The sequence below is a fragment of the Solanum lycopersicum genome, chromosome 11 (assembly GCF_036512215.1).
Source record: "Solanum lycopersicum chromosome 11, SLM_r2.1".
Lineage (NCBI taxonomy): Eukaryota > Viridiplantae > Streptophyta > Magnoliopsida > Solanales > Solanaceae > Solanum > Solanum lycopersicum.
Window position 1 is genome coordinate 61105139 of NC_090810.1, and position 113146 is coordinate 61218284.

Below are 113146 nucleotides of genomic sequence, written 5' to 3' on the forward strand. Positions count from 1 at the left end.
TTTAGATCATTAATTTTATTGAGTTAGTATCATATATTTTATAGGGATAACGGTCTGAAAAATATCCTAATTTAGGTCGAATTTATTATTGCGATATTAAACTTTCATGAGGACCTATCTTTCTAGATTATTTAATACCATTTTTTAAATATATATATCTGCCCATGTGGACATAAAAAATAATGTAAAATTATAAATAGTAATGTGATATACCTTTGAAATACATTATTAAATAGTCCAGGGGTAAGAAATACACTATTAAATAGTTCAGAGAGGTAATATGTCCTCATGAAAATTTAGTATCGCAACAACAAATTCGATCAAAGTTGAGATATTTTTCAGACCCTTATCCTTATTTAATTATCTTTTGAAAGAGGAAGAGAAAACTGCCATATGAACTCGGAATGAAGCTCTGTACGATATAAATTTAATTAATTGAATTTTAATAGGAATATCTAAAAAAAAAAAATCATATGAAGCACGTCATTGTTATATAGAGGAAATAGCACGTGTACATTTCAAAGGAAAATTAAGTATAAATAACATGTAGTTAAGGGAGTGATTTGATCCCTATTAATTTTGTTGACATGATGGCCTACACTTTGTGTTGAAATTAATTTTGTAATTCTTTGACCTTTCTTCGAACTTTTATTTTTTATCGGTGTTTAATATTGATATTAAAGTTTGATAAATATTATTTGTATTGAAATACGATTAAGTATTATTTGTGTTAAAATTTAAATTTGTGTATTGTAGAATTTGGTGACACTTTAAATAAGTTTTCTTTTTTAAAAATTCGAACCCAAGATGAAAAAATAATGTTGATGACAATGATGTTAAGTCGAATTTTATTTCTCTTTAAGACAAAAGGAAGGGATAATTATACAAATTATACAATTTCAAATTTAGATAACTATATCATCTCGATCATATTCTAAAAGAATAACAGCGATAAAAAATAATGTGATAATAAAGTAAACCACTAATTATCTTAATTAGTTCTAAATCTCATCTTGTCTTTTTATATATTCAAAGAAGTGAATTTTAGTTTTAGAGAACTAACTTTTTTCTATAAAATATATAAAATATGAAATTATATCATTATTTTGTAAGCAACATGTTATTTCAAAATAATCAATTGTCTTGTTATCTGATAAAGTATATTAGAATATTATCTTCTATTTATGTCATTTTTCATAGTAATACTTTTAATTTGGGAATAAGTCTACACTTATATTAATATATCTCGGTAACATTATTTTCATAAAATCATAAATATATATGAACTATAAGTACAATATTAAACCTTTTTTCGATAGCAAAGGGACAAATTATTATTGCATTGACCAAATAAAATGAATTTAATTTTCTTCATTAATTATTGTTTAATTTGCTAAATTATCTTGAAGTATATTAAACGTGGATAAGGGGAGAAGAATTTAGTGTAGGACATTGGGCTAAGACCAAACATTCTTTGACTATATAGTTATTATTATCACCATCAATTTAGCTCAATTTTACCTAAGTTTTGTACCTAATTAATGCTGTATAGAGAGAGACTAATAAATATTCCATCATCATTATACTTCAAGAATACTGCTATTTCCGTCTCATTTTATATGGGTTAATTTTATTTATAATGGAGTTTAAAAAAAAAGTTTTTAAAATTTGTGATCTAAAATAAGTGATATATGTATGTGTGATTATAAATTATTTTATTAAAAATAAAATATACATTTTAAAGTTAAACTGTTACTTAATATAAAAATACGTGATTGTGATTCTTTTTTAGACTGACGAAAAAAGAAAGGGAATCGTATAAATTGAAACAAAAGAAGTAGTAGCTTTCCCCTTCGTTTTCAACTATCGTTTTATCTCAAAAATTTATTACAAAAATAATTTTCGAATTCAACGTTAAAAATTGATTATTATCTTAATTATACCTTTAATATTAAGAGCTATGCATAACATTTAATAGAAAAAATAATCAATCTTCATTAAAAATATAGTTAACTTAATAAAATATATCTTAAATTTATGATTTTCATAATTAACTTGAAAAAGCTAAAATGATACTTAAAATGAGACGGAAAAAGTAATAGACAGTTCATTAGGTTTCTAGAGATTTCTTTCATGTCAAATACGTGTGCAATTGTCTAAGTTGTACTAATTATTGTACTTGACCTCAAATACAAGTAGGTTGATAAAATTATAATTGATTAGGATTATGACTCAAATTTTAATTTATTTTTGTCCTAACTTAATATTAAAATTCAATTTAATCCACTCATTTAAAATTGTTAAATACAAGTGTAATATATGAAACACTTGATTAAAAATAGGGAAAATTATATATAATAGCAAACTAATAACCTAAATTAAATAGAATAGCTAGGGTTTGATTTAATTGTGCTCTATAGCAAACATTAGCTAAAATTTGTCAGCGTCTCTCTCCCAAAAATCTCGCTCGCCACTCTCCATTCTCGCTCGCCTCTCTCGCTTTATACACAGAAGTGTATAATTCTGTTTCTGTTTTGTATAAAGCGAGGGAAAATTGTATATACACATGCAAAAATGTATATCTTCGTGTTATACACTTAATTATACAATTTACAAACATTTTACTTCAAATATTGCAGAGAAAAAGGCCAACGAATTATACAATTGCGAATTATACAATTACAGTGAAATACAATTTTTTCTAGCTTTATACAACAGAAGTGTATATATTGTGTTTTTGTTTTTGTATAAAGCGAGAAAAACATATATCTTCTTGCTATACACTTATAATTATGCAATATACATACATTTTAATTCGATTCAACTGTATGCAAAACAAATTATACAATTGCAGCGAAATAGGCCAGCGAATTATACAATTGTATATGTATAGCAAATTATACAGTTTTATATTTGCTATGGAGCGCAATTATGCAAAGTTTGCTATAGCATATAAATATGAATTTTTTGTTTGCTATACGTGAAAGTTGCCCTTAAAATAATAGTGAATCCAATATAAAAGTTATGAATTCAACAGAATTATGAGTTTGATTTAATGTTAGGATAATTAACCAATACTCCTTATGAATTGTCCCATTTAAAACTCGTAACAATTACCTCTCTTTTTTTCCAAATGTATTTAATTTATCTTTATAAAAGTCTAATTATTTCTATTAATTTCGACTTAACATGTTAATTGCATATCAAAAACCTAATTAATCACAATATATATGTTTATTAAGCTTCGATTATATATTATTACTTATTAACATGGACTTTTAGCATTTATCAAGAAATTTAATATATAAAGAAATATATACATAAAAGTCAAAGAAGATCAATAACTAATATATAAAATAATTTTAACTATATATAAATAATATATTTTTTTATCGAAAGAGACTTCTTTCGATCCTATCTAACTCGGTCCTATTTAAAATAATTTAACCAAAAAAAAAAGTGATGAAAAAAGAAAAGAAAAAGGTCCACACGGCTTTGAGTTTAATTTTTAGCCAGTTTCCCATTGAGACTTTTAGCTTATATTACTATTTAGCTATGAATTATCAGAAAATATTATTAATTTTGAATAATTTAACGATGAAGTTGATACCTAATTATTTTTTTCAAAATAGCAAATTAAGTGTTAGTTTAGAGTCGTGTTAATTTATAGTTTCTTTCTCTATTTTGAAATTTTGATGATAGTTAATACATAATAAAAATTAAGAGTGCAACAATTATATGTAGTGTTGACAGTATAAATTTGTTTTATCTTAACAAGTTAAGTTAATATATAATAAAAATTAAGAGTGCAACAATTATATGTAAAGAAGAGATAGGTATCTTCATATGTTTTTTGAATATTTTTGAATAATGATTATATAAATTTTAAACTAATAAACTAAAAAGATCTATATTCGATTCCACACTAAAAAATTGATAATTCAATTTTTACACATCATTTTCTAAAAAAAAATGAGATCGAGACTATATTATTTAATGATTCATGTGAAACACCTCTAGTACTCAAAAAGAAAAATTAATTTGAAATCATGAAATACAAATCCTTTTTTTTAATTAAAAAAAAAAAGAACAAAATTGTTATGGTGGTGAAATATGTGTACAATTATTAATTAAGTTAAAGAAATATAAGATGTGAAACATACTTTTTTTTTTCTCTTTTAAACCAAAGACATGGTCATGAAATGTGTATTCAAACTTTATCCTAATTTAAGACTACCTTATAAGAATATTTGACTAAAATATTGGTTCTAGAAGTTTCTTTGTGGGAATTGAAGGATAAATTTTATTTTCCATTGCCATATTTTTTTTCCTTTTTTAAGTCTAGTCATTCCCTAAGAATATTGATTTTGAGTCTCTTGATAAGATTGAGAATGATAGCCTAAGTTGAATACAATATAGTCAATACTCGATAACTAACCCTTCATTTCTAGCTTGCAACTAGTAGTATTAGTTAGTGTCACATTCATAGCTTGCAACTAGTAGTATTAGTTAGTGTCACATTCATACCCACAAAATAAAGAAAATAAATGGGGGTGGGGGGGTAGGGGAGGAAGGGGGTTGGGGTGGGTGGGTTGGATAGGGGGGGGGGGAAGATTTTACATTGTTTTGAGAATCCCCACCAAAGAAAGACTTACCAAATTCTAAATGACCCCACCATAATCAATTTTATGAAACTAAATAATGATGTATTATGAAACTCAAACACTCAAGAATACGACATAGTGTTAATCAGACAGAGTAATAATTATAAAAGATCAGAATTTAAAAATCTGAGGTATGCATGCAAAACATGAGAAGATTTCTTCACGTAGCTAATAGATATTAAGTGAAATAGTTAAAGTACGATGCACGATAATTCAGACGCTATCGACATAAAAATAGTGATATAATATGGGAGAGGGAATTTTAGGTCCAGAGCTTCAAAGAAGGGCAAAGAAATAGAAGAAGTCAATTGGTTTAGTCTCACAAAAGTCTTGATATGCTAGTTGAGTTAGGTTTGGCTTGACCAAATACACAATATTTATCCATTAATAATTAACTGCTATTAATTTTCAATTTTTAAAATTTAGAAGTTGATTTTAAGTTTACCTAGCTAGTAGTACACATATGATTAGGGGTTATGATATAGTAGGTAGTTACTTTGTGGATTATGATAGTACTATTTTGTTACTAACATGATTCAATTATGACTGTTTGGTACAAAATTATGATTATGAACTACAAAATGATTTTCTAGAGGTAATAATTCCTACTCAAATAGTTGAGGAAAACATCAAGTCTTTGAAAAAGTTAAAACAATAGAACTTCTACAAATTATATAAAATTATCAACTACTATGTTTTGATCTCAAATTATATTATTCTGTTATGTGATACTTGAAGCGAGAGTCTTTTGAAATTAACTTCTCTATTAACTCACGAGATAGGAGATAAAATTTATATATATTTTATCCTTTTCAAACTTCAGTTTAAGATCGACTATACTTTGTATTGATGAATATCTTTTTCGAAAAAAGAAGAAGTCACATCCATCATTAGCAATTACCTAATTATATATTAAGACCAAAGATAACATTAAACCCTAAAGCAACTATAATATCAAACTTACATATTATAGACTGATAGTCTGATACATACTAATAAATAAAAAGAGATTTTAAAATGTCTTGTAGTATTTAAGGAAAACCTTACATAATTAGACATAATTTACTACCTTATACACTATTTCATCTTTACTTTTAAAATATTACGTATCTTACCATTAATTAAAAAATTTTGATCAGATATTGATGAAAATACACCTAAAATATATGTATTTTTACCAGCACATACACTAAAATAGGGAGAGAGGCGAGCGAGACTCGTCATGTATACCCAGATATATGCAAATCACATTAGATACATAAGCTAATTCGTCTTTCATAACTAAGAAGAAAAAAAGAAATTGATTTCATCAATTATACAAAATGTGCTTAAGCACGGAGATTGCAGATTAAGGTAGAAGGTTGTATTGGAGTGTTCTCTCGCTTTCCGAAGGGTTTAGACTTAGTGGTGTCTTTCGTAGTAATACTCTTATTCTTGTACCGTCTTTCTTTTGCTTTCTATACCACCAAATGTTTTTATGATATTTCGATTATTGCACTTTTTTTTTGTTGTTATTGTTTTCATAATAGTTATTATAGTATTATATTATATCCTCTTCATTGACATTTTTCTTTTTTATATTTACTCTAATTTTCTATATTGTATATGTATATGTTATGATATGTAAATTGTCTTTACTTTTGTCAGAAATAAGTATTATCTTATTTTGGAGAAAAATATGATGCATACTTCGTTATACATAATTTGTAAATTATAGGATTTGTTTAGTGCAAATACTTCCCTCTCTCTCATGGTCCGTGCCCTTTGTTTTTCCTCTTTAAATTTGTAGCTTCCGAATATGAGTAGCTTATTAATTCTATATTTATTTTCTATCTATAATCTATATGAATAAAGTCTTGCGATATGTTTTAGTTTTCTTCTATTTGTTGTGTGGTTTTTGTGAATTTTTTTTATCATTATCGTAAGTATGTATGTTATTTGGCTCAAATTATTCATATCAAGTTAAATGATTACAGGTAGTAGCTTTAACAGAATTGATTTATTGATGGTAGCTTCTTAGTAATTGATTTTCAACATTACAATGTGCCTCTCATTTGTTGTTTCTTGACGCACATTAAAAATATTACTTCTCATGATTTATATAAATTTCTAATTGTTCTAAATTCACATGGAGCACACGTACATTGCATGTATCCAGAGACTAATGTGTGTGTGTATGTGTATATATATATATATGTAAACTACGTTGCTAAAAGGTAGTATTTGTGGGTGGAAACTAAAAAAGACGCAAAAACACATAAAAGAGTTACCATTAAACGTTGATATTATTGGCAACTAAAACCACCACTAAACCATAGAACAGTTGTTGCTAATAGTGTTAGTGGAAACTTAACCACCACTAATTGATTAAAGAATCACTGCTAAACGTAACTCGAAAACAACCACTGATTGATATAAGAGTCGTTGCTAAAGTAAGTATAGTTGCAAAAGAAATAAGCCACTAATTCTTATCATAGTTGTCGCTAAAGAAAGAATTAATGGAACAAAAAATGTGCCAAGAATTCACATAACAAACCTTGCTAAAAGTTCATATTCATACCACCAAAACCGCCACTAAATCATATGACAATTATCGCTACAAGATTGTATTAGTGACAACTAAAATAAGACTAAATCATTCAACTATTGACGTTAAAAGATTGTATTTGTGGTATCTAAAATTGTCGCCGCTTAAAACAAATTTTGCTGCTAAAATTCCCTTTTAGTCTAAAAGTTTTAGCGACCAAAAAAGTTTTAAAGTCGCCGCAAAAAGTATTTTATTGACAAAGTATAGTCGTTGCTAAAAGTTGTGAATTTAGTCGCTAAAAGTCTCTTTTAGTGGCGACTCTAACCGCCGCTAGAACTTTTGATTGTTAATCGCCGCTAAAAGTTATGAATGTCGTCGCTAAAAGTTTCTTTTAGCAGCGACTTTTACTGCCGCTAAAACTTATGACTGTCGTCGCTAAAAGTCACTTTTAGCAGCGACTTTTACCGCCGCTAAAACTTCTGACTGTCGTCGCTAAAAGTCACTTTTAGCAGCGACTTTTACCGCCGCTAAAACTTATGACTGTCGTCGCTAAAAGTAACTTTCAGCAGCGATATTTACCGCCGCTAACTTATAACTGTCGTCGCTAAAAATCACTTTTATTGGCGACTTTAGCTGCCGCTAAAACTCATGACTATTGTCGCTAAAAGTCACTTTTAGTGGCGACTTTAACCGTTGCTAAAACTTATGAATGGTTGCTAAAAGTGACTTTTAGCGAAAAAATTTAAAGTTTTAGCAACGGTTATAGTCGCTACTAATTGTGACTTTTAGCGAAAAAATTAATATTTTAGTAGCGACTATAGTTGCCACTTTCAGTGACAAAAATTAAAGGTTTAGATGGCGATTACAGTCGCTGCTAAAAGCCACTATTGTAATAAAAATAAAGAGTTCTAGTGGCAGTTGTTGTCGCCACTAAATCATATAAATTAGCCACGAAAAGAAAGAATAAGTGGAAACTAAAACCGCAACTAATTCCTATAAAGGCACTGCAAAAAGTACATTTTAGTGGCATTAAAAATTGCCACTAAATCATATAAATTCACAGCGAAAAATATGCATTTGGGGCAATTATAATTGTCACTAAAATTTATATATAAAAGTTCAAAGTTGGATTACGAAAATGTCCATCAATTTTTTTAATTAAAAAATGTTTTATTAGTTTTTAAATAAAACTAGACCAAATACATGATTAGATATGACAACTTATCATTTTCAATTTTTTAATGAATTTGATTGTTAAACCTTTTAGCTTCTACCGTTAAACACATTCATTCACAACCTTTCTGGTACTTAATTTCTCCCTTTATAAATTGGATAAAAAATATTAATTTACTACGCTTTGTGTCTCATTATCTAATAGTACTTATGTAATATTTTTTATTGGTCACTATTTTTCTTATTGATTTGTGCCTTCGTTCATTTTTTATTTTAATGATGGAGAAACACATGATCTAATATTTCTCATGTAATATTTTTTTTATTCGTCAATATTTTTCTTGTTAGGTTTGTGCCCTCGTTCATTTATTATTTTTATTTTAATGATTGTTGGAGTATTTATGTTCCAAGAAACATCAGCCTTGGGGGTTATAATTTTTTAGTGACAATTCTAATTGGTAAAAATATTGTTCTAGCGCTACAAGTTGTTCATTATCTCTCCAAAAAAATTGTCGATATTTAAGTTTTAGACAAAAAGTAAACACTTAAAAGAGTTTATTTTAAATGCACGAAAACACAAATAGGAGTACTTCAGACAATGTTGAACAATTTTATATCAATAAGAGTTGGGCTTATATAAATTATAACAGTAACAAAGGTCAAACGCGTAGAGCATGTTTCAGTAACATAAAGAAGTTAAGAGGAAAATGACTTGTTGCCTATTTCTTTTGTCAATAACACAGCCAAATAAGATCTAAACGTCAAATGTTACTATGGTGTGTAACAATAACAATCATTTTGCTATAGTAGCAAAAAATTATTTCTGACATTATAAAGATACATTTAAACTCAATCCTGAACATTGTTAAGGAAATAATAGCAATATTTGCTGCTTCACCTTAACTAAGATAATATGCATAACTTTTTGAAATAACATCACTTACTATATATACATACAAAATAAAATTCCATCTGATGCTTCAAACTCGCGCAAAAACAGAGCAATGTAGAGGATGGAAGTAGTACCAAAATCGAGCACGACACCATCTGGGCATATCAACTTGACCTTGTAACACTGCTGATCTAAATGCAAGTTCAGCATTTCAAGCGTTAAGTCATTCTTTGAGCTAGAAGAGCACATTTTAGACATTCTGCTTGAAGGAAAACTCGCGGTAAACATGTTTACCTGTTAAAGACTCAACATGATACAATGGGGATTTGAGCAATTACAGTTTCTCAATTTTGAAGTGCAACTGGAGCAGTATAAAACCTCATACGCGAAAAACAAACTCTAAGCTCAATACTTCCTTCTCAGACTGATGAATGATAAGTGAAATTCGAGAGAAAAGAGAAAGTACCTTTATTCTCACCTACACTCTGCGGACAGATCACAGTTGAGCTGATATTTGAACTCTCTCAATCGAAATATCAAAACGAAGAGTTGAACATGCGCGCTACTCTAAAAGTCTAAACCATCTCCTCCTTCCTCAACTCACGGGAAATAGAAGCAATACGTTTCTTTGATAAAGTTAGACGAAAACCTGGATGTAGTCCATTTCATCAAGTGAACGATTTTAAGACGGTGAACTTGGTAGAGCAATTGAATGTCAATCAAGGTTGAACTGTACAATACAAAGAACCTGTATCAGCCTCATCTATAACAAGTCAAATTGAATTCTCAGTAAATTACAACAAATGCATTAAGTAAGACTACATCATATTTTGAACAGATTATGCTGTCAGCTACTACTATTACTACTACAATTTTAGAGTACTACGTACTCTGCGTTTCAATTTTTTTAAAGTCATCCAGGCCCATTGAATAGGAAATGTGCCTACTTCGTTCCAACATATGAGATCGATCCTTGGTTCTCTTCCAACCTCGTACACAGATTTGAAGATGCAAATTGGGCCAAAAATCATTGACGAGGTCATGCATTAAGAATTCCATTCAGAAGACTCTCGGACCTCTTCAAACAATGATCTCAAACGCAAAAGCTATTGCTCTAAATGTCCAAATAGTTAGAAAGCCTCAGCAAGTGCTATCAAATGCAGTCCCATCAAACGTTAAATCAATGCGATAGAACAGCCTTAAATAATGGAAGCAGATATTGAAGGTTTCTAAATTCTTTAAATTTCAAGGTTTTGGTACACCTCACAAGGCTCATGTACATTATTTTCCTCTACGCACTTCACTTTATAGAATTACACGAGGTATACTATTGTTGTTGATTGGTTATTGTCATTTTTCAATTTATGTGTAGCATTTTAAACCTCTCGATAAAGTTTGGTTTTAAGCCCCGATCTTATTCAGTTGCACATCAACTAACATAAACATGTTTTTTTTTTTATAATTTAAGTACGATTATCGAAAAGACATTGTGTTTATATCTGTCTGTCTGCTGCATAGGGACATCACTCCTCATTCCATGGCATTTATTTTCACAAATTACGTCATAGATCATGTGATACACCTACTATATGGTTTTTTGCAAATATAGTCTTGGAAATGAACGGAGAAGTGGTGGAACGTGTAGAGCCACATACTTGACGATGACGGAAATTTCTTAAAAGATACTCAAGATTTAAAATTTATGTATGAAAAGTAATTTTTTATCTATAAACTTCACAGAATCTTAACAGATCAGTTGGTTGGCTATTTTAATTACTCAACTCTCGTAGCAAGCTTGCTACACTAAAGGGAACAAAACAACATCAAAACCAAACTTAGATAGTTTTAGAATTTAATTAAATGAAAATACACCACAATGAATACAAGATTTACAATCTGTGTTTTCTTGAGATATAAACAAAGACTACTAAAACTTACCAAAATTAAACATAAAAATACATTTCAAGCTTTACTCTGTTGTGACTCTTTTAGAAGTGTATCCTGCTAGGTTGAGCCTTCTCCATCCTTGTTTCTCCATAAGGCTCATCGTTATCGATCCGTTTGTTGTGCCTAAACGCCGCGATGGCAACCATATACATGATAACAAGGAGGATCAATATGACTATGTTGATAACAGACACTTTTCTCCAACTCTTTTTAAGGCTAGCAAGTACACCAGCTTTGCAAGAGTCACAATTGTAACAGAGCTGTTCTTGATCATTGCTCCATTTAACACAATCTGGATCAGCTCCAACTAGTCCTCCTCCGGGAACCCAAACCGTCTCGTTCTGATAAACGTAGCCACATTCTGTAGGAGGCTTGCAGCAACCAGACTACATTGGACAACAAAATTGAAATTTTGTTAGGCGCGTTCAAATGAACCTATGTTGCTAGGACTCTTCAAAGATGTTATCATACATTTGTCAGTATCTGACTAATGCATCCATCGACATTTGTGAAGACTACATCAGAGCAACATAGGCTTGAAGTTTGAACTATATATACAAGCACATAGAGATTTGCAATGATTACAATGCTCATTCTGCTCGCACTAACTATAGATTCTAGATTCGCCTCTCAATGCAGTAATAATTTTACCTATGTAGTAATTCAACGCACAGTATGTTGAAGAATGTACTTCAATCTAATATTTTGGAGAAGTTTTGCTAGTGGAGCAAACATATTGCCACAACGATACGTGCATTAAGCACGTTGTACCACATGCATCAATGCTTGTACTTCCCCGCGACCAAAATATACATTGCCCTAGCATTACTAGTTCAGACAAGTACAACTCAAGAAAGAAATTGGAGGAGATATATTAGGGTTAAACTAGATCAGGGGTGAACAAGCTACTGGTCGATGAAAAATTACGCTATATATCGAAAATTGAAATTATTTTCCTTATATCTCTATGACTTTTTCTTGTGTTTACGTCTTTATATTCTGAATTTTCTTTAAAAAATTCTGATTCTGCTATGGCTAAACAAATGCTTATATTATAAAAAAAATAATACTTATTGAGGTTCAAAAATAGGTCTAGAAATATCCAAGACACACATGGCCACATGACCATCCCATCAAGATGTAAATTATTGGGGCCCTATTATTGGTGTCTTTTTAAACATGTTTGGCCCCAATCTTTTTCAAATCAAGTATAGTCAAATTCATTCACATCATCATCAAAATAGTAAACATTTTTCTATATTCATATTATAACAATGAAAGATGCTTTTTTTGAACCATAAATTACTAGAATTGATTTAAGCAATGTATTTTCTCAAGAAATAAAAATATGTTGATACATGTTACATGAAGAAGATTTGCTTGTATAATTCTTTAAGCGATTGTTTGGCAGGAGGTATTAAAAAAAATAATAGATGTATTAATTTTGATATTATTCTAAAACACACTAGCAACAAATCAGACAAATCGATTAAAAATAATGTTGAACATTATTAATACATCTAATTCAGTATTATTCTTGTACACACTACGAAACAAGCCCTAAATTGCATTTAATCTAGTAGTACTAGGGTAGTACCACTTTTTTTTTTAAAAAAAAAAGGAAAATTGCCCATATGGTCATTTGTTTTCCTAAATAGCAAATTTGCATAATTTAAGTCGACCACCTACTAATATTTTGGTCCTGTACTTAACCTTATCAAAGAAGTGATCATAAATAATTTTTTTTTAAAATGGACCAATTAATTTTATTTATTTATTTTTGGATGGTTCATAAATATGAAAGGACAACCTCTCTGCCAATTTAATTTAATTTTAGGTGTGAACTTATATTATGGGATAATATTAATGAGGACCCATAATATTAATGAGTTGTCACCTTTCTTTTATATATATATATAAGAAAAAAAGAATTTTTTTTTCACAGATACTTAAAAATAAAAATAAATCACTTAAATTAAAACGAAAAAACGGAGAGAGGACTGTAATAAGCATAGAAAAGTGAAACATTCTTGTACTGTTGCTGTGGCATAACGTTTATTTTCCGTAAAAACAGATCTATATTGGCTTCTAAGGACTTTCCTAATCTTAATTCATAATTTAAGTGGAAAAAAAGTAGTCACAAGTGATACATAATTTCAAAAATAAAAATAAAAAAACTATCACTTTCTCATGATACATCAAATTTTATTCAGTCTAAAAATTTGTTCAGAATAGATATTCCTATTTTATTGCTTTAGACATAGAAAGTTAAAATTATTGATCTAATTAATCTAAATTTATATCGAATAAACTTTTAAATGGTAAAATTTCATCCATTTAAATATCCGTACTCCTAATTTTTAGATGAATTCTTCTTGCTTTATCTCAATACAATAGTTAAAATTATACGATATTTATGTCTTAAGTCATCCTATTTAATAAAATAGTTATTAACTCATAAGAAAGGAGTAAAGCAAACAAGAGAAGTGAATTAACAAAGCTGTACATACTTTTTTTCATTAATAAAGTCGAGATATGCACAAACTAATAATTAGCAAAAAGAACTAGAATTAAAATTTTCAAGTCACATATAAATTATCTATCTTAAAATCATGAGTTCGTTCAAATAAAAGGGGAAAAAAAGAAAATCATAACTTTCTTGTTTACTTAAGTCTATGCATATACAAATAAAAGTCGAAACACACACACAAATTAACCTCGATAAAAAAAAAAAGTTTTAGATTAACGTACCTCGATAGGACTAAGTTTCCTCAGATAAAACATCTCAACACTCTCCGGAACTCCATTGTAAATCCTTCTCATCTTACCACAACTTCGCGAATCCCTTATACACGAACTTATCTTTACCCAGTAGTTTTGACTCGAAACTCTTTGTTCCAACCAACCGGAATAATCTTGTAAATAATATTCGGAATAAGCCCGATTCATAACGGGTCGACCCGACCCTTTATCAGTAACAGCATAAGCGAAAATCACAAATCCAATTAATGCAGCAATGATGAAGAACATTGCCCATAGATAAATGTACATTAAAAAAGTGTTCCTGTAGCAAGAACCAGCAAATCCAGCTAAAGAAACAACCATTATTGAAACCCCAATTATTATTAATGGCCATTGAAGGAATTTTAAGCAATCTGTGTTGTTTGCTCTGCTGCTTAACCAGATTCCACCGCTTAAAATTGGGATTGATGCTAAGAAAGTGAAGAAGTTTAGTAAACCTATTAAGTGATTACTGGTTCTCATGGTGAAATTTTTTTGAAAACAGAGTGATTATGAAGAAGATGAAGAAGAAGGGGGTGTTTGTTGCATTAAGTTAAAGACAAAGTGTATAGTGAAATGACTAAAGTACCCTTTGTTTTTATTAGTATTTTTTTTGAGTTCACACTCGATGTTTGAAATTTACGACTAGATTCAGATCGCATATTTTAAGATATTTAAGTAAGAATGAAGCGATATCATCGTTAACACGGGTTGGTGATTTTTGTTAGTATATTGATATGACATGTATAGTTGAGATGGTTTTGAGATGAGGATTAAGATATTTTATACTATTGTTTTATATTTATCTGTTCATTTTTTATGTTTTGTTTTTGAAAAATAATATTAGTATTTGTATTTTATAATAATTGGAAATAATTGTTTATGTATCTTAATTAAAGATTTATATTCGTTTTTGAAATTATAAATTTAAAAAAGTTATCCTTTTTTTTACACTATGCCGTGTAAAAAGGAAAGTAAAATATCACATAAAATAAGAAAAAAATTGATAATACAATCAAGTTTCTTTATACAATATTATATAATAATAACCACAACATATTGACTATAATTTCACTAAATAAGACCCGAAAAGGTTATGAAAATATTACCTTATTGCTATGTAGATACAAATTAACTTCAGATAATTTAAATACTCGTTTTCTGATATTATTTTATTATAATAAAAGATATATAAATTTTTTTTTAATGTATATCAATCTTATCTTTATAAGTGTATATCTTTTGTTTGACGTTTAAGGTGAGAAAAATTAAACTTGTTTGATAGTGAAGTGAAATGATTAATTTAAAGGAATGCTCGAATAATACTATCACTTAGCAATTTATGATGCCACTTATATCCCATCATCTTATTTTTATTTATTTTTTAAATATTAGACCAAAGTTTCATTTATATATTTCCCTTCCTCTGTCTTGTTTTGGAAGTTCGTGTAAGCAAGTTGCATTAGCAAATAATAAAAATAAAATTTATATTTGATATATCAACACATTTAAGAAAAAATTGTGTATTGTTTGATATACTTTTCTTATTCTATATATAATTAAGTGCAGGATGATATTAAATAATCTTTTTAAAATCAAGTTACACGTCGTCTCATTATTTTGTTGTTTTATTTTAATTACAATTTTAAATTTTTTTCATTTTTCTATCAAAGCAAATCTATTCTTCTGACTACATTCAAGTAACTACTATTTTTATCGTACTCGAGCATTTGACCATAAATTTTTAAATATTTTTTAATTTAATTTAGATTAAAAAATTAAAAACCTAAAATTACCTTGTGGATAGGGATTTGAGACAATATATAAAGCGATTAAAGATTACAATAAGGCACATTTTATTTGAAATTTACGAAAGTTAAATTGAAAACTTAGTTTAAAATATTTTGAAACCCAACTTAAATTTGTAAATTTAATCCCAAAATACTAATTTTAAAATTATTTCTAAAAATTAACCAACAACTCATTACTTCAGCTAATATTATTACTTTATGTTTCGATAGATCTACTAACATTGTCACTTACGAAGAGTAATATCATCAGCACTATTTATAGATTTGATTTTATAATACATTAAAATATTTATTTTAGTTAAATATAATCGATATCACATGATCCATAAGTAAAACATAAAAGAGCGATCATTATTAATTAAAAGTTATTTTCTTTTATTCGAATTACGATTAAAAAAGGTTTGTTGTCCTTTTTAAGTTTACAAAGCTTAAGCACAAATTAAATAATTAAACTAACAAAAATAGACCAATCAATAATTGACTTAACAAGTAAACCACACGTGACTTGAACGTGAAAAACTCTTTTTCACACATTAGCATAGCATTAGAAAATAATTATTTTGAATTTGACCTAAATTGAAGAGTAAGATTCCATCATCTTAGATCTATAATTTTAAATAATTGTACCATCTAAATATTTTACATAACACAAAAAGTACTTTAAGTATAAACATAACAAGGTCAATTTGTTGATTCTCTTAAATTTTATTCTAATAATTATTATAGTTTGAGTTCAATTTTTTGTAAAAATAAACTTTTCAGATGATTTATCGTTATTTATCCTAATTTTGAAAGTTAAAGCTATTGATGAAAAGTAATAGGACTTCAATGAGATAATTGAAACATATTACTCGATTTTGTACTAAAAAAAATGCTTTTAACGTTGATTTTTCCTTCTTTTTTCCCCTCATTTTTTGCATTATTGATATTTTAATTCTTTTTTAAAGTATTCATATTTATTTATAAAAAAATCTATAAATTCTTTAAGCGATGAATTAGTAAGATTATTTTTTATTTAAATATATATAAAAAAAATCAATTAATATAAAACGAAAAAATATTGACATAATTTGAACTAAATAGGAAAGTTTGAATTTAAATTTGAAAATAAATACGGAACAACGTTGTTGAATAGTGTGTGCAAACAAAAGCTTACGTAGAAAAAAATGGTCGGTAGTTGGATAATGCACAGACCACCGTCCTTTTACTAACGTAGTATTCTAAATTTACGTGATATTTTTTAAATTTTGAAAGTTAAAAAATAATTTAATTTTTAAAAGATATGTGTAAATATTATCGTTAATAAAATATGTATTTGAATTTTAAAAATAAAAAAGTATTATGTAAATTTAAACGGAGAGAATAATAAATCTAAATAATATTAATTTTTTTTTTTTGATTATAACTTCAATAAATAATAGAGGAAAAATAAGTCTATTACTTAACATATTCTTTAATTGAGTATAAGTAAAAATATCGAATCAATAAATGGGAAAATTGTATATAATAGCAAACTAATAACCTAAATTAAATGGAATATCTAGGGTTTGATTTAATTGTGCTCCATAGCAAACATTAGCTAAAATTTGTCAGCGTCTCTCTCCCAAAAATTTCGCTCTCCACTCTCCGTTCTCACTCGCCTCTCTCGCTTTATACACAGAAGTGTATAATTCTGTTTCTGTTTTGTATAAAGCGAGAGAAAATTGTATATACACATGCAAAAATGTATATCTTCGTGTTATACACTTAATTATACAACTTACAAACATTTTACTTCAAATATTGCAGAGAAAAAGGCCAACGAATTATACAATTGCAGTGAAATACAATTTTCTCTAGCTTTATGCAACAGAAGTGTATATATTGTGTTTCTCTTTTTGTATAAAGCGAGAAACACATATATCTTCTTGCTATACACTTATAATTATGCAATATACATACATTTTAATTCGATTCAACTGTATGCAAAATAAATTAGTAAAAATTTAAGGAATCTCATAGTATAATTTAATAATTACATTTTGTCCCGAAAAAATTAGTATTTACAAAAAATCCCTTAAATTTGTTGTTCCATGATACTTTAGACTCTAGTGATACATGGTAAATGATACATGGTAAGTTTAAACTGTTGAGAAAAAAATGGGGAAAAAATGGTACAATTAATGTTGTTACTAAAACAGCTTAATTTAAGGTAACAGATCATTAACCACCATAAAATCAGCACGTAATTGGATAACATTCTCCCCTATGTATAAGGTAACAGATCATTAAACATTTGGATAACATTCTCCCCTATATATTTTTCAAAGTCCTTTAGGAAATTGTTGTTAAAATTGACAGCAAACCTTATGGGATGTGTTAGTATCTTTTTAATTTTGTACTTCAGTGGCTGCAATTTGAAAATAAAACAGCAAATTATAACGATATTGAAATATAAATACTAAATAAAACAACTAATAACTTACTGATACATGGTTTCAGTTTTCAGAAATTCATACTACATGAAAAACATGTGATACATGTCTACTACATGTATCAGTGAATTAACTAAAACATTATAACATGTGATACATATCTAATACATGTATCAGAAACATCGACTAAACAATATACACACTGATTCTATATGTATCATCAAGTGCAGTGGATGACACATTTATTAAACTTAGTGAATGATACATTATAACAATTTTCAAAACATGTATCAGTACATCAACTAAACAACTAATACCTTACTGATTTATGAAAGTGAATATCATATATATATATATATATACACACACACACATCATTTGAACCTTTTGTAAGGTGACCGTTCATTTTCATCTGCTTGCCTCCAAGAACAAGAAGATTACCAAATTCATCTGCTTTTTGATTGTTCGTTTAATCTTTCCTCTGATTGAAATTTGTTTCTTCGGTAACTGAACTTGGGGGTTTAGGGTTTTTATTTTTGGGAGTTGTTAAGCATGTGGGTTTACGTTGAAGTTGCAATGGCGGAGTAAGTAAACTTTAAGAGAAGGAAGATGATTATGGAAAAAAAAGAACTGAAACTTGATGGAGTAAGAACAAAACGAGAGAAGTTAAGAGAAGTTGTCCTGATTTTTGAAATTTCAAAATTTTTGAATTTTGAAATTCAAAATTTCAAAATTGGGTCTTTTATTTAAAATTAATTAAAATTAATAATTCAAAATCAAAAAACTGATTTAAAAGGTTGAGTGTTTAAATGGAGAAAATTCAAAATCCAAAAACTGATTTAAAAGGTTGAGTGTTTTAATGGAGAAAAAATAAGCATTAAAATGGATAATTGTGTATTATAGGAGAGAGAATGTAATGTATCTATAAACTTACACTAAAATTTAAAAAAAAGGGAATTATGTAATATTTAAAAAAAGAAGGGAAAATTAGAGAATATAAAACTTATAGTTGTGTATTTAAGTTATTTTGTCAATAAATTATACAATTGCAGCGAAATAGGCCAGCGAATTATACAATTTAGGCCAGCGAATTATACAATTGTATTTGTATAGCAAATTATGCAGTTTTATGTTTGTTATAGCATACAAATATGAATTTTTTGTTTGCTATATGTGAAAGTTGCCCTCAATAAATTATATGAATTTTGGTTTATCAAAATTAATTTCACAAAATTCAAATCGCGAATCTATTTATATCTTAACTTAAGCTTCTAATATTTGGGCCGCTAGCCCGGCCCAATACAAGTGATAAGAGATGCTTAAGTTTTTTTTGGGCCGGCGTATTTGAAAAGCCCAGTATACATGAAGGAAAATTTTTATGGGCCCTCATATAGCCCAAGAGGATGGGTACTCTTCTCGATTTACAAGAATGACTTTGACGGTAGGTATTTTTGAACTTTTGATCTCGTCTGTTCTATAATCAAACTTTTATTATTTTTACAATAGTAATGTTGTGTGAATCAACTTATACGAGTTTTAGCTAATTTTATAAGATACGTACTACTTTATATATATCAAAATAAATACCAAATAGCTTTGTCATCAAAACTTGAACATATGAAAATATATCATATAGTTTTTCTTGTTTTCTAATTTGAACTCGAAAGCTATGATCCTTAGATGCTTATATCAAACTGTTATATCTTGTTGTGGAATATATCAGTGGTTAAAATCAAAACTCTAAATTTAAATAGTATTTCAATATAAATTGATATATATATATATATATTTCTTTTGAACAAACTAAAAAAAGAAGAATATTACGTAACATTGAATAAGTAAATTATGCAACAACAATAACAATATATGTTTTTTAATTGAATCTTAGGGTAACTCGTACATTACCACCTTTATCATCGCCAACGCTTACTTCGAGTAAGCACTCTGTGATGAATACTTTGTGAGAATTGAATAACCATCACGGTGTAATAGAACAATAATACATCTTATAAGTATTTTCCTTTTAAAAGAATATATTTATTTATTTTGCATTGTTTATTTGAATACCTGCTAAATTTTTTTAAATACAATTGTTCAAAGATTCCTTAAGCTTAATTTCAACGTCTTTGAATTAAATTTTGATTAGCACAGAATAGAGTAGATTACTACATACTAATTATATTTAGAAGGCCTAACCAGTAGCCAAAAATCCAAAACAATTATTAATTCTTTAATTTTTGTATTTTAATTATTCATGAAGTCAATTAAACACCTTCACTACTCAACTTAATTATCACATAAAAAGTTATTAGTAAAAAATAATATTATTTGTCTCATTTTGTATAACAATATTCAACTAATATAGTAAAAAAAGAAGATTTTTTTTTAGTGAAACTATATTTTAAATAATTAAAGAATGATATAATTCTTTTCGAACAAGTTAAAAATGGAGAATAGGATACATATAGTAGGACAAATGAAATAATATATGGCTATTATAAAGTTTTACTAGCCATAAAAAAGCAATCCATTCATAAATATCTATCAATACTTTAGACAATTTTTATAGTTATGAATAAATTTTCTAGACATAAATTAAAATTATTGCTTATTTTAATTGAATTTATAAACATATTATGAGATATTTATATCGATAGTTTTAATTAAAATTTTGAATCGTTTTGTGTGTGTAGTAAAAATATGTTATTTTCTTTCTTTAGGTAAATTAGTCTTAATAAGTTATAAAACCTCAATCATGTTCTAGTTCATATGATTCGTATAGAAATTTGAACTGAATAGATCTAATAGAAATAGTTTATTTTATATTTATATGAAATTTTTGAATTAATTTATAAAATTTTGTACTTAAATATCTATATGACTTATTTTAAATTATAAATTTAAATTTTTTTTTTTTCTGTCAATTCGGGTAGAGAAAATATATACCAAGCAAATATCTTAGTTTGCAAACAAATATGCAAATCAAAGTGGTTAAATAATGACAAAAATTCCTTTAAAATATTAAAGCAAGTAGTGTAATAGAAATATAATAATAAAACAGCACATGTGTCCAAAAATGGAAATAAAAAAAATTATTGATGAAATAACATCAAAATAGTACGAGAATTTGCAGAAAAAAGGCCCCCACATTCACACAAAACAGTATTTCATATTTTTAAAATCAAATTTATCCAAAGATTCATAACGTATACTTACACCCAAAAAAAAAAAAAAAACTCTATTTTATCTAACATCTCATGTGATGAAATAGTAAAGATCATTCAAAATTTCAAATTCGAGTTTGATTTTTATATGAGTATTGAATATTAAATATGAATAAAATTGTTGTTTATTTTTATAATTAAATTAAAAATTATCGATGAATACATATGTTTGACTATTCACGTAATGAATGTATTTATAAATACTGATTAAAAAATTAAACAATAAATATGTTTGACTATTCGTGTAAAGATTGTTTTTAACTTTTTATATTACATTTTTAACATATTATTCATACTTTCTCAAGATAGATAAAACTGTATACACATCGTCTTCTTGAACTCTTCTTTTGTACAATATTTATTAGAGTTTTATTTTCAAGATATTCAACCTCCTTACTTTCTCAAAATAAATAAGATTGTATACACCGTCTTCTTCGGATCTCACTTAGAATTTGTAAAATATGTTATTGGTATATCTTATTTTCAACGTATTCAGCCTTTATAGATCAATATGACTCTATACACCTCCGCCTTCTTTTGAACTCCATTTGTGATATTTTATTGGTGTATTTTATTTTCAACATGCAAGATAGATTAGAGTGTATTCTCCGAATGCCACTTATAAAATATATTATTAATGCATTTTAATATCAAAATATCTAGTCTCTCTACTTTTGCAAGATAGATAAGATTGTTTACATATTTGTCTTGTCTATAGCCCACTCGTGAAATATGTTATTTGTATATCTTTTTTTCAACATTTTCAACCTCTTTGTGTTCGCAAGATAGATTAGATTGTATATACGTTATCGTCTTCTATGAACTCCACTTAATGAAATATATTATTGATATATCTTATTTTCAACATATTCAACCTCTCTACACTCGTAAGATAGATAAGAAAGTATATAAATCGTCTTCTCTAAATCCCATTCTATGAAATATATTTTGGTGTATCTCATTTTCAACATTTCTACTTCTCTAAGTTTGCAAGATATATAACATTGTATAAACACAGTCTTCTTTTGAACTCGCGTATAGTGAAATATATTATTGATGTATTTTATTTTCAACATATACAACCTTTCTACGTTCACAAACTAGACACCACATTTGTCTTGACCCCTCTTATACATGTGTTTGTTATTATATCTTATTTTCAACATATTCAACCTCTCTACGTTAACAAGATAGATAAGACTGTATATACATCGCATTTTTGTGGACCCCACTTGTAGAACATGTTGTTGTATCTTATTTTCAAAAGTTAGCAGGAAAAGTTTAAGCATATATCCTCTAGACTCTCTTTTGTAGTCCACATTACACAGCTAAGAGCCAAACAAATAGAGAGAAAGAAGCCAAAGTCAGAAAAAGATTAGGTACTCATCAACCAAAGCAGGTGACCTTGAATACTGTGCCATAAACACTAGTACTACTACTATTTTTTTACTTCTAATTCTTGTTTCTGTTGTGAATGAATGGTGGAAAATATAAATGTTCTAAATTCTAACTATATTTCCTTGGTAAGACCAAAACCCCAATTACACATTTTCTCTTCTTTTATGGTTTTTTCTTTTGTGGGGTGTTGAAAAGTTTCAAACTTTTGATTTTGCATATGATGGAGTACAATGTCATGATGACAACTTTTTTTGAACTTTTTGGAATGTAGCATTATGGTTCTTTTAAAAAAAGGAACTTTTTTTTTTGTTTTAGAAGAAAGATTTAACAGTGTTTTGTCTGTGTTTTGAGCTTGATGTCTCACTAAAGTTCTCAGCTTTACAGTTTGCAGGGGAGTTTAGCTTAAAAGTAAATAAAAATGGAATCTTGATGAGTTTCAAGAACTCTTTCTACTTATCTTTTGAAGCTTTTTTTTAGTGTCATGTGTGTATATTCCCTTTTTAAAATAAAAATTGCATTGTTTGTTTCTTAGTTTTTGAGGCATTTTGTTCTTCCTCTTCTGTTTTTCATTTTATCATTTCAGTTTTGAAGCATTCATGTTAAGCTTATCTGGATCTGTCTGACTTTCAGATTTTGCAGAGAACCAAGGTGGGGTTTTTTTTGGACACTATTTTTCAGTAATTTTGTTTTTTCTTCATATTTAGCTCCTGTTTAACCACAGATTTTGAAGAACTTGAAAATTTGAGTTTTTGATGTTGTGATTTTTGGAATTTGAAGTTGTGTTTGGATGTGCATATTAGTTGGAAAAAAACTGAAGTTGTGGTCAAATGCTAGCTTAATTTGTTTCAAGAATCTATGTTTGAAGAAGATGATAGTTAGTTAACTGTAGCTGCCCCTTCATTCAGGCTAAAATGGAGGATAATTTATGTCTAGTTGAAGACTGCCTTTAATTGAGGAGCATATGTTTTTACCCTTTGGCCCTACTGTCCCATAGCCTCATTAAAATAGTCTTATATTTTGAATAGTTTGTGAACTAAGAAGGGTAAAAAATATTATGCAACTTGTCCTATATACTGTTCACTGTATGGTCCTTGTGACTGCAATTAAAATTTGTACCAAACTCACCTTATTTTTGTTGAACATTCAATGTGGCTAAGTGAACCAAGACTCCCTTTTCTTTTCTTTAAGTTATTCCCATGTTACTATGATAAGTTTCTGTCCATCTATCTTTGGAGGGTCAATTTTCTTGCCTTGACATAACTCGTAAAGTTGTTGTCACGTGACTAGGAGGTCACGAGTTCGACCCATCTCTGCAATCGCGTATTGCGAAGGAGTTTTAGTGCATTTATTGTTTACTTACATTGGATTCCCTTAATTTCATTCTACTATATGAGTGGTCTTTAGCTTGAGTATAATGTTTATGTAATCTTGCAGTGTTTGTGGGTCAGAGGGCATTGAACAGGAAAAATCTTCTTACCACCAAGATTTTACTCTTGTGGGCCTAAAGGTTGTTGAGATATGCAGACCCCAAAAGCAAGGTAACTTCAGTTGGCATTTATGATTATTTAGTAAATCAAAAAATGGACTTATCCTGGCTGGAATTCATGGAGTTGTTCTTGTAATGGTAATGAAATGGGGCCCCTTTTGAAGCTATAAGTTTTAATGGTGACATATGAACTTCTATAACTACTTGTAGTTCATAGGGAAAAAATGACAGCTTTTGTTTTTTGATACTTTCTTGTTAAGTTTCTCTTAAGGGTGTGTTGAAGAATAAGAATGGCAGGGTGAGTTTATGATTATAAATCTTGAATGTTGTAACTGAATAAAAGGATGTGCTTTAAATGTGTTTTTCATTAAAGAATCCTTGAAAACTGTAATCTTTTTTGGCATTAAATATAGATAAGAATGATATAATGGTTTTTCTATTTGTGGTTAAGTGATTTATGATAGTAGTAAATGTTGTGCAAAAATTTTGTACTATTTGAACATTGCAAAGTAGTCTAACCAATATTCATGTTTCATTTCTGTAGTTGTGTTCTGAACTTTTCTTTTCTTTTTTCATTTGGATAACAGAAACAGTTCCTCTGAAGTGCCACAGAAGAAATCTCCGCGAGGCAATTCGTCAGAAGTGCCTCTAAAGATTTCTCCTCGGGCTGTGAGATCTCGAGAAGCGCCTCAAAAGATATCTCCTAGAGGTGTTCCTCAAGATGTGCCTCATAAAATTTCTCCGAGAGTTGTGCGCCGCCTGAAGACGGGGGCATCGGATTCTGATTCTGCATCTTCTCCTCATGTTAATGGTAGGACACCTAAAGAGAGAAGGGCTAAGGTCGCCGAGCAGAAATCGCCGAAAAGTTTGGAGTCAGAGGTAAAATTCTCTTGGCTTAAACTGAATTTATTTGGAATAGCATCTTTATAATTTAGAGAATAGAATGGAAAGATGTTGAAAAGAAATGATTGTTTATGTTTGAATAATTTTTAGAGTGACAAAAAGGGAAATTGAAAGAAGGGGGAGGGGTTTTATCTCTACTGTGGTGACAAAGTTTTCATTGTGCCAAAATTGCCCTTGCTGTTAAGAATGAGAGATTATACATTTCTTTGATTTGATGCACTTGAGTCGGCGGTCTTTTGGAAACAACCTTTCTACCTGCACGAGGTAGTGGGAAGTTGTGCGTTCATTCCCCTCCCCAGGCCCCACTTCTGGGATTTCACGGGGTATGTTGTTGTTGATGAACTCGAGTCTAGGGTTTTTTGGAAACAACCTCTCTACCTACGTGTGGTAGAGGTAAGGTCTGCGTACGCTGTACCCCCACACTGGGTATGTTGTTGTTGTTGATGCACTCGAGTCTAGGATTTTTTGGAAACAAGAGATTATATATTTCTTCGATTTGATGCACTTGAGTCTGGCAGTCTTTTGCAAACAACCTCTCTACCTGCACGAGGTAGTGGGCGTTCATTTTACCCTCCCAAGGCCCAACTTCTGGAATTTCTCGAGGTATGTTGCTGTTGTTGAAGCGAGTCTAGGGTTTTTTAGAAACAACCTCTCTACCTACATGTGGTAGGGGTAAGGTCTGCGTCCACTCTACCCCACACTGGGTATGTTGTTGTTTTAGTGCCAAATAAACTTCTTCTGCTATTATATAAAGGTTTAAATTTGACAATACTGATGTGCAACTCCTACCATTTCGTTTCCTCTAGATGCTGTTGTTTCTTTTGTCTGTGTTTTATTAGAAAGCATTGCAAAAAGTTTGAAAATGCCTTTCCAGTTCTTTTGAATTGCCAGAACATAAGCATTGAGTCATTGACTATCAACTTTGTGCTCCAGGGCTGTGTCCATTTGCTAAGATAAATTTAGAATCTTAATTCTCATTTGCCTCTGTGTCACTGATACCTTTTTGTGCCCTTATAGGCTTCCCGATATCTTTAATACTTCACAGTTGATTTTAAGCAAGATTGCTTCAGTGTAATAGCCTAAAATTGATCCTTGATGGCCATCAAACTGAGTAAAACTATTAGATGTCATCTTTTCTTTATCCTTTTATTACAGATACCATAATATTGCTACTCTAGACCATGCTCACCAGTTCACAGTTCTGGATTTCTTTGAGTGTTATTGAATCTTTTGTATGTTGCAGCTTTTTCTTGATGCTGCTGTCCTCATTTGATTTTGAAGGTTCGATTTGTGAATGTATTTACTTGTGGTTGACAATGAATTTTTAGCAGAAGTAATTTGTCACTACTCAATATAAAAATTGTTTAGATTTTCTCTCTTCTGCTGATAATGTGCTGCAAGTGTGACCATGTTCAACAATATGGTTTCATATAGTCGGATTGGCATCAATGTTAATCACATTTTATCAACTTTGTTGTACTCGATCCTGTGTCGTTTTGTAGTTTTTTTTACCGATATGTGCATCTATATCCTAAATCTTTTTCTTTGTTGTTTAAAGAAGAAGGGCGCAAGCAAGGTTACTGAATTGGAGTCCCAAATCACTCAGCTCAAAAATGATCTCAAAGACAAGCTAAACTCCTCAGAAGCATGCAAAAAGCAAACTGAGGTAGAGGCAAAGGAGTCAAAGGAACAGTGTGCAGTATTGTCCTCCGAACCAGACCAGTCTCCGAAACAGCTTGTGAATCAGCCTTCTTCTGAGTGTACATGTCCGACTGACCACCAAAAGTCTTCCGAGGATCTGACATTGCGTTCAGAACTAGAGACGATCCAGAAACAGCATTCAGCTGACTCAGCTTCATTAGCTTCTGCTTTGAATGAGATAAAGGAACTAAAGACTCAGCTGGAAACTGTTGCTATATCCGAGGCTACGAAAATCAAAGACGCAGAAGCAGCCCAAGCGGAACTCCAAAGCTTGAAACAGAACTTGTCGGATACACTTTTGCTTCTGGAAGACATGAAAAAACAGCTAAAGGATAGCAAAGATTCCGAAGCTCAGGCTCAAGCACTTGTTACTGAAACTCTGTTGCAACTGGAATCAGCAAAGAAGATTGTGGAGAGCCTAAGGTCTGATGGTAATAAAGTTGTGGAAGCATACAATGCTTTATCTTCTGAGTTGGATCAATCGAAAGCACATGCAAGTTCACTGGAAGACCTTGTTTGCAAACTCCAATCAGGTACTGGTAATGTTGGTGAAAGTGAAATTGTCGAAATTGATGAAAGTAAGGAAACACTTGAGGCAGAACTGTCTTCTCTGAAATCTGAAGTTCAACGTCTGAGGGCTGATCTGAAAGCAGCTGACATCAAATTCAATGAAGAGAAAAATCGAAGCACGCTTGAAATGAGAAGTGCCTATGAGTTGGTGGAGCAAATCAAGTCAATGTCGAAGCAAAGGGAAGATGAACTGCAGGGAGAATTACAAAACTTCAAAACACAAATAGAGGAGTTGAAGGCGAATTTGATGGACAAAGAAACTGAACTGCAAGGTATTTGTGAAGAGAATGAGAATCTTATCATGAAACTAGAGAACGCGCGATCTGGAAAAGGAGAAAATGTACTCGAAAAGGAGCTTCAAAGATCAAGACTTGATATCGAAACTCTGAAGGCAAATCTGATGGATAAGGAAACTGAACTACAGAATATTTTAGAGGAAAATGAGATCCTGAAGTCGGAAACTGACAAAAAAGAAAGCAATAGAGGTAAAGTGAAGGATGAAGTTGCTGCTGAACTAGAGGCTGCAAACACTGCAGAACGAGAAGCTCTCATGAAGCTCGGCTACATGAATGAGGAGGTTGATAAGAGTAACCGACGGGTGGCTAGAGTAACCGAGCAATTGGATGCAGCTCAAGCTTCCAATGCAGAAATGGAAGCTGAACTAAGAAAGTTAAAGATTCAGTCAGACCAATGGAGGAAGGCTGCAGAAGTAGCAACCGCGATGCTATCAAATGGCAATAATGGGAAGTTCATGGAAAGAACCGGATCAATGGATAGTCCTTACAGTCCTTGCAAGATTAGCTCACCTTACTTTGAGGACATGGATGAAGATTTAATGAAAAGGAAAAATCCAAATATGCTTAAAAGGATTGGCGAGTTATGGAAGAAGCCACTGAAATAGGAAAAAGTACGCGGAAAAGGTACTTATGTGATGATCCTTGAACTTTTAACCTCTTAGTTTATGTATTTGAAACAAAATCAACTGAACTTCTTACTTATTGTAATCATATAGAAGCTCTGCTCAGCCTAGAACTGAGTCTAATGATTGTTCAATTCTGTTACTCTTTTCTTTCATGTTTTCTTGAGTATCTATCTATGCTGTTTGTAAATATGCTCTTTACTGATTTTGAGCTGCTGTGATTTGTGTTGAATGGTTAGTTATTTTTTAGCATAGTACAGACATCTTAACTTTGCCTAGTTGACAACTGAACACTCCAACTTTGAGAATGTACGTATAGACATCTCAACTTCTCTCCTAATGTGTCTTGTGGACACCCGATGCTGATCGGACATAAATTTTGAAGGTGTTGAGATGATCAAATATGTAAGTTGGAGTGCTCAATTGTAAGTTAAAGCCAACTTAAACGAAGTATCTTCACTTCTACGTTAAATGAAATTGCACTTGTGGTGCCCTTAAAAGCTACAATATATGAGTATTGAATTTAAACTTATATACCTGAGGGTGCAAAGAATTTTATATATATAGGGAAAACTATTTTATTAGATATGTTTCATACCATATATATTAATTCTCTCTCTATATATATATTTTTATTTTTTAAATAATTATATATTTTATCACTAATTAAAAGTTTCCTACTATATAAGATACACTAAAACGGGGAGAGATGCGAGCGAGATGGAGAGGGAGACGAGCGAGATAGTCCTATATCCCAGATACATGCGAATCACCCACTAGTGTGATTGACATATATCTAGGTGACCAAATACAGAGGAAAGTGGCGAGTGAGACGTGAGGGAGGTGCACGAGATTTATCTATATATCTCAAATATATGATAATCTACTTTGATACAATGTATCTAGAACAAATTCCACTTAATTTTGACCAAATGTATGCCGAGATACAAGTACTCAAACGTATATGGACGCACCAAAATCTTATAAGATTCAAAATATTACAAACTAGATGTATATGGACGCACCAAAATCCTAAAAATGGCTACGTAATGACATTTTTACCATTTAGTGCCATACATACGACACCTTGATGACCAACAATTCAGCCCATAATAAAAATTTCTAATTGGGGGCCCAATAAGAGAAGCCCAAAAGTTTCTAATTATTTTAAAATTCTTTTTAGAAAATAAGTTATAATTTTCAATTGAGGTACTTCTTCAACATGCCTGACAAAAATATAATTAACGAATTGGGTCAATAAATATGAAATATCAAATAATTTAAATTTAAAAGGTATTATTATTTTTTTTCTAAAGTAGGTGTAATCTTTCAACAAAATAACATTCATAACGAAGTCATTATGTAAGTTACTAAATTATCGTTAACTAATAATCGTTTTTTGAAAATCGAACATAGTAAGAAGATCAAGGATAAGAATAGAGTTGATTAAGATATGATATATAAATTTTTCATTTATCCTAGCTTCAACTGATATCTACGTTCTCTAATTTTAATTTAAACGTGCACACATTTAAATAAGTAAACACATGCATAACATATTCTATATGACATAGTACATGTAGAATATCACATAAAACATAAAATTATCCAACAAAATACGTAATATATTTTTTTTTAATTTTAAAATTTTAAAACAACATTTATTTTGAAACGAAATCAGTACACAAACTGACCATTACTTGCTAACGGCTCATTTGTATTTTTGTGTTTATTAATAGAGTTTGTTTCATCAAACTAACCATCACAGAACCACATGTGGCACGTGACCAAACAGCTTTTGTCACGTGTATATCGATTTTTTTCGTAAAATATAGAGGTCGAGAATTGTGATGGATGGTTAATAGATAATGGTGTTTGTATTTCGATTTTTATAGTTGTAGTAATAGTATTTTAATATCTTATTATTTTTGGCATTTTATATTTAATTTTCTATTTTTACTATTTGTTGTTTTTAGTTCTTCGATTATCTTATTGTTTTTACAAATTTTTTTTCATAATTGTTGGCTTTATATATTTTTTTTGAAGTTGAAGGTCTATAAGTAATAATATTATATATCGCATGTTATTATATATTCTTATATGCTTTTGGATGATTTTCGCCTCGTAAACTAATTGAGTAATGAATTCGTCTATCAATTTTGTTGTGCTAAATGAATTTTTGAATATTAATCATTAAATTTATTTATATTTAGGTCTGGTCCTTAATTATTGAAATAGTAATGGTTAACATATTTATTTTTTCTTTATTACAATAATCAAAATTCATAATAAATATTATTAAAATGTTTATTCAAAGAGTTTCTACGAAAATGATTGTTCTTTAATTCTATATTTATTCACCCCTCCCCCCCCCAATCCCACGATTGTTGCTCTTCATCGTCAACTATCACCAATCCAAACGAATTTTATAACTATTATCTTCAGTTACGACCATCATATATATAAAACAATTCAATATTCTATCGTCACTATTACTAACCATATATAAACTCATCACCACTATATACTAGATATCACTATATTATCATCCACTATTATCAGATATCAGTATCACTAACTATTATCGGTAATATCTACATTAATAAAAACAATATTTAACAATACTCATCACCAATATTAGACATAAATTCATATATATATTTTTAAATTATTCATATCCGATTCGATCCGCTCAAACTACGAGATTATAGAGGGCCCCTTGTTGAAATGGGGAATTATACCTTACTTGAAGAAGGAGAATTTAAGGTAGGGCCAAAAGTCCACTAAGGGGAATGATAATGGAATAATTCATCAGCTAGCAGCAATTTTATATGCTACGTGTCGTTTTAATATTAAAAACACACGTAGGTCTACATTTGCCGACCATCCACTAACTAATGTTTTTCACATTTTTAAAAAAAAAAAATTTAATATAATATTCGATATTTATACTAAAACGCAATCAAGTTTAAATTCACGAGAGAATTTTTATAATTTTCAAAGTCTCAAACTTGGAATTAATGGTTAAAGTGAGTTTAGTAGCAAGAAAATAAGTCAGATGGTTTTTCATTTTCTTGTATTTAATATGTAAATAAGAAAATATTACTTTTTAAATGTTATATAATTCAGATAAATAATATGAAAAATAAAGTTGAAATAGAAGATACGATAAAAATAAATATAAAATATGATATAGAATAGTAAAAATAAAATAAATATGAAATATCACTTAAAATTATCAATTCAATATATGTATTATTTGAACAAGGAACACTAACTAGAAAAACATAATACTCCCTCTGTTCGAAATTATTTGTCATGTTATGTTTTTCGAAAATCAATTTGATTAATTTTCAAAGTTAAATTAGATCACATTTATTCGATATTTTAAATAAAAAATTAGATATTGTAAAACTATATGAAAAGTACTATAAATTGCAATTTTCTGCATATTAATATGATGAAAAAATGCATCTTAAAATGCTGATCAAAATTTATATAATTTAACTCTAAAAATAGAAATCATAACAAATAATACCGAACCGAGGGAGTAAGTAATAACATGATTAGCTAAAAATATTACACTAATTATATTGTAGTATTATACCTTGAAACTTTAGAATTAAGTGATGAGACCATAGACAGACAAATTTAACTAACCACTAATTATTAGTCAAACACATGTCAAGGAATTGCTTAACATTATTTTTTTTCCAAATGTTCATGTTTTAACAAAAAAGCAATCAACATGATAGTGATATTTGAATTTAATTTCTTATTTTGTGTCTCATATTTACATTAAATATCATATTTAAATTTAGAATTTTCGGAAATTTTCATATTAAAAGGTAATTAATGCCATTTCAAAAAGAAAAAAGCAACGACATACTTATCTGTCAATAAAATTCGAATTCGAAATCTCTAAATTTTAATTAAGAATGAAGAAATATTATTATTCCACCACAACTCTTAATCTATAGATATTTTATAAATTTGAAATAATTCCAGAGATTTCTCTCTCGATTTTGCTTTATAACATAAAATAAAAAAAATGAATGTGATATCGTAAACTAAAAAAAAAAAGTAAATGTTATTGAGCGAAACTGAAAAAAAGGTTTATGAAATTATTCCTATAAATTACTTTTTATTGATTAATTAGGACTAAAAAGAGTGTCATGGTTTAATTTCCTACTCAGACACTTGATTTCCCATGGATGTGTTGTTATTAATTAGTACATTACCTAACATGTGGACAAATTATGATTACATTTTGTCTTTTAACATAATTTTAGTCATACATGTGATTTTTGAAATCATAAATATGATTAAATTGAGATTTATATAGTTTACTAATTAGTCTTAAGACACATGCAATATTAGGTTACTTTCTTGTGATGTGAACACAAATAATATTAATTAATTAAAGATGATAATGATGGTTTTGTTTTGAAAAACAAAGGGGTAAAATTTTCAATGCATCCAATTAGATCAATCAATTACAAATTTAGCTTGTCAAATAAGGTTGGAATATTTATATAATAATACAAGACTTTGTGTTGAAACAACCTATCATTATTTGCTCCTTCAACAAACTATATATATTGAATAGAAATGACTATTAGGATCGCAATGGGACGACGTGGATTTTGTCTTAATTAAGTACACACTAAAAATGGTAGAAAATATTGAGAAAATAAACAGGACAAAGTGATCGGACATTACGATTCTATTTTTATTGGGATAAGTTCAACTCGCTCTCACCTAGCCCACACATGTCCTGTTGTCACCCTAACAAGCGGAAAAACTTGTTGAACTTAGAAGAATTCACTTAATATATATATATATATATATATATATAGTACACGTTAGATGCTAATCTCGTCTCTCCCACTCCAATTTAGGTCATCTTGACAAATCTACTCTTGGAATTGAAATGTTGGTCGATCCTCTCTCATTATGTTCGCGATAAATCAAAAATATCTCGATCTACGAAAGTATATAAAAATAAAAATGTAATTAGAACATTTTCAAAGGCCAATGAGCTCAAAGCACAAAGCAAATCCTTTATTTGATTTTCTTATAATGTGTGATTAGAACCTTCTGCCTAATCTGAGCATGACATTATACATGACATGACATTTTATTTTTTTTACACTATAGTTTTTACTACTAATTTTATCAAAAGAAGAAAATAGAAATGCATGCAGATTCTTTTCTTTGTTAGTACTCTCCTTCTATTTTTTATTTATATTTGCAAATATGAGGCTCAGTTTTCTAAACATTCCCACAAGCAGTCCCCACATTTTTACTTTTATTTTGTCAGTATTTATGTTTTATTTTGACTAATAGGCAAAATATTTGACCAGTCAACTTATTATAAAACTTGACTAATCCTCTATGGTATAGTGACTTCATCATCCACTATTTGTCTCACTTTAATTTCTCTCATATGTACATCACTAAAAGTGGAGGGTTGTTTAATTTAAAAATAAATAATAAAAAAATCATCAAGATTAATTTTTGAAATTTTATTATGGAAATATTCTCAATTAATTTATTGAAATAAGTTAATGGTAGGTCAATTGTGAGTTGATTATGATGAGGAAGAATTTCAACTTGTTTGGATGGTTGTTATATGTTGTATGCTATTGTATTGCTAGTTTAAATACGATATCTGATTTGATTATTATAATGTATAGTTTGAATTCATTGTTAGGTAATAACGAAAAGATCAATTTTTGTAACGATTGATTTGGTGTGTGTACTCGCATCGTTATTTTAATATTATGTTCTCATTTTTATCTTTATTTATTATTTAATAATTTATTTTGTCATTAACCATACATTTTCATTGTAGCTCTACCACGTACTTACAGTTTATCATTCAAATTATAAATACGTGACATTATGTAATGATAAAAAACGATCTATCTAAACATTATATTAACTAAAACAATATAGTACGATAAAATACATTATGACAACAAATAACAACCATCCAAAACAAAGTGTTAGGTTATGTTCAGTACGAATCAAATCGAAACGTGCTATTAGAGAATGAATCATACAATTTTAATTAAAGATCTTGAATTTAAAATAGAAACGTGCTATTAGAGGAGAAATTACATCACAATACTTTGGTTAGTTGAATAATGTAATAATTGATAAATAGTGAGTCATGCATTTTCAATGTGTTAAGAGTCTTCATATTTTCTTAAATTCAAAGTTTGAGTTCTCATGCACCTTTAGAATACTTTTTCTACACAGTTTCCCATATTTATTTTATCCTAGTTGTTTTTATTAGTAGTCCTAAAATAGATAGGAACAAAAATATTTAGCCATTTGCATAGGATCCAAAGATAATCAAAGAAAGTGGTGGGATCAATAATTGATTTGATTGATCTTTTGATGAAATGATGAATTGTATCATTATGTTATTTGAGAGATAATGACTGGTTAGAAATTTTCAACAAATATTATTTTTTTCCGTCTCAAATTATTTATGATAATTTTAGAATTTTTATGATTAACTGATTATTTTTCTCTTGAAGACTGTCAATCATTCAGTAGAATCAATATTTAGTAAAGAGAGACAATATTTTTCCACTTTTACTTAATTTTTTATACTGAAAGTAGATCGATATCTATATTTATTTGTCTTATTTTTAAAAATTAAGATGTATCTATTATTCTATATTTTTCTTTACCCTTATTGTTAACCACTCAAATTCATTTTCTAACTGATAACATATATAAGCCTTTCTTCATAAAAATAATATAGATAAGTCAAAAACTTAATGAATGATATAAATATCGATAACTATCTGAGTCTCTTTCTTTAATATAAAATACCATAAATAATTTGAGACGAAGAAAATAGTATTTTCTAATTATAACATTGATTTTCCACCACTCCAAGAATCTAGGTTCTAAATTAGGTAATATTGGGGGGAAAAAAGAGGAAAAGGAAAGTTAATTTGGCTAAGTATAATTTGTTAATTAATTATTCCCTTCTTGTATATTAGTGGATTGCATGTGCTCTTCATTTTCTATCTTAATGGATAAGAAAGTCATTAAAATTAATTCATTTTATAAGTTCCCTTCAACAACCACCGTTAACATTTTCATTAAGCTTAATTAATTGTCATGTAAATCTTCTTCTTAGATTTATATATATTAAGCATAATTAATTTAACTGGTTAATTTTATATTAACAACCACCTCCACTTTATTATCTTATCCATTCAATCATAATTGTATTTCATAATTTTCTTAATATTTATATTAATTCAAACTATAACACATAAATTAAAAATAAAAAACATATTTTCGTTTGATGGAGTACTAAATTACCAAAAATATTTATATAAAAAAAAGGTAATAAAATAAAACTTTAAGAAAAAGAAATGTCCATATGAGATAAGGTAGCATAATTTGATGATGAAGTAGGACAATAAATAATTATTATCCAGATAGCATCCTCCGTTTTAAAATAAGTGTCATTTTTAATATTTATTAAAAAATTAATAAATATAATATATAAAAGATGAAATATAAGGGTATGGTTAAAAAATATGTACGAGTAGTATTTTTGCTTGAATTCCTAAAAGTTACATTTATTTCGAGACAAAAAAAAATTGAAATACTTATTTTGAGACGAAAAAAATATATACTTGTCCTTTCGATTTATTTTTTTTATATAATTTTTTGTCATCGTTTTCTTCAAGCACAAACTTGTATAATGCAAGGTGGCACATAATAGAACAAATGAATTATGTATGTAGTGTTATAATGACAACACCTTGTACCATCAAAAAATATTCTAGTGGAATTTAAGTAATCGATTCTATTTTAATCAAAGATTTTAAATTTAAATTTTACAGTAACAATTACAATATAATGATATTAAGTTTATCAAAATTAAGTATTTTTAATATGATTAATTAGATATAATATATTTATTAAAATTATAATAAATAATAGGCTCAAATTAGTTAGATTTTAAAATAGACATTTTCTGAATATGAAATTATATTTATTATAAAGTGTTTTATTTTTTAAGATTATTTTTTTTAATGTAAATTTAAATTAATCATATCACAAATTACATAAATCGATATTAAGTGTGCAAAAATAAAACAAAGATTATTTTAATTTATCCAATAAATGGTCATGTATAATCATTTGGAAGAATATTTGTTTAAATTTTGGTGGGAAACATTTTTCTCTATATTTATAAAGTATGAATTTAAATTAATCGATATTTCAAAATTAAGAGTGAAGCTAAAGATTGATATGAGATTGGCCAAATTTAATAACAGTAGCTCAAAATTTATATTTTATATATGATTACGACTTCAAATTTAAAATTTATAAAGTTTGAATTCTAATTCCGCGTCTATTATCTAATGTAAATTGCCTGGCCAAATGTGGCCAACTTTGCCTATTTTCATGATCATTATTTGTCCCTTTCAATTACCAATCTTCAACTACAAACATTATTAACATTATATTGTTTTCCATGGAACACCATTATTTAGTCAATAGTCTTTTCTTTTTCTAACTTTTTTTTAGTACCGTTATGATAAGACGTAAGTTATCGATTTAAATTTAATCATAATTTAACGATTTTAGGGTTTTACCCTAGAAAATAAATACAAATCAAAATTCATTTCAAGTTAAAAATAAGTAATTTACTTTTATATTATTTGAAATTGGACTGATTTTATCGTTCATTGAACTATTAATTCAATATCATCGAGATTTTTTCAATGACTTTTCAATGAAATTTCAATTGGAGGGTAATTTTAAATCATATAAACAAAAGTTGAAGAAAAAACTAGATTTTTTCTCTCTCTTGAAGCGACACGTGGAATCTGTCTATTTAACACCCAAAAAAGGATAAATATAAAATGATTTTATTTATTTTTAAATTAACAACCCCAAAAGATATATTTCTTGTTTTTTTTTAATTCTTTTTACCTTTTGGGTGAATTTCTAAATTAACAAATAACAACACACAAAAAAAAAAGAATTCTTTGCTTTTTAATTATTTTAACCTTTTTGAGTGATCAATTGTTTAGAGCCAAAATGTTATTCCATCTTTCTGAGACAAAAAAAAAAATACTATCAATTTTATTTTCTTTAAATACTTTTTAATTTGAAAAAAGAATTCTTGATTTTTAGGTCTTTTTAAACTTTATGATCATCATCATATCATTTAAATGACAAAATATACTTTCCTTGATTTGGTAAATAATTGATTTGAACTATACTTAAATGTAACTCTAAAAATTGTAGTAGGATGATAAGTGTCATTTCAAAAAGTTTTAGGGTTTGAAATATGAAACAATAGATTGCATTAACATATAAATATTTAGACGGTTAAACCTATTTTCATAACTCCCGAATTTTTTCGAAAGAACTTTTTAGATTATGATCTAAGAAATCTTTTAATTAAAATAAAATAAAAGAAGAACACTTATTACTAGTATATTTCATTATCTTAAAAGAGGATAATTGATAAAAATTTCACAACAGATATTATCGAGCCTAAAAATTAATGCATGTCAGATTGTAAAGGGTATCGTGAAACAACCTGAGATAGAGGAAAAAATATGAAGTACGTTATTGTTTAATCTAATTTCTATATAAAAAAATACATTTATTATATTCTATTATCTTCGATTTACCGGTTGCTTTTCAAAATTCTATAATTAAATATTAAATACCAAATAAAAAAAAGAAAATACACAATAATCCAAAACTGTATACAACCAAAATTTGTATGATATATAGAGAAGTAGAGTGCAAGAAACCTTTGTAGTTAGCATGTAAATTAAATTTTGCTGTTAAAATTATTCTTAGCCTAACAGAAAAATGACATGAGCAAACACAAGGTCATGGCTCATGAGCTTTCAAACAGGACAAAAGAGTCACTAAATATTTAATTAAATTGTGATGCGATGATTAAAATTTCTCTATTTTAAATTAAAAGTTTCAAAATCAAATCTAATCTTTAGCCATTCATTCCTCTCTAATTAATAATATCACTTCAAACTTGATATATAAAAATATAAATTTAATTAAATTTTAATACGAATATCGATACATAAAAACTAATCCATGGAAGATCTTTATAGTGTTTAAGTGGGGACCAAATATAGGCCCCACTGAATGCATAGTTGCATTTTCACACATGAATGGGTCCCACAAACATAAAGAGGACCCCACTATTCCTAGTTGAATGAATAATAAACAAAATTTAGGTTGATCAGATATTTCGAATTTAAATTTTAAATATATGAATTTTGAAGAAAGCATTTTATTTTCTGAACAAGACCTTGCATAATATAAATTTAAGTCTAATTAAATTTTAATATAAATATCATATATGATGAATAAAAAAATGAAATAAAAAATATTTATACAATTACATATTAAACTACAGTAATCATAAATTGAAAACTTATCTTTAAATATATATTTGATTTTGAAATTAATCTGATTTTCAATTTTTAAAAACTATTTTAGATCAATTTAGTATTTTTAGGACTTTATCTCATAAAATTTTATTAGGAATATCACTTCCCTCTTGAATATTAAGTATTATACATAAATTAAAATTTAGTTAAGCTTAATACGAACGGATTTTTTGTTACTTTCACCAAAAATTTCCATTATCTTTTTTTTTGTTTATATTACTATTAACTTTACGTGTATGATAAAAAAACCTCGATAGATGCACACATTTCTCGTACATCCTCTTGTTATCATTACATCATTCGTTTTTTCTCTCTCCCGCACCACAATCCATATTTTTATCGACTGACATGTACTATACAAACACCCCCTCCACCCCCCCCCCCCCCCCCACACCACTCACATTCTTTCCATCCTTTTATTTTCTTCTATATATACACATGAAATTTTTTTTCTTATCTTAATGCTTTTGCACTACTAATTCTTCTCTCTATTCATATCTTTCAATCTCTTCTACTTCTCTTCTAACTTTTATACATTAATTTTGGTTTCAAAAATATCTAGAAACTGAAGAAAAAAATTATTAGAAATTGAGTTGCTAACTATATACAGCTGATTAATGTGCATAATGGATCATCATCAGCAGGTAAATATAATATTAATAGTATTTCTTGTATTTTGGTTATTTTTATTAAGGTTTTTTTATTTTCGTAAGTAAATTACTCGCGATTATTCAATCATTTGATATTTAGTTAATGAAAAAAAAAGAAAAAGAGAGATGTAATAAAGTAGTTTTGTTGTTTTGGGATCTTCTATTCTTTGATTTTTCTTTTTTTCTTACTCTTTTTTGTGTGTTCATGTTTTGTTTTGTTTTTAAATACAAGAGAATTTCTTTTTTAAAAAAAAGAAGAAGAAGAAGAAAGGAAATATATAGAGTGTACTCATGTTTAGGTTTAGTAAATTTTGGTACATATAAATAACATTTAGGTTTAGCAAATTTTGTCAAAATGAGTTTAAGCAACATTTGTTTAGGTACTTTGAATTTTATTTACTCTTATCAATTGATAGTTTGAGTTAGTATGGCGTATTGTGAAAATTCATCGTAAATTTAAATGATTTTATGATTTTTTAATTATCTGGACTTGAAACCAATAATGTGAGTGATTGAGTTAAGTTCTAATCTAAAAAAAAGAATAACTCAGAGCATCATCATACACTTCACGTTCCCACTAGGTTCAAAAAAGGCCGCACTGTTAAAGGAATGCCAAAAGTGTCACATCAGTGATTAATGAGATGGATGGACTCGCTTAAGACCTAATTTAACATGCACCCCCATTGGGTGTGATGCATTAGTATTGCTTTCCTAACTGGAACTCCTCGTGAATTGGATGATAAATCTTAGGTTTTCTTGATTTGTGCCGTCCAGGAAATGACTTCACAAACACTAGAAAGCATGTTGGTTTGCGCAAAACCAGATCAAGATCAAAAGAAGCCAAGGCCTGCAGCAGCAGAGCAACAACCTCAGAAATGTCCAAGATGTGACTCTGCCAACACGAAATTCTGTTACTATAACAATTACAGCCTGACTCAACCGCGATACTTCTGCAAATCCTGCAGAAGGTACTGGACTAAAGGAGGTACGCTGAGAAATGTTCCAGTTGGTGGTGGTTGTAGAAAAAACAAAAAATTATCATCAGCAAAGCGATCAAGCCAAGATAACATTAGCCCTAACAGCAGTAATTCCTCAACTGATTTGAGCCTAGCATTCGCCAGGCTCCAGAAACAGACAAATGCGATCGATCAAGAACAGGATACCAACAACAACATGTCAATGATGTACAATACTAACAACGATAACACTAGTACCACCTTTCTAGATGCACTAAGAGGTGGATTTCTCGAAAATCATCACGGATTGTTTCAACACAACATGTATAATTACGCGAACATGGGGCAATTGGTAGAGAATGGAGAAATGGGATTGAGTTATGATCAAGATCAAATGAGTATTGGTACAATGATGACAACAACGATGAAGCAAGAGATGTGCAACGTGGCACGATCAAGAGAAGGTCATGACAATAATAACAACAACAAAGTCTTGTGGGGATTTCCATGGCAACAAATGAGTGGAGATCATCATGTTAACAACAACATGAATACAAATGATTTTGAATATTCAACAAACAAACAAAGTTGGAATGGATTTGGGGGTTCTTCTAATTGGCATGGACTTATTAATAGCCCTTTAATGTAGATGTTTAATTCATAGATTAGACAGTTTTAATTTTTTTAATTTAAATATCTAAGAATATTATGTTTAGATGTTATTAATCCCTATGTTGTTTTTTTTCTTTTTTTGGTTTCATGGGTTGTGTATCATTTTTGTTTGTCTGTCTAATATTGATTAACAAATTAATGAAACTTTTTTTTCTTATATTCTATTGGATTTTTCTTTTTTACCCCTTTTAAATGATAATATTTCATTTTTAGTTTTTGTTTAAGAAAAAGAAAAACTTTAACTTTAAACTTTAAACTTAGGCTTATTGGAATAATAATAATAATAATAATTATAATAACTTTAAGGGTTAATCTGTTATAAAATTTTGAGATTAACTTTATCATATATTTTAGATAATTTGATTATATTATTAAAAAATAACATGATTTTGAATCATCAAACGGCCCCTTATATCTATAAAGATGTTAAAATATATTTAAGATCACAAATTTTGAAACAAATTAAGTGTATAATAAAAGTTTCTTATTTTTTTATTATAAAAATCTTATTCAATTAAACACTACTATGGTGTAATTAACACTCATTTATCTAAGCAATAAATATATTTTTTTTTCAATTTTTTATTTGATGTTTAATATCCAAATTAAAATTTGACTAAGTTAAAATCGTATGTTACATGACATATTTTCGGAGATAATGCTATCAGAAAGTTTTTTTTTTTTTTAAATTTTCAAAACTTGAACTCAAACTCGGATTCAAAATTTCGAAAATCATATCAAATTGATGATTCGGAGTTGGATTTATGAACACTATGTTTGACATACAAGCTGGGACTGTTGTATTTTGTCTGCAAATAAAATATAAATATTAAAATGAAATAGTAGCTTGTTTTCAAGATATTCTATCATGATTATTTATTATTTTAAGGTAAGATCCGATGATTATTTATAACTGAAAGGGAATATTATGGAGGAATAATTAAATAATAATTAAAGACACAATTTTCATAATAGATTTTCATCTATTTGCCAGACCAAATCTTACTTCAAGATTTGGGCGTGACAGGTTTTATAATATTTTATTTTATATATATATATATAATATATTGTACTAATTTTTCTTTTATATATATATATATATATAAATGTCTGTTATTGACAATTGAAAATTTGCTTTTGGATAATTTGATATAATTTTTTTAGTGTCAAATATATCTCTCGATTTTATCGTTTTCTGCACCTTTTCCCCCTCCCCCCAATAGCCCCATCCCTATCAAGGGTAGAGGCGGGGGAGCAAAATCTTCTTTGTTGAAAAATTGTTATCTTATTTTTCTTTATATCTTATTTTGATTGTATATTTTTTTGAATCGTATTAAAAATTGATTTCATCTTAAGCATCGGAGTGAATAGTGTACCACAAAAGCTTTTGGTAATCTTATTGACGCATATCACAATATGGTTCCTTAATTAGAAATGATATTAAAGGGCTTTTGGTCTATTTTAGATCTGAGATTTCTTTGTACTAAGTTTGATGAAAGAAAGCAAAAAAAGAAGTCCTTAATCTGCAGAAATCCTATTATTTGGACTCGTAAAATATAACACACTCAAAATTTGAGGCTTAATCGAAATAATTTTTCAATCCTACAAAAATAGAATAAGATTAGTCCTATAGGTACTACAACAAAAAATGATTGTGAATTAATTGCCGCTAAATATGTATTTTTAGCGTTAATTGTTATTCTTTGTATATGTCCCTAAAGCTTTAGCTGATATTTGTTTTAATGGCACTTAACTAATTGCGATAAAAATTTTAGTATTCTTTATTAATATCAATATTTAATTTCGCTAAAAATTATTTCTATTGTTGTTAGGGGATAGACATATGTATAATACCACTTACCTAGACACTAATTTTGAACTTATTATATTATTTCTTCGACTTTAAGTTTATTTGGAATATTATGTCATTAAATATTTAGCATGTCTTAGAATTTTGAACCTTAAAATAAAGTGGTTTTTGAACTTATAAAACTAATACTAATAAAATGAACTTGTTTAATTTATATAATTCGATTAATGGTTCAACCCTAATAAGTTATATCTAATAGGACTTAAAGAACCAATCCAATTAAAATTTTAATGCTTATGTAAATGGTTATATATAACTTCATCTATCTATCTATCTATCTATCTATATATATATATATATATATATATATATATATATATATATTTATTTATTTATTGACCATATCCCCACTTGACCAATTTGGTCTTTTGAATTTGATGTGCTAAAACGACTTTCACATACTAATAAATACTTTTTTCAATGTAATTTTAAATTTAATTGAATATATATATATATATATATATATATATATATATATATATATATATATATATATAAAATAGCGAGAACAAAAAAATATATAATTATATCGGTCTTTCCAAATTAAGGAAGCAACTAATGATATATTGTCATCAAAGCAAGAATCATAGACTATAGCCTTACATGATCAAGTGAAAACTTGATAGGTCTCACATTTACTAAGCTTTCAAAAGGACAATGTCCACCTTTACTTTCTGTAGGATTGAAAACTTAAACGCTTCTGACATAGTTAATCAAGCAATGATCAGGAATCGACGGTTTGATTCTGCCTATTGGCGAATTAAACCAATAGAAAAAAGCAATCCTAATTTCTGAAGATTACTTTTTGTCAGATTTTATCGTACTAGTAATCATTGTCATTCACTATTGATGAGTTTATCTACGGAGCGTAGTCATGCTTTACTCCCTTTTCAAATTGAAAAAAAATTATAATAAGAAGTAAGATCCATGAGAAGTTTTAGTTTCGTCATATACCATAACTTCTAACCTAAAAAGCCCTTTTAATTAAATTTTATCTCAGTTAAACTCTCTCTCTCTCTCTTTCATATACTATAGGAAAAACGGAGACCATGAGCAGTGGTGGAAGTCGAATATCAAATGAGATAGAGAATAATGTAATTAATGATTACTTTAAGTTTGAGAAATAAAAGTTGATTCAAAATGGGAAAATGCACAAGTACCCCTTCAACCTATGTCGAAAATCTCAGAGACACACTTATACTATACTGATGTCCTATTACCCCCTGAACTTATTTTATAAGTAATTTTCTATCCCTTTTCAGCCTATGTGGCACTAGCTTGAAAAAAAAGTCAACTAGCGTTGGGCCCACAAGATAGTGCCACGAGACCGAAAAGAGGTAAAAAATTATTAATAAAATAAGTCCAAGGGTAATAGGACCTTACTATAGTATAAGTGTGTCTCTAAAATTTCGGACATAACTTGAGGGGATACTTGTGCATTATCCCTTAAAAAATTTATTTGTATTTTATAGCGATCTAAGGAAATATTTGATTCAAATTTAAATATTTACAAATACTTATTAAATTTCTTAATTCATGAAGAGTATTTAAGCAAAACTTATTAGCTTCACATAAATTCATAAATTACCTTATAAGTTTACTTACGAATAGATGAGACTGTTCATTTCTTATTCATACATTTCAAAGTTAACTCATTTTCCCTCCTATTATGGGTAAGTTTATACTTGAAGTAAAAAAAAATGATACAAATACAGTAAGCCATATTCATAAGTCATAGCCTAGAGCCTTAGACATATTCACATGAAAACAATCATAACAAATGCAAGCAAGTGGTAATATCATGCTTTATATAGTATACTTTGTTATTTTCAATATTTTTGAATGAATTCGATACTTTATAAAATCGAAGAAAAACATATTTCTCATTATTTTTTATATCAAGAGTATAAACTTATTTAATTCAGGTGGAAAAAAACACCATATGTATTGAGTAGTAATACATTATAAAGTTTGTCTACTTAAATATAACAACCAAATAAGAAAAGAACACTTGTTTGATCTTTAATGTTCTATATGTTCTTACTTATAGATCAATGGAGTTTTAAAATATGAATAATAACAATATATATCATTCAACCATTTAGTTTATAAAAAACAATCGAAATATATGCTACATATACACTTAGTTATACATGTATAACATGTATATATTATATATACCTATGTATATTTTATGTATATATCAGTATAGTGTGTATACTTTGTTCGCTTTTAATAAACTAGATAGCCGAATAATATATATGATTCGTTTGTCTAGATTGTGATAGATTTGTCAACATGAAGTATATCTTGCATATATACTTGGTTGTACTTTTTCTGTATCGTTTTAATTGTCACGATTTCATTTTTTAGAATCTAAAACGTGACGGAGTTAGAGAGAATATTTTGAAAGGATTGTGTTTCATTTTCTCTTCCAATCTCTTGCCATTTGTTAGAACAAAACTCAAATAGTTTAGTCTGAGTGAGATATAATGTATACATAATTTTTACATTTTATCTTAGTTTGATATAAAATATTTGATCGTTCTGAGATTATTTATCTCACTATTTATACTTTCGTGATACAATATCGATAAATTAATAAAAAAATTTATCGGCGATAATTAATGGCAAAATAACTTTGTTATCAAATAATACAACCAAATAGATTTGTATTATTCTAATTGGATAAAGAATCATAGGTAGAGCTTATTTTTCCCCCATTTTCTTCTTTCACTGATAAACTCAAAAAGGCATTTTCCGGCGAAGTGAACTGATAAAAAATGGCAAACGGAGAAGGTGAAGTAGTGTGTGTTACCGGAGGCAGCGGTTTTATTGGTTCATGGCTTGTTAGTTCTCTACTTGACCGTGGCTACACTGTTCACGCTACTGTTAAAGATCTCAGTGAGTTGCCTTTTCATTTTGATCAATTTCTGGTTCGGATTAAGTTTTTTTTTTCTTCCTAATTTTGTTGATTTTTTGTAGATGATGAGAAGGAGACGAAGCATTTACTTGGTTTAGAAGGAGCTGAATCTCGTCTTCGTCTTTATCAAATTGATTTGCTTGATTACGATTCAATTGTTTCTGCGATTACTGGTGCTGTTGGTGTTTTTCATCTTGCTTCTCCTTGCATTGTTGATGAAGTTAAAGATCCTGAGGTGGGTTCGAGAACCCCTCTTTATTTTAAATTTTTTACTACTAATTTTGGTGCTATGTGGACTGAGATTTTGAACTTTATTTGTTCTAAATTTTAGGATAGCGATATCGGGTGATAGTAGTTTGGGCATTTAACTATTCAAAATGAATCAATTTTAAGCTCTGTTATGTGTTTGGTTAAAAAATGTCCATTATCAATATATTTTTGGCTCAAAAATACTAAAATGGCTAAAAAATATCAATCTTTCTAGTGATTGCTCCAAAACAAAGAAAAAATGGTTCAATTTTGCTGTTGAACTATTCAAATTGTCCTATTTTGAGTAATTAAAGGGCAAGACTGAACCATTTTTATTTGTTTTGGAGCAACTGTTAAAAAAGAAGATATTTTTGAAGCATTTTGCTAGTTGGAGGATGTTCTGGAGCCAAAAATGTAACATAAGGTATTTTCGAGCCAAATAACAGTGCGGACTGTAAAACTGATCCCTTTTGAATGGTTGAGGTATATTTGGCCCATTTTTAATACAAATATAGTGTTTGAACTAAAGCTACACCGAACCGGTGGACTTCTAGTCTGGCTTCTGCTATTGCTCATTTACTTGTTCTTCATATTGATTTGTAGTTTCGGTATTAATTTGCTATTCTTTCTGTTATCTACATGGGGTTATGGTCGTGTGAATTATAGAATGATCTTCTGTCACCAGCAATCAAAGGCACTAGTAATGTACTTACAGCATCAAAGGAGCTTGGTGTTAAGCGTGTGGTAGTGACTTCATCTGTATCGTCCATCACCCCAAATCCTAATTGGCCAGCTGATTGTATCATGAATGAGGATTGCTGGACTGATATTGAGTACTGCAAACAGAATGGGGTACATACATTTCACCTATCTTCTTTATCAGAATTATATGTTTCCCTCCATCCATGTATTGTGTGAGTTGCTTAAAATGAGGTTATGTTTAGTTGTTCTTGAGTGAAAAGAAAATAACAAGAACTCAAATTAGAGAAGTTCGGTTGATTCATGAATATCAAGTTATTGTTAAGGTATGCCGTTATTTTGACTAAGCTACCCGATATGAACAATAAGAGGCTTTATGTGCTACAAATAAGAGAATTCCTTAAGCCTTAAAGCGTCTTGGAGTAAAGTGAGAGTCTACTCTTGAGAATATTCAGAGGCAACGATAATGTCATGGATTATCAAAGATGTGAAGCTTGGGTGGTAGTTTATAAAAAAAAGAGACAGTAAAAACTCCTTTGGTGCTCGTATGGGCAATATGGAGAAATGGAACTTAAGTGCTTTTGAAGAGTGAAAATAATCTTGTGGAAATAAATGGAACTTTATGGTTCGTTTGAACTTTGAAGCATATGATATGTTCCAATCAGTCTACGAATAGGCGTTTAGTGGAGAATAATGCTTGTGTAAAATGCTCTACTCTGGTTTATGTCTTGTATGCGGGATATCCTCGTCAAATCAATGAACTATTAGCTTCATAAAAAGAAAATATTGCTATGCATACCATTGATTAACCTGCTTAAACCCTTTGTACTATTTACTTAACTATAAAACTAACAAAGTAGATACAACAGCATCTTGAAAGCCATGGAAGATGAAGAAAAATTACCCCTTTGTATGCCTTATGGTTAATATCTTATTTGGTACTGATTAAATTAACTAAGTTTTTAATGCTTAGTCAGTAAGTTAGGCTAAAATATCTAAAAGAATATAGAAGCAAAAGCTCGACTAAATCTGGACTTGCTTGGCTTTTGCCTAGACAAAACACATTTCGTGAAAAAGATTAGCCTACTTCCTTCTTTTGATTTCTGCTGAATTTTCTTGTAAATTTAGCATTTCTTATCAGCTCCCTTCAAATGTGATGTTCGTTGGTTCCTTAAATGACATTGATGTCAATCTTATGTTTTAGGTATGGTATCCTTTGTCAAAAACACTTGCTGAAAAAGATGCTTGGAAATTTGCCAAGGAAAAAGATTTGGATATTGTTGTGGTGAATCCAGGAACTGTAATGGGCCCTATTATCCCACCAAGCCTTAATGCTAGCATGCAAATGATTCTTCGTCTTCTTCAAGGTAACATTGAGTAATGAGTTCCATTTTCCTCGTGTCTGCAAGGAGAGCCCTAGGATGGGGGTAGATTGTTGTTCCTATTTTTCTTCTCTTCAATTTGAATTCTTGTTGAAAGAATCAGTGCGTTAATTTATATTGCCACCTACTGATCTGTGCTGAACCTTTCTCTTAGAATCATATTTTCTAAAGCTTTTAAATATCTTTGATGGATATTTAGCTATGGAACTTTGTTGCTGGTGTCCTCAACATGCCTTGTCACTTTGTTTATACTCAGGCTGCACCGATACATATAAAGATTTCTTTATGGGATTAGTCCATGTCAAGGATGTGGCATTGGCTCATATTCTTGTGTATGAAAACAAATCAGCAAAAGGAAGGCACATGTGTGTTGAAGCCATAACTCACTATGGAGACTTCGCGGCTAAGGTTGCAGAGCTTTACCCTGAATATAACATTCCTAGGTAATACTCTTCTAAGTTCTAATCTGAGTTTTTTATGCCCTAGTATGCAGATACTCTTTTATCAATTCGAGTTTCTCGTTAATATAGTACACTACATACTAGTTATTCTTTGTTGTATTTTGCTTGTTCGGATCAGGTTGCCAAAAGATACTCAACCTGGACTATTAAGAGCCAAGGATGGAGCTAAGAAGTTGATGGATTTGGGACTGGAATTTATTGAAATGGAGCAAATAATTAGGGACGCCGTTGAGAGTTTGAAGATCAAGGGATATATTTCTTAAACTTCCATAGTTGCTGTGTAGATAAACTATGTTATCGATCCTCTCAGCGCCTTATTATGTGAAACAGACACACTTCAGGTTCAACTTGATAACAACTTTCTAATAGAATTATGTTGTTCTCTCTTTGGTTTCTTGTTTTCACAGATTCCTGTAAGCATAGCATCTAACTGATGGACATTTTTCGATACCATCAGAAGTTGTAGCAACGAGCTACTAATGAATGACTACGTCGAAGTTTCAAATGTAGAGTTCGATACTTTTCATTTCATGATTGTATTTCAGGTTGAACACAACATCTGTTGGAATTTTTTTTTTTTTAATATCTCAAAAATAAAGTTCATGTCTTTGAGATATTCCCACATTTGATTAGAATTTATGTGGCTTTCATTATAAGAAGTTGACACAACATCTGTTCTCCTCTTACTTGTTGGTTTTTTTAATCTTGGTTTGATTTTGATTCGTAATTTCGTATAAGAAAAATTTGCTGAATTTTTTTGAATATATCTATATTAGTTGAAATATCTTAAAGGATAATGTCAAACATATCTCAAGTTACGAGAATTTTTGTTATTTTCAATATTTTACAACAATATCTTTAAGCACCAATTTCATATCTTAGTATGAACTACGAAGGAAAAAATCAACACTTTTTTTTTCAATTTTTTAGAAATTGGTAAAAGTCATAAAAATGAAATAAATAAAAACAGAATCGAACCAAAGCATGTGTCATGACATAGAAGAATTCTACAATTAGACTATTTATACCTTTGACCTATATTTTTTAAATTCATATGAAACTAATCGAAAGACATCTTATAATTTTTGTCAAAAAGAAAAGAAGGATTTTTGTTAATTTTTTAATTAAAAAAAAGTAAAAAATAGTAATTTTTATACGAAATTGACCTATAAGGTATGTTAAATTTTGTTTTGGTATATACATTATCTTTTAATATTTTTTTTATATTAGTAAGAATTCTAATTAAGAGCGATCCCTTGAATATGAACTATCAACATATTCAAAACTTTGTCGCGTACCTTCTCGATCGATATAGGGTTTGGTTAAAGTCATTTTGTGGTGCATTGGTTGGTGAGAGTAGTACACTTTTGACTTGATGGCTCAGTTCTAGATATATATAAAAAATCTTGTTGAGAGCATCACTCTTGAACGAACTTTGCAATGCGTGATCTAGATTTGATCAGAGCTCCAATATGAACCAAAAATATCGAGCGAAAAATCAAAAAGAGAAAAAATATCATTTTCATTTTAGCGATTTTATAGAATATGATACTGAAACAAGATTTATCGTATTCGGAAAAAAAAGGAGGAGGTTTATAACTTACCTCTTAATTCACCAACAATTCTGGTAAACTCTACACCAACAAAACAGTGACACTAGAGCTAACACCATTTCTCTCTGTCATGCAAAACACACACAGAAAAGAGTAAAACAAGTGAACAAACCACAGCCATGGCGGCCACCATTGTTAGGTCACCGAAGCTCTCCCTCTCCCTTTCCACTCCTGAATCAACCACCTCAAATCTACCATCTCTCAATCAGAGTTTCTTCACTCCGTTACCTAAACGACGTCGTTGTATCTCGATCTACGCGTGTAGCGCTGGTGACCAGAGTAACAGTGCATTTGGAGGTGAAATTAAGAAAGGACAAGCGATTGAGCTGAATAAAGTCAATGATGAGAATCCTTATGAATTTAATGCTAAGGATTCACCTAATCCCTTGCCTAGTAAGTTGCGGCTTTTTGTAAAATGGATAGATTTAGTTTTTTTTTTCTTGTGATAATGTGATTGTATTGATTGTTTTGTGTTGAAAAATTGATATTGGTGAATTTCAGGGCCATTAACTTCGGCTGATTTGAACAATATGGCTTCTCAAGGTTCTCGTCTTCGGGTTGCTTATCAGGTATGGGTGGGTGATTTTTTTGTTTGTACTAGTTGATTAACAGTGGTAGTGGTGGATGTAGAGCTCACTCGTCTAAATCAGTAGTTCTGATCCTGAGCATAAATTTATATGTAAAAATATAAGTAGTAGGTCTGAACACTTGATTTTATAAGTACAATGGGTTCAATGCTAAGGATTTAAGTATTGAACCCATAAAGTTTAATCTTTAATCCACCCATAAAAAGAGGCAGATCCATCGATGGAGTGGGTGTTTTGGGCTCGGATTATTTATTTTTGCTCTCACTAGTTTCAAAATTTGTATGTGTGTCTGCTAATGAGGTTGCTCGTCTTCCTCTTGTTGAGGATTTCTGATTGGTTGAATTATTGTGTTTTCAGGGTGTGCGTGGTGCTTATAGTGAATCAGCTGCAGAGAAAGCATACCCCAACTGTGAAGCAGTTCCGTGCGAACAATTTGATACTGCTTTTGAAGTAAGTTCTCCTTTGTATTCTATAATGATTAGTCCTGAATTTGTTTGTCTTGATGAAGTATGCATTTCTTTTAATCCGTGTAAATAACTATTTCTTACCTTTCAAAAGAAAAAGTAAAAAGTTAAATGCTATCTATATAAGTTATAGAATTATAATAGGACGGGTGAAGTGGAGGAGTGTTATAAGGTTATAAGCAATTGGAAATTCTAACGAAATGACAGGTTTTGTGAATGGATTTGAGACAAGCAATGTTATATGAGAGTAAAAATTAGATCTCTGGACCCAACATGTAATGTAATTGAAATATAATATTGCAATAGATGTGTCACTGGGTATGTTGTTGTATTAGAAATGATCAGACCTTACAGATGGTGCAAGTAGCAGGCAAAAAGGATAAGATAAATTAAGGTTGACTGCGATGATTTGTCGATGTCATATGTAGACCCCATATATACCCGGTTTGTGGGTGTGTCAATAAGAGGACATAATGTGTTGAAGGGGGAAATCTTTTTATCCAAAAAAAGAAGAAAAAGAAACGGGTAGTAGAATAACATGAGGCATCTGTCTAAAAAGATCTATAATCTCTTGGAATCATGCGGATTAAGTTAAGAATAGAATAAAAATGGAAGCTAAAAAGACTCAGTTGTTAAATAACTTGATGTCAAACGTCAAGTTATCCTGGTTGTCAAACGTCTCTTCTTCTGTTCTTCTGGTTATCCTGGTTGTCAAACGTCTCTTCTTCTTTTCTTCAGGCTAGTGACATGTATGTTCGTGTTGGAGTAACTTTTACATTTGGAAAATGCATCCTTTTAGAGATCTTCTAATTTCTTATAAGATAAAGTATTTAGTAAACTGTATGTTCTAGTCATGCTGGGTTGCATTACTCTAACTCTGTGCTTGTAGGCGGTAACAAACCGCTTGGTGGAATAGTTGAGGAGAGGGCAAGTTTGTTAGTACCATGTTGTCAGGAAAAGGGGACTGATTGCTTAATGCTTAGTATTGAAATGAAATTGACCTGAATAGAGAGGAATAGATGCAAAGTTTGATACAAAGGATTCATAAGTCCGACATCAACTAATTTGGATTGAGGTATAGTTAGTTGAGTGAAAAATTGTTTCGGAAGTGTAAGTATATTGATCTCATATGTGGCGTTAACCATGAGCTACACGCTTGATGTCCTAATTTTACTTAAAAGCAAGGAGTAGTATGTACCTTGTAAAATAGTTAAATATCCTTAAATCAAAAGAAGAGCTTAAGAAATTGCTTTTATAGGTAAGATCTTAAGAAATAGCTGCTGTTAAATTATTATATTATCTTTAATAGTGCGTTCCTCTATGACCAGTTACAAAGTTTGTTACTTGTGTTGACATTTATTCCAATCAGAGGCAAAGGTTCATACTTTTTAACATCTTGAAAATACTCACTGACTGAACTGTTCCTTGCATAAGACATTGTCATTATGTCCATACCATGAATGTTGAAATTCTAGTTATTAACAAATAAGGTTAAGACTACTTATCACAAATAAAAGGTTTAGACTATATTACCATTTGTTAATACTGTTGACCGACTTTTGTCTTGAAGCATTTCACTTTAACAATAACTTGCTAGATTTCTGATATTTTGTTCATAGTTATGGGCTCTGTTTCTTTTTTCCTTTAATAAATAAATAAATACTGGTGGTCAACAGTTCAATTATAAGCTAATAAATGATTTATGCGTTATTGTCAATATGGATATGAACAGAGCGGTTAGTTAAACCTAGAATCTACCTGTGTAAGAAATTTCTGATATTTAAGAAGAAGCTGCCCAAGCTGGGAAAATGCTTATTGCCTTGGAATGTTATGTGAAAAATGCTGTTTTACTCCTGTAGTTTTCTTTTGTTCACCTATAGACTTCATCAGACGTCATCCCTTGTGTTCATAATACGTCTCTATAATTGAGTTCGTCCTTACCTATCTCTACCTTTCTTATGATTTCTGAATGCCTCTATTTTGGGGCTTGGCTTAGATCATAACCTGATATTGGTTTCTTATTGGAATATCTAGAGGTAGTCAAGTGGTGTTGATGAAAGTTACATACTTTTGAAACTTGGAGTGGAAAATACTCTCAGCCATTTTGTCAATTTATTATAATATTTGCTTGGTATATCTATCTTGGGTTGGACATTGGTTGGTTGTAGCATGCAGGAATAGAAATACTAGTGCATGGGCAGAATATCTAGTCGTAGTCCCAACATTTTGTGGATTGAATACCTTATTTGTTTCTAAAATCTAACACAATGATTTGCGTCTTATATCAACAGAAGTTATCTGATCACAAGTACCGTCCGCTCACTCTCGATCGGAAGAAGGTTACCAATTCCCCTTTAGGTTGTGTCAGGCCCAAGCAGCTTTAACTGATCCCTTTAATGTACCAACTCTCAAAAAGTATACTGCAGGCCTTCAGCTAGCTTAGCATTTCTCCTCAAATTGTTTCAGTCAGTCTTGGTGAATTAATTCGGTGAGGAGAGACATAGTAGCTCGGGTCACAAATGATTCTTGAACTAAATCTTGTGTGATTAACTTTTTTTGAAGGCTAAGGACGCTAAAGATTTTTTTTTAATCAAGTAGGTCACTAAAGGTTTTTTTTTATCAAGTAGGTAACTGTAGATTCTTTGCAGTTGGTTTTAATTGTAGCAGGAAGTAGTTCCAATGTCCTTTGCACTTGTGTGTAAAAAACGGATCATGATTTCACTTTCCTTTATTGTTTGATAGGCTGTTGAAAGGTGGCTTGTTGATAGAGCAGTTTTACCAATAGAAAACTCTTTAGGGGGGAGTATCCACAGGAATTATGACCTTTTGCTGAGACATCGTTTGCATATAGTTGGAGAAGTCAAACTAGCAGTTCGACACTGTTTGCTGGCTAACAACGGCGTCAAAATCGAAGACCTGAAAAGAGTTCTTAGCCATCCGCAGGCATGCTTCTTTTGCTTTCTAATAATTTATATGGTTTGAAACACATTTACACAAAACCTGGTTATACATCAGGCTCTTGCTCAGTGCGAGAACACATTAACGAAGTTGGGATTGGTCAGAGAAGCCGTAGATGATACTGCTGGTGCAGCCAAGGTTAGACGAGATATTCTGACTGTTCCATTTTGTGATTTAGAAGATTCCACAATTTGCGTGGTAGATTAAAATGGATTCAACATATTATATTTATACATTTAAATAATTATACGTTTTTGATTGACTATTTCTGCAGTATATTGCTTTCAGCAAACTCAAAGATGCAGGAGCAGTTGCAAGTTTAGCTGCATCTAGAATCTATGGTTTGAATGTGCTTGCACAAGATATTCAGGTTTACAAAAATCTGAAGTAACTAGCTAGTTGTCTAATTATTCAATTCATTTGTCAGTTTTTCATATGTATGTACTATTTATATTTCAGGATGATTCTGATAACGTCACCCGCTTCCTTATGCTGGCTAGGGAGCCCATTATTCCTCGTACTGATAAACCATTCAAGGTTAGTCCTGCATTTAGATACTTTTCGGCATATAGCAAAACTGTAACTGAATTGGTATATGTTTTTCTTGAATGTCTTCAAAGTTATTCTCACCTAATTCTATGGTTTGTGCTTGTCTATTGATCATGACAGACGAGTGTAGTCTTTTCACTTGATGAAGGTCCGGGGGTGCTTTTCAAGGCACTAGCTGTTTTTGCCATGCGGAATATTAACCTTACCAAGGTTAGTTTGACTTTGCTGAAAATTTGCTGGTTATTTCTTACGTCCTGCATTAGATATGCAAACTAAACCTTTTGATTGCAACTCCAAATCTTGGTTCAGATTGAGAGTCGTCCACTGCAAAAGCAGGCTTTGAAGGTGCTTGAGGATAGTGCAGATGGATTTCCAAAGTATGTACCATACAACTCTTCTCTTTGCATTCGCAATTTCAGAATAGAATTAATACATACTCCTGATAATATGTAATCAAGGGTGTGATGTGACTTAATGGTTAATGAAGTGTGTTGAGAACCTTGAAGTAGATTCAAATCAGCTGAAGCAAAATCACTAGGTGATTTCTTCGGATCTATCTCAACCTTGCTTCACGCATCTTGTCTACCACGAGGGCTACTCCCACCTTGCTTGATATATCTTCGTTCCTAATCTTGTCTTCTCTAGTATGTCCGCACATCCATATAAACATTCTCATTTCTGCTACCTTCATCTGTTGAACATACGAATTCTGGACTGACCAACACTCCACCTCGTACAACATAGTCTGTCTAATAATTACTCTAGATTATAGATTTGTTAGGGAATCTGTAATGATCCCATTTTGGAGGTAGACAGCATACCCTTAATGCTGAAGAATTCAACCTTACCAGTTCCTCCCAAAAAAAAATTCTTACAGTATCAGTTGCACATTCTTGTCACAGGACACCGTATGCCAGCCTCTGTTTCGTCCACTCCACTCCATAACTATGTGCAAGCAACATCCACGTCGTTCTCCCATTTTCTTGTATTATAGACCCAAGATACTTGAAGCTTCCTTTCTTGGGGATGAGTTGTGTATCAATCCTCACTTTCCTATTTGCCTTCTCGGATGCGACACTGAATTTGCACTCCATGTACTCTATTTTTGATCTTGCTTAACTTGACGCCTTAGAATCTAGGGCCTATCGCCATATCTCCTGTCTGTTGTTAACTCCATCTCGTGTGTTGTTGATCAATACTATGTCGTCTGCGAATAACATACACCATATACATATACCACAAATTATGTATAAGTGCATCGTCCTTACAAGTATCATCTTATACTCAGAAAAACAGTTTGTCATAATGTCATGCGTGTGCAGGTACTTCCCTTACCTTTTCTATGTTGATTTCGAAGCATCAATGGCTGATCAAAGGGCTCAAAATGCTCTGGGGCATCTAAAGGTACTTTTTAGTCATATTTGATGTTTTAGTATTTATTGGTCTTTCATACAGGAGGGAGGAGCAAAGTAAGACCACTCACAAGGGTTGTCATAGTGGTATAGTCGAGCACAGAATGAGAATTGTTTTGTCCTTGCAGGAATTTGCTACCTTTTTGCGAGTTTTAGGAAGTTACCCTTCGGATAGTGGAATAGCTTGACATTACAAGGTATCACTTGTGTATTTAAGAGTTTTTCTCTGAGATCCGTTATAGATTTTCCTTGCTCTTCTTAGCAAAATAAATAAATATTTGTTTGCTCAAGGGTCTTATTTGCCTGTGGCCTGAGGTATGAATGTTACTGTATTTTCCCTTCCACGTGGAAGTAAATTATTGTCAATATGGAAAACAGGAGAATGGGACTAAAGGAAGAGAATCCTCATATTAACGATAACTGGAAGAGGAGATATATATTCTAGAAAGTAGCAGACTTTTTGTCTCTTAGTAGAGACCGAGCCATTCGATGAAAAGAGAAAGAATCAGACAACTTGCAAGGGATCTTTACCCGACTCTATAGAATCATAAATTAAGCAGTCTCTTTTCCATACGACACCGAACTTGTACTCCATGAACTTCACAATTGGTTTTAAACAGGCTGTAGGGTTGATAACCATTTTTTTCTGTTAAAATGACTTAAATGCCTTGACAAGTATTTACAAAAAAAAAGTTGAATTAAGAAGGTACTTTCTCTAAGAAAAGGAAACAACCTCTCTACCTCCGAGGTAGGGATAAGGTCAGCGTACACACTACCTCTCCATATATCACTTTGTGGGACTACACCTGGTATGTTGTTTCTCAAAGAAAAAGGAATAATGCCAGAAATGGAGGTAGAAGTTCTGTTTTGGGAAGGGTAATTAGGGATACAATAGTAAAATTTTTGGTCAAACTAGATATGCTTATAAGCTGAAAAGTTACAATTTGGCAGGGTACTTGTGGCTTTTAAGCTCATTTTGGCTTATTGACACTTTTCGTGATAAGTCTCAAGTGTCAAGCTTGTGCCATACACCCTGTAAGATATACCAATTGTGGTGATCAGAGATGATTAGCAATGAAAATCTCAGAAATGGTTTTTGAGATGTTTAAATTCATTCTAGTATCCTCCTCCTCCTCATCTGGGTGGATGTAGGACTGGTTGTTACTTTGCGAAGCTCGTATAGGTGGAATTTCCTAAGAAAATAACTTAGGATTTCGATCAAGCTGTTCTGTGACTTCCGGTAAAGTCTTCCTCTTGGTGAGCTTTATTCCCCCTGCCCCTCGTCCAACAACCCAAAAAAACATAAGGTTACTAAGTTTAACTGATATTGCAGGCAAACACGTGAAGACGCTCTAAAGAAAGATGCACGATGGTGAAATTGGTGGTTCCACTCTCCGATGACTGAAACTCCACTATAGATCCATGCAACACGCGATTTGATACGTGTAATTACTAAGTTCATCTTCTTCACTTGTGTTCTTTATTTTCTCTCCCAGATTTGTTCTCTTGGGTTCACTAGTCCTGGAGCATACTGGTACTGAAGGAGTGAAATGTACATGATCAGAGTGATGATACATGTTCTGTAGAATCTTTTGCCTTTTTATTTTGTTTACTTATGAAGAACAGTGATGATGATACATGTTCTGTAGAATCTTTTGCCTTTTTATTTTGTTTACTTATGAAGAACAGTGATGATTCTTTATTGGCAACTCTGTGATAAATTTAAATTTTAGATCCGTCTCCTTCGAGCACAAGTTTGATATGTCATTGAATTTGAATTTGCCATTGCATGACCCATTTTTGTGAACAAGATTCTTTTTCATTAGACAAGGTCACAAGGATATATCATTATTCTACCATTTGTACATATCTTTAAAAATGTGCTATTCCACATTTGATCCAACAAAAACTAGTCATCATAAAATAACGTGCAAGATAACACTAGAGATTGCTTTTCCTTTTTAAGTTCAAAAAATGTTCTCACCTTTGAACTATTTTTTTCTTTTAAAAAGGTAACATCATACTTTTGAATTTCCACTACCCTTATGCTTTGTACAAAACAAGAAAAAGACTCAATAAAGATTTTAAAAAAAGACTATCATGATCAAATCCTAAGTACGAATAACTCGTTAACGTATGAGCATAAACTGTAAGTTACTTGATATAGCCAGAGAAGGATAGGATGGTCAAAGAAATCATAAATATCACTTTATAATTTTATTTTTCTAAAATTTTTCATTAAAAAAATTATTTTCTAATATATATCAATAAAATATAAAAAAATTAAAAATAATTTTCTACATCGAACCATTAATTTTACTTTGACTATTTGATAAGGTAGCTTATATTACACTTTTATGTCTATACTTTTTCCATTTTTACAATTTCATCCCTCTTCTTCTTCTCCTCACTAAAATAATAATAATAATTTAAAACCAAAACAGAATTTATTTCCATTTCCATGGCAGTTACCTGTTGTTCCCTTCAGTGATGGCTCTGCACAGAAAAAAAAATTCAAACTGAAATTCCAGAATCGGTGCCGCCATTAATACTAAGCAAAGAAAAAATATAATTGCCAGAAAAAATAAAGTTTGTGTATTTTTCGTGTGATTAGATCTGAATTTTTTTTATTCGGTGTATGGAAAATGGAGTACATAGACAATTTGCCTCCAATGGATCTGATGCGTTCGGAGAAGATGGCTTTTGTTCAGCTTATTATTCCTGTTGAATCTGCTCATCCTGCTATTACTTACCTTGGACAACTTGGCCTTCTTCAGTTTCGTGATGTACAGATCTATCCCTTTCTCCATGTTTATCACAGAATATGTTTTTTTATGCGAAGTTTATTTGCTCAATAAGTTTTTTTTTTTTTTTTGGTGTTATGATTCACGGAGATTCAGCCATTTGTTGCGTCGAAACATATTATATTAAGTGATATGTTGTAGCAGTTTTTGGTAGTGTAAAGAGAGAGTCATTGATTTGTTTTGTGTCGGTTGAGAAGGGGACTTGTGATGTCGGTGCAATTTAGTGATCAAGAATTGATTTTTATAAAAAAAAATTGTGATTTGAGACTTGAGATTGATGATTTATTGTGAGCTTGAGTGTTGTGAGGAAATGAGTTGAGTTTGAATTATGATCACATTTTGATTTGTAGTGGATAGATCACTAGCTACTAGATCTGGTTCATTTTGTGTTTAATAGTCTTTTCATATTTTTCACTTCTAAGTTGCTCGAAGTCTCCTAAAATGTTGCCGCATCCATGTCGAATCCTTAAAAATGCTCTACTGTTGAAGGGTCTGGCACGCACCCGATGATATTGTTAAAGACTCTGAGCGACATAGATTTTTAGAGTTGTCTTTACTACAATTTCAGATTTATTTTGGATGACAATTTTTAAGTGGATAGTTTTAGATAGTTTGATAGAGAAACTTGAATGGCTTAACTAATTTGAATTTTTCAGTGGACAGTTTTAGAATGAAAGGCACCATGAATACATATTCTAAATTATAGATGCTTATGTAACCTAAAGGCAGACTACTTTTTTCTTATGCTTATGAGTTACATGAATTGGCGATGTTTATGTTGTTGGTAGAAGGCAGGCTCCTTTTTTCTTTTGTAGTAGTATTTGAAAGATAGATTCCACTTTAAATATCGGTGTCCTAGTGAAGCAGAGTCCAGTTTACTTCTATTGAGATGGTTTGTTGTTAAGAAATTGCTGACCAAGAAAAGTATATGATAATAGTTTGATCTTGAAGGGCCAAAATGAAGCGTGTTCGAATAAAAAACAACTATACCTCAATCCCAAACAAGTGTATTTAAATAAAGCAGACTTTAATGTCATTGTACTGATTTGTCTTGATGCAGCTTTTGTACTGATATTTTTGAGAATGAAAGCTTTTGTAATGATTGTATTGATGTTTTAAAGGAATGATTTTTGTTGTGGCCAATTGATGGCCTTACTTAAGGTGAATGTTTTTTTTTTATAATACAAATGTTTGTAATTATTTTCTGCTTCACCTTCTTTGATAGTGTTAGGTGGAAATGTACTCACTATCTAACTTTTTCTTTTGACAGTTAAATGCTGATAAAAGTCCTTTCCAAAGAACATTTGTAAACCAGGTATACACTAATTGTATATACAAAATCTTTATTTCGAGGATTCTAGATGTGATTACCTCACTGAAATGTGTTTCCATCATAAACTTAATTTGTTAAATTATCACTTTTGGCTTGTGTTTTTTGACAAATCATAATTATTATTAACTTTTTTTCTGGAAACTGTCCCTTGAGAATTGATGGAAGTCCATTCCTTTAGTCAAGATAAGAAGTAATTTTGTCCAATTTCAGCATGTAATGGTAATGTGAAGTTACTCAAGGTTAGTAATGGTAATTGTTGAAGTGTGTGAGTAAAACTTAAACTATCAGAAGGATTACACTTTTAATTACTTAATTATATTATGTCTAAAACTGCCCCTCACATGCGGACCTGATTCCTTTTTATTGGTCTCACACATGTAAATTTTCCCCATTTTATAATGGCTGGTAGTGAGGAGATTAATTACACTGGGTATGTTGTTGTTAGGTGGTAGTGAGATTTGAATTCAGGATTTCTGCCTACTGTGATACCATCTTGAAATATGTACCATCTTATTTACAAAGTCAAAATATTAAAGAGCACACTTTTAATTACTTAATTATATTGTGTCTCTATAATACCATGCAGTGATATAGAGGTTTATTATAAGAAATTGGAAGTGTTAGCGGTAAATAACTTTCATGCTGTTATTTATCTTCTGATTGATCTGATTTAAAAGATGGCATTCCATATATTTCTAGGTTGATGCTAGTATGGTGATTGTTAGTTCATATTTTAAAGCAACCTTACTTTACGTGAAACATCTGATTGCTACACACCGTACGAGCTTTCATCTTTTTGGATGCATGCTAAAATTTAGACCGAAGCTTACCTTGAATTCTCTAGTTCTAACACATAGTTGTCCCCATCTCCGCCTGTAACTTCATATCTAGGGCTAAATGCTAAGACTAACACAACGATAAGAGCAACTACATTGATCTCTCTTGCATTACTCTTTTCTCCCATGCTTTAAATTTTTGATAAATTTTTTTATCAACCATTTAAAGATTATCTTGAACAATTTCTAGTGGGAATACTACTTAAAGGAACTATACTGATTGACTTGCCTTCCTGATTTACTTATCGGGAATGATTACTAAGTTGCCAAAAAGACATGATACATCTGTGTTTCTGTTGGCAAAGAGGAGGTCCATAACTTGGACTCAACATTTAGTCTTTAATTTTGTTAAATTATGTATGTAGTATTGAACTACTACTCTTTTTTATTAACTAGGAACTTCACTACTAAACAACAAGTTGACATCAAAAGCATATGCAAAAGTAATTTATATTCATCTTTCACTGTAATCATGTATGATTTTTCATAGGTAAAAAGATGTGCAGAGATGTCAAGAAAACTACGTTTTTTCAAAGATCAGATACAAAAAGCTGGGATGCTGCCTTCTCCGCGTCCTGCTTCACAACCTGATATTGAACTTGAAGAACTGGAGGTGTCTTTATAGTATTTTTCTTCTTGCTGGCAGATGAATTCCCTACTATATTATCCAAATAGGGTTTATGCGTATTTGTTTTCTTGTATACTTCTCGCTCCAAGTAAAAGCTCATGCAGACTTATTTTGAATTTCAGATACAACTTGCAGAGCACGAACACGAGTTAATTGAAATGAATGGTAATAGCGATAAGCTAAGGCAATCATACAATGAGCTGCTTGAGTTTAAGATGGTATTGCAGAAGGTACAGTTTGACTTCTTTTTCTTACTATATTATTAATGAGCACTGGTTCACATTTGATAAATTGGTCCATGCCAGACTTAATGTTGTCTGAATATTTCATCAATATGCTTACGTTTGTCATGCATTTGCTTCTCATATGTATATGTGCATGGTATTGGCTTTCATTAATATCCATCTATTATATTTCTTCTTTCCTTGCACTAAACCATTTTAGTCATGACTACTGGGTGAATGCTTTTACAGTAACAAAATCATGTATGTGTCAACCATTACTTGGTTTTCTTGGATGCGAACATAAAGATATCGAGTAAATTCAAGGTATATTAAAGACGTGAAAACTACATTGGAGCACTCAAAGGGAGAACTTATGAATGAATTCTTATGTTATTCTTCCATAGTGGGTGTCTTTCATTTCGGAATGCTTTATATCTGATCAATGCATTTATGCGCAAAGTTTTTAATGGCTTCTCAGATGACAGGGTTAGTTGAGAAATTGATTCTTTAGTACTTGATCTGTTGTTGTTAATCCTGACATTGGTGGTTGCCAATTATAATTCCTCCATGCTTTTGAGAATTCAGACCAACTCAATGAACTTTATGGTCATATTTGTTCTAGTAAATTGTAGCTGTTGGACCAAAGTCATCCTTTTTTTTAATCAAGAAATACTTTCCCTCTCAGAGCTATTTTTCTCATTTCTGCTAACTGTAACTCTGGAAACTTTAGGCCAGTGACTTCCTTGTCTCAAGTAGAAGTCATACAACAGCTCAGGAAACAGAATTAAGTGAAAACGTGTACTCCAATGATAACTATACAGATACAGCATCGTTGCTTGAGCAGGTACTTTATTCTTCTTGCTATTAGACTGATACTGTGCAAGATTTATTGTTTGTATCTGCCATGCATCTGAGACGAGATTTTTTCCAATCTTCAGGAGATGCAACCAGAACTTTCAAATCAATCTGGAGTAAGATTTATTAGTGGCATTATCTGCAAGTCCAAAGTTCTACAATTTGAGAGAATGCTATTTCGTGCAACGAGGGGCAATATGCTTTTCCACCAGGGAGTTGCTGATGAGGAAATCTTGGATCCTTCTTCAAATGAAATGGTTACATTCTTTCTTCTAAATTGCTCTTCCGTGAATTCCAGTAATTGGTTTTTCTACACTGTTGCACTAAGAATTATTTTCCCAATTAAGGGAACTCTCAATGAATTATATTCCTATTTATGCTGTATGGCTTCTTCAATACTCTAATGTCCATTCATATTCCTATTTGTTTTCTCCTTGCTTACAAAATGGCTTAGTTGATAGTTCAGTATGTGATTAACACCCAATTTTTGCTTCTGCAGGTCGAGAAAATAGTCTTCGTTGTGTTCTTTTCAGGTGAGCAAGCGAGATCAAAAATACTGAAAATTTGTGAGGCGTTTGGTGCCAATTGCTATCCTGTCCCAGAAGACATGACCAAGAGGAGGCAAATAACTCGAGAAGTATGTCAAAATATTAATGCAATCTTTTCTGATTACTGAAAAGGGAGTTTCATAGGCATCATTGTTGAACAAGCTTGTTTTACTGCACATCAGTCAGTGAACTTTGGGATATACTGCTAGTCGGTCATGGAAACAATTTTTTTTTCTTCTTCCTATCTAGTTGTGTTAATTTATATATGAGGTCATGTTATGCTTGGAAACAAGTAATCATGGAAAGAGGGCCTATATATTGGTTTTACAATCTCTAGCAATAGCTTCATGTGATGTAGCATCACATTGCGCCAGTTCGTCGAGTATTGCTTCAGTAGATCTCTTTTGTATACTCTTCGTATGTATATTAGCTCGATTGTAATCATTTTCAGTTGCCTGGCCATAAAGTATAATACTGACCATTGAGATGAACATCTTGACTGCAGGTTGTGTCGAGGCTTTCTGAATTAGAGACGACTCTAGATGTTGGATTACGTCATCGAGATAAAGCTTTGACGTCTATTGGATTTCACCTCACAAAATGGATGAACATGGTAAGAGTGAAGATAACAGTATAAACTGACATTCTTATAATGTAGTTAAATTAGTGGCATGTCAGAGCAAATCTTCCAGTGAGCCTGAAGTACAAGTTGAATTCAAACTCTTTTTTTCTAGGTTAGAAGGGAAAAGGCTGTTTATGACACATTAAATATGCTGAATTTTGATGTCACGAAGAAGTGTCTAGTTGGAGAGGGCTGGTGTCCAATATTTGCAAAGATTAAGGTACTCGTCTATGATGTTATTTATGTTAGCAGTTACTTATTCATTGTTTCCATATCCGTTCTTTATAATATTATTGCCATGTACTTGCTTTTGACACCTTAGATACAAGAGGCTTTGCAACGTGCGACAATGGATAGCAACTCACAAGTGGGAATTATATTTCATGTGATGGATACTGTAGACTCACCTCCAACATACTTCAGGACAAACTGTTTCACAAATGCATATCAAGAAATTGTAGATGCTTATGGGTAAGTTGAACGTGTCGTGGCCTTTAGTTATCTAAGAAACGGATCTACAATGTAACGAGTTAGGTAATGCTGTTAGGTCATGGGTATAGAGTGTATGTTGATGATATTATTCTTTCCATGAGTCCTTTTCAAAACTAGTTGCAGAAACTGCCTTAATTTGATTTATGTTTGTCTATATTATTCAGTCATCATGGGTCACCTCATCTTCTTTAAAGTGTCATTGATTTTCATGATAAAGATTATGTGTGCTTCGTGGAGTCTTTGTTCCTTGTTTTCCTTTAGTTCATATAAAGACTTTGTTTGCAGTATGGTGTTTATTATTCCTGTAGTTTTCTATAGGCAAAATTTGATCTACATAAAACATCAAACCTGATAGTCCAGCTTTCTTCCTTTTTATTGTTTTTTTACGTGTAATGCTGTCAAATTGGGATGCTTCAACTCTTATAATAAATGTTCCATTTGCATACTGTGAAAAGTATGTAAAGTTATATACTATGAAAAGTCAATATCCATCTCCGATGCTACTTTTCTGCCCTTTTTGGCTAAGATCAAGTGTAGAATCTATATTGATTTTTATAAAAATGAAATATCCATGACTTCTGTTGCTTCGGCAAAACAAAGAACTTACTACTGTCTACATTGACAGTGTTGCTAAATACCAGGAGGTAAATCCTGCCGTCTACACCATTGTTACATTCCCTTTCCTTTTCGCGGTGATGTTTGGAGATTGGGGTCATGGAATTTGCTTGTTGTTGGGAGCATTAGTTCTTATTTCTAAGGAAAGCAAGCTCAGTTCTCAGGTATGCTGTCCTCCTCTCTCTCAAAGTACTTACATCAGCAGTTATGCAATTTTATAATCCTTTTGTAATCAAATAAAATTTTCTGACAGAAATTGGGCAGCTTTATGGAGATGCTTTTTGGCGGTCGCTATGTACTCCTGTTAATGTCAATATTTTCAATTTACTGTGGCTTGATATATAATGAATTCTTCTCTGTTCCCTTTCATATTTTTGGTGGCTCTGCATACAAATGCCGAGATGCTTCATGCAGGTATGGAATTATAAACTTGTTAACTTTCCATATAGAATTACTTAGATTTGTGATTTGTCAAAGTAATGATAATGTAATTTCTTATGAACTTCTGATCAAGATTGTGATTTACATTTTTAAGCTCCCTCTCCTTGGCCTGGCCTTTAGAATTCAAAACCAAACTAAATCAAGGTTTTTTGATGGTTCGGTTTGTTTTTAAAACAAACCATGATTACCCCTAATTATGTACTAATGGTGAAGATTGGCTAAGTTTTTATTAGATTTCAACATGATTTCCCATTGCTTTCTTGTCAAGTATAGGAAGCTGTAGAATACAATTGAACAGTCACTATCCCCTCTATATTTCTTGGACATATTCAGATACTGCTCTTCCAAATAATGATCTTGATGGTTCTCTTGCCATTGAATGCACGTAGAGCTTGAGTTAGTATTTACTGCACAGTTTCTGGCCAGCCTTTTTATGTTGGAGTTTTAGCTGGAATTTGGTGTTTGTTTTTGCAGTGATGCGCAAACAGTGGGGTTAATAAAATACAGCGATCCTTATCCTTTTGGTGTGGATCCAAGCTGGAGAGGTAGCCGTTCGGAGCTTCCTTTCTTGAATTCCCTTAAGATGAAGATGTCTATTTTGTTGGGTGTGGTGCAGATGAATCTTGGAATCATATTAAGTTACTTCAATGCACGTTTCTTCAACAGCTCACTTGATATTAAGTGCGTATTCCTTTTTCTTCTGTGTGATTGATGATTTTCTTGTTGAGGGTATTTATTTTGTTATTGATTTGTTATCAGGTATCAGTTTGTGCCACAAGTGATCTTTCTCAACAGCCTTTTTGGATACCTGTCTCTCCTAGTTGTTGTTAAATGGTGCACTGGATCTCAGGCAGATCTCTACCATGTTATGATTTATATGTTCCTAAGTCCTTTCGAGGCTCTTGGTGAAAACCAGTTGTTTTGGGGCCAGAGTGTGCTTCAGGTATGTGCAATTGCATCCTTTTCTGTATGTATCTTCTGCTCTTAGAGTTCATTTGAGTTACAGAAGTGATGAGGTAAAACTGTAATACCACTAGATTACACGGTAGGATATGATGTAAATAAATGGAGTATGGATAAGATTGTATAAACTTGTATCCCATGTTTGGTACATGGATTTTAGATGTATGTGACAAAAATGTTCTTGGCCTAGACTGTTACCTTCTCAAATAAAAAATTCTTGGCCTAAATGCATTAAATAACTAATGAGGAACAAGGACTAATTTGAAATGAAGAATCAGTAGAGGAGAGGCTTGGAGCATTTCACCATAGAGTTATTTTTTTCTTCTTATTTCATCATTCATTCTTGTATTATTCATGAATTCTTGTATTCATGCTAGAATCATGAGCAGCTAAACTTATTAGTTCAAGGTTTAAAAGGATTACAAAAAATAGAAAGCAAAGAAAGGTTGTTGCAGTGTGTGTGTGGAATGGGGGAAATAATCTATGGAGTAAAAACACCTCTTTAATCCCTATCTGGTAACTTTCGTCGCTTCTCCCCTAGCGGATAAGTTTATGCAGGATGGGAGGTGTGGTTTTTAATAATTCCATCCTTTATCGATTTCTACCAGACAGCCGAATAATGGGTCATCTTTGTATCTCTAATCCCCCATCCTATAGGCCATAAATGGAATAAATCCTTTATCTCCCTGTTCTAACAATTATTATTGCAATTTGCAGGTAATATTGCTGCTTTTGGCACTTGTTGCTGTTCCATGGATGCTATTCCCAAAACCTTTTATTTTGAAGAGACTTCACACTGAGGTATTACGTTTGTTTGCCTTTATGATTCAGAGAAAAGCATAAAGGAATGGATAATCAAATTTAATGGAAAAGGGAGCACAAAGACCAGAGAGAACTATTTGTAGAGAGGTTGGGAATTTAGGGGTGTTAAAACGAGTGAGTCAACAAACTGGTCATGTACTCATGTTACAGTCCTCCTTAAAGTTACTTGCACAAGACTGGTTTGGTTAATTTTGGCTAAATAATAATTTGGTTAATCATCAAAACCAGTACTGTTTTTTTCTTTATAGAGAAAGAGTGGGTGAGAATGAGAGGGTGAATAAGTATAAAGAGGAATGAACTAACAATAGAAAACAGATTTAGTTCTATTTTTGACAGTTTTCTTATGGTTATACCTTATTGTGATTCTTAGAGATTTCAAGGCGGAACTTATGGCCTTCTTGGAACCTCCGAGCTGGATATTTATGAGGAACCGGACTCTGCCAGGCAACACCACCATGAGGAATTTAATTTTAGTGAGGTTTTTGTGCATCAAATGATACATTCTATTGAGTTTGTTTTGGGTGCTGTCTCTAACACTGCATCATACCTTCGTCTGTGGGCTTTGAGGTGAATCCTTCATTTTACTTGCTTATTCATCATCAACAGCAAACTTGTTTTGTGTTTCAAAAATTTTTACATTTCTTTTGATGTTGATGCAGTTTGGCTCATTCTGAACTGTCTACTGTCTTCTATGAGAAAGTTCTCCTCCTTGCTTGGGGGTAAGATTTCATGACTATATCTGTCTTGCTTTTCATATTTTTCTTGTTTTGACATTGCTCAGTGTCTTCACATGGGTGTTCATAGTAGTGAACTTCAAATCTTATTCCTTTTGAAATGTCTGTTAAATTCATTTGGTTCCTGATTTTTTTCTAGCAATGGTAAGTATTTGAAGTTAGAACAAGTATTCCCTCGAAACCAGCTCAGTTTTCTTCTGCAGCTCCGATTTGTTTTAGCAACATTTCATCCAAATTGTTTCTGGTCTTATGCTCAAGTATTTTGCGAAGATTATATGTTCTACTGTATTCATTGAAGGCATAGATGACAGATCAAATTAACATTAAGACTATGCCGAAAAGTGGAAGCATGAAAAATGAACAATGTGTCATTTGTACCATTAGTGAAGCAAGTGCAATCACCATGGTTTCTGGTGCTTATAAATTATTATGTTGCATGATGCCTGAACTGATGTCTTACGGTTCTTTATGGGGCAGGGACTACACCATGTCTTGGTCAAAGGGCAATTGATTACGTCGTTTTAACATTTCACCTTTGACAACATCATAGCTATCAATTTTATCCGAATAACTAATTACTTAATAATTGCAGGTATGATAGCCTGGTCATACGGCTCATTGGCCTGTCCGTCTTTGCCTTTGCAACAACCTTTATACTACTCATGATGGAGACTCTCAGTGCATTCCTTCATGCATTGCGTCTTCATTGGGTAGAATTTCAAAACAAATTCTACCATGGCGATGGCTACAAGTTCAACCCATTTTCTTTTGCTTCATTAGCAGACGACGATGATTAGTACATAACCCTTTTCTTTTCCTTCTTTCTGAGGAATTCTGCAGAGAAGAAGAGTTACCATATAACAGGAAAAAAAAAGCCTGTCACAGAGGATTTTGAAAAAGGACACAATTTTGGCTGACTACTATTGCTCACTTTCTTTTGATGAAGCAGCTGGTTTTAGCATAGAGTTGTAAAGTTGTGGCACACATAATATTTCACCTTATAGTTAGCTATTTAAAGAAGAGATTTGTAAATTTTTTCTTCATAGATTATTTTACATATTTTCCCAAACACATAAATGAGTCAATTATTTGTAAAGAGGGAAATCATTATAGTAGCATTTATCTAAAGTGTGTCATTCTTTTGTGGAGGCAAATTTACACAATCAGCAGATTATATGATTCCTTGTATACATTTCGTGGGTTTAGTCTTATAAATTGTTACATAATCCTTTATTCAAGTGTATTGCTCCTCACCTTAATCTCTTTGGAATCACCAAACTTTTTTGAATTTTGAAATAGAATTTTTTTTTTGAGTCGAACAATTTTAAGTTTGATCCAGATTTGTTAATGATATTTTCAATTTTTAAGATAACACTTACATGAATCATGAAATATTTCAGTGCGACTTGATTTCATCATAACCTAGTATAGCCACTAGGAGTCCCACCAAGCAAGTGGATAGGTGGTGGAGATAGTCCACTTAAGATATTTCGATGTTTGAAACTCGTTTGATATCAGAGATAATTAATCTTGAAAATAATTTAAAGTTGAATTTATTTTATGTTTAATTAGATAAAATCATAGGATATACCTAAATTATATATATATTAGCTCATTAAAAGATGAACACGATAAAACATACATAATATATAATAAATTCTTGTAATTCATCGTACAATAGATTTTTGTAATCTCACTAATTTTATTCTTATCTATTCTTTCTCGACTCTATGCATTGTGAGATTTTAATACACTAAATTGTCCTTTTCTACTCCACCGGTTTAAGAAAAAGTAATTTTTTTATAACAACTTTCATGTGATATATTTAAAATTACATGATTAAAGAATAATTTTATATATGATATATTACTTTAAGATTATAGGATCAAACATCTTATTTATTTTTTTTAAATTTCTTGTCAAATCAAATTAGGTCATTTCTTTTTGAAACGGGGAGTATTTATTTATTAATTTTTGATTCACCTATTGGTAACTCAAGTATTATCAAATTGTGTGATAGCATAATATAAAATAAAAAATTTGGTAACAAAAATCTAGGTGTCTCTTATAGCTGTGAAGTGTCAATCATCCAGGTGCTTACCATACTGTTACACCCTTTGCTGTTTCACAAAAAATTGTCATCATGCTTTTACTTTACTCTCTACTTCAGTTTCTATAGTTCATCATCAAGATTGATTAAAAGAGGTGTAGCAAATGGAGAAGCTGAAAAAGGGTGATTTGATGGAGTTTTATAAAAGAGAAATTGGGGTTTCTAAGCCTAGAAATTTTTCTAGAAGAATTTCTGCTTCTGAGGTTTGATTTTTTGTTTTTATGCCTAATTTCTTGTAGCTAAATACATATTTCTTTGGATTTGTGATTTTGGGTTTGATTCATTTTTTTGTTAAAGAAAAAAATCCCTTTTTGGGTTTGAACTTGTTGTGGGGTGTGAAAAAGTTTGAATTTTGATTAGTTTAGAGCTATTTTGTGATGAATTGTTAATGGTCTTGTAATGAATGGATAGAGTTTGATTAAATTTGTGGTCAAGGATCACTTGAACTGTACTGATGTACTACTACTCTACAACAACAACCTACACAGTATAATCTCACAAGTGGGTTTTGGGGAGAGTAGAGGCTAAGCGGACCTTACCACTATGTTTCTGACTCAGTTAATGATATGCACTCTCATTCCCAATTTATGTGATGTGTTTGATAGGGTATGAAGTAAAGAACGAAAGTAAAAGGGTGGTTTTTGAAACTCGTGGATTAGAACAAGTCATAGATATTTGTGGGGTTATAATCTTATGAGGGTAAGGTAAAAAGGTTGGAATCAAAAAGGAAGGGAAAGAATGTCACGTGCGTTGAGGAAATAAAAGTTATACATAGAATTATCGTAGCTGACTCAACTAGCTCGGATTGAAGCTAACTGATTTAATCGTGTATCAGTTTACTCAAGAAGCTCTTAAAAACACAAGCGCGGAGTTATTGTACCTGGTAAGGTCTGGTCATTAAGTGGATTTAAAGTCTAGCATTCATGATAGAAGGGCACTATCAGCGTGAATACAAAATGGTCGTAAATAATAACAAGAATATGATGTAGGAAAGCGTAAAGGGTTGTATTGTGGACAGTGATAAGCTTCATTAGGTATTTATACTCTGTTGCTACTTGTTATAACATCACCAGTGGTATTTATAATCTGTTGCTACTTGTTATAACATCACCGGTGGCATTTATAATCTGTTGCTACTTATTTTCCTTAGTCATACTCTAGTATTCAGATGTCTCCACACAAGGTGCGACGGTAATTAAAAATCTATTTGGAGTTATATTTTTCTATATCTAAGATGTTTGACAATTCATGTACCCCAGAATTATAGAATCTGATGTATTATGATTTATGAGCCACTGAAATCATTCCTTTTGTGATCTTGTGGGGCAGGCTATGGTAAAGCGTCTTGATTTATATGGCAAGTTAACTGGTCATGAAGGATGTGTAAACACAATAGACTTCAATGCCACTGGTGATGTTCTTGTCTCGGGCTCTGATGACAGAAGAGTAATACTATGGGATTGGGCAACGGCAACCTCAAAATTTTCTTATCCATCAGGTCACATGGACAATATATTCCAGACCAAGTTCATGCCCTTCACGGATGATCGTAAAATAATAACTGCATCTGCTGATGGCCAGGTGATGTTCTCCCGTCTTATGCGCTGTAAATTATAATATATGGAATATGGGACAAAAAGATGCAGAGTAAATGTTTTACTGAAGAGGTCTACTATCTGTTACTGTTGTAATTTCTACTTAATGGAGGAGTTCTTTTGTTGATATATAACCAAATTCTTGGATTCAATATTGAAGAACTCATACGAGTGTCAATCAATTGTGGACCTAAATAAAAAAGGAGGGGTCATGCATTCTGAAGATATTCAATAGTTACCTGCTGTCTACATTACGGCAGCCTCTGTGCTTCTTTTGGCTATCCTCTCAACTACATAAACCATGATTTGTGCACTCTGTTCTGTTGTTTATAATTTTCTTCCATTAATATCAGTATTAGTTGATCTACTCCCTAAACATAGTAACTTCCTTGAATAGTTCTGGCAATAGTCTTTAGTGACATTTTCTTTTGTCCTCATATTAAGTTATACCCTTATTTTATCTGCAGTTTCTGTATATTAATCAATAGTTTAGACCTGGTAGTTGAGAGTTGTCTAACTTATTCTTCCATAAAACTAGTAGTTGTAGTATTATTCTTGTACTTCTTTGTTCTTTGATTTCTGGTACTATCTATTGTTTCTTTTACTTCGATTTTCTTGTACTTAGATTATATTATTACTATGTTGTAGTAATTGTTCCTTTCTTCAGAATGCTTTGTCATGCTATCTTTAGTATTTTGTCGTGGCTTCTTCACTTCTGTTATTTCTTTTCCCGAACTGCTTTGATATGTCTGTCTTGAGCTGAGAGGTAGTGGTAAGACCTGCCTATACACTACCCTTCCCCTTCCTTAGACCCCACTTGTGGGATTGCACTGGGCATGTTGTTGTTGTTGTAGTTGGCCCGCACACTCTCTGCTGTGGATACGCTGTCCCTTCCAGCTATGGTATGGGGAAGGGGAGGTGAAATCTACTCATTGATTTTATATTAGATGAGTGGCCGTACTATGATTGTTTGGGAGACTTAGACCTGCCAAGTTTCCGTAATATGCTTATTTTTGATGTATTGCAAACACTGCTGCAGGTGAGGCTTGGTTTAGTGCTGGAGAATGGTCGGGTGGAAACAAAAAAAGTAGGTAAGCACCAAGGTCGTGTACATAAGCTTGCTGTGGAACCAGGAAGTCCCTACATACTTTATAGCTGCGGTGAAGATGGTTTTCTTCAACACGTAGGTTGCCACGTGCGGTACCTTGTTACATTGTTCTCTTTTCCCATGTTAATTTTCCATGACTTGCATTATTTTGCAGTATGATCTGCGAAGTAATTCTTCCTCAAAGCTTTTACGTTGCTCTTCATTCACGGAAAACAATAAGCAGTCGAGCAGCATAAGGTTGAATGCCATAGTGATGGACCCAAGAAATCCAAATTATTTTGCTGTAGGAGGTTCCGATGAATATGCCCGTGTATATGACATCAGAATGTACCAGCTGGATGCAAGAACCAGTTCCGATAAGCCAATCGACACATTTTGCCCCCATCACCTGGTTAAGAAACACGATGTTCACATTACAGCACTGGCTTACTCAAACACAAGTGAATTGCTGGTCTCATACAACGACGAACTGATATACTTGTTTCAGAAGAACATGGGGTTGGGTCCAGTTCCTTTGTCGTTGCAAGGTGAAGATTTGAACAAGCTAGAAAAGCCACAAGTTTATTCAGGGCACAGAAATTCACAAACAGTTAAAGGAGTGAGTTTCTTTGGTCCCACCGACGAGTATGTACTCACCGGGTCTGATTGTGGGCATATATTTATCTGGAAGAAAAAGGACGCCAAGCTTGTCCGCGTGATGGTTGGTGATCGACACATTGTAAATCAGCTGAAGCCCCATCCTTGTATCCCTGTTCTTGCTACATGTGGAATCGAAAAGACCATAAAGCTTTGGGCTCCAACATCTAAGGATGTTACTCCTTTGCCTCCTGATGTTCAAGAGGTGCAAATCTTATTAGTTCTCTTAGAAATTTTCATGTTTGAATATCTATAGTTAAGGTTTGTTCATACTGTCTATAGAGACGGAGCCAAGTAAGGCCGAGGGGGTTCAGAAAATTACATTGTCTATACATGGTTAAATTTTCTTTTATGTAGATAGTAGATGTTGAACCTCCTTTGGCGTCTTCTTTTGCTTGCTTCTCCGTGCTTTCAACCTCTTTAGTAAAAATCTTGGCTTCGCCACTGGTTGTCTAATATCTGACCCTTTGTCTTGATGTCAGCAGATAATGGAAGCTAATAGGCGTGGTCGAGAGGACCATTCACGGGTAACACTCACTCCGGACATGATAATGCATGTTTTACGTCTGCACAGGAGGCAAGCACTGGCTTATATTGAGAGACGAGAGAATTTGGGTGATGTCGACAGTGATGACGATGATGATGACAGAGGAGGAGGCGCTTACGTGCTGGGGTTTTCCGATGGTGAGGAGGGGGAAAATTCTGAATGCAGCATTAGCTAGTCATCATACTTCTCATACGCGCCAGCGCGATTTTCTTCGTTCCCGTTTGCTGAGGCCATTTTTACTTGATGGTGCTTGCTTCCCATTCTCAACAAACATGGTTAATAAGGTGAGTGGTTTCATCTATAGCCACTTACCAAATTGAATAGTTTCAATCTGTAAATTCTTCTACTCTATATGCTGACATGCAAAGAAGTAATGGTTTAATCTTTTTGACTATTTGTTCCCTTTTATATCTTCTAACTAGCCCCAAGTGTTTAGTTACCATGCCCCAAAAAGCCCCATTTCTTTCTTGGTTCGATAAGCGAACCCGAAGTTAGATTAGCGGATGCAACTTCTTGACCAATGAGCTTCGAGAAAAGTGTGCAAAGCACAATGATGGACGGACTTTTTATGGGGATCCAAGTTCGCGAAATGCTTTTATCATACTTAACCTTACACAACTCATGTATCATTTAAATTCGAACAAAAGAAATAGTAAAATTTCACATTAATTCAATATTCATATTTGTTCCCTTTATAAAGAACAAATATTACCGTCTAAATTATAGAAATAATATCTTAGGATTCTGTAAATCTTTTTGTTGAATTGGAGGTTAAAATATAGTATAAAATATTCGTATATATATATATATATTATATAATATACCACGTTTGCTTATTCCAATATTCTATAGTAGAATAAAGTGAAATGTCGACTACTACTTGGTAGGTTCTGAAATAAAATAATTATAATAAAAATCTTACGCGTTAGGTGACTTTAATTTATTTTAGGCATTAAAACTCTCAAAATAAATTGAAATTTCAACAACCAAAAAATATAAAAAAAAAATACTTTCACTGATTTAATAATTTGCACAATCATTTTCAAAAAACAAGTAAAATATTTCTTTTTTACAATTATATATCCAAGCTAAACAAATTGAAAGAAAACAAAATGAACCACACTAAAAATTTGCATCAATGAATACTCCTATTTGAATTTAATAATAAAGAAAAACTAAATCCTCACATAAACTTTTACTCTATCAATATTAAAATAAAATTTATCGTTCAATTAATAATAACAATATATTTAGTATAATTTTATAAGTAAAATATGAAAAAGATAGAATATAAGTAATCGTACAATCTACATTATAAACATATAAAACTTATTTTCAATAGACAACGCATATCGAATCAAATATGAAAACAAAAATATTGTATTTAGTAAACATTTCCTTCCTTTCAATGTAATCAACCTAACTTTTTTTTAAGTCCATTTAAACCATTTTTTTTATTTATTTATTTTCATTTCAAGCTTTCGTAACATCATAAAATTAACATTAAATTTTTTCGTATATCTAATTTATGACCGTAAATTGATTGTATTTAAATATTTTTAAAATTTTGTATTAAATTAAAATAGGCTAAATAAATTGATCCGGCGAAAAGTAAATCAATGTGAAATCGACCATACTACTTTTCTAGATTCCAAATATAGAAAATATTGAAATGGCAACTATTAATTATTAAAGTAGGTGATTGAAAATAATAATATTATTTATTTATTTGGTTGGTGAACGCGTTAAAAATAAAATAAAATAAAATAAACTAGAAGAGAAAAAAAAATGGGAATTTGTAAAACATCATATCCAATAAATAGTCCATTAAATGAAGAAGATTTGGATTCAAAATTGAATATAGAAATTGAAGAAATTAGGGTTTTGAATATGTCTTGCCCAGCGATTTCGCCTGTGAAAGAAACTTTTTTCATCTCTCATGGCTCTCCTACACTTTCCATTGATGAATCTTTGCCTGCAAGAAATTTTTTGAAAAGTTTCAAACAAAAATTTTTGATGAATCAAAAACCTAATTCAATTTTAGTGATTTCTGCTCATTGGGAGACTTCAGAACCAACTGTTAATTCTATTCGAGGAAGAAATGATACTATTCATGATTTCTATGGATTTCCCAAATCCATGTATCAGGTTAGTGTTTTTTTTGTTGATAATATTTAGATGATATATAATTCTACATATTTTATATAGTTGCATAGTTGTTTGGCTTGATATGATCTATTAATCCCTTATATACGGTAGAGGCAGAGTCAGGATTAGGAGTTCGGGGTTTTAAATTTTTTAGTACATAGATCTTATATACCTTTTTAAGAAGAGGCGAAGTCAGTATTAGGAGTTTGGGGTTGTAAATTTGATGACGGAAGATTGATAGTGGGTTTGAACTTACAACACTAGTGTGAAAGGCATTTTCACCGCCCGTTACTTATCGCTAAGTTGTCAATAACTATTGTTAGGGGATTCATAAGTTAATATATGTTTATTTAGTTTTCTAATATAAATACAGAGTCTACGGAAAAGTTAGTGGGTTTTGGACCCCCACGTAGCTCCGCCTCTGTATCTAAGATGTAGGGGTTAAAAAGGAATAATCTAACAGATTGATTGTAGCTGAAATCATCTTTGATTTGCATGTCTCGTGCCTTGATTTCTTATGTCTTGATTAAGTTTCGTTGGTTAGTGGAGCTGGATGGTTTTGTGACATGTTGAAGTAAGTTTCTATAGTTAGAGTTTCGAGATCCTACGTTCTTTGATACTCCCTCCGATTCACAAAGAAAGAATGACCTAGTTTGACTTGGCACGGAATTTAAGAAAATAAAGAAAACTTTTGATCATGTGGTCCCAAATTAAAGTTATGTCAAATGTATAAAATTGCCCTTTAATCTTGTGGCCTTAAACATGCCAAGTGGAAAGTTATTACCAAAAAAAGAAAGAGGTCATTCTTTTTGAAACATACTAAAAAGGAAAAGAGATAATTTTTTTTGAAATGAAACGGAGGGAGTATTTATTATGACCTGTTTGTGTTTGAGTTTAGAGATTCTTGTTTCCTTTAGCCTAACCGTTGGGAAATAAAATGAAGCAACTTTTTTGGGTGTACTTTGTCTATTATGCTACAAAACTGTGATAGAGTGTGAAGTCGATTAGTTTGTTGCATTATTTTTGTAATCGAGCTAGTAGGATACGTTTTTTTTTCCGAAGCACATAACTAGGACTTACATCCCTTTTAAGAAGTTCCCTGCTTTTCTTGCAACTGCGTGATAAGCATGAAATGGTAACTCCATCTAATCAGGTTGCGATTTAAAAACTTACCAATTCCTTATGCAATTTCTCTCATTTCCGATCTTCAGCTCAAGTACCCTGCACCAGGATCTCCAGAATTGGCAAAAAGGGTGAAGGATGTTCTCATGGCCTCTGGGTTCCCGATAGTGCACGAGGACAAAAAACGTGGTCTGGATCATGGTGCATGGGTCCCTCTCATGCTCATGTATCCAGAAGCGGACATTCCAGTCTGCCAACTTTCGGTTCAACCCAATAGGGATGGTACTTATCATTACAACTTGGGAAAAGCATTGGCTTCCCTCAAGGATGAAGGTGTCCTCATTATTGGTTCTGGATCTGCCACTCACAACTTAAGGGCTCTCGGTCCATCCAAGAATGTTTCTTCGTGGGCTCTAGAGTTTGATAACTGGCTTAAGGACGCCCTTCTTAGCGGAAGGTACATTCTTATTATCCACTTTTTGTGTCTATGCTTAGCTGGTGAATCGAAGACTTAGGTTTTTAAAAGGTCATTTAATTCAAGTCTGTCATAGTTCGATAAAAGTACTACGTTTAGAGAAGCACTGCAAAGGTCAGTTAAAACGATAGTGTCTTTCTATATGTACTTGAATGATGTAGAATGTGAATACAAAAACGATAACCTACTTCTCACGAGGCTCGACCTTAACCCTACTTAACGTAGAATGTGAGTGTTACTTCAAAATCATCTTTGGAATGTCCAACAGAAATAATCAGGTTTTATTTATCCATTGTGAAGCTTACGGAGACATGCTCCTGCTTTCTTTGCTCATCTTTGTCCTTTTCTCTATGTTCCATGATTCTTGCCTTGTAAAATTTCGTTAGTACTGTACTAATAGCACAAGTTCATGGTTCCAAGCATAAGGATTCTCAAGTAAATAAGAAGTTTCTTATTCTCCTGCGTATACCGGAGTGATTTTATTCATTATTGCGCTAATTTTTAAATGAAATGTACTATAATACAGTTTCCGTCTTTCTCTTTTAATACATATTTAGTGGATTTTTTAACACATATACGAGGTTTGAGTCAAAGCTACTAGGTTTTTCTGAACCTCAATATTCAAGCCTACGTCCGTCCATGTAGGCGTTGTAATTAGTATACAAGTAACTTTGAGATTTTCAGCTGATGTAGTAGCTAATTCTGTGTAGGCATCAAGATGTCAATAACTATGACATGAAGGCGCCGCATGCAAAAGTTGCCCACCCATGGCCCGAGCACATCTATCCGTTACATGTAGCACTTGGTGCTGCTGGTGAAGGCGTTAACGGAGAACTTATTCACCACAGCTGGGATCTTGGTGCACTATCTTATGCTTCCTACAGGTTTCCTTGCCTAAATAGGTCTTCATAGATGAATGTTTGTGTGTATTTATAATTTCTGATTGTGTTATATGTTGTATAAACTTATCTAAAGTGAATTTGTTATTATATAGAATAAAATATAAAGATTTTGATGGATATACATGCTTCTTATTTCTTAAAAGATTATACATTAACAAGTAGTACATCATTTACTTGGCACATTATTTGGCTTGTTTTCCATATTTTTGTACTTGTAAAAGAATGCAACAACTAGGAAATAAATGAAATTTACTGATCCCAGGGTACAACAAAGCCAGAATACATTGTCCATTCTCCCATCATTGATATTATCAGGCAACCATCCTGTTTCTCTTTGAACAACATCAATCAACACATTCCCTAGATAAAACGCGATACCAATAAACAGCGAAACCATTGCAGTTGAGGTATTCTTCAAGGATGTTGGAAATTCTTGGTAGTAAAACGCGATATGTCCTGGAAAATGGAATCCTTCTCCAATTCCATTTAGAGCTAGTTGTGGTAGTAGCCAGAAGACAGACATTGGGACGATAGCATCCTTTTGTCCTTGGAGATGGTGTGATTTAGCTACCCTTAGTCGTCTAGACTCAACCAACGCGGATACAGCCATGCATGCTATAGTTAGTGCATGGCCTATGCCAACGCGTTGAAGAGGAGTGAGAGTAAACTTTGTGTACTTAGATAGGAAGGGGTTTAGTATTCGGTCAATGATGGATATGGCTATACAAGTGAATAACAATATGAAGACTAACATAGAACCTGCTGGGATCTCGAAATGAGGTCCAATATGGCGATTCATTTTAAGAGCCTGCAGCGTTAACAGACTCAACTGCATTACCAGTTGTGTCGATATTAGTAAACCACTAGCCCATAGAGGGAAAAGTTTGATCAAACTTTTCAAATCTTCTACTTGCTGCACTGTGCATAATCTCCATGGATTACTAATCGATCCGTCTGGTTTAGTATCTCCCTCTGTGATAAAAGCTGCACAATTCAAAAACCTGTACAACCAGATTTGTTTGTATATCAGCTAATCATATATATTAACAGAGAAAACAGGGGGAAAGAGACGTTTTAGACGTTTACTTGAAGGATTTTGTAGGAATTTGAGAAGTTGTTAGGTGATCATGATAGTAGTGTTGAGTTTGTTCAGAAAGAGGGGCTCTCCATTTCTGTGTAGCAGCTACTACTACGCGTACTAAGTTGACAAAAGGGCTGCCTCCTTGTACCTTAACATGGCGATAGAAACGTTTACCAGCAAGGAAAATTGCTAAGCCAAGGATGTTACAAGCCATAGATATACCAAAACCCCATGCCCAGCTGATATTGTCTTCTACATAGACGATGAACGCGGTGCTTAAAGCCCAGCACAAGTAAAAGATGAAGATGTACCAGTCAAAGAACATTGTTTGATGTTTTAGCTTATCAAATTGGTAAGCTCCCATGGGTGCAACTGTAAAACGCGTACCCCCGACCCCTATAGATGCTAGAGCCAGAGCCACATACAAAAATACATATTGCTTTGTTGTAGGGCTTGTGCAGAGACTGGATCCATCACCACAAGCTAGAGGTCTTAATGCATCAATTACTGCTGTCAATAGTAGAAAGAATATACCCTGCTAATACAAAACAAGAAATCAAAAATATGGTTCTTGTATCCTTAACTTAGTGTTTGTAACACAAAAGTTAACAAAAATACACATGAAGTATCACTATTTTTCCGAGTCTCCTACCAGAACTATCAGGTGTTTGTTTTTTCTACCTAAACTATTACTAACTATTTATCAAAACAGACCTCGAAGGTTGACTAGACTAAATACTTGAATACAATTGCCAAAAGATAGTACATGACAACTTAATTTGCCTATATAAGTTCGTCCTCATGACAACTGATTCATTAATCTCGAAATGTGTTTTGATAAATAGTTGGTGATAGTTCAGGTAGAAATGAAAAATATGGTGCTTGGATCCTTTTTAACACAAAAGCTAACAAAAATACATCTGAAGTATTACTTTTTTGCGGATTTCATATCTGAACTATTAGGTGTTTTCATTTCTTAAACTATCACCAATTATTTATCAAAAAAGACCTCGAAGGTTGACTAAACCAAGTACATGTATACAATCATCAAAAGGCACGTGGCAACTAAATTTGCCCATAAAAGTCCGTCCACGTGACATATGACTCATTAAATTCAAGGTGTGTTTTGATAAATAGTTGTGATTAGTTTAGGTAAGCAACCAAACACATGATAGTTCAGATATGAAACTCGTAAAAACGTAATACTTCAGATGTGTTTTTGATCGTGTATAGTTAGTTACTAACAATGAGAGTTGGTTTTCTATACCAGAGCAGAAATAAGTGAAGAAATCCAAATGACAGTAAAACAGCCAAGATAAGAGTCAGCAATGATCCCACCAACAATGGGAAAAATTGTTGTCAATCCATTGACAACATTGAAAACTTTAGCAGCAGCAATGCTCTTCATGTTGAACTCATTTATCAGAAAAACAATCAGATTGCTAGTCCACCCTCCGGCCGCTAGCGATAACCCCGCCATGGTTGCTGAATTGAACAATCAAAAATTCAAGATTTGAAGTTTATGAGTTACTACATCGATATTAGGTTAAATATACAATAATAACCAAGTCCACAGTCACATGTTATAAGATTGTCGATAGTTAACATGAACTCATTGCTTTCTACTCGAATCATGTATACATATGATTTATTTCAAAATAACAAATTTAAATCCTGAATTCGACTCTTAACGTGAACGTACCGATAATAAATGGGAATGTTATCCAACCACCATTTTTTCTAGTAGAAGAGGACTGCATTGCTACTTCATCAACATGAATTACTGAATTTTCCATTGCTAAGTTGCAAATGAAGTTGAAAGAAAGAAACATATATTATATAGTTTTTACTTGCTATGGTTTCTTATTATTTTTTATTTATTTAAATTTATTTTTTTTATTTTTTTTAGAATATATTATTTGGAGAACATGGCTCTTATCATATTGTTTCTGGATCTAACTAATTGCACAGAAATTCATAAGCTATGAATATGATTGAACATACTCGTTGTACGATGATATGTTTTTCTTTTCGAGAGTCAATTAAACTATTGAAAAGAAAAATATTGAAAATATCTCTAAATCTAGTATAAATTATTAGTATCGTTTCGGAATATTGACAACCTTAAAAATATTTTTATACTTGACTAATTAAATTTAGATACACCCCCGATTAGCAACATGACATAGCAAATTGTCTCAAATTTTTTTTAGGAGCATGAGACTCTTAACAAAAAATCGAGAGAAGTGTTGAAAATACCTCTAAATTTGATGAGAATTTAGGACTGTATTTCGCTCATGCTGCAAAATCGAGGGTGTATGTTAAGTTCTGTTAGTCAAGAAAAAAAAAAGTTTTTAAGACTATCAATAATTCAAGGATATAATTCGCGTCGAGTTTAAAGATATTTTCAATACTTCTCTCAATTTTAAAATATATTTACTTATCACAAGAGACGTTGTAACTTGTAGCAGTACTTATCGTATAAGTAATACACTACACCAAAAATGATCATTAGCGGCAATTAATTCTTAATTATCGCTAAATATGTATTTTTAGTGGCAATTAACACTCTTTGTAAGTGTCCCTAAAACTTTTAGCGACATTGGTTCTAATGGCACTTAACTAATGCCGGTAAAGACTTTAACACTCTTTATTAACGTCAATAATTGATGTCGTTAAAAGTTATTTCTATTATAGTGATATACTAATTTTAATATAAAATTCTGAATTGATTTTATCCGATTTTATTTTTGTATGTCATTCATATATTTTAATTTTATGACCTTTTTATAAATAAAAAAAATTACACATAAAAAATGTAAATAATGTCATTCTCTTATATTTAATTCGTAAACAGTTGAGAGATCTTACTTCCTCTTATTTATTTATTTTAAGAACAAGTTGAATTTAATTAAATGAAGTCCACATACATTAAACGTTAGGCGTACCTAAAGTTTGAATAAATAAAAGGAGTTGAATACGAAAAATACTATAGTATATAAACGTGTGTATGTACTCAATAATATTTGGAGGACTTAGAATTAAACTATACAAAAATAAACAAAAAGTCATCTTAGTTTTACTAATTTCTTCCTAGTTAATGATTGGACAATGATGAAACAATATCAAGTTGGCTATTTTGAAGATTATTTTTTATATCCCTATTACTCGTGAATATTTTCTTTTATATCTGTTCCTATTTATTTATTCATTTTAATAAATAATAACTTTTTTTCTAATATATTCTTATTTAATTCTAGAATATTTCTAATATTACTAAGTTGTAATGTATATTTTTTGGAATCAAAAAATACATTTATTATACTTGGGAAATTGCATAATCTTTTAAGTTAAGGGTAAAATTATAACTAACCTATGATAACAATTGATGTCTTAATATGTGTGTCACTTCTAAAATGGACAAATAAATAGGGACAGAGAAAGTAGAAAATTAATGTCATTTTCTATGTTAGAAAATATTTTATTTTTCTTTGTACCTTGCCCTAATTTTTTATTTTTAAAAAATGAAATTATGTAAATATAACACTTATAAGATTATTCTTTAGATTTTATCTATATATTTCTTGATTGGATAGAGGTAAGCTCGAACTTTACTTAATCATATACAAATTTAGTAGTTTAGTTCAAGATCTATAATATTTCTACTATTTTGAAAAAGATTTTTATACTTTTTCTACAAAATTCAATATTTTTCGAGAAAAAAATAAATTATAAATTATTCCACAAATTACAATTGGTTTTGCAAAAAAAAAAAAACTAAAGAAACATTGTCAATTGTCACTACGCATAAATCAATTCTTAAACAATATATATCATCAACAGGGCCGTGGAGTACTCCTTCATGCTTAATCAATAGGTCTCGCTTCGAGTTTTCTGATACATAATCGAGACGTCATTTAAGATTGGAGTGCTCCTTCATCCTTAACCGATAGATTTCGGTTCGAGTTTCCTGATACAGAATCGAGACGTCATTTAAATCTTAAAGTCCTTACATTCTATATGACAAAGAATGTTAGATGAAAAGCTTACTATTCTTCAAAGAGCTTATCAACACTCGTATACAACTAAAGAAACCACAATACTTATATCATGATGAATATACATGTTTCTTTGAGATATAAACAATGAGTATCATTTACTAGGCGCGATATTTGATTTGTTATCGATATTTTTATACTTGTACAAGGAAGCACACACGACGTAATATATGAAGTTAGCTGATCCCAGGATGCAACAAAGCCAGAAGACGTTGTCCATTCTCCCCTCGTTGATATCGTCTGGTAACCATCCTGATAGTCGTTGAACTAGATCAATCAAAGCGTTCCCCAAATAGTACGCGATACCAATAAACAATGCAACCATTGCAGTCGATGTACTCTTCAAGGACGTTGGAAATTCTTGATAATAAAACGCGATATGTCCTGGAAAATGAAATCCTTCTCCAATCCCATTTAGAGCTAGTTGTGGCACTAGCCAAAACACTGACATTGGAACAATGTCATTGTTTTGGCCTTTGAGTTTGTGTGATCTAGCAAACCTCAATCGTCTAGACTCAACCAGGGCGGAAACAGCCATGCTAATAACAGTTATAACATGGCCTATTCCGATACGTTGAAGAGGGGTGAGAGTGAACCTAGTGTACTTAGCTAGAAAAGGATACAAAAATCGATCAATGATGAATATGGCTATACATGTGAATAGCAAAATGAAGACGGACATAGAACCAGCTGGGATCTCGAAATGAGGTCCAATATGGCGATCCATTTTGAGAGCTTGAAGTATTAACAAGCTCGTTTGTATGACTAGTTGAGTCGATATAAGAAAACCACTAGCCCATAGAGGGAAAAGCTTGATCAAGCTTTTCAAATCTTCTACTTGTTGTACTGTGCATAGTCTCCATGGATTACTAATCGATCCGTCTGGTTTAGTATCTCCCTCAGTAACAAACGCAGCACAATTCAAGAACCTGTACACAAAGACTCGATCAGGTAACCTATTTTGACAGAGTATATACATATAAAAGCAGAGGAAACAGGGGGGGAAAAGACGTTTACTTGAAGGATTTCGTAGGAATTTGAGAAGTTGTTAGGTGATCGTGATGGTAGTGTTGAGTTTGTTCCGAAAGAGGGACTCTCCATTTCTGAATGGCAACAACCATAACACGAGCTAAGTTGACGAAAGGGCTACCACCTTGTTCCTTAACATCGCGATAAAAACGTTTCCCAATGAGGAACATTGCCAAGCCAAGGATGTTGAATGCCATGGAGATACCATAACCCCATGACCAACTCACATTGTCCTCTACATAAACAATAACTGTGGTGCTAATGGCAAAGGACGTGTAGAACGCGAATATGTACCAATCGAAGAAAATTGCTTGATGTTTTGGTTTATCGAATTGATTAGCTCCCATGGGTGCTATTGTATAACGTGTACCCGCGATACCTAGTGATGCTAATGCCAGAGCCATGTATAATACCGCGTATTGGTGTGTTGACGGGCTCGTGCAGAGACTAGATCCATCATCACATGATGGAGGTCTTAGTACATCAATTGCTGATGTTAACAATAGAAGCAATATACCCTGCAAGTCCAATTGAAGAAATCAATATGGGGTTCTTACTTATTTTCCTACTAAGTTGCTCAGACTCTTCACTTTCATGACAAGGGTGCGGTATCTGTACCGAATCTTAAAAAAGTCAGATTATGAAGGATCCGACCTCTAAATTCACATATGTTATTGGACACCAGCACCAGAGTTCGAGCAACTTAGTATGAAACTAATGAGGGAGAGTTTGTTCCTATACCAATGCAGAGATAAGAGATGAAAACCAAATGACAGAAAAACAGCCAAGATAAGAGTCAGCTAAGATTCCACCAACAATGGGGAAAAGTGTGGTGCATCCATTGATCACATTGTAAACTTTAGCTGCTTTGATACTCTTCATGTTGAATTCATCTATCAAATAAACAATCAGGTTGCTTGTCCACCCTCCAGAAGCAAGCGATAAGCCCGCCATGGTTGCTGACGTTATCAATCAAAACGTTCAAGAATAATGTTAATGAATGTCGTAGTGAGAGTAGGGAAAACAAGTTTCATAAGTGACATTCTAAGTTCATTGTCTCCTCGATCATGCCAAAAGATATATAGCTGATAGCAAAGACACAGTTTCATTTCTTGATAAACCCCACAAAACAAGTAGAAAGTTTGATCATGACTCTGACTCAGACCACCCCAGCCCCCTCGTGGATTTTGTCATAGGCATGATGGTGTTGCCCAATACCAAACTTCAAAAATCACTTATTTTCCGAAAAATAACATATTATAAAATCTTGAATTTTGAATTCGACTCTGAATCAAAGGACGAACAAACGTACCTATAATGAAGGGGAATGTTATCCAACCACCGTTCTTTCGACGCGCGGAAGACTTCATTATTGTTGCTTCATCAACATCTCTTACTGTACTTTCCATGGCTAGATGCAAATCAACTTGAAAGTAGAGATGATATTTGTGTCTGTACTTTGTTATGGGGATTTTGAAGTTTAAATAGTAAGCATGATTAGGATTATGTTTCTATTTTAATATATAATAGGTTTGATTGGTCATTTTTCAGTCCTGTCTTTGATAAATAACCATTATTTTAAAGTTTTTCTTGTGCTATTTTTTTAATTATAGAGACTATACTACTTACTCTGTTTCAATTTATTTAACAATTTAATTTGATGCGAATTTTTAAGATATATAAAAAGACTATGTAATGTCTAAAATTATATTTTAAAAGAATAAGAAAAATGTATATTATAAATTGAGATAAGAAAAATCAGCAATTTGTGAATAAATAAAAGGATAGTAAAGAGTTATTTTTCTTATGTGAAATCATTTTTCTCGAAAGAGTCTGTCAAAAATAATTTTTTAAAATATTATAATTTTGTTTTTATGAAAAGTCAACTTGTTTATCTTTTGCGACAAAGAAAGTCAATGATATTGTCCAATTTTCAATTACAAATCATAATAGGACATATAAAATGATTAGAGAAATTAAAGCACCAAATATATTATATATTTGTATAAATACAGTTCACCTAAAATAAAGGGTAGTGAATGCGAAATGCTATCAAATATCAATCAAGTTGCATAATATTTTATATATTTTTATAATTATAGTGTCTGAGTTAAAGTGTGGGCACTTGAGAAATTAAAAAAAAAAAACATCACCTACTTATATTTTTATCAAATTGCATAGTATTTTATTAACATAAAGGAAATTAGTCATAATCCTAAACATATTTTAGTACTTTATCCTTAAGCAATAATTAGAAGAAATCAAGTAGGGTATTTTACAACTAATCCAAGTTTATTAAATGCTGACACCTACTCTAATGATCGGAATTTTTGTATAAGAAAATTCTAGATAATATAACCATATTCTAAATATATTTCTAAGCAACAATGAGAAAATAATCAGATATCAACTTTGGTTCACTTACTAATTAATGAGATTAATTCTAGTAATTATTGACCATGTTTTACACAGAATTTTGCACAACTAATATTAGCTTACTATTCCCAATAGTATATTCAAAAAAAAAACTATAGAGTTACAATTTTATTGATATAAATAGTCTGATAAATAAAATAGGATTTTTCATGTTTGGTGGGAGGTATTAGGTAGTAATTGACTTAATTATTTATTCCACCATTTTTTGTTATAGTAATGAATAAGTTATCTGTTATACATGATGAAATAATTTATTCTGAAATAACTTATTTCAAATCAAACGATTTTAGTATTAAATCTGTATCATGTTGGGCTTGTCAGCACAGGCAATACACACTTAGTATTAATATAAAGCTCAACGAATATTAAAATTCAAAAATTCACGTTTTAAATTGTAACTCTATTCTAAAGAGTTGTTGAATACAAATTACAATTTACAAATATATGCATGTGGACTCTTCAACTAATGTGGCAAAATAATCTTTAACTAATCTGATTTTAAATAATTTCATTCGCCCAAGATTTAACTAATCTGATTTTAAATAATTTCATTCGCCCATAACAATTTTGGTTCTTGTTATAGGTATTTATTCCATTTTCATTCATTTTATGATAAGGATGGCGTCAATAATAGGAATCAACATAAAAGATATTATATTTATCTATGGATCAATAATGAAAACAATCAGCTATTATATACATTTATATGGTAAAGTCGATGAATAAATTGAGAATTTATGTTATATTCAGTTTAAAAAGAATAGATATTTACAAAAAATTAATTAGTGTTGATATAATACGAGAAAAATAGATGAGATATTTGTCAAACATGATGGTACTCAGAGCAATCGTGTGGATCAAATATTGATTCAATTGACTTATCCAACGATTTGGACGTAAAATTTACTAATTTTTCGAAACTAATTTATTGTAATAGTAAAAGTAAATATCTTAGGATTAAAATGTCGTCTTTTTGTTTTCATATTAAAATATAGCTTTTAGTTTCATAATTGACATATGTTAATAGGTGTTACTTAATGTATTTTTTTTAAAAAAAAAAAATCATTTGTTGCAATACACTACCTTAGATATCTTCTTGTAAAAAATTTTATTGACAAATATGAATATTTGAGTATTTCAAATCAAAGATCTAAAAGATAAAAGAAAAAATTGTCAAGTATTGGAAGGAAACAAGTTTTGTTTTTCATCCCAATTTTTCGCAACGCTTTAGGTTTACTTCTTTTGTTAAATCTCGACTTCTTCGTTATGATCTTCTCAGTAATTTATATAGGAGTTATTTTTACATGAAAACTCCCTTAAATCGAAGATAAGAAGTACGAGATCATACATATTCAAGAAAGAAAATCATTAATAACAAGAAGGTTATAAAAATTCTTCAAAATTTTTACGTGAAAACCCCTCAAATCATTTAAATTTTAAGAAAATATCTTGAGTCTTCTGAACCACAACATCATAAAATAATATTTTTAAGACTGTTAATAATTTACGTAAAATTTAAAAATATTTTCAATATTTCTCAATTTTTTTATTTTAGTGGAAGCATCATTGACTCAAGACTTTGCTTTCAAATATTCTCAGAATTTGCAGAGAAATGATTAATGTTTTTCTTTTATCGGTGCGTTTTCAAATTGTTTTGCCCATTAATGATTAAAATCTCTGAATGCTTCCATTCAACGTTCCAGAGAAATCATAAAATACATTTGCAATCGCACTATGATTTTCTTTTTAAATAATCATACGCTTTTTCGAATTTATTTTACTTGTCATTTTTTTTTTCTTTTTACGTATCTCTTAAGAAATATTAATTAAAAAGGTGATTTAATTATATCATCTTTATTTTTTTAATTTAATTTCAATTTAATATTACTTTTCTTGTCACGATAATCTTAATTTAAATATATTAATTCAAATTCACATAATATGTGTAAGACTTACACTACAAAAGAAACGGTAAATTATATGGGAATTAATATGAAAATTTATAAAAAAAAACTTATTTTTTTGCAAAATTTCATATTAATTCTCAGAAAAATAATTTACAGTTTTCTTATAGTGTTATTAAAGAAGGAAGGTTGTGATTCTTTAGAGAAACGGAAGTGATAAATTAAAGAAAATGAATATCGAATTTAACTCAACCCTATTTATCATCAAGTATTTTGTATATGTATAGAACTCAAGTAATATTATAAAAGGCGTAGGCGGTATATGCGTGGTAAAAGATTAAATTAAACAACTTAATAATTATAGAGCGAATTTTCAAACAACTCTCTGAAGAACAAGATAACAAGAATCACACCGAACAAATACACATACTTGCCATAGAGATTGAACATTTTTACATGTACAAAAAACAAGTATATATAACTCAAACTTCAAGTCAATTAAAATTCTGAATCCGTCATTGCATACTCGATCAGAGCCATGCTAGCTAAATCACTTATTGGATGCACCATGATCAACCACTTTGTTCCCAACTTTTCTCTTGTAAAACCAAACACATAGTAAATAATACCCAAAATTCACCATTCCAACCATAGCAAACACCCAATAAAACTTGTCAATTCTCCCCTGATTTATGTCATTAGGTAACCAACTAGTCGTCCTCCGAACAAGATCAATCAGCGCGGTGCTCACATAAAATGAAATCGCGATGACTAACCATGTTAGGGCAGTTGAAACACTCTTCAACGACGTTGGAAATTCTTGATAGTACAAAGATACTTGTCCTGGAAAATGAAATGCCTCACCTATCCCAATAAGAACTAACTGTGGCACGAGCCACAAGACAGAAATCCTGAATCCATCTCTATCTCTGACTTGACTTAGTCTTTTAGACTCTACTAAAACCGCAACTCCCAAGCCAATAAAAGTAAGCACATGCCCAACTCCTATTCGCTTGAAAGGCGTAACATCTTGGCCAATCAATTTTTCCCACGCGGGGAAGAGAAATCTATCGAATATTGTTAGAAAAATCGAGGTGGTGACCAATACAATGACGGGGATTGAACCAGCTGGAATTTGAAAATGAGGCCCTAAATGTCTGTCCATGGCTAAGGCTTGAAGTACAGACAAACTAACTAGGACCGCGATTGGAGTCGAAAGAAATATGCTGGATGAACACAATGGCAGAGTTCTCATTAGACTTTTAAAGTCTTCTACTTCACTTACAGTACAGAGTCTCCATGGTTTCGCGATTGAGTCGTCTTGTTTAACATCTCCTTCACATTTTAACGCTGCACGATTCAAAAACCTGCATCACAAGTAAAGAGATCGATATATATTTATGTAAAAGTTTAATTTGAAAGGACGTGGCATTGACTCTATTCGCCTATTTTCCACCTCTGAAATGATAACAAAGAAAAAAAGCATAGCTCAAAAACTCAAATGAACTATTGTTCTCTCGTCAGTTTCACATTTCAACTATCAGTTGTTTCCTTTTCCTACCTGAACGATGGTCATAGTTCAGATAGGAAAAAGGAATAACCGGTAGTTAAAGTGTGAAACTACCGAAAAAGTAACAGTTCAAATGTGTTTTTGACTATTAACTCGAAAGATAAAGTGAACTCACCCAAAACTTGTTGAAGGTGCATTTGACATGGTTTGATCAACATTGTCACGTGGTCCATAATACCAATTACTCTCATCAAGTTTCCTTTTGCTAATAGTTGCCACAATCACATGAGCCAAACTAGTAAAAGGACTAACTTCAAGTTTAGCATAATGGAAAAATTTACTTCCACATAAGAAAACTACTAAACCAACAAAATTGACAGCTACACATACAAAATACCCAAATTTCCAGCTCACATTGTCTTCTATGTACACAATAACAGTTGCTCCAATAACTGTACCAATGTACATGGTGAAGAAGAACCAATTGAAGAACATGTTTTGATACTTTGAGTCGCGAAATTGGTTCGCGCCAATTGTTGCTATGTTGGTTCTCATTCCACCTAATCCGATGGAGGCTAACGCGATTCCTCCGTATAAGAAGGCAAATTGAAGTTTTGTTGGTGACATACAAATGCCTGGACCATTTGTACATAGTTGTTGAGGTCTCAATGTGTCAATGGTTGATGTTAAAGCTAAGAGAACTATGCCCTGTATGAGTTAAAAGTTAGATGATCACAACTAATTTCATGATGCATTATTAAAAAAAAAAGGGCATTTTTGTAAAATTGGAGTTAATTTTATCGATTGTCATTCAACTTTCAGTTTATTGCACCAAAACTATAAATTCATTCTTTTTGTGATAAAAAAAAATTGAACTATGTCCATATATTATAGGAGAAAAAACAAGAAACTCCAAAAAATTGATAAAATTCTATCCTTGAAAAAAGGGCATTTTTTGTAAAATTGAAGTTAATTTTGTTCGATAGTCATTCAACTTTCAGTATATTGCATGAAATGGGAATTGATTGCGTAAACTAAATAACTCAATACTATAAAAAAAATGTAAATTACATGAAAATTAGTATAAAAATTCGTAAGAAACTTGTTTTTCTGCAAATTTTTATATTAAGTCCAAAAAAAATCTCTGTATAATTTACAATTTGCTTGTACTGAACCAAGTGCACCACACACTTGAAAGAGATATTATGTAAACAGTTTATCCTAACGTAAGTCGATAAAAGAAAAGTTTGTGATCGAATTACATACCAGTAAAGAGATTAAACAAGAACTCCATACAACAGAGAAACAACCAAAGAATGAATCAGCAAGAATAGCAGCAACAACAGGAACAAAATTGACAGAGCCATTCATAATATTAGAAACTTGAGCTGCATCAATACTATTCATTCCAAATTCCTCTATTAAGTAAACTGTCAAATTATTCATCCAACCTGCTGCTGCTATGTTCAATCCCGCTGTCGTTGCTACAAATTTATTCGAAAACATAATTAAGTAAAATGAAATAACTGTAACGCTTTTTCTAACAGATTAAACTTTTTGAGACGCTGGAGAAAAAAGAGACCTATTATAAAAGGGAATGTAATCCATCCTCCTCGTTTTCCGTGTCCAGCTGAGCTTTTCAAGATTTGTGATTCTCCATCCATATTTTGAAGGGAAAAAAAATGTGAGATGATTTTTTTATAAATGCTCTGTTTCAGTTTATAGAGCTTTTATAGAAAGCTTTGAAAGGTTTGTTCTTGTCATTTTTTTAAAAAAAATTTCACAAACAAATCTTTCCTTTTAAGCAATAAACCAGAAAAAGAGTTTACTTATTCCGTACACTTTTACTTGTTTATTAAAATAAATAATTATTTTTATTTGTCTAATATAAGAAAATTAAGAAATAATTGGAGTGGCTCATCAGGTGTTACGAGACTTGGAAGGCATCGATGTTGGGTTTTTAGTCTTTTTTTTTTTTTATGTGGATAAATAAAAATTTACGATTTTGGGTCTCTTTTTTTTTCCTACATGAGTAAATTTAAACTCAATTTGAACTAGTTCACTTTTGTCTCATCAGGTGCATATGTAAGACTTTCTTTTAGGTCTTATTTTGAAGAATCGCATAAGTTTGATTAGCAGTCATATAAAGAGAAAAGTGAGAGAGGTCAATTTAGAGTCATGTAGCTCCAGATTTTAGGTACTTATTTACCCAAAGTAATCATAATCCTTGTTGAAGGTACTTATTCATTTTCATTACCTTGGTCCATCCTTAATAAAAATAATTGAAAAGGTGGAGACAGTGGAAGCAAATAATATATATAAAAGAATATATTTTAATATTATCTATTTATATAATATAATCTTTTAATAAAATTCGTCTATTAACACTTCTTGAATACATATAACTTCATCACTCGTTGGAGGAAGCCTTAGAATAAGTAGTTAAAAGTTTTGGTTCGATAAATATATGTTTGAAATCACAAATACTAATCGTTTAAATATGCATATAAAAATATCAGTCAATAGAATTTTTTTATTAAGAATTATTTAATTTTAAATTGACTTTTTGGAGCTTGACTTATGAGTTTTAAATTCACATATTTATTAATTACTTTATAAATAATATTTAATGAATTTTTTAAATAAATATAAAATTTAAATTGAAAAATTGAGTTTAATCAAATTCATGATCCAAAATACTATAGCTCTACCCTAGTTTTTTTTTTTTAAAATAGAAGAGTGAATGCATGTAAAATGTTAGCAAGAAACATCACATCATAATGATAAGGGAAAATATTCAAGTACCCCTCAACCTATGTCCGAAATCTCAGAGACACACTTATACTATACTAAGGTCCTATTACCCCCCTGAACTTATTTTATATGTAATTTTCTACTCCTTTTTAGCCTACGTGGCACTAGTTCGAAAAAAAAAGTCAACCATCGTTGGGCCCACAAGATAGTGTCACGTAAAGCTAAAAAGGGGTAAAAAATTATTAATAAAATAAGTTCAGGGGGATAATAGGACCTTAATATAGTATAAGTGTGTCTCTGAGTTTTCGGGCATAGGTTGAGGGGGTACTTGGGCATTATCCCTAATGATAAATAAGAACTTGCTAATATTTAAAGTCATTATTTTAAAATTCACAATTTTAAACTTCAACACACATTTTGAAGTTGATTCACATTATCTAAGTGGGATAATATAAATATCTCTAAATAGACTCAATTAATAGAGAAAAAGGGTAGGTGGGAGTAGAGGAGGATGTAAAAGTTAGGTTACAAACTTGGTTAAATATTAAATTTAAAATTTCAGTTACTAATATTTAAAGTCATTATTTTAAAAATCCGAATTATAAATGAAAATTTTGATTTTGTAGTAAGTGAAATGGAATAATTATTTTTTTTGCGAAAATTACAACCATTAACATGAACTTCATCAACATTTTCTCTAGTCAACTAGATATAATTAATGTTTTTCAATAAAAAATTTAGTAAAAATAATTTTTTACCTTATAAAAATAAAAATAAAATCTATGTACATTTTCTTATTTCTCGAATCCTATTTATGAAAATTTGATAATTGAGTGGAATCCACTAATCATTCATATATAGATAGTGGTGCAATATTATACTATTTAATGGAGTGTTATAATGATCTAAACTATTTTTGGTATAGGCATTTTTATAAATAGTATATATTCACTTTGTTAGGCTAAGATTTATGTTCTCCTTTTGTGTGATTAGTGATTTTTGGTATATATACCAATTGAGATTACATTTGGAAGTGTGGTTAATAACAAAAGTTTCTAAATAATATATGTCAGCTAGTAATCAAGAAGGGGAATAAAATTATGTGGAAAAATTAAAGAAAATCCTATGTTTAACGTTGAATTACCTTTTCTTATCATCTTTCATCTATTTATAAAAAAAATTAAGATTTTTTTTAAAAAATGTTCAGATGGCTTGGTGAAAAGATGATATTTAAATATTTCAATGTAAAGATGTGAGAGATTGATAAGAGTGGACTTGAAAGAGATAGTGATAAGTCGAAGATGTATTCAGTTGAAGTGATTAGATAATATGTACATATTTACAGTTTATCGATGACATGACCTTAGATGACAAAAAATTGAGGCAAATCTAGCTCTCCGACGAGCTAGAAAAGATATGAAGATCAAGGATTATGATAGATGATAAGTAGATAGTGGAGCGTTGTATGGCAATATATATTATAATTTTTACTCTCCAACTATATATCTTATTCTTCAACTTACTTTTTCTCGGGTTATATGTTATCAACATCAGATCTCACTAATAAGTTTACATCATATATATTATTATTATTGGAGTCTGCTAAAGAAAAGAAAAATCCTCAATGAATTTATTTGCATTCAACCTAGGGGGGGAAATCCCATGATCTTACCAAATAACTTTTTTTTTCTTTTCTTATTATCTTATCCTATTTATTTAATTATTTCATTTTGTACCTGTGTTTTTTAAAAAATCAATTATGCTCTAAGACTTTCATTATGCTTCCAGTTTGAGCAACAATGGAAAGATTAGTCTTTAATTGCTTTGATTAACCAGCTGGAAGATGCTCTAATTAGAGGATATAGAAAAATATTGCAAAGTTTTCATTGATAGTGGGATTCGAATTCATAACATGTGTAGAAAATATTTATATCGTCATTTCTTATCATTATATGGTTAATAGTTCACATGTTAATATACATATATAATTATTCAATTTTTTAATACAAATACAGGATCTACGAAAAAGTTAATAAAACCCACGAATCCCACCTAACTCTGTATCTGTGTGCAAATAGATTCTTTTTCTCCAGATATAAGTTTATATTTCATATGATAATATTTCACAAATTATATTTCTTGTTCAGTTGTTCCTAAAAAAGTTATGTCCTGCTAGACATAAATTTGAATTATTAAGAATAAAAGCTAAAGACTAGCTCATTTAAAGAATAAATTATGCAATTAAATACATACATAGAGGTATTAACTACACGAGTTGAATTGAATTTGATAGATCAAAATGTTTTAAGTTAATAAAAAATAATTAACATATCTAAAACTCATACTTCTAGTTAAAATTATACATATATTATTTATATTAGTTAGTTGTTGTGTATATATTAATTATGCACATGATCCCAAAAAACATATAAGAGAAACAGGTTATATTTTTGCTTTAAGTCAAAGTTAAAGTTACTAGTCAACCAAAAGGAACTAAAGATGAAATTGAATTGACAAATCTGATTATACAAAGAAAAAAGAAAAAAAAATTGGCACTTGAATGGGTCATTAATTTGGGCCAAAGTAATGGACTATTTTGTGCTGGTTAGACTAAATGGGCTGTGTCCAAACTAAAGCCCATATCCAACCCATTAAAATCTAAGTGGATTGGGCGGGTCAAACGGGTTTGGGCTTTGGACAAAAGTTGCCAACCCTAGTATAGAATAGTGCAGGATTGAAGTTATAGTGTGGAGTACATTCTTGTAAACTTCATGCATGTCGAGTCGGTCCATGTGAACGATCCATGAGGATGGATATTGATGTTTTTATAGGTGTAACTCTTTATGATTCCGTATTTACTATAGGAACTTTGTTATCAACAGTGAAGTTTTGCACCGTCTTTTTTTTGTTTACTATTCGATGTTTGGATCCCATATTGAATTTCTGATTAAATTCGAATCACGCGCTGCATGACCTATTCGGAGGTGACACTCTTAACAAAATTTTCTCCATGCCAGGGGTCAAACTTGAGACCTTGATTAAGGGTGAGACACTCCCAGCAGTGCACCACAAACCAGGTTGGTCACCGTTTTTCATTTCTATGTATTACGCCATAACATGTACTTTTTTTAGTTGCGTTCATGTCCTTTGGAATTATTTGGTAGCTGGTAAGAGTTATGTATGTATTAATAAGTGTCATGACACTTCTTCTTTGCTTAGTAGATTCATCCCCCATATAATGTTAAAAGTGAAGATTAAATAACGTAATAAATCATATGATTACAAAGTATTATTATATATGTAGTTGAGTCTTAAGAATGTGCTTACCATGTGAAAATGAGATAAGAGAAATATCACATATATGTAATATGATTATTCATTTTTGTAGCAAATAAATCACTATATCGCATCGATCATTCACAAAAACTTGTCTATTGCTCTTTTATGAATTATATATTCAATTTTTTTAATCATAATATTAATATTATTTTACAACAAAATGTATATTAAAAATTTCTATATACATGTGCAACACATATATTAACACACATATCAAAATACTAATAATAAAATCAATAAAAATAAATAAAGAAATTAAAAAGGGAGAACTAATCTCATACTTGATAAGTGGTAATCAAATAAGAAAAAATTAGTAAACTAGTCAAAATAAATAACATATTTAGTAAAAATATTCATACTTTATAAATATTAGCAATAATGTCAAAAATGTCATTATTTTAAGAAATTTATGTGTCCCAATTTTCTTCCTATTTTATCTCTCTTTTTAAATTAATTCTATATATCTTTTTTTAAAAAAAAAAAATCATTCTCTCTCATATTTATCTTTTCAAATTGTTAATTCTCTCTCCCATTTAATTTTTTTCTCTCTCATGGTTATTTTTTTTTATTTTCCTCCAACATTCAAGTTGCAAATATTTTTTTGCCATATATTTTGGTTGTTTTTTTAATTCAAAATTGAATTAACAAGAATCCCTTTGATTAACGTATCTCTAATCTTTATACTATTTTCAAATTTCTTTTCTAATTTTATTTTTGTTTAAATCTTAAAAAAATGTTGTTTGTATTTTTCAATTTTCGTTATGATTTACTCTCCAATGGCTGAATCTAAGAGGCTTACTAGAGTTATTCATCTTAATCAACCGATTTCTGGTGATTTTTCATCCTTTAATTTATTTATTACTTAACAAATAATGTATAATGTATTATCCGCTGCTAAAATGAGGGAAGAAAGAGGGTAAGAACATTTACAAGACTCATTGGTGTGCAAAACCTTCCTCAAATTCAGAACGCAAATGTAGATCTTTGTCTACTCGTGAGGATCTTGAAAAAGACGACGAATATCGGATAGTTGTCGAACAATTTTCTATTAGTTTGTTTTGTATTTATAGTTATTTTTTTTAGAATTTGGTATGCTTTCTTAATTTGTATTCAAATCACTATGTATACTATCAATATTTGTATTTATTAAAAATTTCATATTGCATGGTTTATGAATCTTGTATTTGTCCCTAATTTGTATTCATCCAAATGTATGTCAACTAGTTATTTATTTTATTTATAAGAAGAACAACTTTCTATTAGTTTATTTGTATTCGAATAGAAATACAAATAATAGACATATTGGAATGAATACGACTTAGAAAAGGAAACAAGATTTTGAAAAGAAAAATAAATACACAGTGAAAAATATATACGAATACAAATGTATTTCTTAAGTAGCTATATTTTATTTGACATACATATTGGAATGAATACAAACTAATAAAGGTATGTCAACTGAATTTGACATTTTTTTCTAATTTGTATTTATTTTAAAGGTATGTCAACTAGGTATGTATTTTATTTAAGAATAAGTACACCAAATATTCAATTATTTCTTTTCAATTTTATATTTACTCACTTTTTCACCATACTAATTTTTTTTGTATTTTATATATTATCATACAAAATTCTAAATAAAAACTAGAATAAATAGAAATACAAATAAAATACATATTGAAATGAATACATACAGGATTTTTGAAGAAAAAACAACTATATACGGGAAAAATATATGAAAATACAAATATATTTCTTAAATGACTATATAGATAAATTCGGCATACCTATTGGAATGAATACAAACTAATAAAAAACTATAATAAATATAAATAGAATATATTGGGAATGAATATAATTTTAAAAAGGTAAAAATTCTGGAGAAAAAAAAACAAAATTTAAATTTTATTTGAAAATGTAACTGATGAGAAAATTAAGAATGCTTGCCTTTTTTGAAATATTCCGCCCTTAATTTTCTCTTTTTTGTTATTAAATAATTATATTCTTTAAATAAAAATAAATAATAAAAATGTAAATAATATACATAACAAATTAAAATGACATTTTTACTAAATATTGAAATTGTTGCTAATGAGCCTTCTTAAATGCTAAAATATTAACATTTTGAAAAATTTCCCATCAAATAATTCATTTGTTAGTTTGTGTGCCACTTCATATATTTATCCTACTCGTTATATATACAATGATATGCGTATATACATATATAGTAATATACATATATATATATTTATATACTGTTTCGATCAAAGTGTATAGGTTCCACAACATCCTCTCCTTCCTTAGTAAATTCGTCTTAATTAGCTGAGTTTGTGGTGCAATAATAGGACTGTTTCATCTTTAATCAGATGTCTCACGTTTGAGTTTCGTGTATGAAGAAAATTCTATTGAAAGCGTCACTCACGAATGATCATCTAACGATATGATAAATAATAATTTAAGGGTAAAATTTTTTTATAAATAAAAAGAATTTAATCAAACTTTTTTATGACTTTGTGAAATATTATTTTAGTTAGTAGGAAATTTCCACTACATAACCCACACTATATCTCCGTCAATCAGACTCAACGTGAATAACTTTCAACCGTCCGATCAATTCCTTAATCACTTACGTGTCACTCATCCGTGCAAAGCCACTACTCCATCACTTTCGACCCGACCCGTTTTCCATACAAATAATTAGGTGACCCGAAATCCAATTACTCAAAAAATAGCGACCCTTTTTCACTCTCTCTCACATCAAAACTCCAAAAAGCAGCTCTGTGTGGTTCTCTCACTTTCTCTCTCTATCGTTGTATCATTGGCGTCTCATCCGTTTAGCGATTTTGCCCTTCTTTCTCCTCTTCTATTGATCCAGTTCATCACTGTAAGTCTATCATCAAACTCTAGTTTATTTGTGTACTTTTTGGGATTTTTTAATCAGATCTCTAATTGTTTTTTAGTTGATTTGTGTTTGTGATTTTGTTTTTTGGGGTTTTGGAGATATGGGTTTTTGATTTTGAATTATGGGTTGGTGTAAATTTGGAATCTTTTTTGATTTTGAGGGAAAAAAGAGATTTTTTTGTGGGTTGGTGTGTTTGCATTGGATCGATGGGTTTGATTGATTGGAGAAATGAAGGAAATTGAAAAAAGTTTGATTTTTTTTTGTGGGTATAAGGGTTTGACTTTGTTGGTAGTTGTTTTTAGTTTTGACTTTGATATATGTGTATTGTTTTTGGTTCTTTATGGATTTGGTTGAGTGTTTGTATCTGAGGTGAATTTTTGTTTTGACTGACTTGAGGAATTTGTTTGCAAGTGAAGGGATTGTGTGATTTGAATGGTTTTGTTTTGAATTAATAATTTGGGTTTTGAAGGTAACCATGAGTGACCAAGGAGAAAAGACCTGTCCTCTCTGTGCCGAGGAGATGGATATGACAGATCAGCAGTTGAGGCCTTGCAAGTGTGGCTATCAGGTTTGTAAATCTTCAAGTTCTAGAATAATATTCTTATGATTTTGACTATGTTTTGCTTGAGTAAGTTGAAACCATTTTGTTTTTGTGAAACTGGGTCATTAGAAGAGTAGTCATTGTTATTGGCATGTTGTTTCCATCAAGACATACTTATTAGGAGTGGAGTGGAGTTGCTTTGCTGGTATTCCGGTGATAGCTCTTTATTATTAGACATCTAGTTTTGTCTTGAAAGTGATAGTAGGGTGGAAATGTGTCTAGACCTTAAGCGTATAGTGCACTGTGCGGTTATTAATGGAACTGCAAAATCAAGAAAATTATTAAAAATTATTTGTGTAATCTAAGAAGAAAAATTAATACAACTCACAATTATATGGAGTAAAGGATTGGAAGAACTGCCGTAGCAGCAGTAGTTTTGGTTAATGGAACTTCCTTTTAGTGCCTGCGCTGAAGTGTCTGCTAGGCAAGGTGAAATAATTTCTTTTGCACCTAGCTTCAGACGTTAAGTGCATCTCAAAGGAGTCCATGATAACAACTCTATGAGTAATTTTCTAAACATTTTTGTGAAATTCTCATAATGGTTATTGGAGCTCAGCCTTATAATGTCACTTCTGAAAAAGTTCTTTTATGCAATCCTGGCTTTCTTTGATGAGGAATTGTATAAATCAACCTTGGGAGCTGTCTTGGAGGGTTTGAGGAGATGGGGGTGAAAAATGGATAAATGATGCAACAGGTTTATCCTGTGCATATGCTCTGCTAGGCTGATATTTTCATCTCTAGAGTACTTCTGCGTGTAAGTTTCATATTCATTCATCTCTTTTAGGTTTGTAATCCACGTGATTTAGGTGGAAATTGTTGTGCATATCCACTCTCAATTGGGCAAGAGAGGTTGCTAGAGGGGGGGGGGGGGTTGGTTCCTGATAGAGTACTTGCTTGTCCTTATTTGAACTCTATTATGCATTTAATTTTTGAATACTTACTTAGATGTTCCTATTGGATATGTTTTTTTCTTGGGTAGTTTTTCTATGTAGAAACATCCAGTTTTTCAGTTTTCATTTCCTTTTATCTTGGGAGCCTAAATAAATGATAAAAATGCCTACAGCCCTCCTGCCAAGTTGTCTGGGTTTAATGTTTTCCTTTACATGGTAAGTTTTGGATTAATTACATAAAAGAACCTTGTCTATGTAAAATTTAAACAAATCACGGGCCTAACTGTTGTTTGACCCACTTTTTTTCTTATTTTAACCATAAAAAGGGCATCTTTCCCTATTTATGAATAATTCAATGGTAAGCTTACCATTTTACTTCTATTGTGATATCTATTGTCACAAACTTTTATGGATTGTTTTGGATGACAAGTTTCACTAGTCTTTTTCTTTCTTAAATTTCACACTCAATCAAACAATTACATAAATTGTGATAGAGGGAATAGTAGCTTAAAAGCATGTGATAGTCTAGACAAAAGGAAGCTATACAATATAAGGAAGACCTGTGTAAGAGAAAAAATCATATCTGACTATTTCAAAAAAAGAGAAATAATACTGACTAGAACTTACAAAACAAGTATCGCTACATAACATAAAGGTTGTCAGCAGACAAAATATGAATGCTAGGAATAACTGGTGTCTAGGGGTGTCAAAGAGAAGTTGGAAACTTGTAATAGTTTCTTGGGGAACCATAGTATAAACATCAATGAAGTTGCATCCAAGGGCATGGTGGTAGCCGATAAAACTGGAATCAAGACCATGGTAGAGTTAGGTATTCAGCAAAAAAGATTAGGGGATTTCTGTCAGTTTGACTAAACCTTCAGGTTAAGTTACTAGGTTGTACCTGTACTAGTGGGAGGATGCAAACATTCAATTGGATAGTCTGCAAGCTAGTCAGCTACCACCTTTATTTTTAAAACCTACTATGCATTTGTTTTTTGCTTGGCTAAAGAACACAAATTTTGTGCAGGGATTGGTGGATACTTTTGATAACTTCAATCTAGCTGGTTGAATAGATTAGAAACTCAATTTTTTTGAGGAAAATTTCACATAACATTTTGTTCTTCTGATGGAATTTGAACCAACACCATCATATATTTGGCTCATCCATTTGATTTTATCCCCAGGAGAAAAAGACTCTCATCCATTAACATTTGGGAAATTTGCGCCACTATGCATGTCTAGGCTACTTATTCACTTGTTAGGAGTATGACTCATTGTTTAGCTCTTAGATCATTGAGATAAACTTGCAGCTATTGTGCCCAACGGTGGTGTATGTTGCCACAAGTTGTGTAACAGACATTTGGATTTCCCTTTAAGCACAAGCTAGGAAGGCATTTTCTTCTCTATGCTAATGCTTCTGAGAGTTATAGGCTTGCTTATAGTTGATGCATATGGTGTATTATAACCTGGTACTGTTTGTATTTTCTTCGGCAGTGATGTAGAACTCTTTTTTTTTTGGTGCAGAGAGTTGTAAGCTGAAGCTATATCTTAAATGATTCATATATGTTCTTTGTAGTATCAACTTATAGTTAAAATTTAAGGTGACTCAATTTTTTATTATTTTTTGATGAAGTGTGTTGGGCCACTCAATTAATGCCTGATAAGAGCAAGATAGCCACTCAATTAATCCCCCTAATTGGTGGTCATTCAACACAATTATGAGATTGTAATAGCAGTCTCTTTTTCATCTTTTGATAACTAGATTGTTACAACAGTATTCCTTTCTTTTGATAACCAGATTTTAACAACAGTCTCTTCATTTATGTACCATCTCAGATTACTCAAACTTAGTGTTGTATAGATTATCTTGGATTAGTGTTACTATCCTAAAAAAAAAAGAGATTATCTTGGATTTGCAGAGCATAATAATGATAGGAAATTGAGGAGGCTTAACACCATTATCATGATACATTTTATTATTTGTTTACGTTAGATTATTCATAGTTTCCTTGTCTTCTTCATGTTCTAAGAGAAATAAAGAGAAGTATTCTTAACGCATTGAGTTTTGAATGAGCAACATAGTTATGAAGGGTATAAATACCGTTCAACATTGCAGGGTTAATATTGTCTGTCAACAATTTTGTTTAGAGCTTCTGACTTTTATATTAGTTTAACATAAAATAGATTTATGTTCACTTTTGGCACCTATTTCACTGTAGGTATGCGTTTGGTGTTGGCATCACATAATGGAAATGGCTGAGAAGGATGAGACAGAAGGGCGATGTCCTGCATGCCGCAGTCCATATAATAAGGAAAAGATTGTTGGCACGGCAGCAAATTGTGAAAAGTAGAATATGAATTAATATTTTTGTTGTCAAGGACAAACTCCATAAACAGATTAGTAGGATCTATAATTTCTGCATTCTTCATAGTTTCTTGGTCATCTAACAGGATGGTGAGCTCGGAGAAGAAATTGACATCTCGAAAGGGTAAAAGTAAAACAGCTGATTCGAGAAAGCAACTTAGCAGTGTGCGCGTTGTTCAAAGGAATCTTGTCTACATTGTTGGTTTGCCTCTCAGCTTAGCTGATGAAGATGTACGTACTCTTCAATTTTGGAATCTTTAATACCTCCCTTTATATTCTTGGTTTCAGTTCATTTTAAAATTTTTACTTAGGGATGATGTCCTAGTCCTAGATGCTCGAGACATCTCTATTTATAAAAATGTTATCTAATAAACTGATACAAATTTATCCCCTCAAAGCAGCTTCTGCAGCGGAAAGAATATTTCGCTCAGTATGGGAAGGTTCTGAAGGTGTCTATGTCTCGAACAGCTGCTGGTGCCATTCAACAGTTCACAAATAATACATGCAGTGTGTAAGTATGCTTTTTGATTTAAATTCGTACTGGCTCTCAAGATGCTTCATGTAAAGTAGTAATATTAAGATGCTGTTTAAGTGCCATAGGAAAGAATAGTCAAGGCTTTCTAAGCCTCACAAACAAGCATTAATGGGTGCATGGAGTTGTTTTTGTTCCAAAACACGTCTCTCAATTCTAGAAAAGCCTTTTCTTCGTCATAGGGTTATATATGAAGATGCTCTTAACATGCTGTCCAAAAGAATTCTGCGAGGCTCATTTCATAACTAAGCAATCTATGCCCTGAGTTGTGTTCTTTCGAAGGATGAATGTGTTGAGTTATCTGTGTTCAAAACGTGTTCCTAATTCTGGAAAAACCTTTCTACATCATTCTATGTGATTTCTTATGTTTAAATTGTGTCCAATCATACTTCATGTTTATGACTACAATGATATTCATGTGTTTTAACTTTGGGCTTAGGTCATGTAAATTAATACACACATCTCTCTTCTGCTTCATAGGATTTTTGGCAAGTATTTTAGTGGTATAGTCTTGAAGAGTGTACTTCTCCTCCCCTGGTATTTCGAAGGGATAAATGAGAAGATAATTTTGATTACCTTTTTTTAAAAAGAGATTTATTGTGTATGAGCTTTCGGTTTCCCCGACGCCCACTTCGTTGGATCCTCTTGTTGCGTGGTACTGTGCCAGCCTCCTGGCAATTCCTCAATTTTGCAAAAAATACAATACAACCAGCCCCTTCCCCATACTTTCCTTTTTGATACTTGTACTTCAAAGTTCTTATTTCTCTCACTGAGAAGCTTGCAATTCAAGCAGTTACCCATGGAAGTATTCAACAATTCTTTTTTTCAAGATTTGCCTTTTTATGACTGTTGGATTTCATGATGTTTATTAGGAGTTGACAGTTAGCTAGTATTTGACCATAGATTCCCAAGTACTTTTAGGAAACCAGATTTGAGTGAAGTTTGGATTGAAGATTCAGAATGTGTTTGGCTATAGCTTTTGGAAACATATTTCACTTTTTTTTGAATAACATAAACCTGAGTTATACACAAAAGTTATAAAAAACTAGCAAAGATACCCACAAGCATGGCACAAAATTATCATTTTTATAATGAACTTAGATTATACATTATCCTAAAATATAACACGATATTCTAATAAAAACTACTAATTACACGATTCACTGGGTATGTTGTATACTAATAACACAAGTAACTTCTACAATTCGTCAAATTACAATTAGGATGAAGATTCAGTAGTGAAAATAAATAGTAATGAAAGCACTAACTAGCTATGCTTTACTATAATCTTCCCACATTCTACAAACAATCTCTTCGCAGCGTGCATGCATTTCCTGATCAGATTACCAAAAAAAGGGTAGATTGGAATCAGTTGGGGTCATTAATAGATGGGCTTTTTTATAAATATAAAAGTTTGGGGTAAGTTTTAAAATTTAACCAGTTGGGGTCATTAATAGATGGGCTTTTTTATAAATATAAAAGTTTGGGGTAAGTTTTAAAATATAAGAAGATTTTGCCAAAAAATTGGCCCAAAACACAAATTTTAGTAGATTTTGGAATTTGGTTTTTAAAATTCACTAAAGGTAGACAAATTCAATTGGCTAACCTGGTCCTTAAAATCCTCAAAAAGTGTTCTTTTTTTACATTCAAAAGAAAATCAGTTAGCTATTAAATTTATAAACAAAAAGTCATTTATCTATTTTGCTATCTTTTTCTTACTTTTCTGCTGGGTTCAGATATATTACCTATTCAAAGGAGGAGGAAGCAGTCCGTTGTATTCAGGCTGTACATGGATTTAATTTGGACGGTCGACCTCTAAGGTGTGTGTCTTATCTTTTATGATTTGCAGCGTAGGTCGTTATTTTTTAGTAATCATTTTTACTTTATTGCTGGCAGAGCGTGCTTTGGAACAACAAAATACTGTCATGCTTGGTTGAGGAGTGTGGTATGATTTCCCATTTACTTGTATTTCCATCAGAACATTGATTAGGGGCCATCTTTTGTTTTTTCTGGAACCACAGTAGATTTAATGTCTCTAAAGGAAGAGTTATCTTTTGTCCAGCCCTGCACCAATCCTGATTGTTTATACTTGCATGAGATTGGATCGCAAGAAGATAGCTTTACTAAGGATGAAGTAATATCGGCTTACACAAGGTACCGAGATTTATTTAGTTGGTGGTTTTATTTTTATTGTGGTATTTAAGACTTAAGAGCATGGTTTATGGAACCCGTCTTTTTGAAGTGTTCTAGAATTTTCATCATTGGAATATCAAGTCCTTAAAGTTTAGGAGTATGACTGAGGAAAGAGCAACCATACTTTTGCATCTACTTTGTCTCAATTTTATTTTTGTAAAAACAGTTGGTGGTTAGCGAGTCAATGCTACTTCTAAAAAATCTAATAAACAGGTGCATTTTCAGGCTGTTGCAGGATATGCTTCAACTCTTACTCTGAACACTGATCAGTTGAAAGCAGTTTTTTTCAGTGATCTTGTAATATGTTACTATTGTATATAGCTGTGTCTGGACCAGTGGGACAACCTTGTATTGTCACTCTTCGTGTTATCTTTTCGTTGTATATGGACATTCATTGGATAAATAATTAACTTACATAGTTATTTTAAAGGAGTAGGGTTCAACAAATTACTGGTGCCATTACTAGTATGCAACGGAGATCAGGGAGTGTTTTACCACCACCGGCAGACGATTACTGCAATAACAGCTCTGTTTCTGCAGGGAAACCTTTTAGTAAAACTGCTACAAATGTAAGATTTTCTCATTTGATTTTTTTGTTTTTTTCATGTCTTTTCATTTCCCCTTTCGCACTTCCTACCGTTTTGGGAAATAGGGAATGAAATATCTCTATTTGGAGGTCGAATGGGGAAGTCAGCATCTCAAGAAGAGGGATATGAAGCTCTATTCTTATGATCTACCTCTCGACATTTCCTTACTTACGATTACATTATCGAGATTTTAGGTAGAAAATTGCTGAAGTCTTAAATTTTTTCAATTCTGACTGGAAATGATGCCAGAAGTGTGCCCGTCTTCCCATACTAAATATCTGAAATTTTTATCTTGTCATATGCCTTGCAGAATTCAGCAACCAATGCGAGAGGCTCTCCACCAAATAGCAGCCCTGGTAGATCAGCTGCTCTTCCTGCTGGCGCTTTGTGGTATGCAATTAGGAGACTCACTGTTCTCAGTTATATATGGTTTTTAAAATTTCACAATACAATATATATTTTTATTTTTTCTAGGGGAACGCGTGCACTAAATAACCAACTGCCACTAGCCAGCGCAACAAGTTCTAATGGATTGCCGCCTGCCAGTGCACCAAGTTCTAATGGACTGCCGCCTGCCAGTGCACCAAGTTCTAATGGACTGCCACCTGCCAGTGCACCATGTTCCAATGGACTGCCGGCTGCCAGTGCACCAAGTTCTAGTGGACCTCTTAAACAGAAGGCTGAAATATGTAGTCCACTTCCATGCTCCACAGTTGTTGCCAATAATAGTCAGGTCTTGTCATTGCCTGCCGAAGCAGGAAAGAAAGCTATTCATAGCAAAGAAAGTGGCATTAGTCAAGAGAAACGTAAAATAGACATGTTAGAACCTGTTAAACAGTCTGTAGGAGCAGATGATGCAACCTATAGTTCTGAAAAACCTGATATCGCCATACGTCCTGCTTCTTCATTTATGAGCAGTCAGTTAGATATCACCCCGTCTTTGAAGGACACAGATATACATATGATCACATCATCCAGTGCTACAAATACCTTTGATATTCCTTTGATGTCCAATGGACCTAGTTTACCAAAAGATCCCTATGATGCCACAGATGTTGAGCAGAATGTATTCTCAGATTTTTCATCATTTAGCATTGATAAACAACAAAAGTCACATGCTACCTGTGAAAAATCAGGGGAGCTGTCACCTTCTCAGACGAATGGGAAATCTGTGATTTGTGCAGATGGTGTATTTATCTCAAGACAAACGTCTGATTTGGGACTGGAAACACAGGATCAAGGAATACAAGACACAACTCCTGAAATGGAGGATGATTTGCTATCTTTCAATGCACAGAGACATAGGGACCCCGAAGTAATTTTGGAGAAAAGCCACTCATCAAGTCCTTCCATCTCTTTACACTCTTCAGGGCAGCTCAAGGGTTATTCTTCGCAGTTTGCCAATGGGGTTGGACCTATTAGAGCCAACATGCAAACTTTTGATCAGAGAGCTGATTCAGTATTACAGCCTTCTAGTATTGGAAAACTTTCTAATGGATACCTTGAAAATCCATTCAGTTGTGCGGGTAAATATTTGGGAAGCACTGATGACACTTATTATTTGTCTAGCGAAAGTAAGAGGATGCACATGAATAGGTTTGAAGGTGAAACTGCAACTGCGGATCATAGTTCTGCTGCAGATAGGGGAGAGAACAATATAATATCTAATATTTTGTCTATGGATTTCGATCCATGGAATGAGTCATTAGCCTCTCAGAACTTGGTTAAGTTGTTGGGAGAAACTGCTAAACAACAAGGGTCTAGAGTATCAAACTCAAGAAAAGTACAGAGCAGCCATCAATCAAGGTTCTCTTTTGCAAGGGAGGAAGAACCCATGAATGCATCAGCTGATTCTCGACCATCTTTAAGTTACATTGACAGAAGTTATAGTCATCGCCCTCTTGATCAAGATTTTCAAAATAGCAGAAGTTATCAGCTTGATGGTTTTGGTACTCGCAATGGTTTCTCTCTATTTAATAATCAGGAATCTAATGGTTTTGCCGACAATTATTCTCACCTCTCCTCTAATAAGCAATCAGGTTAGTATATCACTTGTTCTTTTTAATTCTATCCCCCTTATCTGTCTGTTCCTTTTAGTGTTCCAGATTTAGTTTGAGTGCAATTATCCAGAAGAAACAGAAGGTTTGAAGTGCCTAACTTACTGATTTTCTGGTTAATTCCCCAGTGTCGAGATCTCAGATGACTGCGCCTCCAGGGTTTTCAGCACCAAATAGGGCCCCACCCCCAGGCTTTGCATATGAGAAAATGGAACATAATTTTGCCTCTCTCTCTGGTCAGTAACTTTGAACTGTTGGTTTGATTTCTCTACATTATTGGACGTAATCTTGGATGCATCTCAAATCAGTTATTTTGCAGGTACCCACATGCTTGATACCACCTCCTTACTGCGCAATGAATATCCATCAATTGGCAATGTCAACAATGGGGACATTGAGTTTATGGATCCTGCAATTTTGGCAGTTGGTAAAGGCAGGGTTCAAAATGGCCTTAATGGCTCAAGTCTAGACATGTCTCCAAGTTTTCCTCCACAGCCAAGTGGTTTTGAAAATGAGGCAAGACTTCAGTTTCTCATGCAAAGATCTCTCTCTATGCATCAGAATCAGAGATACACTGATAATGGGGATAACTTTTTCAATGATGCTTATGGAATTTCTTCGAGGGTTGTGGAGCAAACTCTGGCCAACAATCTTTCCCCATTTTCACAACTCAATCTTCCCCAGGGTAGGAACTCTGTGATGTCAAATGGCCAGTGGGATGGCTGGAATGGGGTCCCAAGCGGAAATGACATGGGCATGGCTGAACTCCTCCGAAATGAAAGGCTGGGCTATAACAAGCTCTTTAATGGATACGAGGAACCAAAGTTCCGCATGTCCAATTCAGGCGAACTGTATAACAGAACATTCGGGATATAGATGTGCGTCTGGGATTTGTTCAGCTCGTTGAGCAGTTGTGGGAGAAACAGTGAATTAGAAAAATCATGTGTGACTAGCAGACGTGCTTGAGATGATCAAAGATACAATGATGCTGAAATGGTGGTAATAACTCAAGGATAGCTGTGAGGGAATATGATCGATTTGCCTTTCTAGAAGGAATCTTGATCATGACTGTCTGAATACTGCTTTCTGATTGGTGAAGGATGAAATCCTCGAAAACAGGATGTCCATAAACCAACAGGTTAGTGTTTTTCAATCAGCTTCTCAATGGTATGCTTATCTGGAGGTTCTATATTTGTTTCGTAGCACAGGTAAATTCATAAAATAGAAGTTTCTTCTTTATCACAACAGAGACGCACATTGAGAAAACAATCAGTTAATGGAGTATTTGATTAAGAAGAAACCTTTCACAAATTTTACTGCTAATAGCTGGTATTATGCTTGAAATGATGCAACTACCTTGCTTGGAGTCATTGTCTGAAAACTATTTGTTTTCCAAGTTTTACGAGTGATGTGATTCCTGTTCGACTACATCTTTGCGTTTGCATTAATGCCTGTTTGTTTATGACGACATTTTCAGGTGAAAGCTGCTGAGTTCTTCGGGGCTCCACAGTTGTTTAGACAGGAAACCTTGCGTGATTGAGTTGGCAGGCGACGTGGGAATGGAGAATCAGGTTATCACACACATACATTACTTGGAGGCGTTGAGACACACACAGCTCACCTTTCTGAGCTTGCCTGCAATAATGCAAATAGTAAAAGCTGATACAAGTTATAGAAATATATATCTGTTTATACCGAACTTTCTCCCAATTATTCTGGGAAAAAAAAATGAAATTTCTGCGTTAGCGATGAACAAGATTAGTTGTGTTGTGTGTTGCCTGTTATCTTGTTTCTTGACTAAACTGGGTGCGATAAAACGATGGTGTGCTTCTTCTGATTATCTTCATTGTGTGCAAGTAGAGCTGTCAAAATGGGCTTGACCCGACTCAATACAATCTGTAGTACACTTGAGATAAAAGAAAAGACTATTGTAATCCCTTAATTTGCTATCAAACAAACCATGGCATGATAGGATTATACATGAAATTTTATCCTTTTATTTTGTGGGTCCAAAGACATTTGTTCTTTCAATGAGAAAAAATAGAAGTAGTCTTATTTTGTACCTTAAGATGTGGAAACTATTAAGAAACAGTGAAATAATGGAAAACAGATGGCTTTACTATTAACAAATAGTAGATGTCTTCATCTTCACTTATTCTTTTGGACATTCTATGGCTAATTTTTTGGTCTCCTTAAAGGCCATCCCTTAAAAGTCTAACACCCCACCACCCCATTTTAAATTAGGATTAATAAGTGATAATATTAATTAATCTATTCTTTGTTATGTTTAAGAGTTAACTTGATTTGTATAATCTACAAGTAAAGTAAGTAAAAGATGTTGAGAGAAGTTTATATAATATTAGATTGCGAGAGATGTAAATACGCGATATGGATAGTGAAGGTTTATATAGTTCGATTTTTTGTTTGTTTGGGATTGGGATATAATATTTAGTTGTAGTTGCTTACTTTTATATTAGCGATAACTAAAAATGAAAATGGAGGGCATAAAATATTTTGGTTTCAAACTTTAAAAAAAAGTCAAAAAAACATGTAAGTGTAAAATATTATAGCTTTTTGAGTTTCATACTTGAATTCTTGCGAGCGTTCTATCTTAACTATCACCCAAAATTATGTCAAGTGGAATAATAATTTCACTTTGGTAAATCTTAGTGAATTTTTACTTGGTTAAAGATTAAAACTATCATTATAAAAAGAAATTTATTCCAACCGCGATATCCACCATCTTGTTCTCCACTTTTTTAGTCATGATCTGTTTCTATTCCGACATCGATATCTTTAATTTGGAATGGGAGAGTAAGTTTTTACAGAATTCAATAAATGTATTGTGTCAACAAATAAAATCTTTATATATATCATGTCAATATAAATTTTCTAGACAACCGCAACGCTAATCATGGATAGTTCAGATATCAAACTATTTAAACTAAATGACCAAATTTGGAGTACAAAGGAGACTATTCTCCTCATCCCCCTCCATACCCCTCAACAATGGGGTGTCTAATTTAGTGCCACAAATTTTATTATTAATCTATTAGAGGTAGAAGAAAAAAAATCTAAAATGTAAGGCCCACACCAACAAACATAAAACCCCCTAGCCCTTAGCAATACAAAATCTGACCCAAACCCAACAAAAAGTGACTAAAAGGACCCATGGATATGAGCAATTAAAAAAACCACCAAACTTATGGACCTACCATGTGTATGAAAAGCCATATATAGGTCACAGGTCTTTGTCCTCCTATTAATTCAATCATCATAGGTGTGTAGCCAAAAAAAAAATAAAAATAGGTCTATGTTTGAGGAATATAATAACATAGGACAAAAGAACTTCTCAAACCTAAGTGGAGTAAATTAAGAAATTGTAAAATAACATAAAGGCAAGGTAAAAGGAAAGAGCAATTGATAATGTGAGAATAGTAACCAACGGAGTCATAGTGGAGTGACAAATACTCCTTTATTTCAACTTTGAGTTCATCTGAATACGGAGTCACATTCGTTAGAAAATGTTTTACCATCAATATGGGACTTTCCGATGCGGTTACAGATTTAGTTGAACTCTAATGTGAGTATCGAACATCGAACTGAGAAAAAAAAAAGGAAGATAATGTGAGAATAGTGTAAAGTATATATGCATTGCATTTCATATGTAAAGTTGAGAAATGACCAAATTTATATGGTACATGTTAGGAGGATCTTTTTACTTTGAACCACTTGTAATGTACTTGCTACTAATATTTATTTGCTCCTTTAATTCAAATCATACACTATTTGTCATGCTGAAAAAGTTATTTATACCCACTATTGTACAAATCAATTAATACATGAAAGATGTTTGATGATAACAAGTAAATTCTTAGAAAATAAATGCATAAATACCTTTGAACTATGACTGTTTTTATGTGTTATCAATTTGTGAAGATTGAAAGCTAAGATTTTCTTATTTAAAAAAGGATAGAGATAAAATTTACGTAGTATATCCACTTATTAT

The 113146-nt window shown here is 31.3% G+C and overlaps 12 protein-coding genes and 1 long non-coding RNA gene across 33 annotated transcripts; 8 read left to right on the forward strand and 5 right to left on the reverse strand.

Annotated features, from left to right (window-relative positions):
• Window positions 1–9160: 9160 nt before the first annotated feature.
• LOC138339559 (uncharacterized) lies at window positions 9161–10588 on the reverse strand. The gene is made up of 2 exons (XR_011212393.1): window positions 10147–10588; window positions 9161–9986 (listed from the first exon to the last, which is right to left on the reverse strand). It is a non-coding gene; the product is annotated as an uncharacterized lncRNA (long non-coding RNA).
• A 491-nt stretch (window positions 10589–11079) lies between these two features.
• On the reverse strand, window positions 11080–14741 carry LOC101249329 (tetraspanin-3). Its single transcript, XM_004251218.5, has 2 exons — window positions 13955–14741; window positions 11080–11589 (listed from the first exon to the last, which is right to left on the reverse strand). Exons 1-2 carry the CDS (start codon window positions 14465–14467, stop codon window positions 11245–11247), a joined length of 858 nt encoding a protein of 285 aa, XP_004251266.2. The 5' UTR covers window positions 14468–14741; the 3' UTR covers window positions 11080–11244.
• Window positions 14742–22698: 7957 nt separating this feature from the next.
• Window positions 22699–28600, forward strand: LOC101249607 (interactor of constitutive active ROPs 3). Of its 17 annotated transcripts, none has more exons than XM_010315222.4 (5): window positions 22756–22832; window positions 23415–23479; window positions 24266–24369; window positions 24905–25196; window positions 26779–28600. In XM_010315222.4, exons 3-5 carry the CDS (start codon window positions 24350–24352, stop codon window positions 28390–28392), a joined length of 1926 nt encoding a protein of 641 aa, XP_010313524.2. In that variant the 5' UTR covers window positions 22756–22832; window positions 23415–23479; window positions 24266–24349; the 3' UTR covers window positions 28393–28600. The 17 variants fall into 17 exon arrangements, with proteins under 17 accessions (XP_069147783.1, XP_004251268.2, XP_004251269.2 ...); XM_069291681.1 differs by having other exon boundaries at window positions 22756–22812; window positions 26782–28600; XM_069291679.1 differs by having other exon boundaries at window positions 22811–22956.
• A 10451-nt stretch (window positions 28601–39051) lies between these two features.
• Window positions 39052–41329, forward strand: LOC101250661 (dof zinc finger protein DOF5.3). Its single transcript, XM_004251224.5, has 2 exons — window positions 39052–39538; window positions 40319–41329. Exons 1-2 carry the CDS (start codon window positions 39512–39514, stop codon window positions 41147–41149), a joined length of 858 nt encoding a protein of 285 aa, XP_004251272.2. The 5' UTR covers window positions 39052–39511; the 3' UTR covers window positions 41150–41329.
• A 4058-nt stretch (window positions 41330–45387) lies between these two features.
• LOC101250958 (cinnamoyl-CoA reductase 2) lies at window positions 45388–49442 on the forward strand. The gene is made up of 6 exons (XM_004251225.5): window positions 45388–45946; window positions 46028–46200; window positions 46881–47066; window positions 48118–48280; window positions 48552–48738; window positions 48875–49442. Exons 1-6 carry the CDS (start codon window positions 45826–45828, stop codon window positions 49017–49019), a joined length of 975 nt encoding a protein of 324 aa, XP_004251273.1. The 5' UTR covers window positions 45388–45825; the 3' UTR covers window positions 49020–49442.
• A 734-nt stretch (window positions 49443–50176) lies between these two features.
• LOC101251252 (arogenate dehydratase 2) lies at window positions 50177–58048 on the forward strand. Its single transcript, XM_004251226.3, has 12 exons — window positions 50177–50762; window positions 50871–50938; window positions 51314–51406; window positions 54163–54363; window positions 54436–54516; window positions 54653–54748; window positions 54838–54915; window positions 55048–55137; window positions 55237–55304; window positions 56250–56331; window positions 56468–56536; window positions 57673–58048. The coding sequence occupies exons 1-11, from the start codon at window positions 50489–50491 to the stop codon at window positions 56525–56527; spliced, it is 1191 nt and encodes a 396-aa protein (XP_004251274.1). The 5' UTR covers window positions 50177–50488; the 3' UTR covers window positions 56528–56536; window positions 57673–58048.
• Window positions 58049–58164: 116 nt separating this feature from the next.
• Window positions 58165–69494, forward strand: LOC101251546 (V-type proton ATPase subunit a1). Its single transcript, XM_004251227.5, has 18 exons — window positions 58165–59125; window positions 60414–60458; window positions 61803–61925; window positions 62063–62170; window positions 62895–63008; window positions 63103–63276; window positions 63519–63656; window positions 64073–64180; window positions 64302–64409; window positions 64512–64660; window positions 65307–65460; window positions 65550–65710; window positions 66212–66418; window positions 66497–66680; window positions 67418–67501; window positions 67893–68089; window positions 68182–68241; window positions 68849–69494. Exons 1-18 carry the CDS (start codon window positions 58985–58987, stop codon window positions 69051–69053), a joined length of 2460 nt encoding a protein of 819 aa, XP_004251275.2. The 5' UTR covers window positions 58165–58984; the 3' UTR covers window positions 69054–69494.
• A 643-nt stretch (window positions 69495–70137) lies between these two features.
• LOC101251849 (uncharacterized) lies at window positions 70138–74646 on the forward strand. Of its 2 annotated transcripts, none has more exons than XM_010315224.2 (5): window positions 70138–70569; window positions 71696–71947; window positions 73001–73144; window positions 73224–73910; window positions 74188–74646. In XM_010315224.2, the coding sequence occupies exons 1-5, from the start codon at window positions 70471–70473 to the stop codon at window positions 74425–74427; spliced, it is 1422 nt and encodes a 473-aa protein (XP_010313526.2). In that variant the 5' UTR covers window positions 70138–70470; the 3' UTR covers window positions 74428–74646. The 2 variants fall into 2 exon arrangements, with proteins under 2 accessions (XP_010313526.2, XP_004251276.2); XM_004251228.3 differs by having other exon boundaries at window positions 74191–74646.
• A 1311-nt stretch (window positions 74647–75957) lies between these two features.
• LOC101252146 (extradiol ring-cleavage dioxygenase) lies at window positions 75958–79016 on the forward strand. Its single transcript, XM_004251229.5, has 3 exons — window positions 75958–76400; window positions 77612–77979; window positions 78708–79016. The coding sequence occupies exons 1-3, from the start codon at window positions 76041–76043 to the stop codon at window positions 78907–78909; spliced, it is 930 nt and encodes a 309-aa protein (XP_004251277.2). The 5' UTR covers window positions 75958–76040; the 3' UTR covers window positions 78910–79016.
• LOC101264290 (protein NRT1/ PTR FAMILY 2.7-like) lies at window positions 79007–81916 on the reverse strand. The gene is made up of 4 exons (XM_026028185.2): window positions 81683–81916; window positions 81248–81465; window positions 79986–80515; window positions 79007–79900 (listed from the first exon to the last, which is right to left on the reverse strand). The coding sequence occupies exons 1-4, from the start codon at window positions 81810–81812 to the stop codon at window positions 79066–79068; spliced, it is 1713 nt and encodes a 570-aa protein (XP_025883970.2). The 5' UTR covers window positions 81813–81916; the 3' UTR covers window positions 79007–79065.
• A 2056-nt stretch (window positions 81917–83972) lies between these two features.
• Window positions 83973–86623, reverse strand: LOC101252459 (protein NRT1/ PTR FAMILY 2.7-like). The gene is made up of 4 exons (XM_004251230.5): window positions 86380–86623; window positions 85809–86026; window positions 85056–85585; window positions 83973–84967 (listed from the first exon to the last, which is right to left on the reverse strand). Exons 1-4 carry the CDS (start codon window positions 86474–86476, stop codon window positions 84133–84135), a joined length of 1680 nt encoding a protein of 559 aa, XP_004251278.1. The 5' UTR covers window positions 86477–86623; the 3' UTR covers window positions 83973–84132.
• Window positions 86624–89814: 3191 nt separating this feature from the next.
• LOC101264591 (protein NRT1/ PTR FAMILY 2.7-like) lies at window positions 89815–92719 on the reverse strand. The gene is made up of 4 exons (XM_004251398.5): window positions 92500–92719; window positions 92184–92401; window positions 91093–91625; window positions 89815–90774 (listed from the first exon to the last, which is right to left on the reverse strand). Exons 1-4 carry the CDS (start codon window positions 92579–92581, stop codon window positions 89958–89960), a joined length of 1650 nt encoding a protein of 549 aa, XP_004251446.2. The 5' UTR covers window positions 92582–92719; the 3' UTR covers window positions 89815–89957.
• Window positions 92720–99735: 7016 nt separating this feature from the next.
• On the forward strand, window positions 99736–111136 carry LOC101252746 (endochitinase A-like). Of its 4 annotated transcripts, none has more exons than XM_004251231.5 (14): window positions 99736–99894; window positions 100382–100480; window positions 103623–103750; window positions 103855–103999; window positions 104170–104279; window positions 106037–106120; window positions 106197–106245; window positions 106363–106454; window positions 106924–107062; window positions 107391–107470; window positions 107555–109119; window positions 109266–109373; window positions 109457–110275; window positions 110615–111136. In XM_004251231.5, exons 2-13 carry the CDS (start codon window positions 100388–100390, stop codon window positions 110011–110013), a joined length of 3150 nt encoding a protein of 1049 aa, XP_004251279.2. In that variant the 5' UTR covers window positions 99736–99894; window positions 100382–100387; the 3' UTR covers window positions 110014–110275; window positions 110615–111136. The 4 variants fall into 4 exon arrangements, with proteins under 4 accessions (XP_004251279.2, XP_010313527.2, XP_010313528.2 ...); XM_010315225.4 differs by having other exon boundaries at window positions 106930–107062; XM_010315226.4 differs by having other exon boundaries at window positions 99785–99894; window positions 100382–101267.
• The last annotated feature ends 2010 nt before the right edge of the window (window positions 111137–113146 follow it).

Coding starts and splice junctions, on each gene's coding strand:
- LOC101249329 (XM_004251218.5), bottom strand. CDS start 14,467: ATGAGAACCAGTAATCACTTAATAGGTTTACTAAACTTCTTCACTTTC. Junction 11,590..13,954: donor GGAAACTTAGTCCTATCGAG/GTACGTTAATCT, acceptor TGTCCAATGTAG/TCTGGTTGCTGCAAGCCTCC.
- LOC101249607 (XM_004251220.5), top strand. CDS start 24,350: ATGCAGACCCCAAAAGCAAG. Junction 24,370..24,904: donor ATGCAGACCCCAAAAGCAAG/GTAACTTCAGTT, acceptor TTTGGATAACAG/AAACAGTTCCTCTGAAGTGC. Junction 25,197..26,778: donor CGAAAAGTTTGGAGTCAGAG/GTAAAATTCTCT, acceptor TGTTGTTTAAAG/AAGAAGGGCGCAAGCAAGGT.
- LOC101250661 (XM_004251224.5), top strand. CDS start 39,512: ATGTGCATAATGGATCATCATCAGCAG. Junction 39,539..40,318: donor TAATGGATCATCATCAGCAG/GTAAATATAATA, acceptor TGTGCCGTCCAG/GAAATGACTTCACAAACACT.
- LOC101250958 (XM_004251225.5), top strand. CDS start 45,826: ATGGCAAACGGAGAAGGTGAAGTAGTGTGTGTTACCGGAGGCAGCGGT. Junction 45,947..46,027: donor CGCTACTGTTAAAGATCTCA/GTGAGTTGCCTT, acceptor GATTTTTTGTAG/ATGATGAGAAGGAGACGAAG. Junction 46,201..46,880: donor ATGAAGTTAAAGATCCTGAG/GTGGGTTCGAGA, acceptor TGTGAATTATAG/AATGATCTTCTGTCACCAGC.
- LOC101251252 (XM_004251226.3), top strand. CDS start 50,489: ATGGCGGCCACCATTGTTAGGTCACCGAAGCTCTCCCTCTCCCTTTCC. Junction 51,407..54,162: donor AATTTGATACTGCTTTTGAA/GTAAGTTCTCCT, acceptor ATTGTTTGATAG/GCTGTTGAAAGGTGGCTTGT. Junction 54,517..54,652: donor ATACTGCTGGTGCAGCCAAG/GTTAGACGAGAT, acceptor CTATTTCTGCAG/TATATTGCTTTCAGCAAACT.
- LOC101251546 (XM_004251227.5), top strand. CDS start 58,985: ATGGAGTACATAGACAATTTGCCTCCAATGGATCTGATGCGTTCGGAG. Junction 64,661..65,306: donor GAAATTGTAGATGCTTATGG/GTAAGTTGAACG, acceptor CTACATTGACAG/TGTTGCTAAATACCAGGAGG. Junction 65,711..66,211: donor TGCCGAGATGCTTCATGCAG/GTATGGAATTAT, acceptor TTGTTTTTGCAG/TGATGCGCAAACAGTGGGGT.
- LOC101251849 (XM_010315224.2), top strand. CDS start 70,471: ATGGAGAAGCTGAAAAAGGGTGATTTGATGGAGTTTTATAAAAGAGAA. Junction 70,570..71,695: donor GAAGAATTTCTGCTTCTGAG/GTTTGATTTTTT, acceptor CTTGTGGGGCAG/GCTATGGTAAAGCGTCTTGA. Junction 71,948..73,000: donor CTGCATCTGCTGATGGCCAG/GTGATGTTCTCC, acceptor ACACTGCTGCAG/GTGAGGCTTGGTTTAGTGCT.
- LOC101252146 (XM_004251229.5), top strand. CDS start 76,041: ATGGGAATTTGTAAAACATCATATCCAATAAATAGTCCATTAAATGAA. Junction 76,401..77,611: donor TTCCCAAATCCATGTATCAG/GTTAGTGTTTTT, acceptor TCCGATCTTCAG/CTCAAGTACCCTGCACCAGG. Junction 77,980..78,707: donor GACGCCCTTCTTAGCGGAAG/GTACATTCTTAT, acceptor AATTCTGTGTAG/GCATCAAGATGTCAATAACT.
- LOC101264290 (XM_026028185.2), bottom strand. CDS start 81,812: ATGTTTCTTTCTTTCAACTTCATTTGCAACTTAGCAATGGAAAATTCA. Junction 81,466..81,682: donor AACATTCCCATTTATTATCG/GTACGTTCACGT, acceptor TGTTCAATTCAG/CAACCATGGCGGGGTTATCG. Junction 80,516..81,247: donor CTTCACTTATTTCTGCTCTG/GTATAGAAAACC, acceptor TTGTATTAGCAG/GGTATATTCTTTCTACTATT.
- LOC101252459 (XM_004251230.5), bottom strand. CDS start 86,476: ATGGAAAGTACAGTAAGAGATGTTGATGAAGCAACAATAATGAAGTCT. Junction 86,027..86,379: donor AACATTCCCCTTCATTATAG/GTACGTTTGTTC, acceptor TGATAACGTCAG/CAACCATGGCGGGCTTATCG. Junction 84,968..85,055: donor ATTCCTACGAAATCCTTCAA/GTAAACGTCTTT, acceptor CTTTGTGTACAG/GTTCTTGAATTGTGCTGCGT.
- LOC101264591 (XM_004251398.5), bottom strand. CDS start 92,581: ATGGATGGAGAATCACAAATCTTGAAAAGCTCAGCTGGACACGGAAAA. Junction 92,402..92,499: donor TACATTCCCTTTTATAATAG/GTCTCTTTTTTC, acceptor ATAAATTTGTAG/CAACGACAGCGGGATTGAAC. Junction 91,626..92,183: donor CTTGTTTAATCTCTTTACTG/GTATGTAATTCG, acceptor TAACTCATACAG/GGCATAGTTCTCTTAGCTTT.
- LOC101252746 (XM_004251231.5), top strand. CDS start 100,388: ATGAGTGACCAAGGAGAAAAGACCTGTCCTCTCTGTGCCGAGGAGATG. Junction 106,121..106,196: donor TTGGACGGTCGACCTCTAAG/GTGTGTGTCTTA, acceptor TATTGCTGGCAG/AGCGTGCTTTGGAACAACAA. Junction 106,246..106,362: donor ATGCTTGGTTGAGGAGTGTG/GTATGATTTCCC, acceptor TCTTTTGTCCAG/CCCTGCACCAATCCTGATTG.